This window comes from Anolis carolinensis, unplaced genomic scaffold (assembly GCF_035594765.1).
Source record: "Anolis carolinensis isolate JA03-04 unplaced genomic scaffold, rAnoCar3.1.pri scaffold_12, whole genome shotgun sequence".
In the NCBI taxonomy this organism is placed as follows: domain Eukaryota; kingdom Metazoa; phylum Chordata; class Lepidosauria; order Squamata; family Dactyloidae; genus Anolis; species Anolis carolinensis.
Genome location: NW_026943823.1, coordinates 7435600 through 7576987, shown reverse-complemented (window position 1 = coordinate 7576987; position 141388 = coordinate 7435600). Strand labels below are relative to the sequence as shown.

Below are 141388 nucleotides of genomic sequence, written 5' to 3'. Positions count from 1 at the left end.
GCCACTGGCATGACTGCATGGAACTACTCCAAAACTACAGAGACTTTGATTTGTTTTGACTCCAAGCCAGGTTTGAGCCAATTGAATTGTACACTGATATATTTAGTTTTACAGCATATTATATGCCATTTTGAAGAGACCGAATGTACACAAACTTTGGTTGGAGTCTTGTTGATACATGTCTGATATATGTTTTATACTGAAAACTGCTCTGTGTAGCAATTAAATCTGGATGATTGCAGTCTAAAAATCTTTATACTCTGTAAGTTACGACTGTGTGCCACTACAGCTGACAGAATTGGATCATCAGTTGTATTATTATTTGTATTATTGTTAACATTATTGTGTATATGATGCTCTAATATACATATTGTGTTCTATGTTTTGAACCTTTACTGTGGTGCATATTTTTCAGATATTGTTTAGAATAGACAGCTGTGTTTAGTTATTATTATGAATTTCCATTATTAGTCAAGAGTTTGGAAAAAAAAAAACACTTTGTTGGACCGTAGATGTCCAAATTGTAGCAGCAAAGGCACATGGTAGCCTTGTGAAGCTTTAAACCAGCCTCCCCCAATCAGATGACATCCAGATGTTTTAGACCAGGGGTCCCCAAACTAAGGCCCGGGGGCCGGATGCGGCCCATTGAAGCCATTTATCCGGCCCCCACGGCACAAGGGCAGAAGGGGGTTGGGCTAAATAATCCAAGGGGTCTCTTCTTTTCTTACAACCATTATTATTATTATTATTATTATTATTATTATTATTATTATTATTATTATTAACATTGAGGCTGGGTGGCCATCTGTCAGGGATGCTTTGCTTGTGCTTTTGGTGCGCAGAGGCAGAAGGGGGTTGGACTAAGGGTCTCTTCCAACCCTCTTTTTTATTATAAGTATGACACAGCAAACAAGATAGATATGCTGGATTTCGTATTACAAAATCACAAGTCGAACACTTCCCAAGTGTCTAGGACTGTGTGATGTATTTTCGGATGATGCGTGCAGATCCCAGTAGGGTGGCCTTTTGCAGATCCCAGTCGGGTGGCCTTTTGCAGTTGGCAGATCACAATTTTGTCAATGTCTATTGTTTCCAAATGCTGGCTGAAATCTTTTGGCACGGCACATTTTTTATTATCATTATCATTTTATTATGACACAGCAAACAAGATAGATATGCTGGATTTCGTATCACAAAATCATAAGTCGAACACTTCCCAAGTGTCTAGGACTGTGTGATCTATTTTCAGATGATGCGTGCAGATCCCAGTCGGGAGGCCTTTTGCAGTTGGCAGATCGTGATTTTGTCAATGTCTATTGTTATTATTGTTGTTATTATTATTATTATCATTGAGGCTGGGTGGCCATCTGTCGGGGATGCTTTGCTTGTGCTTTCAGTGCACAAAGGCAGAAGGGGATTGGACTCAATGGCCCAAAGGGTCTCTTCCAACCCTCTTTATTATTGTTATTATTATTATTGTTGTTGTTGTTGTTGTTGTTGTTGTTATTAATTATAATTATTATTGCTCAGTGGCCAACTATAGTCCGGCCCACCAACAGTCCGAAGGATCGTGAACTGGCTCCCTGTTTAAAAAGTTTGGGGACCCCTGTTTTAGACTATCGCTGCCAGACATCTGGATGGCACCTGGGTGAGGAAGTGTCACAAACTCTGATGGTCCTGCCGCCCAAAGTTAGTAGCGGAAATGGTTGTTAAGCAAATGCTGGTGCTATTTTTGCATGCTCCAAAAGGATCTGGGCACCAAAAGATTTCCTGGTGAGGAACCTCCTATGCCCAAAGAAAATCTTCCCAAGCACTTGGAGCCATAGATAGTAGATCCCCAGGAGTCTTTGCTCTTGAGTCTTATCCTTTGTCTTTCTCTCTCCAGAGCCTGGTTACTATCTGGAGGGTGAGTTTGGGATCCGGCTCGAGGATGTCGCACTTGTGGTTGAAGCTCAGACCAAGGTAATCCTCCTTCCCATTTTTTGATGGGTCCACCTTTAGTGTTTTCCAAACTGGTGAATCTCAGCAGTGCAGGCAATCTCACAATTATTTTCGTTGCTGCTCCATAACTGTCATAACTGTTATGAATCATAATTTAAAGATCTGATATGCAGGATGTATTTTCATTCACTGGACCAGATGTGGCACAAATACCCGAAACGATCAAATTTGAATACGGGTCGGGTTGGCATGGGGATTGATTTTGTCATTTGGGAGTTGTAGTTGCCGGGATTTGTAGTTCAGTTGCAATCAAAGAGCATTCTCAACTCCACCAACGATGGAAATGAACCAAACTTGACACACAGAACTCTCATGCCCAACAGGAAATACTGGAAGGTTTTGGTGGGCATTGAGTTTGAGTTTGGGAGTTGTAGTTCACCTACATCCAGAGAGCACCGTGGACTCCAAACAATGAAACTACAGGAAAGGAGATTCTACCTGAACATCAGGAAGAATTTCCTCACTGTGTTATCGAAAGCTTTCATGGCCGGGATCACAGGGTTGTTGTATGTCTTTCGGGCTGTGTGGCCATGTTCCAGAAGTATTCTCTCCTGACGTTTTGCCCACATCTATGGCAGGCAACCTCTGAGGATGCCTGCCATAGATGTGGGCGAAACGTCAGGAGAGAATACTTCTGGAACATGGCCACACAGCCCGAAAGACATACAACAACCCAATTTCCTCACTGTGAGGGCTGTTCAACAGTGGAACTCTCTGCCCCGGACTGCAGTGGAGGCTCCTTCTTTGGAGGCTATTAAGCAGAGGCTGGATGGCCATCTGTCGGGGGTGCTTTGAATGTGAACTCCTGCTTCTATGCAGGGGTTTGGACTGGATGGCCCATGAGGTCTCTTCCAACTCTACTATTCTATGATTCTATGATGGATCTGGACCAAACTTGGTATGAATACTCAATATTCACACTGAGCTCGGTCTTCCCTTCTCGTTGTCTGTTTCAGTATCCGGTGCATGAAGAGCCCTACCTGACTTTTGAGGTGGTGTCATTGGTGCCCTATGCGCGGAATCTCATTGACATCAACCTCCTGTCTCAAGAGCAGGTGAATTACTGGGAAGGGGATGGGAAAGAGGCAGGAGGCACAAAAGCAAGACCTACCAGGAGTTCTCCCTGCTGCCTTTTTCTTTTGTCTTTTCCTTTGCAGATTCAGTACATCAACAGCTACTACGAGTCCATCCGCAAGTATATCGGGCCCGAACTCCAGAGGCGTCACCTGGATGAGGAATACCAGTGGCTGCAGCGAAACACACAGCCGCTTTCTCGCTCCTCCCTGCTGGCAGCCTCCCTGGGCACCTTGGCTATGGGCACCGTAGCCTCCACCCTTTTGCCTGGGGCATAGGACTAGGCCACCTTGACATTTCCATCACTACAATCTATATATATAAAAGAGTGATGGCATCACGGCGACCAACAAAACAACAAAACTACAGGCCCCCCAACCTCGAAATTTAACAACACAACCCATCATTCATGGCTCTAGGTTGATACAACAAAAAGAAAAGAAAAATAAAGTCCTAATTAGAGGGAGAGGAATAATAATTTTTATCCAATTGCTACCAGTTAGAAGGCTAAGCTCTGCCCACTTGGTCTCCTAGCAACCTACTCAGCCCAGGGGAAAGGCACAGTTAGGCCTCACTTAGGCCTCTTCCACAGATTATCTAATTTGCACTGGATTATATGGCAGTGTAGACTCAAGGCCCTTCCACATCTATATAATCCATTTAGAATCTTATATTATCTGCTTTGAACTGGATTATCTTGACTCCACACTGCCATATAATCCACTTCAGTGTGCATACTGAACATAAAGACAACCATACAACAGACATTCAATACCACCACTACCTCATCAATTTCTCACCAACACCACCAGACAACGTCACAGCAACGCGTGGCCAGGCACAGCTAGTGACCAATATTTCTTCTTTTGGATGCATTTCAAGACATTAGCCTCCAGACTCATCTCCGACTTCTGAAAATCATTGCAACCAATCCATTCCCCGTCAGGTTTGAGATCCGACCTTACCCATATCTTCCGATCCAGATTAAAATATTTTGCTGTTCAGAGAGTGCTCTTCACTTTCCAAATCCTAGGTACCCGGGACAATCCAGAGACACTTAAAGGGTTGAGGAGGAGTAAAATAAAAGAGAAACAGAAGCACATGCACATGATGGGTCAATAAGCCAGAATTCTTGACTTAAAATGAAGTAAAACCTCAGCCAGCTTTTAGTATCTCTCTATTAGATGCTGTTGCCAACTGCCCCATGCTGTTAGGCCCTATTTGCCCTATGACGTTGTAAAATGTACTTAGATAATAATAATAATAATAATAATAATAATAATAATAATAATAATAATAATAATACACTTTATTTATATTCTGCCCTTCTCTCCTAGGGAACTCAGAGTAGATTCCAGCATTGACATAGGCAAACATTCTATGTCTTTACAGTCAAATACAATGGGACATACAAACACAAACAAGGCAAAGGCTTCTCCTTTCATTTCCGGCTTCTGGAAGCAGTGCTCATCTCTTTTCTCCATTTTCAAGCCGATGAGCCTGCGATGTCAGCTCCTGGTCATGTGGCTGGCAAGATTGCTTGGAGTGTCTCTTTGCCTTTTCCCGCTGAAACAGTACCTATTTATCTACTCACATTTGCATGTTTTAGAACTGCTAGGTTGGCAAGGAGCTAGGGCTGACAAATGGGAGCTCACCCCATCTTGCGGATTTGAACTGTCCACCTTCAGATCAGCAGTTCAGCCAACCTTCTTCAGGTCAGCAGTTCAGCCAGCCTTCAGGTCAGCAGTTCAGCAGCACAAGGGTTTAACCCATTGCGCCACTGCAGCCCCCGTTAAGAAACGTCTCTTTGAGTTTATTGGTGTGAGTGGTGCTCCTTGTTCCTGGCGGAGCAATGTTTCAGGAGATCGGTTCAAAATGTGGACTAACCCATGAAACTGGTCTTCTGTATCAAAAATCGTCTCTTTTCCTACATGGTTCTGCTCCATAGCTAGCTTCTCCATCACTTCTGCTTGCATGTCGACATCTTTTTCCCACTTTTTAGCATTCCTATCCTCTTCATCTGCTTTGATGGGTCTCCTTTTTATTATTTTCCGCTCAGCCGCTCCAGATCACCAAGGTCATGCTAATGTTCCCTGAGAGAGATTGATTGTGCGCAGAAACGGAGAGAGAGAGAGAAACACACATGCACTTACAAATACACACAGCCCAGGGCTATTACCTACATTATCATGCCACTATATTCAGTTCAAAATGTAACTTGTGTCAAAATCAATGTTCTGTCAGTGTCAAAATAGGCACTGAAATTGTACACAAATTCACCCAGAATGACAGCGGCATCCATCCGGGAAAGACTGCCTCATTTTGGGGTGCCTCTTCGCAAATGTTCTTTCATCATCCTGCACCAGGAGAATCACCACATTAAGACTTACATTTTTAATCTTGTTGATTTCATCTAGGACCCTTTCATATTGGATATGTAGAGCTTTAAGATGTGCTTCTTTCATTGCCCGGGTGAACTGCGGGGGCCTTACTTTGAAGCTCAAGAATCCCAGTAACCAGAGTCACTTCAAGTTGAACAATCAAAAAAGATTGGCAGACTTGGCACAAATTGTTGAGGTTACAAATACAAATAGTCAACTTATAAAACCTGGCAGACGTTCCTTTCTTGCCTTTCCCCTTAGTTGCAGGGTTAACTTCCTCCAAAGGCGAAGAGATCCTGAGATCCTCTCTGCCCTAGCCCTGAGCTGCTATATCAAAAAGAGCAGATCTTTCAATATCTAAGCTCAAAGCTAGCTTGGAGATGAATTAGAGCTTCTTCCAATGGCAAAGAAATCCTGGGACATTCTTTGCCCCAGTGCTGAGTTGCTATCTTGGAAGGAGCAGGTCCTCCCCTATCTGAACTCAGCACCAGTTTTATAGGCAAGAGGTCAGTACTTACGATGGCTTGTCTGAGCTGGCCTGGCTTGACCACACAAGCAAATCTGAGTTCAATGTGTTGTTGAAGGCTTTCATGGCCGTGATCACAGGGTTGTTGTATGTCTTTCGGGCTGTGTGGCCATGTTCCAGAAGTATTCTCTCCTGACGTTTCGCCCACATCTATGGCAGGCATCCTCAGAGGTTGTGAGGTATGGTTGTGAGGTTGTGAGTTCTTTTCTCTTCAGTGAAAAGGCAGAAAAGGCTTCTCAAAATGGAGACTTCATCCCCAGGAAAAAGGGGCAGTCTCAAGAACAAAAGGATGCCTTTGCAATCTGAAAGTAGCCAAGGCCTGCAGGTTGGTTGCAAATCTCTGTTAAAAATTAACTATCAGGGTGCTATTTCCTACAACTATGGAACAATGCAAATCAAACCTCTGGGGGACGGAACAGGCCCTCTGATTCGTTTTAACTGTCATGTTCCCATCCTATAGAATCCTAGTTTAAGGGTGTTTGTGTGTGTGTAATTCCAAGCTATGTATGGAGGAAAGGAAGCAGGAAAGGGGGTCCATCCTTATCAATTAGGGCATGGGGAGTAAAGATTGTCCCAGGATGGTGTCCAGTGTGGGGCAGAAAGAAGGAAGCAATGTCAGTGTGTGGATACTTAGGAAGGAAGCAGTGCAAAGGGTTGCTGCTGGAGATATTGGGATCTGTTTGGATCGCCTTCCTTGGGCATGATCTCTATCCCTCTGCACTGTGCTTGGTGCTATCCTTCTCTGCCTGTGGTTGCAACCCAAGCTCCAGCCCAAAGTTGTCCAAACACATCCAGTAGAGAAAAGGAGGTTGACAGTCATCACAGCGTAAAAGCGCCTGCCTTTCCATCCTCTGTGTCCGTCTGTCTTGTCAGCCACTTCTCGTTCATTTTAAGGTCAGGAAATTTCAAGTTCCCACACTCACTTGCTCACTCTCTCAGGCCATGGGAAGGAGGTGAGAAAGGGGAACCATCCAAAGTGATTGCAAGGTGGGCGGTGAGATTGACAGGAAAACAATGCCTGCATGGAACAACATTTAATAATATAACAATAACTTTATTTTTATACCCCACCTCCATCTTCCCAAAGGGACTCAGGGCGGCTTACACGTGGCCAAGCTCAGGTAGTACAGACAATATAAAAAACCCAACAAAATAAAAACAAATCAATAAAATATATTAAAATTGTCAGAGTAATTGCAGCGCAGCAGTAGTTGGATGGAATCAGTGGAACGCAGAATGAAGTGACACCCGGAGACTTTGGTAAAACTATATACAAAGTTTTACTGTAAGCAGTAATGGTCAAGACAAACAGACTTGCAGACAATGGACACAGGACTTGATTCTCAGCAGACAGCACTCGACTCAACTCTGAACTGAACTGAACTGATGCAATCAGCAGTGCACACACACTTGTGTCTGGACACTCCCCAGTTCCAGCCACACATCAAGGTCATTACAGCTTCTCAGCAATTAACTCTTTCCAGACTATAGTACACTCTGGATGATGCAATCAGTATGCAATACAGGCAAGACACAAATTTCATTTAAACACTACCAATACACAAATCCCACATTAACAAAAATCACCTTTACAATAAAACATAGTAAGGTTAAAAACCTGAGTAGGGACATAAAAATGAATTGGGTCCAAGAAAGTGCATATAGTAAAAAATGTAAACAGGAGAAGAGGTATGTCTTTCGGGCTGTGTGGCCATGTTCCAGAAGTATTCTCTCCTGACGTTTCGCCCACATCTATGGCAGGCATCCTCAGAGGCTGTGAAAGCCTTCGACAACACAAGGAGAAGAGGTAGATAGCCAGGGACTATTATCATGATAAGGGGCTTGGGATGGGGTAAACATAAAAACTATTTACAACTGAAGGAATGGAATAAAGTGCATTTTGTGTTGAGGTGACTTTGAGGAGGGGGAACTGTAGGGCTTTCAAGAACTATTGTGGTTCAGAATAAAACGGGCGAATGTGGCTTTAATGGACTCAAACCAACACAGTATATTTTGTACTGGAGCTGGAATATAGTCCTTGTGTGGATTCAACACAGATTAGGAACATGTAGGACTTTACTAGTTGCGCCCAGCCACGCGTTGCTGTGGCGAAGTATGGTGGTATGGGAAATAAAGTATTGAGGAATTGGTGTAGTTAAGGTAAAGGGTAAAGGTTTTCCCCTGACATTAAGTCCATTATAAATGGGTTATATAGCTGCATGGAAGAGCCTTGAGTCTACACTGCCATATAATCCAGTTAAAATCAGATAATCTGTATTTTATAGGCAGTGGGGAAGAGGCCTAAGTGAGGCCTAACTCTGCCTGTCCCCTGGGCTGAGTGGGTTGCTAGGAGACCAAGTGGGCGGAGCTTAGCCTTCTAACTGGCAGCAATTGGAATAAAAACAATTATTCCTCTCCCTCTAATTAGGACTTTATTTTTCTTTTCTTTTTGTTGTATGAATTTAGAGGCATGGATGATGGGTTGTGCTGCCAAGTTTAGTGTTTCTGGGATGTGTTTTGTTGTTTTGGCCTAGGCCGAAATTTCATTACCCTTTTATATATATAGATTGCACAAAGCAGGCCCACTGGCATTGCATTGCAGTTGTATGCATCCCACTGCCAGTCTGTCTCGGCCTTGTGATTCTCCCATCTCTAGCTATTAATGGATAAAACCCCTCAGTAGCTCCCAATCCCATAACATTCCTGTCATCGATATCGGTGTGATTGATCCCTTTGTTTCTGTGCGGCACGCCATAAAGGCAGTAAAGTGACATCAGGGGGCAGGATTCTCCTCCTCTCCTCATCTGACCTTCTTCCAAGCTGGCATTTCCCTTTTATTTTGTAATTATATTTGCTTTCTTTATAAAAAAAATGCATCAAAAATAAAAAAAAACGGTAGTGCGGAAAGGTGGGGTTATAATAATAATAATAAAGCTTTATTTATGAGTATCTGCAAAAATGCAATCACAGGGCTATGAATTGGCAAATTGTTCCAATTGCAAGGTGCAACGTTGAAGGTGCTCAACCTGGTATGTATCCACTACTCTCTTTGCAAAGACACCTTGGGTCCCTTTTCTGTCTCTCCACCCCCGCCCTCGCCCAGTTTCAAGCGAAGCCCTTCTGAGCATGTTAAGCCGCCACTTCCTTCCTGTGCAAAGTGTGTAAGCGCAGGGCTGGGCCCCGCTTCTGCTCTTTCTGGAGGCCCGGTTGCTGGGAAAAGGGGCCCCATGTGATGCAGTGATTTCCTGCACACTTCCTGGCCTCGGCGGGTGCTGCTCCATGCCCCTGCCTGCCACCCCTGAGCCAGCCTTGCTTTCGTCCAGGCAATTCCTTGCGCAGCTCTGGAGGGAGCACCATGCTGCGGCGGAAGCCATCCAATGCCAGCGAGAAAGACCCACCACAAAAGAGGAAGGTATGTATGGAGAGCAGGCGCCAGGAAGAACTCAATGCTTCTCAGCTCCCAGAACTTGCCTTGCCAGAAGGAGATTGAGCTCCTGCCAACCTAGCAGTTCAAAAACATGCCAATGTGAGTAGAACAATAGGTACCGCTCCGGTGGGAAGGTAACGGCGTTCCATGCAGTCATGCCTATGGCCACATGACCTTGGAGGTGTCTACAGACAACGCCAGCTCTTCGGCTTAGAAATGGAGATGAGCACCAACCCCCAGAGTCAGACATGACTGGACTTAACGTCAGGGGAAACCTTTACCTTTAGATTGAGGCGGTCGCTTCAGATGAGTCGTTTTCCATACTGTATTGGTAGTAACCCCCTCTGGCTGTTCTTCTCTGTTGGAAAGAGAAGCATTCCCAAGACCAACCTGCTACCCTGTGGTGTGATGGAGGATGACATGCATCATCATCATCATCAGGGTCCAAGTTAGATGCAAATGCATATGCGGTTGGGGTCTTCAGATCGAACAGGATGCTATTTGGTCCTTAGCTTGAGGCAGCAACTGATAGTCTCCAACTGATAGTCTGTTTGTTAACATGGCAAGGTAGGAGCCCCCGGTGGCGTAGTGGATTAAAGCCTTGTGACTTGAAGGTTGGGTTGCTGATCTGAAAGCTGCCAGGTTCAAATCCCACCCGGGGAGAGCGCGGATGAGCTCCCTCTATCAGCTCCAGCTCCATGTGGGGACATGAGAGAAGCCTCCTACAAGGATGATAAAAACAACAAAAACATCCGGGCGTCCTCTTGGCAACATCCTTGCAGACGGCCAATTCTCTCACATCAGAAGCAACTTTCAGTTTCTCAAGTTGTTCCTGACACGGGGAAAAAAAACATGGCAAGGTTGATGTATTGTCGAAGGCTTTCATGGCTGGAATCCCTGGGTTGCTGTGAGTCTCTCAGGCTGCATGGCCATGTTCCAAAGCTTTCTCTCCTGATGTTTCGCCCACATCTGTGGCAGGCAGACCTCACACCTCTGAGGATGCCTGCCACAGAAGAGGACGAAACATCGGGAGCGAAAGCTTCTGGAACACGGCCATACAGCCCGAAAGACTCACAGCAACCCATGGCAAGGTTGTATTCAACGTATGTAAAGGCATAGTTTGGAAAAGTTACTTTAGGGTGCTTTATTTTTTTTATTTATTTCCAATATTTCTATCCCGCCCTTCTCACCCGAAGGGACTCAGGGCAACAATTGGCAACAATTCAATGCGACACATCATTAAAATCACACAGCATATAAAATCTATTACAAACAATTGAATACAGTATCTATATGAGTGATGGCATCACCGCAATTCACAAAACAACAAAAGTACAGGCGCCCCAACCTCAAAATTTGACAACAAAACCCATCATCCACGCCTCAAGGTTGATACAACAAAAAGAAAAGAAAAATAAAGTCCTAATTAGAGGGAGAGGAATATTTTTTTTTCCAATTGCTGCCAGTTTAGAGGGCTAATCTCTGCCCACTTGGTTGCCTAGCAACCAAGGGACAGCCAGGTTTCAGTTAGGGGACAGGCAGATTTAGGCCTCACTTAGGCTTCTTCCACAGATTATCTAATTTGCACTGGATTATATGGCAGTGTAGACTCAAGGCCTTCTACACAGCTATATAACCCATTTATAATCTTATATTATCTGCTTTGCACTGGATTATCTTGACTCCACACTGCGATATAATCCACTTCAGTGTGCATTTTATACAGCTGTGAAGAAGGGGCCTCATATAATCCAGTTCTGAGCAGATAATATAAGATTAGAAATATACAGTAGAGTCTCACTTATCCAACGTAAACAGGCCGGCAGGATAAGTGAATATGTTGGATAATAAGAAGGGATTCAGGAAAAGCCAATTAAACATCAAATTAGGTAATCGTTATACAAATTAAGCACCAAAACATCATATTAGACAACAAATTTGACAGAAAAAGTAGTTCCATGCGCAGTAATGCTATGTAGTATTTACAGTAGAGTCTCACTTATCCAACACTCGCTTATCCAACGTTCTGGATTATCCAACGCATTTTTGTAGTCAATGCTTTCAATATATCATGATATTTTGGTGTTAAATTCATAAATACAGTAATTACTATATAGCATTACTGTGTACTGAACTACTTTTTCTGACAAATTTGTTGTCTAACATGATGTTTTGGTGCTTAATTTGTAAAATCATAACTTTATTTGATGTTTAATAGGGTTATCCTTAATTCCTCATTATCCAACATATTCGCTTATCCAACGTTCTGCCGGCCCGTTTATGTTGGATAAGTGAGACTCTACTGTACTGTATTTACAAATTTACCACTAAAATATCACAATGAATTTAAAACACTGACTACAAAAACATTGATTATGAAAAGGCAGACTGCGTTGGATAATCCAGAACATTGTATAAGCGAATGTTGGATAAGTGAGATTCTTCTTTAATATGAAATAATTACTGGGATAGAATAATGCAGAACAATATAATCTCTAAAACCAGGACAGTAAATAAACAGGGGAATTCCACACAGGAAACAATCAGGGCCAGCTAACACCTCCCAACAAAGTATTCCCATCATCAAAGTCTGGCAAATCCTGTTTTCTCAGGGCCACAGACAGTAGAAGCACAGAAAATATCGCAAACAACACCACTCTGAAAACAAGGGAATTCCAGACAGGAAACAATCAGGGCCAGCTAACACCTCCCAACAAAGTATTCCTATCATCAAAGTCTGGAAAATCCTCTGTTTTCTCAGGGCCACAGACAGTAGAAGCACATAAAATATCGCAAACAACACCACTCTGAAAACAAGGGAATTCCAGACAGGAAACAATCAGGGCCAGCTAACACCTCCCAACAAAAAATTCACCCAGGGAGGAAACAGCCAGGCTTTAAAGCTGCAAGGCCATTACATCCTAATCATTTTTCCTAATTGCAGCATTCATACTTGCCTCCAACAAACAAAAAAAAACAACCAATCAGAAATATTGTATATTCACAACCTTTAGGAAATAATATCCCCTGATGGCGCAGCGTGTTAAAGAGCTGAGCTGCTGAACTTCTGGACCGAAAGGCCACAGGTTTGAATTGGGGGAGCGGAGAGAGCCCCCACTGTTAGCCCCAGCTTCTGCCAACCCAGAAGTTCAAAAACATGCAAATGTGAGTGCATCAATAGGTACTGCTCCGGCGGGAAGGTAACGCCGCTCCATGCAGTCATCCCACATGACTTTGGAGGAGTCTACGGACAACGCCGGCTCTTCGGCTTAAAATGGAGATGAGCACCAACCTCCAGAGTCAGACACGACTGGACTTAATGTCTGGGGAAAACCTTTACCCTTGACCTTAACTACCACCAATTCCTCAATACTTTATTTCCCATACCACCAGACTTCGCCACAGCAACGCGTGGCCGGGCACAGCTAGTAACATATAAAACATATGGTTAAAATCCGTTCATCCAATATCCTCGTGCTTTATACATGCTTGAATGATCTGAGTACCTGAGCCAGCAAATTATTACCAGTTTGGATTATCAATCCAAACATTTTCAAGAAGTATGTGTGTTTGTTTATGTGCCATTTCAATCCCTTATGGGGAGTTAGCATCAGCCCTCCATACTAACTGTGTTCAGAAAATGTTTTGATTTCTGATTTCCAAAAGTTTAATGGTATAGCGGTCTGGGGTTTGGTTGCAGGACACACACATCCCCATGAATACCAAAATCCATGGATACCTAGGTCCCATTTGTCCCTTGTATACAACTGCAAGATCAAGGCTTGAAATGTCCAGAACTCTTTCACCAGCCAAGGTGCTCTAAAAAGCCGAGAGGATGCTGTGGAAATGAGGAGAAAGAAAAAGCCTGGCTTGATGCTGAGATCATGAAGTCAACTTTAAGGAACTGAGGAGGAAGCACAGATGTAAATGGTGTCATGCATGTCTCGGGCACACTAAGGATGATTGGGACAAGCACACCAAATTGTGGGAAAATTCACTGTGGTGCGGATTTCAGCCAGAGGGTAAAACATGGTAAAGGAAGAACGAAAGGAAAGAGAAGCACGGTGTTAGTAAAAACAGTTTACTAAGGCCTTTGAAGATTGATCCTTGTAGGTTCGACTTGTCTGCCTACTTAGCAATAGACCCACAGGTATACCTTCTCAGTATTATACTTAGCACTTTATTGACTACGTCAGCTGCGTAACTATCAGTTCCTGATGACTTTGACATATTTTGCACTTTGGCCCAGATCTGTGAATTCAAGTCATGTTTTTAACATTTTATTTTGTATGTTGACCTTTTATGATTGTTTTTATCGATGCTGATGTTTTATTGTTGAGTAATTTCCTTTTGCTTTTATACTGTTGTGTCTGGGCATGGCCCCATGTAAGCCGCCCCAAGTCCCTTCGGGGAGATGGGGCGGGGTATAAGAATAAAGTTATTTTATTATTATTTTATTTTATTGTACGACACAGCAAACAAGATAGATATGCTGGATTTCATATCACAAAATCACAAGTCGAACACTTCCCAAGTGTCTAGGACTGTGTGATGCATTTTCGGATGATGCGTGCAGATCCCAGCAGGGTGGCCTTTTGCAGTTGGCAAATCGTGATTTTGTCAATGTCTATTGTTTCCAAATGCCGGCTGAGATCTTTTGGCACGACACCCAGTGTGCCCGTCACCACCAGGACCACCTGCACTGGTTTCTGCCATAGTCTTTGCAATTCAATTTTGAGGTCCTGATAGCGGCTGAGTTTTTCCTGTTGTTTTTCGTCAATGCGACTGTCACCTGGGATGGCGACATCAATGATCCAAACCCTTTTCTTTTCCACAACTGTGATGTCTGGTGTGTTGTGTTCCAGAACTTTGTCAGTCTGGATTCTGAATAATAATTTTCTAATATGCAAAATAATAATAATAATAATTATTATTATTATTATTATTATTATTATTATTATTATTATTATTATTATTATTATTATGCATATTAGAAAACTCTAATAGATACCAAATTGGATGGAGTTGGAAGAAACACTGAAAAATGTATCAGGAAACTGCCTGATGCTTTGGGTGCATCCATGGATCAATGAAACAAGGTGCAACCTATGTGACAATTACAGGGAGATGAAGACCTTTCCAGACAATAGCTGCCATTGCTTACGTTCCTTTTGGCCCTGGGGCCCTTTAAGTAAACCTGCTTTGCAGAGCTGCACAGTTGCAGAAGTAGCAGCCAGACCGAAGCGTGTCCATGGCCCACCGCAAAGAGATGACTGTACACGTACACATGATGAGGTCTGGTTCCTGTTTCCCCCGAGAAAGAGGGAAGGCTTCTCACTTGGCCTTTGCAGCTTTTGTTGTGAACTGTGAGCGCTGTAAAATGCCCGTAATGCTATCCTGCAAATGCTGCTGCTGCTGCTGTCTCGGCCCCCTTCAGCTTGCTCTACTGAAGGCACTGGGGTGTGCAGTCTGGGTTTGCGTGTATTTGCATTTCCAGACCTCAAATAGATACACACTGCACACTCACTGGTTTCTGCCGTCGCTTTACTGCAATGCTCGGAAGCCTCTCCCTGCCCCCAGCCTTTGCCTCTCTCTCTCTACCAGGTGTTTCAGCTTCAAGGGATGCAGTTTCTGGTCACATGGCAAGCTCACCCACTTCCTCTGCTTGGCACAGTATCTTCTAAAGCAGGGGTCTCCAAACTAAGGCCCTGGGGCCGGATGCGGCCCTCCGAGGTCATTTACCTGGCCCCTGCCCTCAGTTTTATAATATAATATATTGTATAGACATATAATATTGATAATAATAATATAATGTAATACAATATAACACTAATAGTAATCTATATATATAAAAGAGTGATGGCATCACGGCAGCGGACAAAACAACAAAAGTAAACACCCCACAACCTCGAAAATTGACAGCACAACCCATCATCCATGCCTCTAGGTTGATACAACAAAAAGAAAAGAAAAAAAGTCCTAATTAGAGGGAGAGGAATAATTGTTTTTATCCAATTGCTGCCAGTTAGAAGGCTAAGCTCCGCTCACTTGGTCTCCTAGCAACCCACTCAGCCCAGGACCCTTTACCTTAACTACCACCAATTCCTCAATATTTTATTTCCCATACCACCATACTTCGCCACAGCAACGCGTGGCCGGGCACAGCTAGTCTATATATATAAAAGAGTGATGGCATCAGGGCAGCGGACAAAACAACAAAACTACAGGCCCCCCAACCTCGAAATTTGACAACACAACCCATCATTCACGGCTCTAGGTTGATACAACAAAAAGAAAAGAAAAATAAAGTCCTAATTAGAGGGAGAGGAATAATTGTTTTTATCCAATTGCTGCCAGTTAGAAGGCTAAGGTCCGCTCACTTGGTCTCCTAGCAACCCACTCAGCCCAGGACCCTTTACCTTAACTACCACCAATTCCTCAATATTTTATTTCCCATACCACCATACTTCGCCACAGCAACGCGTGGCCGGGCACAGCTAGTACCATATAATAATATTAATTATATATTCTATATTACATATAATATTACTAATAATATTATAGTATAGTGGTATAGTTCAATATAGTAACATATAATGCTAATATTGTGCTATGCTAATAATATAATATATTGTATGTACATATAATGTGTAAGCCACTCTGAGTCCTCTTTGGGGGGAGAAGGGTGTGATACAAATGTAGTAAATAAATGCAGTAAATAAATAAATAAATTTTAGACTTAGGCTCGCCCAAAGTCTAAAATGACTTGAAGGCACACAACAGGAACAACAACAACAACAACAACAATCCTAATTAACTTGACTATTTCATTGGGCAGAAGCAGGACCACACTTCCCATTGAAATCCTGATAAATGTATGTTGGTTAAAATTGTTTTTATTTTTAAATATTGTATTGTTCTTTCATTGTTGTTGTTGTTGTTGTTGTTTTTGTTTTTGCACTACAAATAAGACATGTGCAGTGTGCATCGGAATTTATTTGTATTTTTTTTTTTCAAATGATAATCCAGCCCCTCAACAGTCTGAAGGATTGTGGACCGGCCCTCGGCTTAAAAAGTTTGTGGACCCCTGTTCTAAAGTGTTGATTTGGGGCAACCTTACAAAGAGAAGGGGACAGTGAGAGTCAGATATAGGATGCATACTGATAGAGGGTTGTAAGGTGTACCCTGTTTCCCTGAAAATAAGACATCCCCAGAAAATAAGACTTAGTAGAGGTTTTGCTGAATTGCTAAATATAAGGCCTCCTCCAAAAGTAAGACCTAGTAAAGTTTTTGTTTGGAAGCATGCAGGATCGGTAAATGTATATACCATAGATTGTTGTACATGGAAATAAAGGTAGTAACAAGAAATAATAATAATAATATAATTGATGAGGAACGGAAAATATGGATTTTTAGACATATATTGTATGCACGTTAGAAGCAGTGTAATGTAGAAAAATCAGACTCTCTCTCTATGTTAGATTTTAGGGATGCACAAGCTGACAGGACGGGGGGAGAAGGGGGGGCCGGTTATCTATACATTCCAGTGTGAATTGGTTCCTAGTACAGCTAAATGGAAGGCGAGCAGACAGGTCAAAGTAGGCCCTCTTGATGGATTTCTTTTGGTGTCTGTAGCTTGCTACAAGCTTTTAGGTTGCTTAGATAGGAAAATGCTGATTGTGCATATTGTGGGCATATTATGCCCATGTTTGTAAGCATGTGAAGTGACATACTAATGACGAGATGTATGTAGAAGCATGTTCTTTGTCTGAAAATGTATAAAAGGTAAGTCAACGCCTTGATCGGGTGCTCTGGTTTGCTTTTTAGAAGAGGTTCCACTTCCATAGACTCAGTTGAAATAATAAACCGGACTTTTTGGCCTCTCAAAAGGATCTCTCTTGCCGTTATCTCTCCCTTCATCTACAACAGGGATCCCCAAACTAAGGCCCGGGGGCCGGATGCGGCCCATCGAAGCTATCTATCCGGCCCCCATGGCACAAGGGCAGAAGGGGGTTGGGCTAAATGACCCAAGGGGTCTCTTTTTCTCTTACAACCCTATTTATTATTATTATTATTATTATTATTATTATTATTATTATTATTAACATTGAGGCTGAGTGGCCATCTGTCAGGGGTGCTTTGCTTGTGCTTTCGGTGCACAAAGACAGAAGGGGATTGGACTCAATGGCCCAAGGGGTCTCTTCTGACCCTCATTATTATTATTATTATTATTATTATTATTATTATTATTATTATTAACATTGAGGCTGGGTGGCCATCTGTCAGGGGTGCTTTGCTTGTGCTTTCGGTGCACAAAGACAGAAGGGGATTGGACTAAATGGCCCAAGGGGTCTCTTCTGACCCTCATTATTATTATTATTATTATTATTATTATTATTATTATTATTATTATTAACATTGAGGCTGGGTGGCCATCTGTCAGGGGTGCTTTGCTTGTGCTTTCGGTGCACAAAGACAGAAGGAAATTGGACTAAATGGCCCAAGGGGTCTCTTCTGACCTTATTATTATTATTATTATTATTATTATTAATATTGAGGCTGGGTGGCCATCTGTCAGGGGTGCTTTGCTTGTGCTTTCGGTGCACAAAGACAGAAGGGGATTGGACTCAATGGCCCAAAGGGTCTCTTTCAACTCTTTTATTATTGTTGTTGTTGTTGTTATTATTATTATTATTGCTCGGTGGCCAACTCCAACGGTCCGAAGGATTGTGAACTGGCCCCCTGTTTAAAAAGTTTGGGGACCCTTGATCTACAACATAATAATAACATTATTCTTGTATCCCTAGAAGGGACTCAGGGCAGCTTACACAGGGACAAGCCCAACAACATACATTTACATACGAACAGAAACTTAAAACAGAAACTTAAAAACAGTATAGCAATAAAATATAATATAGAAATTCTTGAAAGGATTCACAGTTTGGTTATGCTGGTTTGTGATGACAACTACTGTACAGTAGATAATAAATTTTCATTTTTTAAAAATTCAACCATAAATGTGAATTCTTCTTTGTGGAAAAATAAGACATCCCCTGAAAATAAGACCTAGCGCATCTTTGGGAGCAAAAATTAATATAAGACTGTCTTATTTTCGGGGAAACAGGGTATGAACAGACATCTGAGCTGATTAAACCACTGAGCTGCTGAACTCACTGACCAAAAGGACAGCGGTTCAAATCCGGGGAGCGGGGTGAGCTCCTGCTGTTGGCCCCAGCTTGTGCCAACCTAGCAGTTCGAAAACATGCAAATGTTGAGTAGATCAATAGGTACCGCTCCGGCGGGAAGGTAACAGTCATGCAGTCATGCCGGCCACATGACCTTAGAGGTGTCTACGGACAACTCTTCGGCTTAGAAATGGAGATGAACACCAACCCCCAGAGTTGGGCATGACTAGACTTAATGTCAGGGGAAAACCTTTACATTTACCTATACAATTAGAAATAAATTACACCTCTCAGCCAGGCAGAAGGTTGTGACCTCCTTATCTGCCCCATTTGAGCTCCAAATGTTATCTCTGGTTAAGAAACGTTAACACTCTCTCTGAGATTTTTTTGGGAGGGGGGTCTTCTTTATTTAAATGGGAATTGCACTAGACAATCCTTTAGATCAAACAGGAGCCATGCTGAGGCTTAGGGCTCTACTCCATTGCTGTTTTCGACTACAGTTCCCAGATCCACCAATGTGTCCAGTGGGGGGAAAACACACAACCGTAAAAGGGCACCTGAGCAAGAATTTAATGTCTGAGCTAAATCTAAAAAACATCACTTCCCATTTCCATCTCACTTTCTGTGCCGGTGAGAATTGGGTTTTGAAAAATTTGGCTTGTTGTGAAAACAAGGATTGATGCTAAAGCCTCTGTGGAGACCCATTTTCTCCATGATAATAACTCTTCCAGGAATTAATTTCCCTTCCAATGGGTAGATTTATCTCATTTCCTGTTGTCTCAACCCTGTTCATAACTACAAGTTGTTTGTAAGTCAGATGTTTATAATTCAGTACATTCTTTTTTTAATTTAGGAAAGAATGGAGGGTTCTCCATCCCACGGTTGTAAGGTCTCTGGGTGTCCATCTCTGTTAGGTTTTCCTGCCACTTGCATTACTGTGGAGCTTACACTGACCTCTTCTTTCTTCCATCAGTTGACTCTGCAGCGCTCCAGCAGCTTCAAGGACTTTGCAAAGTCCAAACCCAGTTCCCCTCTGCCCAGCGAAAAAGAATTCACCCTGGAAGAGGAGGTGAGTTGGGTGTGAAGCCTATTGGCTATTTCCAAATCAATGAAATGGTGAGTGGGAATGTAATAAACCTTTTCGATTCAGTAAGGTCTAATAATGCAAGCCTGGGCCATCTTTTTTGAGCATCCAGCTCTATTCAAGTGTGGTCACTTGAACACCTGCCCTGGTCCAATCCACCTCTTACTGTCCATTCACTCTGCCCTACTATTCCCAAGTCAGTTACATATCCAGAAGTGTGGACAGTTTTGGATTTTGGAGTATTTGGGATTTTGTAATTCCAAATAAGGGATTGTGACAGCGCGAGTGGAGCCATCTATATGTCAATCTGTAAGTTGCAAGATTTGAATTGTTGTATCATGCCTGATTTTGCTTTTACCCTGTAAATGTAGTTGGACTGATTGGTTATTTATAGCTGTCAATCAATGTTGTTTGCACCAGTTATATCGCTCCCTCAGCTCAATAGATTAATTGTTCACAAAAGGTTAACCCAATAAGCTGGAAGTTTCAAAAGGGTAAAGGAAAATATACATTACAGTCTTTGGTTGTTTTAAGTCCAAGGAGCTCTGTAGCTGAGAAGCTTTTCCAGGTCCCTCTTTCTCAATGGCTGTGAATGCCGGAGCAATCCTCAGCCTCAGTCCAAATGGCCTATGTTTGAAGACACAGTCCTTTCCTGGAGTGGGTCAGTGTTTCCTTTTCATTCCACCGTCAAGCTTTCTACCAGATAGATGAGAGAGAGAGACTTGGCTCTAAAAGCCCTTGATTAAGTTACCTCTCAGCACCAATTCTGAGGTTCTTACCCTTGAGACTTATTGCTTCATGTTCAGGGCCAACCTGAACGATGTTGAGGAGTCTCAAGCGCCTTCAGATCAGTCCCTTGGCATCAGAGGAAGACTGTGTCTTCAAACATAGGCCATTTGGACTGAGGCTGAGTTTGCTCCGGCATTCACAGTCATTGAGAAAGAGGGACCTGGAAAAGCTTCTTGGACTTAAAACAACCAAAGACTGTAATGTATATTTTCCTTTATCCCTTTGAAACTTCCAGCTTATTGGGTTAACCTTTTGTGAACAATAAAACCAGTTTTGAGTTATCTACAGTGTTTTGGTCCTTGGGAGTTCCAGTTTCCCTAAAGGAGTGCAAGAAGCAATCCCCTGGGAAAAGATGTCACGTCCATGCCTCTTTCGCTAAGAGTTATAGCCCCAGGCGCGACAGCACAGGGATGCTCAAGCTGGGAGGAGATGACCACGAACTGAAACTACCACTACTCTTGGTTTACCCCAACTGGTTTCTCCAACATGGAGCATCCAATTCTCCTTTCCAGAAGGTCAAACGCATTGCCTCTTTGTGCAGATCCCTGAAGGCATCCGGGCAAACCCACTGCCTAGCCCTGATGACCCTGGCCAAAGCGGTACCTTGAAGCTGGGCAAAAGATGGAGAGCTGCCATCTCTCGTACCATGAACAGGAAGATGGGCAAGGCAGCCGTCAAAGCGCTGTCGGAGCAGGTGAGGGATGTGGCTGTGTCCACTCCTGGTCTCAGGTGGGAAGGTAAGGGGAGGTGGCCTCTGTGAGTCAACCCTCCCTGAGTGGTCCCTACTCTCCATCCTCATTTAACTCTTTCCCTTGTGGTGCCAACAAAAACCTTTTAACCCTGGTTAGAAAACACTGACAGCTTTCTTTTTGAATCCAATAGCAGCCAGGACCACTTGCTACTCTTTCTATTCCGAACATAAATCTAGCACTTAGCATATTCCCTAAATGGGCCCCAATAGCTCAGTGACATACTGTCCGCTGCCAGTGACTGTCCCATCCACTAACATTAACAACTAACACCTTTTCCTGTTGCAGGGCGGTCCTGAAAATAATGTTGCTGAATCTTCACCCATGAACAGCCCTATCGAGGGCGAAGTCCCTATTTTTCCAGAAACAACAGAAACTGGCAGCCCACAGACCCCAACTGGTGCGTGTGTCCTTCTCCTCGGAAGGTGTAATAAAGCCATGAATACATAGAGAATCTTGGAATGCAAGTCCCAGAATCCCCTCAATAACATGACCAATGGCTAGGAAATTCTATGGACTACAGCCCAAAAGCTAACATTACTAGGTTCCGGTTCAGAAATGATAATTCTGCAGCAGAGCTTCAAAATGCAGGCAGTGCAGTATGTTTCTCCCAATTGCAAATCCCCGACAAGTTTGTTTTCTGATTTGAGCTCGGCTTTCTCCTCGACAAGTTAGCTTTCTACAGACAAGTACAATTAGGGAATCATTTGATAGTATGAAGGTAGGCATCAAATCTCAACAGAAATGAGGCTAAGCAAATAAAAAGCCAAAATGTGTATTCATTTAGGCCAGTGGTTCTCAACATGTGGGTCCCCAGATGTTTTGACCTTCAACTCCCAGAAATATCAACAGCTGGTAAACTGGCTGGGATTTCTGGGAGTTTATTTATTATTTATTTATTACAATATTTATATCCTGCCCTTCTCACCCAACAGGGGACTCAGGGCGGCTTACAATAAAACACACATATAAAAACTGTACAATACACTATAAATCAGTTAAAAAATTAACTTACATAAGACATTCATAAAACGCATTATAAAATACAGATACAGGAGTTGTAGGCTAAAACATCTGAGGACCCACAGGTTGAGAACCACTTAGGCTTTGGGGAACCAATGGCTTTGCAGATGTTGCTATAGTCCCCCATCTTCTCTTTCCTTTGGCCATCATGATCAGGGAATATAAGAGTCCTTCAACATTTGGAGGGCCACAATGGGTTCCCCACATTGCATTGGAGCAATAGTAGTCTACATAGGTAAAAAGAGGGTTAATTTTCCTTGACACTTGAGGAACCTCCTGGTCCTATAAGATGCAGAAGGTGATGCTTCTGCTTTTTAAGGTAAAGGTAAAGGTTTCCCCTGACGTTAAGTCCAGTCATGTCCGACTCTGCTGGGTAGTGCTCATCTCCATTTCTAAGCCCAAGAGCCGGCGCTGTCCACAGACACCTCCAAGGTCATGTGGCCAGCATATGACTGCATGGAGCGCTTTTTACTGACCCCTAAATGTCTGCAACTTGGTAATGCATCAAGAGTTCAGTATCCTCTTCTCTCAAGTCCAGATCAGGAACTGGCCCTTCTGACTCTCTGCAATTTTCATCACTGGCTGAGGTTGTTGTTTATCAACTTCTGGAGAGTTGGCAATCTCACCTATGAGATTACTACAGTTTGATTTCAATTATATAACTTATTATGTCCAAGCAGAGAGTGACACGACAAGTCCCAGACTGATGGAGAGTACCCACAAGAAGAGAGACGAGCCCAGTGCGCCACCCTACAGCGGCCCCTTTTGCGGAAGAGCCAGAGTCCATACAGACTTCGTCCCCAGCCCATATGACAAAGACTCCCTGAAGCTGCAGGTGAGTCAAGCAGCCCCTTTGGTCCAATCTGCTTCCAGATGGAGGGCCCTGAGTGCCCTCCTCAACCAAAGTCAAAAGGTAGAGTGGAAAAACACAAGTAGTGTGAAGATGGTATCTGGGCTCCCTGTGAAATTCCATAAGGGAGGGGCCGGGCTGTGGCGCAGGCTGGTGAGCAGCCTGCTGCAATAAATCATTCTGACCATGAGGTCATGAGTTCGAGACCAGCCCGTGGTGGGGTGAGCACCCATCAATTAAAAAATAAAAAATAGCCCCTGCTCGTTGCTGACCTAGCAACCCGAAAGATAATTGCATCTATCAAGTTGGAAATAAGGTACCACTTATAAAGTGGGGAGGCAAATTTAACTAATTTATGACATTGGAATGAGGAAGTGCCATCAGAGTGGATGATGAAGCAGCTGCTCCCCCCTGTGGCCAGAATCGAACATCCCCTAGGAGAAGGTTAAATTGCCTCTGTGTCTGTCTCTGTCTCGGTTCTATGTGTATATGGGCATTGAATGTCTGCCCTATATGTATATAATGTGATCCACCCTGGGTCCCCTTCAGGGTGAGAAGGACGGAATATAAATACTGTAAATAAATAAATAAATAAATAAATTGCAAAACCAAAGTGTCACCCAAAAGCACAAAAATAGAAAGCAGACTTCACTGCAAAGCTATGCAAAGAAGCTTTTCACATCCAAATATTCAGTGGCTCTTGTAGCATTCAAAGGACAAGCCCATATCATCACACACTCAGAGAGGAAGGACATTTGGCCATCTTGCAGTTTTGCATCTATAACTTCCAGGCGATGCTAACGGAGGCTTCTGGGAACTGAAATCCAAAATAGTCAGAACACCACAGGTCCCACCCCCAAAATTTAGACTCATGCGAAAGGAGCGGGAAATAAAAATCAAATGGCTTTTCTCCCCACTTAAAAGGGGGCAACTTCAGAATATGTTTTTATCATGGCAACGGCCTGCCTCAGTCACCAGACCTCCCAAATTTTTCCATTATTTCCCCCAACAGAAAAATCTTAGAGTGTTGTATGTATTCCTTAGTGTTCATGTGGCCCGCCCTGGTTTTTATTGCTTTTTCTGAATTTTGGGTTGTAATGTATGTTATTATTTATTGTATTGTTAAATTGTGTTATGATGTGTTGTTTTATATTTTGTTATATTGTATGGTTCTGGGCATGGGCCCATGTAAGCCGCCCCGAGTCCCCGTTGGGGAGATGGTGGCGGGGTATAAATAAAGTTTTTATTATTATTATTATTATTATTATTATTATTATTATTATTATTATTAATATTATTATTATTAATATTATTCCGGGCTGTATGGCCATGTTCCAGAAGTATTCTTTCCTGACGTTTCACCCACATCTATGGCAGGCATCCTCTGAGGTTGTGAGGCACACAACCTCTGAGGATGCCTGCCATAGATGTGGGCGAAACGTCAGGAGAGAATACTTCTGGAACATGGCCATACAGCCCGGAATACATACAACAACCCTGTGATCCCAGCCATGAAAGCCCTCGACAACACAACAAACCTTAGAGTGATTTGGAGGATTGTCATTCCCCAAAATATCTTTCCCAACCTCTGATTTGTCCATCTTCTACAAGACCAGGCTCACATCAATACACAATACTGCAGGACCAAGTATTCAAATTGTGTTTTATTAGGAGGACAATTTTCTGAAAGGTACACTACATAAAAATGTATTATTTTTGCATCTGGCCTAGAAAGGGGACATGATCCACATCATTGCAAAACCTCCCGTGGGCACCTGGACTGGCCTTCTGAACAACAAAGTGGGCTCCTTCAAGTTCATCTACGTGGACGTCATCCCAGAAGAGGTGGCACCAGCGACAAAGAGCTGTTCGCGCGGCAGCAGGAGCAAAAGGCCCAAGCCCAAAACCCTGCACGAACTGCTGGAGCGCATGAATCTTGAGGTGGGAATAGCTTCCTTAAATTCCTTAAACAATTCCTTAAACCGCTTTTTCAGATAAACCGTATTGAAGCTCTTTCCCATTTTCTCTTCTCTGGAACAAAGAAGTCCGTGTCACCTTAAAAGACTAACAACCATACTAGGGCATTAAGTGGTCATCTACTAAAGCTCAGTCTATTACACCATTGAATTATTTTGCTTATTTGATGCATGGGCATAGAAAGAGACAGTATGCAAAACGTACAGCTCCAGACAAATCAATGGAAGCAAATGTAGGCAAACAGGGACAGCTATGTGCCCAATTTTCACCCCCACATTGTCACACCGGCTGAAAAAGCAAAACTGGAAATGCCTCCCAGGCTTTAACGTTAATAGATATGTGGTAACCAAAGTTAGCATGGCTTGTTTTTTGGTTTTTTAAATACTTTTTATTAAATATTTTCTAAATATATATACAACGAAAGAGTGGGAACACTATTTATAGAAAAGTTTAAGAAAGAAAGAGAAAGAGAAAAAAAGGGGAAAAAATTATGAGCTTCCATTCATCTCTTATTCCTGTCCTTTATTCTTCAAATCTGTTTATTTTCGGTTCTCTCCCTTTTGTTTATAAAGTCTTTGGATTTATGTTTTCTCTTAAGGATTGTACATCGTCTTCATATATACTTCAAATGATGACCAGTCGGTCTTTTTTACTCCCTTGCCAGTATTCTTTTTCAATAGGAACATTAATTGATCCATATCTTTTATTTCCCATACTTTGTTTAACCAGTCCTCTCTCTCAGGACTATTTTCCTGCTTCCACATCTTTGCGTACATCATTCTTGCTGCTGTTGATAGGAAGATTATTATCTTTTCTTTATTAATGTCATTAAAAATGTCCTTATCCAAAATACCCAAAAGATAGATCTCCGGCTTAATTGGGTAGTTCATTCTTAATATTTTTTGGCTTTCCTTATGTACCATATTCCAGAATTCTTTAGCTTTTACACACGACCACCAACAGTGATAGCAACGTTAGCATGGCTTGTGACATAATGTATTTGTTAGTCTTTAAGGAGTCACAAAAGTCTGGTATTTGCTGCATCCCCTGTTGGGTCGCCTTTAAACATGAGACTACCGAGTATATCGAGCCTTGCAAATAAACATGTCCAATCCTACCACTAGCAACATTTATTCAACCCCACCATTTAAGTAAAGCAGAAGTGGCCAAACAGGTACATCCAGATATTAAAAACTAACTCCTATCAGTGTGTTGTCAAAGGCTTTCATGGCCAGAATCACAGGGTTGTTGTGTGTTTTCCGGGCTATATGGCCATGTTCCTGAAGTAGTCTCTCCCGACGTTTCACCCACATCTATGGCAGGCATCCTCAGAGGTTTTGAGGATGCCTGCCATAGATGTGGGCAAAACATCAGGCATTTGAAGAATAAGCATGTGTTGGCTTCGACGTGGTCTGAATTACAGCTCTTGTATAAGGTCCGGTGGATGAATGGCATAAGCACTTTGCATTGTTTTAAACTTTGTATATTGTATTTTATGACTATTTTATGACTGTTTTAACTGTTTTAATCATTTTAGTTTATTGTATAACTGCATCAATTGCCACTTGTAAGCCGCCCTGAGTCCCCTTGGGTGAGAAGGGCGGGGTATAAATAATTGAAATAAATAAATAAATAAATTCCGGCCATGAAAGCCGTCGACAACATACTAATTGCTTTGCTTTTTTATAAGACTTGTTTAGCAAAACTTCATTTTGTCATTAGTTCTGTTACATATAATCTGATGCAGTCCTGTAGAATTCTGGAGAGAATACTTCTGGAACGTGGCCATACAGCCCGGAAAACACACAACAACCCTGTAACTCCTATCAACCACATTACTAGGTCACTACTAAGGCACAAGGGGAGCAATTCTCTCATCAGCATTTCTAAATTCAAGGGTGAAACTAGCCCTTTGAGTTTTGGGGATGGCGTATATGCTTTTACAAAAATTCACTAGCTACTCCAGAACAGCAACTCATGAACGCATCCATCCTATATTGGGACAGATTAGTCTGCATAATAGGCTCTGATCAAGATATTACTGTCTCTTTTTTCACTTCTTCACCCCATCTCAGGAACACACCTCCACCTTGCTGCTGAATGGCTATCAGACTCTGGAGGACTTCAAGGAGCTGCAGGAGACGCACCTGAACGAGCTGAACATCACTGACCCACAGCACCGGGTCAAGCTGCTTACGGCAGCAGACCTACTGCTGGATTATGACAGTAAGCGCTTCAGAAATGCCCAGCTGCTTCCCCTCCTTTGCTTAGTAGAACAATCATCCTTCACATTCACTGGGGTCAGGAGTACAAGACCCCTGAAGAAGTGGGGGAAGTGCAAATTTAAAATGTTTTTTTTAAAAAACTGAGGAAAAACTATTTTAGAAAGCTCTAGGTTCTACAGCACAACTCCATGGTCAATCTTTGGCAGATGCAGACCACAGATTCATGTTGGAACACCAATAGATTCCTTAACCGAACATATTAATCAAATTTGCAAATTCAAGGGCCAATTGTACCTGCTTTGGATACAGGATACCAAGTCAAATATTTGCCATTTCTACCAAGTGCTCCTCCAGGTTGGTTTAAAGCAGGGGTCCTCAAACTTTTAAAGCAGCGGGCCGGTCCACAATCCTTCAGACTGTTGAGGGGCCAAATTATCATTTGAAAAAAATATGAACAAATTTCTATGCACACTGCACATGTCTTATTTGTAGTGCAAAAAATAACAACAATGAAAGAACAATACAATATTTGAATATAAGAACAATTTTAACCAACATAAATCTATCAGGATTTCAATGGAAAGTGTGGACCAATGAGATAGTCAAGTTAATTAGGATTGTTGTTGTTGTTGTTGTTGTTGTGTGCCTTCAAGTCATGTTAGACTTGGGCGAGCCCAAGTCTAAAATTGTTCATTTATTTATTTACTACATTTATTTACTACATTTATATCCCACCCTTCTCACCCCGAAGGGGACTCAGAGCAGCTGTATGTTCAAACAATATATTATTAGCATAGCACAATATTAGCATTATATATTACTATATATTGAACTATACCACTGTACTGTAATATAATATGTAATATATAACATATAATTTAATATTGTTATATGGTATTATTATTAGTATTATATTGTATAACATATTTTATCAATATTATATGTATATATAATATATTATTAAAACTGATATAAAAATATATTATAAAACGGAGGGCAGGGGCCAGGTAAATGACCTTGGAGGGCTGCATCCGGCCCCCGGGCCTTAGTTTGGGGACCCCTGGTTTAAAGAAACGTGACTTTGCACAGTATAGCTCCTTGAGTTTCACTGGTTGTTGTCACCTTTGAATACACTCATTTCATTCATTTTCAGGGTTCTTTGTAGCAACAGATGCACTGCAGTTCTTCCAAGCTTTTTAAAATCAGTGTGTATGATTACTGAGTTGATCCCATAGTTTGGCAGACAAATCTCCTCTCCAATTAAAAAAAAAATCAGTTATAGTGACATAGTAGATAAACTGCTATTTTACCATCTCACTGATGCACTATAACACCTTTAAAAAAGAGAGAGAGAAAAAGGACTAATATAGCTTGGAATCTGAACTTTATTCTCGTAACTCTTGGAATAAAAAAGAGGGAACAAAAATGTTGTCAGAAAGTAGTCCAGGATACCAGAAATGGGCTTGGTACTTTTTTAAAACCCCAAATATACAGCAAGAAATGCCACGACTTCTGAACACATTGGTCCTATCCAAAGAAGCCTAAAGAAAGAATCAGATGATGGGAGAGACTTTTGGAGCTCCCGCAAGGCAGAGTGAGCAATGCCAGGTTCGGGATGCGGTCTGATCAAGCCAAGGGATGTGTGCATGCACATGGGGACCGCCAAGCCACTGGCCAACTCAGGCTGACCTCAGGAATTTCCACAGGGTTTTCTTAGTTTGCCATTGCTTTCTACCAAAATACAACCTACAACATGTGACAGTTCTTAGCAGTCCTGCTTCCAAGTACTAACAAGGCCCACCCTGCTAGCTGCACATTTTTCTTGACTTTTCATAGAATCATAGAATAGTAGAGTTGGAAGAGACCTCATGGGCCATCCAGTCCAACCCCCCGCTAAGAAGCAGGAAATCGCATTCAAAGCACCCCCGACAGATGGCCATCCAGCCTCTGCTTAAAAGCCTCCAAAGAAGGAGCCTCCACCACAGTCCGGGGGAGAGAATTCCACTGTCGAACAGTTCTCAGTGAGGAAGTTCTTCCTCACTAGGAAATGGAATTTAAAAAGAGGTGGCTTGCTCTTGTGCTGTGGAGAAAGATTATGGAAACCTGGCTTCTCCCTACCCTCTTTAGTTGTAGTTCTCTTCTAAGATCAACTAGCCATGAGAAGTGCTAACATAACATCTTGGTCACCAACAAGTAGGTGCAATTCCTGAGCTAGTTGAGCTGCAAGTATTGTGTAGCAAAACAAATGATGTTTAGGTGGAATCTCCTTTCCTTTCCATGTTGCAAGGGGGAGACCCTGAAAAGACACTGCCTCTGGTAGGTTGCGCAGAAGGCACGACAGGCATTGGTCCTCATGCCGTAACAAGGCGTGCAATCCCAGCATTACCCATTTCAACCAGTGGGACGTCCTTATAATAGCTCCTCTCTCTCTCTCTCTCTCTCTCTCCAGCCAGCAGTGAGGCCGAAGATGACGGAGGACGCGTGGAGGCCCATCTGGCCCCAGAAGAATCAAAAGAGGACATTCCGCGGGATTCTGGCTGCTTTGAAGGGACAGAGACATTGGACAGCGGGCGGGAAGACTCTAAACTGGAGGAAGGGCTACATTCTCTCTCTCTGGCTGACTCCTGCTGAGATAAGCCTCCCCTTCCTGCATCCTGGCCACTGGCTGGTAAATACAAGCTGTTGTTCAGGCACGTCTGCCTCTCAGCCAGAAGGTATGGCTGTGCCGAGTAATCTTCCGCTTTGGACCAAGTTAAGAGCACTGCTCCAGCCTTACTAGTCCTGGGAGGATGGGCTGGATAAAGGACTAGCGCTGGATAAATATTAGAGCTTTCGGGGAAGGTCATGTTTACTTGAATTTACACAGGCTTCCTGAAAATGTGTAAGAGTCAGGAATGACTGCAATTGTCCCAATATGTCCAGCTTCTCCTGGGTCAAGTTAGGATAGAAAGAAAAGATTGCCTTCATTCCTGTGAAGAAAAGTGCAGCACGTAGGTGTTACTGCTGTTACAGCTGCCACACTGCTTCACCTTCACCTTCCATTGTGATAGGGGAAAATAACCTCACTAGGAAATGCTCTTGTAGGGGAAAGATTATGGAAACCTGGCTTTTCCCTACTCTCTTTAGGTGTAGTCCTGTTCTGAGATCAACTAGCCATGAGAAGTGCTAGCATAACATCTTGGTCACCAACAGGTAGGTGCAATTCCTGAGCTAGTTGAGTTGGAAGTATTGTGTAGCAAAACAAACGAAGGGCTTGGGCACATTTATCCTCCAATAGAGATCTCTCAGTAAACCACATTTATCCCTACAGCACAGATCTAGCTTCTTATCTCTGTTTGAAATTACAAACCATTTCTTTAGAAACAGTAGTAAAACATTCAACCACGTCAAGTTCTCCTGCCATAGCTAGGCAATTTTCCAAGCAGGAAGAAATGTATGCTGTTACATATAAGAAAATAAAAATGAAATGCACAGATACTGGATGGGAGACACCTGGCTTGAATACAGCCCATGTGAAAGGGATCTAGGAGTCTTAGTAGACCACAAGCCGAATATGAACAAATCGTGCGAATCAACTAGAAAACCCAATATGATTCTAGGCTCCATCAATATGAGCACGGTGTCTAAATTAAAGAAAGCAATAGTACCATTCTATTTTGCTTTGGTCAGGTCTAACATGGAATATGTGTCCAGTTTTGGGCACCACAATTTAGGAAAGACATTGACAAGCTGAAAAGCATCCAGAGAGGATTTAAAAAATGGGAAAAGGTATGAAAACCATGCCCTATGAGAAAAAGCTTAAGAAGCTGTGTATGTTTATCTTGATGAGAAATCTGAGAGGTAATGTAATAGTCATGATAACATATCTGAAAACTGAAGATGGAGTCAGCTTGTTTTTGGCTACTCCAAAAACTAAAACATGGAGCAACAAGATTCAAATGACAGGAAAAGATTCCACCTAAATACTAGAAAGAACATCTGATGGGAATAACTGTTGTGGTAGAGTTGCATGCTTTGAGGTTTTAAACAGGGCCAAATAGCTATCTGTCAGGAGTTTTTTGATTGTGTATTCCTCCATTGCAGGGAGTTGAACTAAATGGCCCTTATGGTCTCTTCCAACTCTATTTTCCATGATTTCTATGACCACCTCACAATGAGATTAGGCATGTCTCAGCCCAGCAAATATCTATAAAGCCACAGACACTTGCTTTACTGTGTGATGTCAATGCTCATTTACCATCTATTCATTTGGAACAGTTCATCGCTCATTCAAGTAGCTTACAACTAGAAACCATGTTCTATTACTTCTAGAGATACCTCAAAAGCCATGTCTTAAAAACACTGATTAAGGAATTATCCAAAGGAAGCTGGTCATGCCACGTAGCTATGTGTCCAGTCAGAAATGTCCAATTATCTAATCTCTTATTTTGAATCAGGAAAAGTCTATGCCCACCTAGTTTGATTTCCGTTCGAATCCAAAGGTAAGTGATCTGGAAAATCTTCAATTTGTGTAGGCAGGCTGCCTTTTATTACAAGAGAGGAAGTTAAAGTAAATAGTGAACCACACCTGGTGAGAGGACAGCCAAGTGGAGCTGTGGTACAGAGTCAACACCAAGCGGCAGAGGCACACTGGTGCCAAGGCAGCACATACACACACAGACATACAGACATAAAAAAACACTCTTCAAACAAAACTCAATGCCTTCATTGCTGATACTGGAGCACATTAAAACCTCAGGATCATCTGGTCCCCAGACAAATTTGACACAATACATCATAAAATAGATCCTAAACATGATGGTGGCAACACTATTGAGATTCAGTTACCAGTAAGAAAGTTGTGGCAATCTCCAACCTTGCTTCAGGCAAGAGGGCAGCCCTAACAAAGGGTGCTGGATGGGCACCTGTCGCTTCCTGCCACTCTCTCTCTGCAGCCAAAGCATCTTGCTATCCAGAGACACAGCGAGAGCCTTGCCAGAACGTTTTAGAGTTCAGCTAGCCCAGCGAGAGTTGGCTATGTAAGTAAGAATAGAGAGACTCAGTAGACCCTTCACTGATTATCTCCATACTTGAAAAATGGTTCCACAAAAATAGATGATCAGCCATTCTCTATTCCAGGCCTCCTCAACATGCGACCCTCCAGGTGTTTGGGCCTCCAACTCCCAGAAGCCCTAGCCAGTTTGTCCAGTGATCGGGAATTCTGGGAGATGAAGTACAAACCACCTGGTGAGCTGTAAATTCAAGAGGCCTGCTCTGTTCTCAACTCCAGGCCCTCTGCGTTTGGGAGACATCCAAATCAGTGGTGGAATTACACAGTATCTGTTTTTATTGCCCTTCTGCCACGCACTCTGCACGAAGAGAGTATGTCAGGGAGAAGGGTTCCAGCTAGTCTTCTTCCACACACATCAATTTTTCATATGCAAGAAAGGCATGTTATTGTTTTTACAAGGGAGCATAAAAATAGATTTCCCACCTTCAGTGGGACTGGCACATTTACAATGAAATCATATGGCGCTGAATGAATTTGCCTGAAATGGCTCCAAAGGCCAGCTATCTTCCCTGTCAATCCCCTCCGCCTCGTTAGAGGGAGGGGGCTGAGAAACACAAGATGGACTAGACAAACCAGTTACCATTTACTCAGAGACTACCAAAAAGCACACTCACAACTGGGTCAACTGAGCTCAGGGCACTGCAAGACTGGAGAGTTGCAAAGAAGTCACAGAATCAGTCTCAATCTCCTATTTCTTGTGTAGGGTTTGCCTTTCTAGCTAAGTGCAATCAGTTATGCTGCTCCCTTATCCCCTTGCTACCCTTATGCTCCACTCCTCAAGAAGAGATAGTCAAGAAGAGCCAATCATTGCTAATATCCAATTCAAGCAACTAAGGCTGTAAAAAATGGAGGGAGGCAGGAAGCAAGGGCTCAGAGATGCTCAAAAAGGCTTACTGATTAGGGTGAAAGGGAAGAGAGAGGAAAGTGGCGCCTCACAACAGAGTTCCAATACTTAACAAAGGGAGTCTGGAGCAACATAGGATCTGGAACTCCCTTGACCGCATATTTCAGGATTTCGGGTCACTTTGGGCTCCCAGATACCACATGGCACTGTTTGATAAATATGTGGTTGGCTATAGGTATCTTCAGATACCTGGTTCCACTGGCCGCCAAGTTCAGGCAAATAGAATACTGTAGTCAAAGGCAGAAACATGGCACAGAACACTGCCCTCAGCTCCATCTTCTTCCCAGCAGATTTCATGCGTTGGGGATGTCTGAGTCGTGGCTGGAGATGCACTTAATAATATTAGAGAGGAAATGCAGGTGACAGGGGGCTAACTCAACCAGCAGTAACCGCCTCTCAATGAAGAGTCTTTTCAGCAGCCCAAGAAGCGCTCAGCATCCATAGGAAAAGGGAGTGCTGGCACCCCTCCAGTATGTAGACACAGGCCACAACCACCGTTAAACGAACAGCCACAGGGAACCACATGGCCATTGTCCGGCCAGCTGTTCCCACCTTGTCCACTCTGCAACTTCACAAGAAGAATGCCAAACAAAGGCAGAGCTTGTGTCCATTTCAGAGGCTAATGCGTTGCCCGTTCATTATCCAAGGATGGAACAGACGGTTCCGCAGCAGCAGGTGGCATGTTGCATGCTGGCACAGAGAGCTGGCAAGTGAAAGAAAAAGGGTGAATCACAACAGAATCCTATCAGAAATGCTCCTTTAAAGAAAACCTCTCACTTCCAATTGTTTTGAGGCATTATATGCCATTGTACAGAAATGATTCCCCAGACAACCCCCCAACCACTTCTCATGGCCATCAAGAGAAGACAGAGCTCATGTCAAGCCTAAGCAGGCAGAGGGAGAAAATACATGCAAACTATATTCTAAACAAGCCGGCCTCTATCCTACTTACCAAACTCTCCTCTGGGAGGGCGCTGTCACCCTCTGAGGCACCACTGGCTTCCTGGGCTTTGGCTTCAGGATTCCTATCAGCTTGTGTGGTGGAGCCCTGCCCAGCATTGCTGTCTTGTATGGCACTGTCCTGTGGCAAGACGCCCCGTCTGTCTAAGACGCTATACGGGAGAAAGCAGGAAGGAAATTAAGAAACCATTCCTTTGACCACTGCAAAGTGCTCTTGAGAACTGGCCAAGACAAGTGGCTAGGCTAAAAGCACTACCTGTCTCTTGTGATTCTTACCTGTGAAGCAGTGGATATGAACTGGAAAGTAACAATATGACAGAGAACACCCCACAAAAAAACCTGCATATCTGCAAGCCATCATTTCTCAAATACACATAACGGGATCCTCCATTACCTGGGAGGCAAAGGCCCACAAAGAACCTCACAGCAATTCTTCACAATGTTTCCATGACTATAGGGATTCTGCACACGATTTTTCCCAGTCCAGGAACCTTTGATCTGAAAAGAGCAGCAACCAAGATAAAAAAAAGTTTCGTAAGAACCCTGAACTAGTATTGGTAATGATCTTCACAATGACACATAAAACAAAAAACACCTCTTATATGTCAGTTATACTGGTTTTGCTTGTCATGTTTTCCTTTGGTGTTGGGCAGGTTGATGCTTTACAAATACTTTAGACTTTCTAAAATTACTGATTCAAATAATATCAGCCAAAAGCACTATTTCTAACAAATCATCAAGTCATTTCTCAGGTTGATATATGATAGGCTGAGCTTTATTTACCTCATAACTTGTATTTGAGAAAGTTTTGCAATTGCCATGGCCATAACTAGAAACAGTCCTCTTGGAAATTGAAGTAGAAAGCCTCTCAAATGGTAAACGCAGGGAGAGGTAGGCATTATTATACTTCCATTTCTAAGCAGTGTTCTCTGTTTATAGTATTCCAGACATGACTTAGATATGTGTGTTACATTAAAATCACATTTAAATACTCACATCTTCATTTGTTGTCTGGTTCAGTGCTACCAGGAAAGTGTGGAAGCCAGTTAAACCCACCACAGACCAAAGTGTGAAGAAGCAGATCAAAACCTCCAGAGCTGTAAGCAGCTGAGTTAAGGATTATGAACTTCACTACATACACTTCACAAATCACACATTTCACCCTGCTGCCCCTTAGTCAGGGAGAGATCGAAAACATCTCTCCCATTCCTTGCCTCTGACAGGCAAATTAGAGGTAGCTGTGGTAGAAAGGATATGTTCCTGGAGTTTCTTTTAGAGTGTTCAAAAATCCAATGTTCAAGGATTCTGAAGAAGAGAAAAGTAACTAGTTGACCAGTAAGAACCAAACTAGGAAAGTCAGCACCAAAACCACCCCTTCTCAGATGTCCAGCCCATTTTCCCACAACACAAACCCTCTCAACCCCAACATGGACTCACTCAGGGCAACGTAGACAATGTTAAAGGAGAAAATGTAGATGGTGAGAAGAGACAAGGAAAGGATGAAGAGGTAGAAGTAACGGTAGTTCCTCTTCCCCACACAGTTCCCCACCCAGGGGCAATGATGGTCAAACCGCTCTGCAAGAAGAGTCAGAAAAGCATGTCAGTGATCTCCCTCCATGCTGATAATACAATTTGCAGAAAGAAGTCAACATGTGTATCAAAATTCCACTAACAAACCAGTCATGCATCACATGTTTCTGCCCTACACTGGCTAGGAAACCAATTGTTAAGATGGAAAAGTTGTCTAGAGCAACATTTTTCTCCAAAGAGCTGAGAACTATAGTTTCCATTTCATAAAAACTACACCAGTCCCTATGGGTGAAGAGAGTGCCTATGATGTAGAGACCATGCCTACTGAAATTCCATTTCTTATCTCCTGTGAATACTGAAATTCAGCAATTCATAACTTGAGGCCCTGTTGTACTTGCATTACTCAATACTCATGGTTTTCCCCACTACCAAGCAGGGGGAATAACCATATTAAATTTCCTTCTCAACAGCATAAATCTACAAGGCTTTGGGTAACCACCTACCCACACAGTTGTCACAGATACTGCAGTGTGAGGCACGGGGTGGACGGAAGATCTTGCAGGTGTAGCAGTATTTCAGCTTCACTATCTGGTTATTGATCTGGAAGTTCTTAATGCGTGGAGGTGGACGCTGGCCGGGAGGTACCGTTCCATTGGTCGCCTCTGAAAATGAAAGCCAAGTGTTCCTAATGGAGCTTATGGCAAGTTATGGTTGCCCATCCACCCACACCTCCTCTGTCATCCAGGAGCGATGTGGGAACCATGCCACATCTACAGCCTGAGTTGGCTAGAAGTATCTTTGCAAATCCTGTGGAAACCACCACCCACTTACCAATCTCCATCTCAATAAAAGCTGCTTCATCTGGTAGGGCTCGTGGAATCACCCCTGGGTCACTGAAACTTGTCCGGAGGAGTGTAGCCATTGCAAACAAGAAGAGGATGGCTGCAAAGACAGGGATCACTGGGGACAGATGGACAGCAAGGTAGCGACACCTAAAGCAAGAGAGAAGCCCACAGGAAGGGAAATCAGACACAAAGCCTGCTGCGTGGCAAAGTTAGGCTTCAGGAGAAATTCAAGACTGCTTTAAGATAATGTACCAAAAGCTGCCATAGGGGAGGACTTATACAATTCTAAGAGTTTTCACTAGGTTTTTCATGGTGACTATCTGGTAACTTCTGACAGAAGCATACCACAGAATCACCCGAAGATCTAGAAAATTGTTGTTGAATGTACATAGATGAAACTGTGTGTAGCAGTCCCACAGATACAGAAGCTGTACTTTTTCTTTTAGTCTTTTTTCTTTTACTCAGTGATGCTTCCACTATTGAATTAATGCCTAAGAAAATGGTGCAATGGTTTGATAGTCATCTTACAACATCGGACACCAGAGTTCAAATCTCTGCTTAGCCATGGAGACTCACTGAGTACCTTGGCCAGGTCACACGCTCTCAGTCTTGGAGAGTGGCAAAAGCAACCCGCACTCTGAATAAATCTTGCCAATAAAAAACACTGTTAGGTTCACCTTTGGGTCACTGTGAGCAAGAAACAACTTGAAGACATACAACAGCAAGAAAATGCTACTGTGCAACTGTGGAAAACACCCAATATAGACAATTTAACTGCATACGGTAGCAAACTTGAAGAAAAGAGAAGAGGGGGAGGCAAGATAGCCAAAGTGCAGGTAACTATGCAGCTGCTCCTGAAAGATATCTGACCAAAATGACCTTGAAAATGCTATGGTTAAATTGACTGCATATCTCTTATTAGCCACTGCAAATATTAGCTCTTGCAGACATACACCAAGAAATATATCAGCTTTTTAAGAACTACATTTTAGGAGGCACCTTGCCAAAATGAGTAAGGAGAGAAGCACAGATGGTCCTGAAGTGAAAGATACGCAACACAACTGCACCTTGCCCAGGGCAAAGTCAAGATGTCAAGTGACAACAGTTACAGATAGCAAATCGGGCTACATAGAAATATATTTATCTGTCTGGAGTGGTTAGTACTAGTTGCTTTGAAGATTCCACTGCTCCCAAGCATTGTATTCTCCTAAATAATGTCTGTGCTGCTCCTTCGCATACTGCAGATCCAAAATTAATGAAGCAAATGGCAAGATAGAAAAATACAGGTGGAGAAAAACCCATGCTATGTCAGATATGTGGCAGTGAAGAAAGCTGAAGAAATTGTTCCTTATTACTGCATCTTCATTACACACACAGGATTTCCAGCTGGTGTAGAGACTTACAAAAATCTGATCTGGGTAGCAAATGTCAAAATCCTAGATAGCAAACACACATCTGTAAAATATTTTGAGTGTAAAGTTATCTGTGGAAAGTGATACCTAATTCATTTAGTCTGCTACTTTTTGGGCAGAACAGTGTCAAGTTGTCAGGTGAAAACAGTTACAGATTGCAAATCAGGTAAACAGAAACATTATCTGTCTGGTTAAATTTTGACATGATATAGTTGTATCCAGTGTTAAAGTTCTCTATATAGTCTACTCTAAATAAACATACTTTTAGCTACAAAATAAAACATTTATTTTGCTTTTATGTAGCTAAAAGTATGTTTATTTATAGTAAGTGATGTAAAGAACTTTATGCTTTGGCATTGCATACAAATACTGTAAATAAATCCTGTATTTCACTGTGACTAGAGAGAGCATGATGCCTAAAACACCTAGACTTTAAGAAGGTGACTTTTACCAAACAGTACCTGAATATACACTAGCCATCACTTTTCCCACATTTCATTAGGATAAGCTCCCAATCCAATTCCAAAAGACAAATAAAATATTGCTAGGGCAGAAGAACATGCAAAAGACATTGCTCTACCCCAAAGGTCTCTCACATAACAGCCCAAATGAATTGGGTAAATATTTCTTCAAATCTATTGCCCAAATTTTGGGCCTTTTTCAAAGGCCAACACCCAAATGCTGATCATTCCAGATCTTTTCCTAAGAACTCTACAGAAAGATCATAAGTATAACTTGTGATTTGGGCTTTTAAAAATGTTTTGTTTTGATTCAGCCACAAACATATGCACAATAAGCCAATCACCCTTCACCCATAGGGTAGGCAGTTGTTAACAATAGCACTACTGTACATTTCTAAAGGTTATGTTCTGCACGTACACCAATCTCTGATTTTCTCCTTCACCTCTCATACTGTGCCTGTGTGACGTGCCTGCCAGGATTTTATTCAGCAAGGCCTTGGACACATATCAAAAAAGCATCTATGGGGCAGTAAAATTCAAACTTCTCATTTCCCACTTTGAAACACTCCGCCAACAGTACAAGGAAGCACAACAATACAACCTGTTTCAGATGTGCAATAGGAAACTAGCGATGCTAAATAAAGGAGAACAAACCCTTGAATCTACAACAAAGTAAGTGCAGCTTTTCTGAAAGTAAACTAAAGATCAATAAAGGAGCAAAAGGAATTTTAAAGTCTCCACTTCTAAGATTATGAAGACTAGAAGAAGGCTGACAACAGCTTTTCTTTCTCAAAGACAAAGAGAAAAGAGCCTGTATAAAATCTCTTTTGCATTTTTCTTTAGTGTTTAAGTCATTTGAAACATTTCCCCTCATTCCAGGACACACTACTCTGCATTCTACTATCAGCAGAGTCTTCTATGTGTGCAGCTATGTGAAAGATTAAATAATAAATAAATAACTTCTTGTCTTTACATCACTACTTTAACAATATAGACAGATCACTTAAGGGACTTAAAATACAAATTTCAACAAATCACCAAGGAGACACTTAAGACAGCTCATAGGTTGATTTAAAAAAATTATACCTCATATTTCTTCAAAAAATGGCTCTCAACGTTATTGACAGTTGTCCCTCCCATACAAATATACATCACACATTTAAAAGTAACAGGCTGGCTTCAGCAGTAAGTGTAGGAAGCTACTTCCTGGAAAGGGTTTTCTATGTCCTGAAGAAATGACTAGCTATGGAGCCATTAGCCCAGAAATTCAGCAGAGCAGTATATGAGTTGCCTTCCCAGTTGCACCTGAACAGTTCATTTCTAGAGCAAGCCAGTTCTCGGAAAGGATGCTGCAAGCATCCTTGGCACAGAATAAACTGCAGTGACAGTTTTTAAAAAAATACTTGTACTATATTCTAATTTACAAACCATCATAGTCAGCACATATTTTCAAATGTGACTCATATTAAGAGAAGCATTCATTCAACAGCAATTCATGCTTGATCCACAGTGGCAACAGCATACCAGTGGGACTGAACTCATATCCTTTCAGTCATCAAAACAATAATAAAATATTTCCTTTCAATACAGTATTCTATACTGGCTAGGAACAGCACTCTCGTAAATATTTTGATGTCTAACATATTCACTGATTTGTAAGAGATGAAGCTAACTGGCACTTTATTAAATTTACAAGTGCAATTCAGCAATGCCAAAAGCATAAACCGATAACGTTTAAAATAAAAATTGTAAGTGCATCATTATAAAAACATTCAGAAGTTGACTTCAGCAGTTCAGCCACAACCTTTCTTTTCCCTCACAACAAGAGCCATCAGTTTCTGAAGAAAGGGAGTGAGACAACAATATTCTTACATGATCTAAGGTTACACTTTATGTCCTGCCTTAATATCCACTGACTCTCTTTAACAGCTGTTAAGGATTCCCCAAGAAAAGAGCCATTCCATCTCACTGGAAGATGAACTGTGGCTCAACCAACCTAGCCCAACCTCATAAAAAGTTCCCTCCACTGTGAACTTACTCAAAAGCAAAGAAGAGGGCACAGGTTCCCACAATAAGGAAGAGGGTCAAGTAGAAAATGCCCTTCTGTCGGGCCATCATGATGCGCCCATCGCAACAAAATGTGTTCCTTCCTGGCAGCTTCTCCCATTTCCGTGTCACTTTCTTCCTTGCTATCATCACAGACATGGCTGCGCCTTCACAGAAGACAAAGCAGCTGGGCAATGGGCTTCCTCCTCTCCAGCCACTGGGATGTATACACCATTCTCAGAGAACCAGCCTCAGCCCCTGACGAGACAAGAGAGAAGGAAACCAGTTAGCATCAGTAGCCATGAGATACGTAACTCAAACTGCCTGAGCTATGTTGAATGGGAGAATATCCTTCCTGGCACGCCCACATCCTATTTTCAGGTTTAGTCACTTACCTTCATAAGCGACAGAAGTGCCATCTTGCTCAACAGGAAATAAACAATGTGCCTTGCTCTATAGCTCCTAGTATGAGGGGAATCTGTTCGCTGCCAATGCTTTCCTGTTATTTTTGGCAAATGATATTGGCTCAAAAATCCCGAAGACATACCTGCTGTTGGGCACATGCCTCGCCATCCTTCCCTAAATACCATACCAGCCCTCTAGAACTATAGGATTATCCTAAACCTTTACACTCCTTCTAATGTCATCCCATTTGGACTGACGAGAGCAAAGCCTCACCCAAAGGGAAAAATGTGTTACGTTGCTTAGACTCTCATAGTAATCAAATAATGACACATAGATTTCTCAGCCAAAATACACACCAGTTAATAGCCTGCACCACAAAGGTCATGTTGATGAAACAGTGCTTGAAACAAACTCAGGGCTTTTAGATGATTTCTCCAGTGCTTTACAGAGGAGTCCCCTATGTGTGAGATTGCATTTGACTTTCAAAACAACCGGTCCAGCAGTGGTTAAAATTAGAATCAAACCCTTCCCATGTTTCTATCATAATTGTTATAGTTTTTCAAGCTCTGTTTACCTATGATCTAATAAGGCAGTTATTTAAAACAAATCTACCTTTTCTTCTTCATTTTGTAAAGCACACCTATTCACACATATCACTGTGAACTACCTACAAATGATAGTTGTGATTTAATATTCTATACCAAGGCTCAAGCAAACTTTTGTATTCATGCCAGGATTTTTTTTTAAAAAAAGGAACAATGCTTTGTTCTCACACTGGCAGCATGTTTTAGAATGAAGCTTTCTTCAATAACAGGCTTCTGGGTGAAAATCCTAACACACCACAATGGTCAGGCAGGCAAGAATAGAATCATAGAATCCTAGTGTTGGAAGAAATCCCCAAGGCCATCCAGTCCTGCCCATTTTGTGCCATGCAGGAAAAGCACAATCAAAGCACCTCTGACAGATAGCCATCCAGCCGCCTCTGTTTAAAAACCTCCAAAGAAGGGGCCTCCATCAGACTCCAAGACAGAGAGTTCCCCTGCTGAACAGCTCTTAAAATATGGAGCTTCTCCATAATATCCAGATGGAATCTCTTTTCCTGTAATTTGAACCCACTGCTCCATTGAGTCCTAGTCGTGGCAAAAAAACAAGCTTTGTAAAACAACAACTCCCAGGATTCCCTAGAATTGAGCCACAGCAATTAAAGGGTCAAGCTGCTTTAGATCTATAGATACAAATCGTAACACATTATTGCTTAGGAATAGAATACAGGCAGTTCCTGGGTTACAAACATCCGACCTACAAATGACTAATAGTTAAGAACGGAGTTGAGACAACAGGAAGTGAGAGAAACCTACCCCTAGGAAGGGAAATTCACTTCTGGAAGAGTTATTATCATATTATCCCCTGAAGCTTTACCACTGATCCTTGTTTCTACAAGGCAATATTTTCAAAAGCTAATTCTCACAGGGAAAGAAAGAGAGGCAAAATCTTTTGAACAAACATCACAGGGATGTTCACCTACTCCTATGCTATTCAAAGTGTGTGTGTGAGTATGGATACATACACGTGCGCACACACACGTATATATTTGGCTGGAGTTTCTTTCTTTCCTTGCTTTGTGCCTTCCTTCCTTCCTTCTTTCCTTTCTTCCTTCATTCTTCCTTCCTTTCTTTCCTTGTTTCCTTCCTGTCTTTCTTTCTCCAGCCTTTCTTCCTTGCTTCTTTCCTTCCTGGCTTTTTTCTTTCCTTCCTTCCTTTCTTTCTTTCTTTACTTGCTTCCTTCCTCGCTTTGCTGCTTGCTTCCGTCCTTCCTTCCTTGCTTTTTTATTTCCTTCCTTCTTTCTTTCCTGACTTGCTTTGTGGCTTCCTTCCTTCCTTTCTTCTTTCCTTCCTTCCTTCCTTCTTTCTTTCCTTGTCTCCTTCCTTGCTTTCTTCCTCCAGCCTTTCTTCCTTGCTTGCTTCCTTCTTTCCTTGCTTCCATCCCTCTTTCTTCCTTCCTTTCCATGCTTGCAACCTTTCTCGCTTCCCTCCTTCTTTCTTTGCTTGCTTCCTCACTTCCTTTCCTCCTTCCTTCATTTCCTTCCTCCTTCTGTCTTTCTTTCTTTGCTTGCTTCCTCGCTTCCTTTCCTCCTTCCTTATTTCCTTCCCTCCTTCTCGTTTTTTCTTTGCTTGCTTCCTCACTTCTTTTCCTCCTTCCTTCTTTATTTCCTTCCCTCCTTCTTTCTTTCTTTGCTTGCGTCGTCATTTCCTTTCCTCCTTCCTTCTTTATTTCCTCACCTCCTTCCTTTCTTCTGTCTTTCTTTCTTTGCTTGCTTCCTTTCCTCCTTCCTTCTTTATTTCCTTCCCTCCTCCTTTCCTTCTTTCTTTGCTTGCTTCCTCACTTCCTTCCCTCCTTCCTTCTGTCTTTCTTTGCTTGCTTCCTCACTTCCTTTCCTCCATCCTTCCTTCCTCCCATTGCTTCCTTCCTCTCCTTCCCTATCCTCCCTTCATTTCTCTCCTCCTTCGCTTTCCCTTTCCTCACCTCCTTCCTTCCTTCCTTCTGTCTTTCTTAGCTTGCTTCCTTCCTTTCCTCCTTCTTTCTTTATTTCCTTCTCTCCTTGCTTCCTTCTTTCTGTCTTTCTTTCTTTGCTTGCTTCCTCACATCCTTTCCTCCATCCTTTCTTCCTTTGCTTCCTTCCTCTCCTTCCTGTCCTCCCTTCCTTTCTCTCCTCCTTCCTTCCTTCTGTCTTTCTTAGCTTGCTTCCTTCCTCACTTCCTTTCCTTCTTTCTTTCCTTCCCTCCTTCCTCCTGTCTTTCTTTTTTTTTGCTTGCTTCCTCACTTCCATTCCTCCATCCTTCTTCTTTCCTTCCTTCCCTCCTTTCCTTGCTAGCTTTGTTTTCTTCCTTCCTCTCCTTCCCTTTCCTCCCCTCCCCTTTCCTCCTTCCTCACCTCCTTCCTTCCTTCCTTCCTTCTTCCAGGCCCCCGCCCCAGAGGCCCGCTTTGTTTGTGCTGAGCCGCTCTCCCCGCCCAGGAGAGGCAGGCAGCGATGACAGCCACCAAGGCAAGGCAAGGCAGGCCTCCCTTTGTTCCTTTCCCCACCCGGGCAGGACACGCGTCCCAGGTTCCCCACGTGCCTGCCAAAGGACCCCCACCCCGCGAAGCAGGCCAGGCCCAGAGGCGGAGCGGGGATTGGGAAAGCAGGCCCTCTCTCTCACCTCTCTCCCAGCGAGGCCGGCTCCCTCCAGCGGCGCCTCCCTCCCCCTGCCTCAATCTCTATCCAGGACTCGCTCCGTGAGGGAAAAGGGAGCGCGCCTCCCTATTGGCTCGCGAGGGATCCAGCACCGCCTCTGAGGTAAAACACGCTCATGTGGTTGGCTGAGGTGCGTGTCATTCATATACAAAGGGGCGGGGTCGCGTCCCTCAATCTCAGCTCCTGCCCTTCTCTCTCCGTTTCTCTCTATCCAGGACTCGCCCCGTGAGGGAAAAGAAAACGCACCTCCCTATTGGCCCGCAGTGGGTCCGGCACCACCTCCGAGGTAAAAGGCGCTCATGTGATTGGCCGCAGTGCGTGTCCTTTATACAGAGATGGGCGGGGTCGCGTTACTCCAGTGGCTCCTGACTATCCTTGAGGGGGAGAAAGACCGCGCCTCCCTATTGGCCCGCGGTAGATCCAGCACCGCCTCTAAAGTGAAAGCCGTTCATGTGATTGGCCGCAATGCGCGTCATTTACATACCGAGGGGTGGAAAGGTGCGAGACCGGGAGCCGCCTCTCCTCAAGCAGGATTCTCCTGAGGGAAGGCGAAAGTAAGCCAGCAATTGACAGGGACAGCGGTTTTTATTTCCCCGTTGAAGCTGTGGCAGTTTATTCAAGACGGGGAAACAAGTTACACGCCTCTCTGATTCCGTGTTTCTGAGGGAATCAGAAAGCCCCATGCTTTGCGAGGCCTCTTGCTCTCCAAGGGCGGCCTCTTTGCTGAGGGTGGCCTTAGATTGGTCAAGCCGCACGCCCTTCAAAGAAATGACAGGAGGCGTGGCCTGTCAGGATTTCTGACAGCTAGATGGGGCGGAGTCGCCAAGAGAATGGCCTGCCATTGGTTTGGAAAAGGCTCGGGGGCGTGTCCGGCTGGCCAGCTCCGCCTCCGTAGTCAAATTCTCAGTAAGGGAAAAAAGGGCGGAAGTGCTGCAAAATTGTAACTTCGGGAGCGGAAACGCTGACTCGTTTTGCGGCAAGCAGTTTGCCAGAGGGGCAAACAGCACGTGTGGAAAAGTTCTTCCCATTTGGGCAAGGAAGGAAGGGATTTAGCGGACTCCCTTTCCCGATGGCGGCGGCAGAAGAAGATGAGCCGATTCTGAGCGGCCCAGAGGAGGAGGAAGAGGTGAGCTTCTCAAGCCCTTTTTGTTTGAGTTGCTGTGGCCATGTTCCAGAAGCATTCTCTCCTGACATTTCGCCCACATCTATGACAGGCAACCTCAGAGGTTATGAGGTCTAGCGGAAAATAGGCAAGTGGGGTTTATAGATCTGTGGAATGATGTCCAGGGTGGGAGAAAGGACTCTTGTCTGTTTGAGGCAAGTGTAAATGGTGCATTTGGCTTGTTCGATTGGCATTGAATGGCCTTGTAGCTTCAAAGCCTGGCTGCTTCCTGCCTGAGGGAATCCTTTATTTATTTATTTATTTATTTACAGCATTTATATTCCGCCCTTCTCACCCCGAAGGGGACTCAGGGCTGATCACATTACACATATAGGCAAACATTCAATGCCTTTTAACATAGAACAAAGACAAGACAAACATAGGCTTCGAGCGGGCCTCGAACTCATGACCTCCTGGTCAGAGTGATTCATTGCAGCTGGTTGCAGCTGGCTTGCTCTCCCGCCTGCGCCACAGCCCGGGCCAGCCCAGGCCTTTGATGGGGAAGTCTTAGCTGTGGGTGAAACATCAGGAGAGGATGCTTCTGGAACATGGCCATTCAGCCCGGAAAACTCACAGCTTCCCAAGCATAACATTACCCTCCCCCTCCACACCCCAATGATGTAGATTTAATTTACTAACAAAACTCTATAGCTAACATGTCATGTTTTTCTTTGTTTTACACTCTTTTTCCCTTTCTGTTATGTTATAACATTGCAAAAATGAAATAAAAATGTCTAAAGTAAAAAAAAAAAAACCCTCTATCAGCCTGCATTAATTCAGCAGTGTAGCTGCATCCTCAGTGTATTGTTTCACTTTCCTGGATCTAGAGCAGGGAGAAGAGCAGTTTAATCTCGTAGTAGCACTTTCTTTTCACAGGGAGACTCTAGGCAGGGAATGCCCAGAGGTCACCTTCGGGTCTTGTTTCTGTTTATCCTCATCCAAACGTGTTTCTGGCATGTGCTCTGCCTCTGATCCTTAGGCCCTGTTCACTGTAGCTTTTTGTTTTCCAGGCAGGCGATGAAGAGGCAGCAAAGAGACACCGCCAGCTTGTGGATACACTTAGTACTTTGTCTGGAGGAAAGCGGTAAGAGGGAACGGAGATATTCGTATTGTCTCGAGTGTAATGTGGCATCGAAACTAAAGCGCACATCCATTTTTGAAACCCTGAATCCAAAAAAATGTATTTGCTGGTGAATGTAATGCATAGCTGCAAAAAGTGCACTCTTTGTAATTTGGCCAAAAAAATGTGCTTTACATTTGGTTCATGCTTATAATTCCATCTTTAAAAACACAAGTGTTAGGACACCAATGCTTCTAGCCATGAAAAATAAAACCTTGGGGTGCATCTATGCTGTATAATGAATCCACTTTAACTGCCCTGGCTCAATGATATTGAGTCATGTAGTTTCACAAGGTTTTGAGTCTTCTTTGCCAAAGAATGCTGGTGGCTCACCAAACTAGTATTGTATAGCATTGATCAATGACAATTAAAATCAGAGATTATGTCCCTTAAATAGCAACTCCAACTGCACCTGAAGCAGCTTCCCCTTTTGTTTTGGCTCAGCACTAAGATTACCATATTACGCAAATCTAATGTGCACCCTAATTTTGGTGAACAAATCTACAGAACCTATCTTGTTTGTAGCTTGAGGACTGCCTGTATCATGGTCTTAAGTGATGAGAATTGTATGCAAATAGTTCCCTTTTTCTGTTCCTCACTTACTTATTCTCTTCTTTGCAGATTGCGAGCCACTGAGCGTACTGAGGCAAGCAGGCAGATCTCAGAATTTGATGTTGGTGGAGGTAAGATATTTCCATCTTCACCTGTTGCTTTGAAGTAGACCAGACCTGCACAACCCATGGCCCTTTGGCTGTTTTGGCCTCCCAACTCCCAGAAGCCCTAGCCAGCTTGTCCAATGGCCAGGAATTTCTGGGAGTTGAGATCCAAAAACAGCAGGAGGGCAACAGGTTGTGCAGGCCTGAGGTAGTTCCTGGCATGGATGTTGCCTTTGTTACTTATAAGAGGGAGGCTTGGTCCTTATCCGGATATTACTTGGCAAACCCTAGTAAAAGGAAGAGGCAGAATGGCTGCTTTGCTTGTAGAAGAACTCCAGTTCCTTGCATTTTTAGTTGAAAAGATCAGATAACATAAAATAAGGACTGTTTTGCATGAGATACTAGTCAGAGTGGACAATATTTGAGTTGCTCAGTGTGAGAGGAATCACACAGCCCTACAGTTGTTTGCAGGTTCATACAGTTCTAGCCCAGTGGTCCTCAAACTGGGGTCCCCATATGTTTTTGGCCTACAACTCTCAGGAATCCCAGCCAGTTTACCAGCTGTAAGGATTTCTGGGAGCTGAAGGCCAGAAACATCTGGGGACCCTAGGTTGAGAACCACTGCTGTAGCCAGTATAGCAAGTGGTTAAGATTTCTATGAACTGTCACAACATTCATTTTGGGTGAGCCAAAATACTAGCATATTTAAGATGAAAGGTTTTATAGCCAGTAACTAAGGTGTATGATAGATGTAGTTTCTCCTTTTAGAATCCAGAAAAAGTAATGGAAATGCTGGGAAACCACTATGTTCATAGGGATGCACCATTTGGGGAGCTCTGGACAGGTTAAACTTGCCCTCACACTTGGAGGTCTCCAATCCTAGACTAATCCTGATATAAGGTAGATTACTTTAGTCAGCTTCTATAGAGTATTGTTGTTCATTTCAGGTGCTGACGAGAAAGTGGTCCTCTCAGAGCTCCTGAAGCCAGCTTCCGCATCCCCAGCTTTACGCCGCCTTCGCAAACAACTGAACAAAGCCCAGCAAAAGAAGGCTGTCAAGCTCCCTTTGAGCAAGGAGGAGAATGAACGGGTGAGTTTACGGGATGGTTCATGGGCAGATGTACATTTATAGGGACAAGGAAGAGGCTGACAACCTGAAGTTCAGGAACAGCTTGGAAAAGTTCCTTATTTGGCACTTCAAATCGCAGAATCCTCTGGCTGGTGTGAGTAGTTTTCATGAAGGCTAATGCTTCTGGGGCTTTTATTGTCAAAATGACACTATTGCAGAGCTGTAGCTTATGAAAACATTGCCTTGGGTTATTCTAGTGGTAGGATTTCTAGAATCATAGTTGGAAGAGAGTGAAATGGCTATCTAGCCTCAGAAGTGCCACACTCTATTCTGTATAAACATAAACCTATCAGTAGATCAACCAAAGGCATGCCTAGCATCCCATGCTGGCCAACCAATAGCCCTCTCTTGCTTTTGTCCTTCAGCATTTGAACTCAACTGGATTACCCAAGTTTACTGTTGTCATTATAGGTGGTGCCTTGAGGCATGTGGATAACAGTCAACCTGACCAGTGGTCATTGCAAATCTGTGTTTTGATCTACTTTAATTTTAAAGTCACCAAAAGTTGGAAACCACTTGAAGGTATATAATAATAAATTGGGAGCAGCCCCCAAATCTTATAGCTCACAAATTCCGTTGTTCATTAGGTGCTATTCTTGACCATGGGCATCTTTTAACATGCAAATGGATTCTAAATCAATATACAGTAGAGTCTTGCTTATCCAATCTTCGCTTATCCAACTTTTGTATTACCCAATGCAGTCTGCCTCCCACCTGGATCCACAGCTGTTTCTCTAGGCAGCAATTCTATTTTTATTTGTAGTCAATGTTTTTATAGTCAATGTTTTCAATACATTGTGATATTTTGGTGCTAAATTCATAAAGACAGTAATTATTACTACATAATTTTACTGTGTATTGAACTGCTTTTTCTTTCAATTTGTTGTAAAACATGATGTTTTGGTGCTTAATTTGTAAAATCATAACATAATTTGATATTTAATAGGCTTTTCCTTAATCCCTCCTTAGTATCCAACATTTTCGCTTACCCAACGTTCCATTTATGTTGGATAAGCGAGACTCTACTGTAGTTCTATGAAGCTGATTCCTCCAAAATACATTTTGGATGAGTGTCTGAACAAGACTTTACAGTTTGGCTGGTGGCATTAATACAGTGCCCGAGTGCATGAGAAATAGGTTCTTGCCATTCATGCTGGACCTAAATCTGTGAAAAGTGGACTACAACTCCCAGAATCCCTAGCTAGTCATTGGAGTTTTAATCCAAAATATTTTTTCCAGTGCCTCCTTAATGGAGTAACACTGTTAGGGATATTTTGCTCAGTGATGTGCTATCTTTTCTGCAGGTGGTGCGGGAAGCGGCCTACACACAGACAGCCCAAGACCTGGCCAAGTGGGATCCGGTTGTCCGGCAAAACCGGCGTGCTGAACAGCTTGTTTTCCCACTGCAGCAGGAAAGTGTGACCGTTGCGCCTGTTGAAGAAGTAATTAGCAGTTGGCAGGTGAGTATTGTTTGGCCTACGAGGGCCGAGTGTGATGTCTGTCAGGGATTGGCAAAGTGTGTGTTTGTGGGAGTCTTCTAGACAACTTCACTGCTTCAGCCAAGATTATTTTTTCGCTGCTGTAGACAAACTCAGTTATGTCCTTTTTTGGACCCCCAAGGCACGGACGCCCCTGGAACAAGAGATTTTCAGTCTCCTTCACAAAACGCAGCAGCCAATAAAGGATCCGCTCCTGACGCCCTATGAAAAGGCTTCGCTGCAGGCCATGAGCCTGGAGGAGGTGAGCCCTAATCCAGCCAGCTTTTTCTTCCCCTCCGTCTTTCCACTCTTATGGATTTGGGTCTGCTGTGGTGTGTCCACGTCGACAGCAAACCTCTGTGTGTGTTTCAGGCTCAGTTACGCCGGATGGAGCTCCAGAGGGCTCGAGCCCTTCAGTCCTATTATGAAGCAAAAGCACGGCGCAAAGGAAAGATCAAAAGCAAAAAGTAAGGGATTGATGGAGCTTTTCATAACCTAATGCTCTGAATACGCTGATTCTAGTGGTGAAGGATCTTGGATGTTGACATCTGAAACTCTTTGGAGGGCACCAAGTTGTGCAACGCTGGAAAACGTGGTTGTCTTTCTCCTTCCCAGTCTCCCTCCCTGTTTTATATTATTTGACTGTGACCGTAACTTGCCCAAAAGCCACTTCATAAGCTTCATGGCTGCCTGATATTGTAATGTGAACCTTCCCACTCATTGATTTATGTGTGTGTGGGATGGTGGCATCTTTTACTAAGGGGCTTTGACTCCCATCATCCCCCAGCCATTAGGGCTATGGAAGAAAAAGAGATATAGCGAGACCAAGGGGAAAATATTGATTTGGAGAAAAGGGAATATCTAATGAAAAGATTATTTAAATTTTCAATGACTGGATCTATTAGGGAAAATATGTATAAAATGTGTTGTCGAAGGCTTTCATGGCCGGAATCACTGGGTTGGTTTGAGGTTTCCGAGCTATATGGCCATGTTCCAGAAACATTCTCTCCTGACGTTTCACCCACATCTACGGCAGGCATCCTCAGAGGTTGTGAGGTTGTTGGAAACTAGGCAAGTGGGGTTTATATATCTGGAATAATATCCAGGATGGGAGAGAAAGCTGTTGTCTGTTGGAGGCAAGTGAAAACGTTGCAATTGGCCACCTTGATTAGCACTGAACAGCCTTGTAGCTTCGAAGCCTGGCTGCTTCCTGCCTGGGTCAATCTTTTGTTGGGAGGTGTTAGCTGACCCTGATTGTTTCCTGTCTGGAATTCCCCTGTTTCTCCCATCCTGGACATTCTACAGATATATAAACCCCACTTGCCTAGTTTCCAACAGACCTCACAACCTCTGAGGATGCCTGCCATAGATGTGGGTGAAACATCAGGAGAGAATGCTTCTGGAACATGGTCAGAGAGAAAACTCACAGCAACCCATAGGTGGTGGGTTCACGGGTGAGAGGAAGGTGGAAAGAGTTTATTAGGATGTTGGATTCTGTGCTTTTGTTATTGTAGTATCTGTATTTGTCTGTCTTTTGTATACAATAAAAATAATAAATGGGAGAAAATTAAAAAGGAAGATGGAGATATCTAGACCAGGCAAAATTCCTTGGTCCTGCTCTAACCATTTTATTACAAAATCACTCATTAATAGGGGCTTTTGAGTTGGGAGGTGGGCACCATGACTCCTTCTCCTGTGCCTGATTCCTTGATATCCGTGCTCTCCCCTGAAGGTATCACAAAGTGCTGAGGAAAGGCAAGAGTCGCAAAGTCCTTCAAGAGTTTGAGATGCTCCAAAAAAGCAATCCTGAGGCAGCTCTGGAGCAGCTGGAAAAGATTGAGAAAGCACGTATTGAGGTGAGGTGCAGGTCCCTTTCTTAAGACATGGAAAAATGCATTTCTTGGGTGTATATTCCACCATCCTAATATGTTTCTTCTCTTCTCTACACAGGAGAGAATGAGCCTCAAGCATCAGAACAAAGGCAGGTGGGCCAAGTCAACTGTCCTCATGGCAAAGTACAACCTGGAGGTAAGGGACTCAGAAGAAGGGCAAATCTGAGAAAAAGTTATATGTATAACTATGTAGGTTTTTTAATGTAAGCTCTCAATTTTAATGTAAGTTTTTAATTTAAATGGATTTTTAAACATGATATAAATTGTTTTGATGTATATGTTCATGTTGTAAGCTGCCCTGAGTCCCCTGAGGGGTGAGAGCAGGGTAGAAAAGATGTAATAAATAAAAAGTATTTTTTTTCCTCATCCACTTAAGCCATAAATAAGCCAGTACTATCTGCCTCCCTCCTCCACAGGCCAGGCAAGCGATGCAAGAGCAGCTGGCCCGGAACAAAGAACTGACAGAGAAAGTACTCTTGGAATCGGATAATGAGGACGGAGGCAACAACTCTGACGCTGAAGGGGGTCTCATCCCAGATGTTGTCAATGATGGGCATATTGGGATGAATCCAGACAACCCGTGGATGTTGGGAAAGACTTGCGCAAACCCCAAAGAGGATATACCAGCTCAAGCCAATGACAGCGAGGAGAGCGATGGAGAGGAGGCGCCATTGCAAAGTTTGATGGAGTCTGAGCAGGGCCAGCAAGGCAGTTCTGAGCTGCAAGGTGAGCTGGCAAGATTTGGGAAGGGCCTTGATCCAAGTTGGAAGAAGGATGCCATTGTCATATGGGAAAGATTCAGTGGAGGAAAAGACTAGCTCATTATCCGAATGGGAGAAAGAGAAAGATAACTGAGTTTGGCTCAGACAAGAAAACACAAACAGGGCTGGATGTGTTAGCAGGCATTTGCATGTTGAAATGCCCTCAAAATATAGGATGCCATCTTAGGCCCCTTCTGCACTGTCCTTATATCCCAGGATCTGATCCCAGATTATCTGCTTATTATGTAATCTATTTCAAAACAGATAACCTGGGATCTAAAAACAGTATAGAAGGGGCCTGAGGCACAGAATTGGTACCTTATCATTGGGATAGAGCAGCATGCGCATGACTTGAAAGCTATTTCTGCAGCCAGAAACCTCAAAGTTTGCATCGTACCAATGAATTTCAGCAATGTAATGGCGTTAGAATAGTTCTTTTAAGACAAATCACTTGAGACATCTTGTTTTAGGGTGGAGGTGTATGTTGGGGAGACTCTAGTTGGGGGTTCCCATTTGTCTTTGTCCAAATACGGTCCACAGTATGGTCTTGAATTGCATAAAATGGCCCCCAAATACACTGGCATATCCCATGCCTGCCTTGCCTTTGCACAAAACTTCAAAGCAGCTAGAAAAGGAAAGTCAATAAAAATGAAAATCTAAAAAATAACTACTGGGAACTGTCATGTGATGCAACTCCAGAAACGCATGTAGCTTTCAGGTTTCAAAAATACTAACTATCCAGTTTTCTAGCCCTTCCATCTGTGGGAACAGGTTTGCACCTGTATTTGGTCAATATCTACTAAAATTTCAGGAAAACATAATTTATTATGTGTGTGTTTATATCCTACATTATCTCTCCTTGGGAGAGACAAAGTGGGGTATTAATAATAATAATATTAATACCCCAGCATATCTATCTTGTTTGCTGTGTCATAAATAATGATGATAATAATAATAATAATAATAATAATAATAATAATTGTGCCGTGCCAAAAGATCTCAGCCGGCATTTGGAAACAATAGACATTGACAAAATTACGATCTGCCAACTGCAAAAGGCCACCCTGCTGGGATCTGCGCGCATCATCTGAAAATACATCACACAGTCCTAGACACTTGGGAAGTGTTCGACTTGTGATTTTGTGATATGAAATCCAGCATATCTATCTTGTTTGCTGTGTCATAATAATAATAATAATAATAATAATAATAATAATAATAATAATAATAATAATGACAGGTAGGTTTTGTCCAGCAGGACCAAAGCTTGGGAAAAATCATTGCTGCATGATTCTGGACTTACAGTCCAGCACATAACCTTTCCCTGTCATGGGGGTTTCTAGGCAAGATATGCTCAGATGAGACTTTCCTTTGCCTTCCTCTACGGCAGAGAGAGTGTGACTTGCCCAAGGTCACTCAGTGAGTTTTCGTAGTTGAGCTGGGATTCAAACTCTGCACTCAAGAGTCATATATTATGGTCAAATCCCGTCACACTGACTCTGAATTAAAAGGGGAATTCACCACAGATGTCTGAGGAACAGAGAGACTATTGGTGGTTAATAACCTAACCAAGATGGTTCAAGAAGGTGTGCTGCTGGCTTCCGATACTTAAGGATCAACAATGAGAGATGGTAGTTTCTTTGTGGATGCTTTTGCATGACTATTGTGGTGTAGGTGGGCATTGGTGTGCTCACGGAGATCTCTTCTGGAGCAAACTGGACTGTCTTGCTATTCCTACAGGTCCCGGCGAAGAGGAAACTATTCCCATGCTGTCTGATGTGCTTCCTCCAGCGCCCCCAAGTCCTGCACCAGAGGAGCCCTTTCTGAAGGAGACACTAGATCAGCTTCACACCTTGGAAGATGTAGAGGCCTTGGAGCCAGAGATTGCATCCCAGGAAGACCGAACTTCATCTTCCAAGGAGGCAGTGCTGTTGGAGCCTGCAGAAGCAAAGTCATCACTTCAAGCCAAGGGTGCCCCAGACCTCTCACAGGCTACGTCCAAGGCAGGCAAGAAAAAGCCAGCCAAGCGGAAGGCCCTGATTGACCTGAAGGCAGTCCTTGCAGAGGCACCCCAGGCTGTGAAGTGCCCACTTGTGCCCAGTGTTGTGCAAGATGAGGTGAGCATCAGTGAGAAAAGGAGGAGGGGCAGTGGCTGCTGCGAAACCACCAAAAGTAATGAAGTTTTTTATGAAGGTATCAATGGGATGGGGGTGGAAGGGTGGTTGTTTTCAGATCCCAACCCATTCAGAGAGAGACGCCAATGCATCTGGAGGAAATGCTGGAGAAATATGGTTATCAAACCATGCCTTGTTTTCCTAATTAAAACCACCAACAGTTCCCGGATCACCAACATAATGGAGTTTTGATTAGTTTATGTTGCTGGAGATCCATTTTTAATTGACGATATAAAAAAAGGGGGGGGGGAAACACCTTTCTGTGTGGAAACAGATGCTATATTAATGCAGGGCTGAATAGGGAGAATGCTCACTAGGAAAATAGCTTTTATTCCCACTAGCCATGGTAGAAATAAGGCCCCTTCTACACTACCATATAAAATCCAGATTATCTGCTTTGAACTGGATTATATGGCAGCATAGATTCATAGAGGGACTGCAGTGGCACAATGGCTTACACTTTTGTGCTGCTGAACTGCTGACCTGAAGGTTGGCAGTTTGAATCCGCGAGACGGAGTGAGCTCCCATCTGTCAGCCCTAGCTCCTTGCCAACTTAGAAATTCAAAAACATGCCATGCAAATGTGAGTAGGTAAATAGGTACCACTTCGGTGAGAAAAGGGAAAGAGATGCTCCAAGCAATCTTGCTGGCCACATGACCAGGAGGCTGCTTGGCTTGAAAACTGAGAAAAAACACCTCTGCGGAGCCAGAGATGAGCACTGCCTCCAGAAGCTGGAAGTGAAAGGAGAAACCCTTGCCTTGCTTATGTTTGTATGCCTCGTTGTATTTGACTGTAAAGGCATTGAATGTTTGACTATGTAAATGCTGTAATCAGCTCTGAGTCCCTGGGGGAGAAAGGCGGAATATAAATAAAGTGTATTATTATTATTATTATTATTATTATTATTAATCAAATTCAATATGGATTACCTGATTTGATAATCTGGATTATATGACACTGTAGAAGGGACCTAAGTCACAGTTCTGTGTGTTTGGATGTAAGAAGAAGCTGTGTTTGGGCTACAGTTTCCACCATGTCTCCTGTATCAATTTAATGATATAATATATAATAATATTATACTATATTAATATTATAATATATTGTATACTATAATAATATTATAATATATTGTATATACATGTAATATTAATAATAATAATGTGATATAATACAATGTAATAATAATTATAATTCACTATTATAATTGTATATATCACATGCAATATTACTAATAATATTGCAATATAGTCGTATAATATAATATATTGTATGTATATATACTTACAAACCACCCTGAGTCCCCTTCGGGGTGAGAAGGGCAGGATATAAATGTCGCAAATAAATCATAATAAATAAATAAATTTTGATCCTGTGTTCTTTAAAATAGAAGTTCAGTCCTTGTCCTGGAAACCCATTGAGGTTCGTCACTCACAAGAGCTAGTATCGGCTAACCTTGTTCTTTTATGCAGTTTGATGCAGACACAGACCAGCGGCGTGTCATCCAGGAGGCCTTTGCCAATGACAACGTGATGGCAGATTTCATGAAGGAGAAGCGGCGAGCGGAGGAGGCTAGCAAGCCCAAAGCGGTTGATTTGGTTCTCCCAGGATGGGGCGAGTGGGGAGGCACAGGGCTACGGCCAAGCTCCAAGAAGAAGAAACGGTACGTTTGCAGACGAGGTCAAAGTATCCACCGTTGACCGTTCTGCTGCCAGTCTGCCAGAACTCTGCTTTTTTCCCTCCCCTGTTCTTTGTTAGGTTCTTTATCAAACCAGCACCTCAAACCCAAAGGAAGGACAAGCATCTGCCTCATGTTATTCTGAGTGAACAGCGCAATATCTTGGCTGCGGGTTATCAGGTGAGGACATTTTTTCACCCTGGGAGGCTCCTCTTGAAACAAAGTGCTCTTAAGGGTTTTATTTAACAGGGAGGGGTTTTAGGTTACTGGTACATCCCCTCATTTACATGCAGAAGATGACAAAAATACTGAATTAGATGGACTCAGTACAGGCTGTCCCCAAGTTATGAACTCCAGTCCAAGCAGAAGGAATACGACATTTGCATTCTGCATGTCAAGAAGACACTATACATTCACAATACAGGCAGTCTCCCAAGCTACAGACAAAATCGATTCTGTAGGGTGGTGGTGGTTATTATTATTATTATGTTATGACACAGCAAACAAGATAGATATGCTTGATTTCATATCACAAAATCACAAGTCAAACACTTCCCAAGTGTCTAGGACTATGTGATGTATTTTCGGATGATGCGCGCAGATCCCAGTAGGGTGGCCTTTTGCAGTTGGCAGATCATGATTTTGTCCATGTCTGTTGTTTCCAAATGCCGGCTGAGATCTTTTGGCATGGCACCCAATGTGTCAATTACCACCTGGACCACCTATACTGGTTTCTGCCAGAGTCTTTGCAGTTCAGTCTTGAGGTCCTGATAGCGTCTGAGTTTTTCCTGTTTTTCGTCAATGTGACTGTCACCTGGGATGGCAACATCAATGATCCAAACCTTTTTCTTTTCCACAACTGTGATGTCTGGTGTGTTGTGTTTCAGAACTTTGTCAGTCTGGATTCAGAAGTCCCACAGTATCTTTGTGTGCTGCTGCTGCTGCTGCTACTTCTTCTTCTTCTTCTTCTTACTATTATTATTATTATTATGCTTATTTATAGCCTGCTTTATCTCTCCTGAAGGAGACTCAAAGCAGCTTACAATTAAAAGTAAACCCACACAATTTAAAATATACAAATATGCAAAAACATTAAACAAATACACAAACATTAAATGGTTTTGCAGGAAATGCACAATATTTGGGAACATTGTTGTTCGGAACTGTTTTCACTTTATTATGGTGGCTCTTTTATCTCTTGTAGACAGTTAATATTTTCTAGGTTTGTTTTAACTGTTTTGGAGCCCCCAAATCAGGGGAGAGAGAGTCAGACCTTGGAGTTGTAGTTTGCGTTTTGGGGAAGAGAAAGAGTTCAGTATGCTCAGCCTTCTGCTTCTAGGCTGAGCGTGGGTCTCTCTTCCCTCCAGGTGAATCAACTGCCGTTTCCCTTTGAGAACAGCCAGCAGTTTGAGCGCAGCATCCAAGCCCCGGTGGGGCCCACCTGGAACACCCAGCGTGCCTTTCAGCGGCTGACCGCCCCTCGCGTCATCACCCAGCCGGGCCACATCATCCGCCCCATCACTGCAGAGGATGCCAACCTGCCTAGCCAAAAGGATAAGACAGACGGCGCCAGGAAAAAGCCAGATTTGAGGCTGGCTACATCTCCCCGCAAGGGCCGTCCACACTATTCTGCGAAGAAGAAGAAACGGTAGAACATGTGCCTGCGCTCAGTTGCTAGTCCAAACTCAGTAGAGCCTTTGAACCCAGTGCTGAAGAAGATATATATAAAATAAATACCACTCATTTGTTAGGTTTACTCCAGTTGGGAGTAGCTACTGGGTGGAGATTCAGGCTTGTTCTACACTGTCATATAATCAAAGTAGATAGTCCACATTGACAGTGTAGACCTGTTTGAGTCTACACCGCCATATAACCCAGTTCAAAGCAAATAATCTGGATTTTATATGGCAGTATAGAAGGGCAGTATTCTATTGCACATCTGGGTCCATATCCCAACTTTCCTCCCATCTGAGGAAGCCTTCCAGATGTTTTGGGTTTCACGTTCCATCAGCTCCAGTCAGCCTAGTTAATGATCTGGAATGTTGTGAACTGTAGCATAAAATTAAATATCTGTTTCAACGAGACTGGAGTCTTATTGTTACTACCCAAATCTGCACCTCCTCCCTATGTTCACTAACCTGGAGGAAGCTGCCATGGAGTCTCTTGAGTTTTTCCTTTCCTGAGTGCTGCTCAGAAGGAGGCAGTGCACTTGCTTTACCAACTGAAGATGATTTAGTTGGAGATATTGTTCTTTTTTCAAAAAATAGATAAAAATAGATGTTATTCCTCTTCTGCTCCTCCAGTGAATTCCATTTTAATTCCACCATAGTTATGGTCCTTGGCGGAAAAAGAGAAGGGATGGAATCAGATCCGGTAAAAGCAAGGGATAATCAATAATACCCAGTGTCCAGTGTTAATATTACTGGAGAATATTTGCTAAAATGATGACTTTTTCCCCAGTTTTTTTCACACTCACCAAATTGGCAGCAATACCAAATAAAGGGGGGAAATCGTGTAATGATAATACAGGTTTCCTTGAAGGTGTTTTTGGCTTCTTCTGCGCTGCCATATAAATTTGAACAGGATTATGTGGCAATGTAGACTCATATAATCCAGTTTAAAGCAGATAATGTGGATGATTGTTTTGATAATCTGGATTATATGGCAGTGTAGAAGGAGCCTCAGTTGCCCTTTGCAATTTGAAAACTGGTGCTTTCATGAGAATTCATCAGCACAGTTAGGGGATTGTGTGATGTATAGTCCAGAAGATCTGGAAGATGGGAGGTGGCAGCAGGTTTGTTTAGCAAAATAATGACTTGTGGCTCCACGAAGCTCCAGTCTGCATGGCCAGCAGCCAGGGATTCTGGGCATTGAAGCTCAAAAAAACATTTGGGGAACCACTGCCTGAAAGCCAGAGCTGTTGCTTAGAGAATGGGATGGAGGCAAGATACAAAAATAAAGTTGTTGTTGTTGTTATCCCCAACCTTCCTTTTCATTGTGAGCAGGAGGAAGAGGGCAAATATACATAAAAAGCAATTGCACATAAACTTAACTGTGCCGTGTTATACTAGTTACACAATTCTGCTTCCTTTGATGTAACCTCTTTAACACCCTGTGACTGAAGCGGGTGAAGATATACTCCTATTGCATTGTCAGGATGTTGATGTTCCTTTTGCCTTTCTCCTGGATGGAAAGCAAAAAACCCTCCCTAAAAAAATTGATAATTGGTAGGAGCACCAAATAGAGTGGGATTTGGTAAAGAAAAAATGAACATTACTGTAATAGAGAATGGGAATTCCCTGGTGGGCGAAGAAGCCTGGAAGGTGGGTTATTTATTATTATTATTATTATTATTATTACTACTACTACTACTACTATTAGAGGGGAAGGCACATCAAGTTTTTGTTGCAAGTTACTCATATCTGCACTATAATTCAAGCTACAAGTGTGAGCAAAAGGTTCCAGTTTTGACCTCATAACTTCCAAAAGACAGAACATATTTAACTCATATATTTTAATACACTATAATAATAGTATATTTTGTGGAGCCTCCAGTGGCTCAGTGTGTTAAAGCGCTGAGCTGCTGAACTTGCAGACCAAAAGGTCCCAGATTCAAATCCGGGGAGCGGAATGAGCGCCCGCTGTTAGCTCCAGCTTCTGTCAACCTAGCAGTTCGAAAACATGCAAATGTGAGTAGTTCAATAGGTACCGCTTCAGCAGGAAGGTCATGGCACTTCAATGCAGTCATGCCGGCCACATGACCTTGGAGGTGTCTACGGACAATGCCGGCTCTCCAGCTTAGAAATGGAGATGAGAACCAACCCCCAGAGTTGGACACGACTGGATTTAACGTCAAGGCAAACATTTACCTTTACCTTTAGGAGCACCAAATAGAGTGGGATTTGGTAAAGAAAGAATGAACATTTCTGTAATAGAGAATGGGAATTCCCTGGTGGGAGAAGAAGCCTGGGAGGTGGGTAATTATTATTGTTATTGTTACTACTACTACTACTACTACTACTACTACTACTACTATTAGAGGTGGAGGCACATCAAGTTTTTGTTGCAAGTTACCCATATCTGCACAATAATTCAAGCTACAAGTGTGAGCAAAAGGTTCCAGTTTTGACCTCATAATTTCCAAAAGACAGAACATATTTCACTCGTAATTTTAAACTATATATATAAAAAGATAAAAAAAATTCGGCCTAGGACAATACAACAAAACTACACATCCCAGAAACACTAAACTTGGCAGCACAACCCCTCATCCATGCCTCTACGTTCATACAACAAAAAGAAGAAAAATAAAGTCCTAATTAGAGGGAAAGGAATAATTGTTTTTATCCAATTACTGCCAGTTAGAAGGCTAATCTCCGCCCACTTGGTCTCCTAGCAACCTACTCAGCCCAGGGGCCAGGCAGAGTTAGGCCTCACTTAGGCCTCTTCCACACTGCCTATAAAATACAGATTATCTGATTTTAACTGGATTATATGGCAGTGTTGACTCAAGGCCCTTCCACACAGCTATATAACCCATTTATAATGGACTTAATGTAAGGTAAAACCTTTACCCTTTACCTTAACTACCACCAATTCCTCAATACTTTATTTCCCATACCACCATACTTCGCCAAAGCAACGCGTGGCCGGGCATAGCTAGTAATAGTATATTTTAAGGCTTTGGAGCCTTTGGCCCTCCAGAATTTTTGGGCATCCTAACTACCATGTGGGTTGTCATCCAAAACAATCAGAGGCTCAACGTTTTCTTATCCCTGATGTAAAGCTTTGTCTGCATTATTGGTAATATTGAAAGCTCTTCAAGTCACCAGGCGTGGTCAAGGTTGCCACTGCTTTCCAATGTGATTTTCCGCAGGCTGGAGAATCCGCTCCCCTGTGCTAATGTCACTACAATCGGGTTGTACTTGCAACAACATCCAGCCTTTCCTTCCTTCCGTGAGCACAAGGTGGCGTCCCCAGCCCTGTCATCACAGCAATCCTGTAAGGTAGGTCAAACCGAAACTGACAGATTGCCTCCCAGTTCTAACCATGTCTGGCCCCCTTTCCCATATCTGCATGCAAACAGAATGGAAGTGCGGGCGTTAAAGGCGTAGAGTCTTGTTAACAACTTGAAACACACAACAACAACAACATCTGTCTGGTGCCTCCTATTTGAGAAGTTAGGCACTGTCGTAACCCTTGTCTCCTTATGTAGACTGAGTCTTATGGTAACAAACCACTGAGCTGCTGCACTTGCTGACTGAAAGGTCAGTTGTTCGAATCTTCGAACTTGGTCAGTCTGGATTTGGAAGTCCCACAGTATCTTTGCATGCTCATTTTCCATTACCTTTGCAGGTTTGTGATCCCACCACTTTTTTTTACTGCTGGTGGTACTTGAGGCATAAGTTCCAATGAATCATTTGGGTCACATAGTTGTGCCTCTGTTTGTAATCTGTCTGTGCGATTTTCTTACAGCAGCTGAGGATATGATCAATGGTTTTGTCGGTTTCTTTGCACAGTCTGCATTTTGGGTCATCAGCTGATTTTTGATCTTGGCCTTAATTGCATTTGTTCTGATGGTTTGCTCCTGGGCTGCAAGGATCAGGCCTTCTGACTCCTCCTTCAGTGTCCCATTATTATTATTATTATTATTATTATTATTATTATTATTATTATTATTATTATTACGACCACTAAGTGATGCTCAGAAAACTTTAACTGTTGCCTATATTTGGAGACCCCGACATTGAGGTAAAGGGACCCAGAGAGGAGAAAGGAGAAGAAAGGCCGTAGGTTCAGGCAAAAAGAGATCCCTGGAGGCAATCTTAGCAATGATTAAATTCTTGCAATCTGTTCCACTTTCTGATGTTGTTTGGTTGCATGTGTTCTGGTTTCGTGGTGAAATCTGGGAAGATATATTGCAATACGGTTCTGTTTTAAGTGCTAGAGCTCTCTGGCTCAGATATCTAAAACACTGCCGGTCCCATGTTGTTGCCATGGCAGTTAAAGTGGGATCGTAGCACTGCAGTCCCAGTATGAAAGAGCCCCGGGAGTGGCAACGAAAGACCAGGACCGTGTGGCAATCCTATTTGCTGCTTGCTCTCCGTTGTGAACCAGACAGTTCTGAATCATAGGTTTCTAAAGTTGGAAAAGACCTCAAGGATGATCCAGTCCAACTCCTTGCTATGCAGGAAAGTACCATCCAAGCCCTCCCGACAGAAGGCCATCCAGCCTCTGCTAAAAAAAACCCCAGAGGAAGAGACTGCATTACTTTGCAAAAGGTCATTTCAACGCCTGCTCTGCAGTTCAAAGGTGCAGAATGAATGGATTTCAACTGCTATGGCTCAATGCTGTGGAATCTCGGGAGCTGTAGTTTCACAAGGCCTTGAGCCTTCCCTGCCAAACTACAACGCTCTGGGTCCTATAGCAATGAGCCTTGGCAGTTTAAGGGTGCAGAATGAATGGATGTTTGGCACCTTTTGTACTGCCAAGGCTCACTGCTGTGAAATCCTGGGAGTTGTAGTTTGGGGGACACTTTTAGAAAGGGAAAGGGGAAAGACGTGGTAAAACTACAACTTCCAGGGTCCTATAGTTCAAGGGTGCAGAATGAATTGATACTTGGCACCCTTTGTACTGCTTGGGAGCTGTAGTTTCACGAGGTCTGGAGCCTTGCCTGCCAAAGAGTGCGGATACCTCGCCAAACTACAACTTCCAGGGTTCTATAACATTGAGCCTTGGCAGTTCAAGGCTGCAGAATGAGTGTATATTTGGCATCTTTTGCACTGCCTGGGAGCTGTAGTTTCGCAAGGTCTTGAGCCTCGCCCTGCCAAACTACAACTCCCAGGGTCCTATAGTTCAAGGGTGCAGAATGAATGCGTGCTTGGCATCTTTTGCGCTGCCTGGGAGCTGTAGTTCCACAAGGTCTTGAACCTCACCTCGCCAAACTACAACTCCCACAGTTCTGTAGCATCAGGCCTTGGCAATTCATGGGTGCGGAATAAGTGTATCTTTGGCACCTTTTGCGCTGCCTGGGAGCTGTAGTTTCACAAGTTCTTCAGCCTCACCTCGCCAAACTACAACTCCCACGGTTCTGTAGCATCAGGGTTTGGCAATTCAAGCGCTTGGCACTTTTTGCGCTGTCCGGGAGCTGTAGTTCCACAAGGTCTTGAGCCTCGCCCTGCCAAACTGCAACTCCCAGGGTCCTATAGTTTAAGGGTGCGGAATGAATTGATGCTTGGCACTTTTTGTACTGCCCAGGAGCTGTAGTTCCACAAGGTCTTGAGCCTTGCCTCGCCAAACTACAACTCCCAGGGTTCTATAGCATTGATCCTTGGCAGTTCAAGGGTGTGGAATAAGTGTATGTTTGGCACTCCTTGTGCTGCCCGGGAGCTGTAGTTCCACAAAGTCTTGAGCCTCACCTCGCCAAACTACAACTCCCACGGTTCTGTAGCATCAGGCCTTGGCAGTTCAAGGGTGCAGAATGAGTGCCTGTGTGGCTCCTTTTGCGCTGCCCGGGAGCTGTAGTTCCACAAGGTCTTGAGCCTCGCCCCACCAAACTACAACTCCCAGGGTTCTATAGCATTGAGCCTTGGCGGTTCAAGGGTGCGGAATAAGTGTACGTTTGGCACCTTTTGCGCTGCCCGGGAGCTGTAGTTCCACAAGGTCTTGAACCTCACCTTGCCAAACTACAACTCCCACAGTTCTGTAGTATCAGGCCTTGGCAATTAATGGGTGCGGAATAAGTATGTTTGGCACTCCTTGTGCTGCCCGGGAGCTGTAGTTCCACAAGGTCTTGAGCCTTGCCCTGCCAAACTGCAACTCCCGGGGTCCTATAGTTCAAGGGTGCAGAATGAACTGATGCTTGGCACCTTTTCACAAGTTTCACAAGTTCTTCAGCCTCACCTCGCCAAACTACAACTCCCAGGGTTCTGTAGCATCAGGCCTTCGCAATGCAAAGGTGCAGAATGAGTGTACGCTTGGCACCTTTTGCACTGTCTGGAAGCTGTAGTTCCACAAGGTCTTGAGCCCCGCCCGCTAAACTACAACTCCCAGGGTTCTGTAGCATCAGGTCTTGGCAATTCAAGGGTGCAGAATGAGTGTACGCTTGGCACCTTTTGCGCTGCCCGGGAGCTGTAGTTCCACAAGGTCTTGAGCCCCGCCCCGCCAAACTACAACTCCCAGGGTTCTGCAGAGCGGCGGGATGAATGGGCGCTTGCCCCGGTTGGCGCGGCCGGGCCGCCCTGCTGCAGGATCCTGGGATGTGTAGTCCTGGGCCGGGCCCGATCTCCCATGATCCTCGCTCGGCTCCGCCCCCGGGCCCGCCTCTCCGCCTCGCCTCGCTCGCGAGGGATGCCGCGGAAGAAGCCGCCCCTCGCCGCCCTCTCCCCCGAGGACGCCTTCCGACGTGCGCCGAGAGACACGTGTCTGCGCGGGAGGTGAGTTCCGACGGAGGGAAGCAGGAGCGGGGCGAGGAAGGGTCCGCCTTTGGCTCTCCTGCCCCTTCGCCTGTCCTTGGAGGACATTGGCCGCGTGTTTCTCGCCCTTGTTGTTGTTGTTGTTGTTGTTGTTGTTGTTGGGGATGATGAAGGATGCAACTTTGGAGAAGTTTCCTTCCCCCCCCCCCCCCGCACCAAGAAGCGCGCGTTTCCCGTCTACGCTGCATCCTTAACGCAGTTTGACGCCGCTTTAACTGCGTTTGCTAGCTAGGGGATGCTGGGAGTTGTAGTTTGACAAAACATCAAGAAGGATCTCCCCACTCCCTTCTTGTTACTTCCCGGAAATTGTTAGTTATACACAACAGACGGAATAGAACAACTAAAGGTGCAGCTACACTGTAGATTTAATGCGGTTTGATACTACTTTGACTGCCTTGGCTCAAGGCTATGGGATAGTGGGATTTCTAGTTTGCACTCAGTGGCAGAGACGATCTGTATGAAGGTGACTAAATAGAACAATTAGGAGTGCATCTACACTGTAGGTTTAATGCGGTTTGATACCACTTTGACTGTTTTGGCTTAAGGCTATGGAATAGTAGGATTTCTAGTTTGGTAAGGCACCGGCACTCAGTGGCAGCAATGATCTATATGTGGGTGTCTAAATAGAACAATTAGGAGTTTATCTACACTGTAAGTTTAACACAGTTTGATACCACTTTGACTGCAAATGGAATAGTGGGATGTGTGGTTTGATGAGGCACTAGCACTTGGAGGTAGAGACAATGTATGAGGGTGGCTAAATAGATCAAGTAAGGAGTGCATCTACACTGTAAGTTTAATGCAGTTTGATACCACTTTGACTGCCGATGGAATAGTGGGGTTTGTCTTTGGTGAGGCACCTTCAGCAAGGAAAGGGGAAAGACCACTATAAAAACCAAAACTCCCCTGATACCATGGCGTTGAGTGGCTCAAGTGGTATGAAACTGCGTTAATTCCACAATGTGGATGCATCCAGAAGAGTGGCTTGCGAGAGCTTTGCTAGAGGATTGACCCATAGAAATAAGATCGGTCAAGAGAAGTCTTGTCAACTCCTCCCACTGAAATACACCTTCCAATGATTCTTTTATTCCAGGCATAGGCAAACTTTGGCCCTCCGGGTGTTCTGGACTTCAACTCCCATAATTCCTAACAGCCTACCGGCTGTTAGGAATTATGGGAGTTGAAGTCCAGAACACCCGGAGGGCCAAAGTTTGCCTATGCCTGTAATCTATTCATTATAATGGATGCAAAGGAGGTTTATATGTCTGTAGAAGGTCCAGGGTGGGAGAAAGAACTCTTGTTTATTTGAGGAATGTGTGAATGTTACCATTGGCCACCTTGATTAGCATTGAATAGCCTGGCAGTTTCAAAGCCTGGCTGCTTCTTGCCTGGGAGGATCCTTTTAACTTGGCTGCCGGAATTTAAAAACAATAAGTTTAGGACAGTAAATAAGGAACAGCACTCAGGAAACAGGAATTCCGGACATGAATCAACCAGGGCCAGCTAACACCTCCCAACAAAGGTTGCAACTGGCCACTTTGATTAGCATTGAATGGCCTTGCAGCTTCAAAGTGTGGCTGCTTCCTGTCTGGGGAGGTCCTTTTAATTTGGCTGCCAGTATTCAAAAATATTATAAAATCAGAACAGTAAATAAATAACAAAACTCAGAAAACAGGCATGAATCAACCAGGGCCAGCTAACACCTCCCAACAAAATATCCCTCTAGGCAGGAAGCAGCCAGGCTTTGAAGTTGCAAGGCTATTCATTGCTAATCAAGCTGACAGAGAATTCCAAACTTGAATCAACCAGGGCCAGCTAACAATTCCCAACAAATGTTACAACTGGCCACCTTGATTAGCATTTAATGACCTTGCAGCTTCAAAGCCTGGCTGCTTCCTGCCTGGGCGAGGGGGAATCCTTTTAATTTGGCTACCATTATTTAAAAATTATAAAATCAGGACAGTAAATAAGGAACAACACTCAGAAAACAGACATGAATCAACCAGGGCCAGCTAACACCTCCCAACAAAGGATCCCCCCCCAGGCAGGAAGCAGCCAGGCTTTGAAGTTGCAAGGCTATTCAATGCTAATCAGGCTGACAGAGGAATTCCAGACATGAATCAACCAGGGCCAGCTAACACCCCCAACAAAATATCCCCCCAGGCAGGAAGCAGCCAGGCTTTGAAGTTCCAAGGCTATTCAATGCTAATCAAGCTGGCCAGTTGCAACATTCACACTTGCCTCAGGCAGACAAGAGTTCTTTCCCCCACCCTGGATATTTTCTTCTCTGTGAATACGTTCTTAGAGTTGTAGTGTTACAAGAAACCATCAGGGCCAGCTAATCACCTCCCAACATAGGATTCCCCCAGGCAGGAAGCAGCCAAGCTTTGAAGCAGGAAGACAAGAGTTCTTTCTCCCACCCTGGACAATCCATAGTTATATAAACCTCACTTGCCTAGTTTCCAACAGACCTCACAGGCTCTGAAGATGCCTGCCATAGATGTGGGGGAAACGTCAGGAGAGAATGCTTCCGTACTTATAAATTGTTGGACTCTCAATCCCAGCATCCTTCCCTATTAGTTTAGGGCTGCTGATGGGAGTTGCAGCCCAACGACATGGATCAGGCCGCACGTTTCAAAGGCCTTGGAATCGCTTCCATTCAATTTAGTGACACCCGTTTGCAGGCGTATTTACGACATCTTCTGAGTAAATCAGCCTGGATTTGCATTGTAAAAGCCCTTCCCTTCCGGCAACAAAACCCCCCAACAGCCTTACGAGCTATACTGACCTATACTATACCTATACTGACACTAGAGTTTGGTTGCGTCACGCTCAGGACAACAGTAAAAACAACAAAGTAGAATGCCCACTATATTAAACACAGTATTCTATGAACATGAAACAACTAGCTTAGAAATATATCCAAGGCGATCTTGGTTAGACGTCCACCTATCTGTCAGTCTGGTGATTGATTGATTGGAAATCGGATCTGCCTTTGTATCGAATATCAGATGCATGGCAATTCATGATAAGATTGAACTGAGCTTAACTAAAAGAAAAGCAACCAAATATTAGAGCAGAGTTACGTAAATTGAAACTACAATTTGAAATAGCCTTAGTAAGGAAAGGAAAACAACCACAAGGGACTTTTGCAGCGGCACACCGGCAAAATGCAACAGCGAGGAGCCCAGAAACTCTCTATAGCATCATAGGAATAATAATAATAATAATAATAATAATAATAATAATTATTATTATTATTATTATTATTATTATTATTGGGTGCCGTGCCAAAAAATCTCAGCCGGCATTTGGAAACAATAGACATTGACAAAATCACGATCTGCCAACTGCAAAAGGCCACCTTACTGGGATCTGCGCACATCATCCAAAAATACATCACACAGTCCTAGACACTTGGGAAGTGTTCGACTTGTGATTTTGTGATACGAAATCCAGCATATCTATCTTGTTTGCTGTGTCATAATATAATAATATAAATGTATAATAATAATAAACTTTATTTGTATTCCGCCCCATCTCCCCAAGGGGACTCAGGGTGGATTCCAACATACAATGGCAAACATTCAGTGTAGTTTGTCTTTAGCCTTGGGTTGCTATGAACATAGCCATATGGTTATGTTCCAGAAGCATTCTCTCCTGACATTTCGCCCACATCTGTGGCAGGCATCCTCAGAGGTTGTGAGCTCTGCTGGAAACCAGGCAAGTTGGGTTTTTATATATCTATGGGATAATGTTCAGTGTGGGAGAAAAAACTTTTGTCTGTTGGAGGCAAGTGTGAATGCTGCAATTACAGTAGAGTCTCACTTATCCAACATTCGCTTATCCAACATTCTGGTTTATCCAACACAGTCTGCCTTTTAGTAGTCAGTGTTTTTGTAGTCAATGTTTTCAATACATTGTCATATTTTGGTGCTAAATTCGTAAATACAGTAGAGTCTCACTTATCCAACATAAACGGGTCGGCAGAATGTTGGATAAGCGAATATGTTGGATAATAAGGAGGGATTAAGGAAAAGCCTATTAAACATCAAATTAGGTTATGATTTTAAAAATTAATCATCAAAACATGTTATATAACAAATTTGACAGAAAAAGTAGTTCAATACGCAGTAATGCTATGTAGTAATTACTGTATTTACGAATTTAGCACCAAAATATCACGATGTATTGAAAACATTGACTACAAAAATGCGTTGGATAATCCAGAATGTTGGATAAGCGAGTGTTGGATAAGTGAGACTCTACTGTAATCATCTTGATGAGCCTTGAAAAGCCTTGCAGCTTCAAAGCCTGGCTGCTTCCTGCCTGGAGGAATCCTTTGTTGGGAGGTGTTAGCTGACCCTGATTGTTTCCTGTCTGGAAAGAATCCTCCTGACACCTCCTAACATAGGATTCCCCCGGGCAGGAAGCAGCCAGGCTTTGAAGTTGTGAGGCTATTCAGTGCTAATCAAGGTGGCTAATGGCGACATTCAAACTTGCCTCCAACAGACAAAAGAGTTCTTTCTCCCACCCTGGTCATTATTCCACAGATATATTAACCCCACTTACCTAGTTTCCAACAGACATCACAACCTCTGAAGATGCCTGATATAGATATGGGCGAAATGTCAGGAGAAAATGCTTCTGGAACATGGCCATACAGCCTGGAAAACTCACAACTCACTGCACTTAATGCCATCTTTGAAGCAACAGTGCGGTTGTAATGGTTGTTTGCCGGGATCTTCCTTGAAATTGTTTTGTTTTTTTGTATTCATAGCCACTGGGCTGTTATTCATTTACTTGTAGTAGTTTGGTCTTACCCTCTGCTTTATTTAAGAGAGGTTGTGCCTTTGATGCTTATTGTTTGTCCATAGAGTCTCATTTGGGGAGGAAAAGCAAGCTGTAAACATTTCACTCTCAAATAAGCCCCAATTCACAAAACGTGGTTTGAAATCTATCATTTTAATCGGGTTTTAACCTTTTCTGGTGTTTTTGTTTTGGTTGTTTTCTGGTGTTTTGTATGCTAACACATACAAGTGAGATCTGAAATATCGTAGTGCAAAGTAGTGCCGTTTACAAATTGAGTTGTTCAGAGGCGTCGTTGCTTCGTTTACCGCTCTCCTCCATTCTCCTAACAATTGAGTAACCCTAGTTTTAGGGATCTCCCTGTTGTATTTATTTATTTACTATTAGATTTCTAACAGGCTTTAGAATTGCTATCCATGCTTTTTTGAGACTCCTTTATTCTTCTTACATGTTGGTTTTGCAGTGTCAGCAAGAACAATATGATGTCGAAAAATTTTATGACCGGAATCACTGGGTTGCCATGAATTTTCTGGGTTGTATGGCCATGTTCCTGAAGCATTCTCTCCTGACATTTTGCCCACATCTATGTCAGGCATCCTCAGAGGTTGTGAAGTCTGTTGGAAACTAGCCAAGTGTCATTTATATATCTGTGGAAAGTCCGGGTTGGGAGAAAGAACTCGTTGTCTGTTTGAGGTAGGTGTGAATGTTTCAATTGGGCATAGATGCAGGCAAAACGTCAGAAGAAAATGCTTCTGGAACATGGCCATACAGCCTGGAAAACTCACAGCAACCTAAGAACAGTTAAGTCTTGATTATTGTGGCAGGAATTGTGGCAGAATAACGTGCATTCCTTTTTATATTATTATATTTCTTTATAGGGTTGGTCTAGATGACCTTTGGCGTTCCCCTTCCATATCTATTGCATAATGGACTCCCTTGGAAACCCTCCTCCTTTAGATGCCCATCAAGCCTTCTTCGGTTGTTATCTATCCTTGCCTGTGAAGAATTCAACACAATATACTAGATTTTTCTTGCTTTATTGATGTATTGAATGGCCTTTTAGCTTCAGAGCCTGCCTGCTTCCCGCCTGGGGGAATCCTTCGTTGGGCGGTGATTAGCTGGCCGCGATGGTTTCTTGTATGGAATTTCTCTGTCAGCTTGATTAGCATTGAATAGCCTTGCAACTTCAAAGCCTGGCTGCTTCCTGCCTGGGGGAATCCTTTGTTGGGAGGTGATTAGCTGGCCCTGATTGTTTCTTGTATGGAATTCCTCTGTCGGCTTGATTAGCATTGAATAGCCTTGCAACTTCAAAGCCTGGCTGCTTCCTGCCTGGGGGAATCCTTCGTTGGGAGGTGATTAGCTGGCCCTGATTGTTTCTTGTATGGAATTCCTCTGTCGGCTTGATTAGCATTGAATAGCCTTGCAACTTCAAAGCCTGGCTGCTTCCTGCCTGGGGGAATCCTTCGTCGGGAGGTGATTAGCTGGCCCTGATTGTTTCTTGTATGGAATTCCTCTGTCAGCTTGATTAGCATGGAATAGTCTTACAACTTTAAAGCCTGGCTGCTTCCTGCCTGGGGGGATATTTTGTTGGGAGGTGTTAGCTGGCCGTGATTGTTTCTTGTATGGAATTCCTTTGTCAGCTTGATTAGCATTGAATAGCCTTGCAACTTCAAAGCCTGGCTGCTTCCTGCCTGGGGGATATTTTGTTTGGAGGTGTTAGCTGGCCCTGGTTGATTCATGTCTGTTTTCTCAATGTTGTTCTTTATTTACTTTCCTGATTTTCCTCTATTTTTGAGTGTTGTTCTTTATTTAAGTAAGTAAATAAATGAGTAAGTTATTTCTCCCACCGTGGACATTGTTCCACAGATATATAAACCCCACTTGCCTAGTTTCCAACAGACCTCACAACCTCTGAGAATGCCTGAGCAAAACGTCAGGAGAGAATGCTTCTGGAACATATCCAGACAGCCCGGAAAACTCACAGCAACCCAGTGATTCTGGCTATGAAAGCCTTTGACAACACATTTATTGATGTAGTGAAGAAATAGTTTAGGCTGCTTTGGGCCCATCCAATGGATTTTATAGGTTCTTTGAATGCAAGCTTTCTCCTCCCTGTGCCATGCTGGCTCTTGATCTGCTCCCTCGCATTATGTATAGCATACTATTGTTCCTTCTCCCAGCACCATATGGTTGGGTGACACTGCAACTCCCATCACCCATAGCCAATGCGGGCTGAGTACGTTGGGTGTTGTATTCCGCACATCTGGAGGCCGGGGAAGGCGGACCTTAGCAACGGATCCATTCCCTTTGAAATCCGCGTGCCCCGAGGGGCATTCATTACTCCCTCCTTTTGCTTGGGAACCCCAGGATGGCTTCCCTAATGAAGGTCTGTTGGCTGGCAACGTTTCCTCTCATTTCAGAACCAAAAACAAAGCACCCCTCTCTTCAAAGTGAGTGAAATGATCTTGGTCCCGTTTCTTGACCTGCATAAAATTCACATTTTAGGAGTGAGTGTTTATCCAATGTACCATTTTCATCTTCTTTTTTCCTATTGAGTGAAAAGGAAACAGTGAAGACCTGGAGGCTCTCCATGGGTCTCATATTTTGAATGGCAGAAGATAGATAATGGTGATACAGTAGAGTCTCACTTATCCAACACTCACTTATCCAATGTTCTGGATTATCCAACGCATTTTTGTAGTCAGTGTTTTCAATATATCATGATATTTTGGTGCTAAATTCGTAAATACAGTAATTACTACATAGCATTAATGTGTAATGAACTACTTTTTCTGTCAAATTTGTTGTATAACATGATGTTTTGGTGCTTAATTTGTAAAATCATAACCTACTTTGATGTTTAATAGGCTTTTTCTTAATCCCTCCTTATTATCCAACATATTCACTTATCCAACATTCTGCCGGCCCGTTTATGTTGGATAAGTGAGACTCTACTGTAATAATAATAATAGTAATAATAATACAGTAGAGTCTCGCTTATCCAATATTAAAGGTCCGGCAGAATGTTGGATAAGTGAATATGTTGGATAATAAGGAGGGATCAAGGAAAATGCTATTAAACATCAAATTATGTTATAATTTTACAAATTAAGCACCAAAACATCATGTTATACAACAAATTTGACAGAAAAAGTGGTTCAATACGCAGTAATGCTATGTAGTAATTACTGTATTTACGTATTTACGAATATCTCGATGTATTGAAAACATTGACTACAAAAATGCGTTGGATAATCCAGAACGTTGGATAAGTGAATGTTGGATAAGTGAGACTCTACTGTAATATTAATGATAGAGCCCCTGGTGGTGCAGTGGGTTAAAGCCTTGTGACTTGAAGGTTGGGTTGCTGACCTGAAGGCTGCCAGGTTCGAATCCAACCTGGGGAGAGCGTGGATGAGCTCCCTCTGTCAACTCCAGCTCCATGCAGGGACATGAGAGAAGCCTCCCACAAGGATGGTAAAAACATCAAAACATCCAGGTGGCCCCTGGGCAATATCCTTGCAGATGGCCAATTCTCTCACACCTAAAGCAACTTGCAGTTTCCCAAGTCGCTCCTGACATGAAAATAATAGTAATAATAATAATAATGAACTCTTGTTTGTTTGAGGCAAGTATGAATGTTGCAGTTGGCCAGGATGATTAGCATTGAATAGCTTGGCAGCTTCAAAGCCTGGCTGCTTCCTGCCTGGGGGTCCTTTGTTGGGAGGTGTGAACTGTCCCTGATTGTTTATTCTCTGGAATTCCCTTGGGTTTTTTTTAGTGTTGTTCTTTGAGAACACAGAAATGCTAGACTATGTCATACTACACAGAGAAGCCATTGATATCCATAAGCATCTGGATAATTTCAACAAAATGGAGGAAACCATGAAAGTGAACAAAATCTTGCTGCCAGTATTAAAAAAAACCTCCAAAATCGGGATAATAAATAAAAAAATAACACTAAAAAAACAGGGGAACAACAGAGAAGAAACAATCAGGGACAGTTAACACCTCCTAACAAAGGATTCCCCCAGGCAGGAAGCAGCCAGGCTTTGAAGCTGAAAGGCCATTCAGTAATAATCAAGGTGGCCAATTGCAACATTCACACTTGCCTGCAACAGAGAAGAGTTCTTTCTCCCACACTGGACATCATTCCACAGACATATAAACAGTCCTCACAACCTCTGAGGATGCCTGCCATAGATGAGGGTGAAACGTCAGGAGAGAATGCTTCTGGAATATGGCCAGGCGGCCCAGAAAACTCACAGCGACCCATTACCTTTCTGTTCTACCTTTCTTCCAGGTTGTTCAAGGGGGCATACACGGTTCTCTGTGTGTGTCTATCTTTACTCACAAAACAACCTTGTAAAGTAGGCTCAAATGTTATGAATTTCCAATTGTTTAGCAGAATTGGAAGTGAGGCCTCCCTATTTCCGCTTCTAAAATGCGGGCCACCTTGCTTGCGAACTAGCATGTGTTAGGGGCACTTTGTACTTGCTCAGAGACATCCTTAAGCTTTACATATTCCAGGTGAGCCCTGGTTCAAATCTTGGCAGCCGTTCCAGAATTTCTTTCCGAGTACAAAACCGCATCGTGCAGCGGATAAAGCACATGGGACATTGGGTTGTTGTATGTTTTCCGAGCTGTATGGCCACGTTCCGGAAGCATTCTCTCCTGACGTTTCGCCCACATCTATAGCAGGCATCCTCAGAGGTTGGAAGGTTTGTTGGAAACTGGACAAGTGGGGTTTATATATCTGTGGAATAATGTCCAGAGTGGGAGACTCAACTCTTGTCTGCTTGAGGCAAGTGTTAATGTTGCAATTGATCACCTTGATTAGCATTGAATAGCCTTGCAGCTTCAAAGCTTTGCTGCTTCCTGCCTGGGGGAATCCTTTGTTGGGAGGTGATTAGCTGGCCCTGATTGTTTCTTATAACACTAAAGTATAATACTGCAAAACTAAGAACTTATTCAAAGAGGAGAAAATGTGCCCTTCAAAACACCGAACCACCCCAGAAAAACCAATCCGTCATTTAGCATACAGTAGAGTCTCACTTATCCAACATAAACGGGCCGGCAGAACGTTGGATAAGGGAATATGTTGGATAATAAGGAGCGGTTAAGGGAAAGCCTATTAAACGTCAAATTATGTTATGATTTTACAAATTAAGAACCAAAAACATCATGTTTTACAACAAATCGACAGAAAAAGCAGTCCAAAACACGGTAATGTTACGTAGTAATTACTATATGTATGAATTTAGCACCAAAACATTGCAAGTGTTAATGTTGCAATTGATCACCTTGATTAGCATTGAATAGCCTTGCAGCTTCAAAGCTTTGCTGCTTCCTGCCTGGGGGAATCCTTTGTTGGGAGGTGATTAGCTGGCCCTGATTGTTTCTTATAACACTACAGTTTAATACTGCAACTCTAAGAACTTATTCAAAGAGGAGAATATGTTGCCAACTGCAACATTCTCATTTGCCTCAAACAGACAAAAGCTCTTTCTCCCACCCTGACATTATTCCATCTATATATATAAAAGGGAAATAAATTTCGGCCTAGGACAAAACAACAAAACTACACATCCCAGAAACACTAAACTTGGCAGCACAACCCCTCATCCATGCCTCTAAGTTCATACAACAAAAAGAAAAGAAAAATAAAGTCCTAATTAGAGGGAGAGGAATAATTGTTTTTATCCCATTGCTGCCAGTTAGAAGGCTAAGCTCCACCCACTTGGTCTCCTAGCAACCCACTCAGCCCAGGGGACAGGCAGAGTTAGGCCTCACTTAGGCCTCTTCCACACTGCCTATAAAATACAGATTATCTGATTTTAACTGGATCACATGGCAGTGTAGACTCAAGGCTCTTCCACGCAGCTATATAACCCATTTATAATGGACTTAATGCCAGGGGAAAAGCTTTACCCTTTACCTTAACTACAGTAGAGTCTCACTTATCCAACACTCGCTTATCCAACGTTCTGAATTATCCAACGCATTTTTGTTTTCAATATATCGTGATATTTTGGTGATAAATTCATAAATACAGTAATTACTACATAGCATTACTGCATATTGAACTACTTTTTCTGCCAAATTTGTTGTCTAACATGATGTTTTGGTGCTTAATTTGTAAAATCATAACCCAATTTGATGTTTAATAGGCTTTTTCTGAATCCCTCCTTATTATCCAAGATATTCGCTTATCCAAGCTTCTGCCGGCCCATTTAGCTTGGATAAGTGAGACTCTACTGTACCAATATTTCCATGTACAACACTCTATGATACATACATTTACCGATCCTGCATGCTCTGGTGTTTTGTTCAGCGGGCATGCTTCCAAACAAAAACTTTGCTAGGTCTTACTTTCGGGGGAGGCCTTATATTTAGCAATTCAGCAAAACCTCTACTAGGTCTTATTTTCTGGGGATGTCTTATTTTAGGGGAAATAGGGTTTGGCAGGCATCCTCAGAGGTTGTCACAACCTCTGAGGATGCCTGCCATAGATGTGGGCGAAACGTCAGGAGAGAATGCTTCTGGAACGTGGCCACACAGCCCGGAAAACATACAACAACCCTGTGTTCCTGGCCATGAAAGCTGTCAACAACACACATGGGACATTAATCCCAGCCGCCCCTTTCTGCAGGGAAACAGACACTAAAAGTGCATCCATACAGTAGAGTTGATGCTGTTTGACACTGCTTTTATTACCACGGCCCAGTTTTGCCTTTGCACTTTGGAGGTTTCCTTTGGCTGGTGCTCTGTGGAGGTTCCTATGGGAAATGCGGAGAAGGAAGGCTCCGTATCACGAAAGAATCAGTGGCAGGCGACGGGGAGGCAGCCTTCTTTAAGAGCCTTAAAAGGGCCCTGCTGGACCCCACTCGAGGCCTATCCAGCGCAGCCTTCCCTTCGCCGTCGCCAAATGGCTCCGCATGGGAAGTCTGCAAAGAGGACAAGAGGGCAATGGCAACTTCCTGTTTGTATTCGCTCAGAGGCAGACTCAAGGGCTTCGGCTGTCTTGAGCCGCACGCAGCATCCGTATCTTCCTTCTCCGATCCCCCTTTAACGCTCTCCGTTCCGGCCAGGGACGGTCCGCTTTTATCTTTCTCGAGCACCATGGAGGGTGAAGGAGAAAAGCCTTTCTCTGCCCGATCTCTAGTTGTATCTTGCTATTTCCTAAGCAAACATGGGAACGTTTCCTAAGTTTTCCTTGAATGTTTTGGTCACACTCTTCAAACTGCAGTGACCAGAACGGCATGGTATCGCGCTGTGGATTGACACATCCCCTTTGTTCGTTCTGGACACGTCTTGTTTTCCAAACCATTCTTTCGAGGCCGTGCCGTTTTTGCACCGCCGCCGTCCTCCTTTGAAGAGCTGTCGGTCCCCTTGCGCATCACTCGATCGGCTTTGGTTGGGGTGCAGCGGATGCCTCCCATCGCAACATCTATATATATAAAAGGGTAATGGTATCACGGCACCGGAAAAAACAACTAAACTCAACGCCCCACAACCTTGAAAATTGACAGCACAACCTCTCATCCACGCCTCTACGTTCATACAACAAAAAGAAAAGAAAAATTAAGTCCTAGCCACAGCAACGCGTGTCTGGGCACAGCTAGTGATATATAAGACGACTAGCTGTGCCCAGCCACGCGTTAATAAAGTATTAAGGAATTGGTGGTAGTTAAGGCAAAGGGTAAAAGTTTTCTCCTGACATTAAGTCCAGTTGTGTCCGACTGCACACTGAAGTGGATTATATGGCAGTGTGGAGTCAAGATAATCCAGTTCAAAGCAGATAATATAAGATTCTAAATGGGTTATATAGCTGTGTGGAAGGGCCTTGAGTCTACACTACCATATAATCCAGTTCAAATCAGATAATCTGTATTTTATAGGCAGTGGGGAAGAGGCCTAAGTGAGGCCTAACTCTGCCTGTCCCCTGGGCTGAGTGGGTTGCTAGGAGACCAAGTGGGCGGAGCTTAGCCTTTTAACTGGCAGCAATGGGATAAAAACAATTATTCCTCTCCCTCTAATTAGGACTTTATTTTTCTTTTCTTTTTGTTGTATGAACGTAGAGGCATGGATGAGGGGTTGTGCTGCCAAGTTTAGTGTTTCTGGGATGTGTAGTTTTGTTGTTTTGTCCTAGGCCGAAATTTCATTACCCTTTTATATATATAGATACCAGACGTCTGTAGCTTTCCTGCCGTCTAGTCGTGTCTCTGTCCGCACATGCAGTTTAGTCACACGTGTGTCCTGGTACTTTGTGTACTGATCGTTTGTGGATTGCGCACGCAGATATGTGACTGCAACTCTCTTCATGAAGATGAGATCCTGGATTCCTGACTCTTTCTTACCACTCGGAGAGAAGGATGCTCACACCGCCCACGCCGTCTCTCTTTCTTATTCTCACCTTCTCAATCCTTCTGCAGGCCCCAACATTGACTGAGATGCCATCATAGGTTTCCTCAAGCTTTTTTCTCATGTCAGGAGTGACTTGAGAAACTGCAAGTCGCTTCTGGTGTGAGAGTATTGGCTGTCTGCAAGGACATTGCCCAGGGGACATTGCCTGGATGTTTTGATGTTTTTACCATCCTTGTGGGAGGCTTCTCTCATGTCCCTGCATGAAGCTGGAGCTGATCTGCGCTCTTCCTGGGTTGGGTTCAAATTTGGCAAACTTCAGGTCAGCAACACAACTTTCAAGTCACAAATCCTCAAGCTGGAAGCTAGCAAGTTGACCCCTCATATTTTATTTATTAATTATTTATTTTATTTACAGTATTTATATTCCGCCCTTCTCATCCCGAAGGGGAGTCAGGGCAGATCACATTATATACATATAGGACAAACATTCAATGCCCATATACACATAGAACCAAGACAGAGACAGACGCAGAGGCAATTTAACCTTCTCCTGAGGGGATGTTCGATTCTGGCCACAGGGGGGAGCAACTGCTTCATCATCCACTGTGACGGCACTTTCTCATTCCAATGTTGTAAATTAGTTAAATTTGCCTCCCCACTTTATAAGTGGTACCTTATTTCTTACTTGATAGATGCAACTATATTTCAGGTTGCTAGGTCAGCAATGAGCAGGACGGGTGCTCACCCCGCCACGGGCTGGCCTCGAACTCATGACCTCATGGTCAGAGTGATTTATTGCAGCAGGCTGCTCACCAGCCTACGTCACAGCCCGGCCCCTTCTGCTCCTTTGTCCTCAAACAGATCGTATAGAATTGTAGAGTTGGAAGAGACCCCCACGAGGCCATCCAGTACCACCCTCTTTCTTGCAGGAACACACAACCAAAGCCCTCTCGACAGATGGCCATTCATTGTCTGCTTTAAAGCCTCTGGAAGAGGCTAACTCCCACTATCCTTATCCTATTGCCGAACAGCTCTTCCCATCAAGAAGTTTGTTTATTTATTTATTTATTTACAGCATTTTTACCCCACCCGAGGGGACTCAAGGCAGCTTACAAAGGTCAGCAAAAATTTCATCAATAAAATCAGAACAATACATACAAATCAGTTAATAATACTATTAAAACACATTATAAAATTTAAAAACATATATATAATTGAATCCATTCATCCGGAACCTTGTGCGTAAACCTTCCTAATGTTCTTCCTAATGTTTAGGTGGAATTACCTTTCCTGCCCCCGGTGGTGCAGTCTGTTAAAGCGTTGAGCTGCTGAATTTGCGGACTGAAAGGTCACAGGTTCGAATTCAGGGAGCTGAGTGAGCACCCGCTGTTGGCCCCAGCTTCTGCCAACCTAGCAGTTTGAAAACATGCAAATGTGAGTAGATCAATAGGTACCGCTCCGGCGGGAAGGTAACGGCACTCCATGCAGTCATGCTGGCCACATGACCTAGGAGGTGTCTACGGACAACTCCGGCTCTGGCTTAGAAATTAAGATGAGCAACAACCCCCAGAGTCGGACACGACTGGACTTAATGTCAGGGGACAACCTTTACCTTTATTGCAATTGGAATGTATTAATCTGTGTCCTAGTCTCCAAACTACAACTTCCATCAGTTCTAGCCAGCATAGTCAATGGCAGGGATAATGGGAGATGCAGTCCATCAATAACTGGAGGGCCATTTGTTGCTTAAATTCGAATAGCAAGGATGTTCTGAATTACAAGGGCCCTAGTGACTGGGATATAGTGAGCATGGTTGAGGTTCATAGTATGAAAGTTGTTGAAGGCTTTCATAGCTGGAATCACTGGGTTGTTGTGAGTTTTCTGGGATGTATCAGAAGCATTCTCTCCTGACGTTTCACCCACATCTATGGCAGGCATCCTCAGAGGTTGTGAAGTCTGTTGGAAACTAGGCAAGTGGGGTTTATATATCTGTGGAATAATGTCCAGGGTGGGAGAAAGGACTCTTGTCTGCCTGGGCATGGGCAAACTTCGGCCTTCCGTCCAGGTGTTTTGGACTTCAACTCCCACCATTCCTGGCCTCAGGCCCCTTCCTGTGTGAGAAGACCCCCAAGGTTATTGGCTTAGGCAAAGGCACGGTGTTTGGGTGAAGCATTGGCTTCGTATGGGGAAGGCCTAGCCGGGCCTGATCCCACTCCAGCCTCTTTGGGTTGGACTGGAGAGGGACTCTGGCCTGAAAAGCTGGGGAGACACCGTTGGTCTGTGTTGAGCTGACAGATGGACAGGCTCACTCCTCCTCCTTTCCTCTTCCCCTCCTTCTTCTTTCCTTTCTTCCTTTCCTGCTTCCTCCCTCCCTTTCTTTATTCTTTCCCTTCTATTGAAAGATGGACAGACTCCTTCCTTTCCCTTCCTTCCATTCTCCTTTCCTTCCTTCTCTCTCCCTTTTTTTCCCCTTCCTCTATTTTCCTCCTTCATTTCCTTCCTTTCTTCCCTTTCCTCTTCCCTCCCATTATCCTTTCCTCCTTCCTTCCCTTCCCCCTTCTTCCCTCCCTTTCTCTCCTTCTTCCCTCTTCCCTTTCCTCTTTCCTTCCTTCCTCCCATTATTTCTCCTTTCTTCCTTCTCTTTTGCTTTCCTTCCTGTTTTCTCTCTTCCTTTCTTCTTTCCTTTCTCTTTCCTCCTCTTTCTTTTTCCTCTTTCCTTCCTTCCTCTCTCCTTTCCTCCTTCCCTTCTTCTCCTTCCCTTCCTCTTCCCTTCCTTTCTTTTTTCCTTCCATCTTCCCTCTCTCACTTCTTCCCCCTGCGTTCCCACTTCCATCCGTCCTCCTTTTCTCCCTCTTTCCTTTCTTCCTTCCCTTCCTCCTCGCTTTCCTTCCCATTTCCTCCCTTCCTTTCTTCTTTCCTTTCTCCTTTCCTCCTTCCCTTCTTCTCCTTTCCTTTCTCTTCCCTCTCTCCTCCCTCCCTTCTTTCCTTCCGTCTTCTCTCTCTCATTTCTTCTTCCTTCCTTCATCCTCCCTTCCATCCATTCACCTTTTCTCCCTCTTTCCTTTCTTCCTCCCATTCTCTTTTCCTCCCATTCTTTCTTCCTTCCTCCTCACTTTCCTTCCTGTTTTCTCCCTTCCTTTCTTCTTTCCTTCCTTCTTCCCTTCTTCTCCTTTCCTTTCTCTTCAATCCATTCCTCCCTCCCTTTCTTCTTTCCTTTCTCCTCCCTCTCTTCTTTTCTCCTCTTTCTTTTTCCTCTTACCTTCTTTCCTCTCTCCTTTCCTCCTTCCCTTCTCCTTTACTTTCTCTTTAATTTCTTCCTCCATCCCTTTCTTCTTTCCTCTTCTTTCTTTTTCCTCTTTCCTTCTTTCCTCTCTCCTTTCCTCCTTCTCCTTCCCTTCCTCCTTCCTCTCTTCTTTCCTCTTCCTCTTTCTTTCCTTCATCTCTCCTTTCCTCCTTCCCTTCTTCTCTTTTCCTTTCTCTTCAATCCCTTCCTCCCTCCCTTCCTTTCTTTTTTCCTTCTGTCTTCTCCCTCTCATTTCTTCCTCCTTCCTTCCTCCTCCCTTCCATCCATCCACCTTTCCTCCCTCTTTCCTTCCTTCCTTCCCTTCCTCCTCGCTTTCCTTCCTGTTTCCTCCCTTCCTTTCTTTCTCCATCCTCTCTCCTTCCCTTCTTCTCCTTTCCTCTCTCATTTCTTCCTTCCATCCCTTCCTCCTCCCTGTGATCGCGGGAAGAGCCAGGGACGGGGGTCGTGCCTGAGGCGCCCCTCCTGCCCCCTGTTGTGTTCTTCTGCCTGGACGGGAGGGAGGGAGGGAGGCAGAGAGACCGCGAAATGGCTCCGCGGGGCCTGCCTTGGCCCGTCGTGCCGCCCGTCTCGAGGCGACGCGGGGCTCCGTGCGGGATCGCCGAGGAGGGGAGAGGAGGAGGAGGAGGATGGAGCCACGGCTCAAGGTGGGAGGGGGGTCGGGCTCGGCCTGCGGTGTCCAGGCCCCTCAGGGGACAGAGAGGAGTCTCGGAGGAGGCCGCCTTCTTTCCTTCCGCTTCGAGGGCAAGAAGGGAGGGGACGGGGCTGAGGTTCCGACGGACTCAAATGTTCCCGAGTCGCGTCGGGCGAGGACGGAGAAGGAAGGAAGGAAGGAAGGACGGAGCCCGGCGCAGGTGCCGCGGAGGAGGACGGAACCGGGCCGGGCTCCTGTCTGCCTTCCGTCGGAGCCAAGCCCCGGGCCCTCTCCCCTCCCCTCGCGAGGAAGGAAGCGAGGAAGGGCGCCCCCTGTAGGAGCGGGGCAGCGAAGTCCCTGCGCCCCCTCCCCTTTTGACTCCTTCCAACCCCCCCCCTCCCACTCCGCCCTGGCTTGGCTTGTTGGCTCCTCCCCCTCGCGGGCAGGGCGCTAAGCCCCGCCCCTTCTCTCTCCTTCTCCGGACGCGGAGCGAGGCCCCCTCCCTCCCTCTCCCTCTCTGTGTTCGGGCAGGGCCGGCCGCGGTGCAGGCTGGGAGCCGCAGTCCGCAGGGGTAGGGCTCCGCTTGGGGCGTGCGGGCGGCTGGACTACACTTCCCGGCACTCCCCGCGGCGGTGCTTCTCTCTCACACACATACACTCTCTCTCCCTCAGTCAGTCCTGCCGTCGCCGCTGCCTGCGCCGGACTCGAGACTTCTCCTCGGCCGCCTCCGCCTCTTTCTTCGCAGCGGCCTGGGGAAAAGGGAGGGAAGGCGTGAGGCCCCGCCCGGAGCAGGTGCGTGTCCCTCTCGCGCTCTCTCTCTCGCCCGCCCGCTCGCTCGCTCTCTCGCCCGCGTCTTCGTCGTCTTCTTTCCCCTTCTCCGCCGCCATCAGGGAGGGAGAGAGGGAGGGGCGGGCGTGGAGAGGGGTTTCCATGGAAACAGGGCCCCGGTCCCTTCTTCCTCTTCCGTCCGGCGGGAAGGGAAGGAAGGAAGCCAGCGCGGAGGGGCGGCCTGACCTTTGCCTCTCTTGCTGAGGGGCCCTCCTTGCCTGCCTCCCTCGCTCGCTCGCTCGCTCGCTCTTGGCTCCGCCCTTTCCTTCCGAGCCTCGCCGACGGGGCGGACGGGCTGAGGCGGCGCTGAGGCAGGTTCCCCTCGCAACACCGGGCCTCCCTTTGAAGAACCCGGGGACGGGCGGGGAGGGAAGATACGCGCGCCTGTTTGGGGCCCTTCCTGCCTCCTGCCTTCCCCACAAAGAAGGGCCGAGGAGGGGGAGGAGGGCCCTGTTTGTGGCCTCTTGTGTCCTGGGTGTGTTCGGGTGGCGGGGAGGGGTCAGCAGCGCCTCCACCACGGCAAGGCAAGGCGAAGCGGACGGCTTTCCCCTCGCTTTTCTGCTTTCCTACCTTTCTCCTTTCCCCTCTCTCTCCTTTCCCCCTTCCTCCCTGCTTTTTCCACTTTCTTTTCCCCCTCTCCCACTCCCATTTCCTCCCCTCCTCCATCCTTCCTGCCTCCTCTCGCCCTCTCCCCTTTCTTCCCTGCTTTCTCCTCTCTCTTTTTCCTTCCCACTTCCCCCTCTCTTCCTCTTCTTTTCCGCCCTGCTTTCTCCTCCCTCCTTTTCCTTCCCACTTCCCCCTCTCTTCCTCTTCTTTTCCGCCCTGCTTTCTCCGCTCTCCTTTTCCTTCCCACTTCCCCCTCTCTTCCTCTTCTTTTCCGCCCTGCTTTCTCCTCCCCCTTCCCCCCTCTCCTCTTCTTTCCTTATCTCACTCTCCCCTTCCTCCCTGCTTTCTCCTCCCCCTCTCTCCCTTTCCTTCCTACTTCCCCCTCTTTCTCCTTTCCCCTCTCTCCTTTTTCCTTTTTGAGGAGCGGCATGTTTAGCCTGCAGAAGAGAAGGCTGAGAGGAGACATGATAGCCATGTACAAATACGTGAAGGGAAGTTTTAGGAATGAGGGAGGGAGCTTGTTTGCTGCTGCCCTGCAAACTATGACACGGAACAATGGCTTCAAACTACAGGAAAGGAGATTCCACCTGAACATCAGGAAGAACTTCCTCACTGTGAGAAGGACTGTTTGGCAGTGGAACTCTCTCCCCCAGACTGTGGTGGAGGCTCCTTCTTTGGAGGCTTTTAAGCAGAGGCTGGATGGCCATCTGTCGGGGGTTCTTTGAATGAGATTTTCCTGCTTCTTGCAGGGGGTTGGACTGGATGGCCTATGAGGTCTTTTCCAACTCTATGATTCCCTTCCTCCCTTTCTCCTCTCTCTTTCCCCCCTCTCCCCGTTCCTTCCCCCTCTCCCCTTCCTTATCTCCCTCTACTTTATCCCCCCCTCTTCTTGCCACTTTATATGTTTTTAATCCATTTGTTCTGTATGTTTTATTTGCAGAACTGTTTTAATTGATGGGATGTGTCTTATTACTATGTTTAAAGCGACATTGAATATTGCCAGAGTTGTAAGCCACCCTGAGTCCCCTGTGGGGTGAGAAAGGCGGGGTATAAATGAAGTAAATAATCAGTGAATACATTTCCATTCTCCCCTTCCTTCCTACTTTCCCCTCTCTCCCTCTTTCTCCTCTCCTTCCTTCTTTCCTTCCTTCCTCCTTTCTCCCTCTCCCCTTTTTCCTTTCCATACTGCGGCTGCACGGGTGTTTTCCCTCCCCTTCCAAGCTGCAGGGAACAAGGAGCGAGAGGGGCCCTTTTGGCCACGCGAAAGAGAGAGCACGACCAGAGAGAGAGAGAGAGAGAGGTCTGGGAAGTCAGCCTTCAGCAGGGAGACTTAACAGGAGCGAAAGAGAAAGAAGACCCTCTTTCTCTCTTCTCTCTCTTGCCGTGGTGGGCATCACATCATTCGCACACTTCTGTTGTTTGGTAGGAAAGAGCTCTCTCTCAATGGGGATTTCCTCCGGCAGCCAGGCCTTTGCCGTTGAATCTGCCTGGAAGTTGTTGTCGCCGGAGTTATTTCTAGTCTGGATCTGGCTCCGTCCACTGTGCTCAAGTGCCGTATGTACGTAGGTACGTACGGGGGACTGTTCTTTTGTGTCCAGAAAGACTTGCGTTCTCCGGCCTCCAGATTGCACTCTTTGACATAGGAGCTCGGCTGTATGTGGGAGGCTTTGTTTGTTTTTGTTTATTTTTTTAAATCTGGGCTTGTAAGAACTGAGTCTTTCGAAGCCTTCTGTCAACTCCTCGTTTTTCTTGTTGCCAATCCTCGATCCGCTTCGGGTCTTAATGCGCATGTTTCTGAATGAAAAACGGCACAGCAAGAGCGGAAAGTGTGCTTTCCCTTTTGGTAGACTCTTGAACATCCCTGGTAGCTGGATTTGCAACACAGTGAGGGGGGAATTCTTATAAGAGATGGCTTTGTTGGCAGGTATATGTAACACCTGGGATCTCAGGAGGGTGCTGTGGATACTCCAGGCATGAGCCAACTTCAGGTCTCCCTCCAGGTGTTTTCGACTTCAACTCCTACTGTAGGCTGTTAGGAATTGTGGGAGTTGAAGTCCAAAACACCTGGAGGGAGGGCCAAAGTTGTCCCATGCCTGAGGTACACAGTATGTCCATGATTAGGATTTCGAAGGTTGGGAATAAACCAACTTTCCTTCCTTCGTCATGGCAGCTCTAAGAAGCCCTGACAATTATAATCTGCCAGGCTTTTAGCTGTTGCTGCAGTGTGTTTCTTTCTCGGCCTTTGCAGACGCGATTTTAGCTTCTTTTACAAGCTGCCGAAGTTCTTGACAGTGTTCTTTCCAGCAGATTTTTGACGCTGTTTTTAAAGCTCATTAAAATAGCCTCCCCCCAACTAATGTGATTGTAACTTCCAAATAGTGTGAGACGATGGTTCCACACACCCGGAGGATTCCCAGCTTGGAAGAGGGCTGGGTTAAAATACTGTTTTGGTTAGGTTTTGAAGTTTTGCGATTACATATTTGGTTGTTTTTTTTTGCTTGAATCTGTGCCAAACTTGCAGCAACATGCTGTATCCAGATAGTGGCCTTTTGCATTGTAGCAGTAATGGGAATAACAACAATAATAATGTGGATCCTGCCAGTGTTTGTCTGTTATTGCTGTGATGGCTGGGACTGTTGGGAGTTGTAGTTTAGCAGCATCCAAAGGGCCACACAGTTCTCACTTCTGTATTAAAGTCTGTCTTTGAGAAACTATCCCAGAACAAGACTGTTTCTAAGACTGTGCAGACCTCCAGATGTTGTGCAGTTGTACTTCCCAGCATTCTTTACCGTTATTGACCTCGGTGGCTAGGGCTTCTGGGAGTTGTAGTCTACATCAAAGCCACATGATTTCTGCCTTTATGCAAACCACTTTTTTCTCAAGCCTGGCCTTACTCTGCTGATACTATGGCAATGGTAATATTAACACATCTCACATAATTATTGGAAGAATTACTAAAATAACTTATGCAAAATGCCTTAAGCACTCTTTAGGTGGAGAAACATATTCTTAATATTTCTATTTGTCCATTGCTGCCCATGTGCCAACCTTGGTAATTTTCTGTCTGTAATGTGGACTGTTAGGAACGATAGTTTACTCCCATCAGTGAAACTTTTACTTTAGTTCAGATAATTCTTTGAGTTGAAAGAAGGTGGTGCAATGCTCATGATATGCCTTGCATTCAATTCCTTTATTAATTTTGATGACTCTTAAGGTAATCTTGGGGTTTCTTTGGCAAGATTTGTTCAGAGGGACATTGCCTTTTTCTGAAGCTGAGACAGTGTGCCTTTCCCAAGGGTGTCGCCCAGAGGGTTTTCATGGATTTGAAGTCTGGCCAGAGTCCAATGCTCAAATATCGCACTGAGAGAAATACCCAACAGGAGGACTGTGTACCTTATTTGTGTACCTTATTTATAAGATCCACTGAGAGACAAACACATTGCCATGGCCAGCACTTTCTGTTAGGCTTTCAGGCCTCCTTTTAGATGTTTCATAGTTGACGAATATGGTAGTAAGAGCTGGTGAAGAGATAATAGCATTAAGTAGTAGGCTAAAATACAGCAAATGTTGCACAGTGGCACATGACTGACAAGTTTCTTTATTTTTCCATCCACGCGAGAGCTTGAAAAATACCTTGCAGATACAGAATTTAGGGCTTTTCCACTCTGCCCCTTTATGCCAGGAGCTGATCCCAGATTATTTGTTTATCTCAGGTTATCTGGCAGTGGGAACTCATATATTCCAGTTTAAAGCAGATAATTTGGGGTCCGATCCTGGGATAAAGGGCCCTTAGAAGGCAACTGGAGTTGAAACCATCCATTCTCTTCTATAAAGCAGACCATTTTATCTCTAGTAGTTTTTTTCCCCCTCCATTATTGCGTGTCCTTCATATACAAGGTGCAAACTTTGCAGAATAGCTAGTCGTCCTATTCCTTTGCTCAATGCTGGGCTATACAGTCCAGCAGGGAATCCACTCCAGGGAGACTTGCTGGACATGAAACAAGATTCATGCAGAATTAGGAATCTTTTCCACTAAGGACGGGTATCCCAGTGTATGTTCAGTTGTAAGTCCTAGTCAGTCTAGTGAAGTTTGTTTCCAGATTTAAGAGTTTTGAATTCCTAAACATTAGTACCAAAAAAACAAAACAAAAACATAGTCCTGTGCATCATATTTCAGATGGTTATGTGCTAGGATGTCAGTGTTGTAATTTCCCTGGCTTCGCCATAAACATACATGTCAGGCGTAGACTAAACATGACTAAGAACTCCATAGAGCAGTTTCTCAATGGAATAACTGCCTATGAAGACTGAGAGATCTCTTGCCTGGGATGACACCTATTTATTTTGTTGTTGTTGTATTTATATTCCCATTTGCCACAGAAGACTGTTCAAAGCAGGTCACAAACATTACAAAATACATTAGCTAGCTGAGTTTGTCAAAGACTGTAGGCTTATTTAATTGTTGGTATTGACCATGTTTTCATCCTGCTTTTTCTGAAAGCCCTTTGGGGCATTATAAATATGAATGATCCCAGGTATACTAAGAGCTTTAGGAGGCAGGTTAGACATGGAAAGGGAGTATTAGTTTGGAATCATCTAGTGTGTTTTAGGGCTAATCTGGGTCTGGAACCCAGAATTTGTCTCAGTCCTAACAAACCATATTACTGAACATGCTGCACTGTTGCTAGTGTCAGCTGAGTTCTATCCAGTGTTCAAACTTCAGGGGCCTTTTAGTATATAGTTTTAAAAAGATGTATAATTGCAATATACTTATTGCAATGGATTTAGACATTTTTTCCTTGAGGTAGTGTATTTCTTTTATGAAGCTCTCACTACATCTTCCCTAACCCTAAAACACAGGTGACAATGTGTTGTTGTTGTGAATCTGAAATTCTTTGCTCACCTGGAAGAGGTGGGGGACGGCATTGCTATTCAGAGTGATGCTTGGAATGTGGTTGTGCGAGTGCCACAAACACATACTATGCGCTTCCCAAATGTAGTGTCCTATGGGTGAGCTGGACAATGACTACTATCCCCACAGCCAGCATGGCTATGGCTGTGTTGGAACTGACTGGAGCTACAAGAGGCTGGCTGCATGTTATGAGAAATGCCATATAGGTGGCTGGCTTCGTGGTGAGGAAGAGCAGGGGGACATTTTGCGAATGGAAGGAGCTACCTACTTCTTCCTTGTGTTCCTGTTTTTATGGCCCGCATGTCCCAGCTGGGTGTAGGAGATGCTGCCATCAGGATGGTCTGTCCCGTGAACCTTCGCTGAGGGCACTTTGGCAGATTCCTTTGTGGAATTCTCTCCTTTCTTGGTGCCTCTCTCCTGCCCAGAAGGAGACCTCGCACAGCCTCCTCAGGAACTTTCCCTTGTGTTATTCCCCGCCCTGCACACACACATATATATACATTTTTGATTCTCTGGACTCCATTTTTCTGGTCGGGAGGGATTTCTTTCTCTCTCCCTTTCCCCCCTCTATTCCCTGGGAATGCCTCTGTCTGGCTCACTTCCCACATCCTCCCTGGGAAGAAAAAAAAAGAATGTGTTCAACAATGTGCATTTCTGTTGCTGCATCCTTCAAGAGGCCTTCGTGCTGCCTCTGACCCTGTCTTTCCTAGTGTTTGGGAAATATATGGCATCTAGCCCAGCGTTGGGCTTTCCTTTTGGCCCCCTCGTATATGCTCTTGCTCTTCCTTTAGCAGCCCTTTCCCCCCTTTTCTCTAGGTTTTCAATCTCCTTCCCCTTCACCCCCAAAGGTGTTTCTTTTTGGCTTTATGGCTTTGCATACCCAAAATGTTAGGGCAGCTTTCAAGCTGTAAGGAAGAGTGTTACGTCTGCAAGTCCTCATGAACCATAACCATCTTTGAATGCCTTGTACGGAGGAAAGTTCACGTTTATGCAGGAGTGGCAGGGATGATCTCTTGCTCAAGGTGGGCTGGACTGAAAGATCAGAGTCGCCCTGCAACGGAGTGAGCGATTCTGATCTTGAGGGATTTGTATCGCTGTTTCTCCACACTCCTACTGCATTGTACTGATTTCTGCTTTGAGTTCTTTCTCGGAATTGTACTTGTGCTTTCTACTGCTTATGAGATGCCATAGTATTCTCCCCTTTGGTTTGATCAGAATTCCCTTTCTCACTTCCCAAAGTGGCTCAAGGGCAAAAATTTGACAGCTGATGTCTTACAATTCTGTTCCAGGAGGCATGTTTTTTTTTTCCTTCCAATTTTTGCTGCCAGGCTACACTGGAGTAGGAAGCTAGAGAAAACAACTTATATCTTGAAAAAAGTTAAACTCCTGAATTCCCACTCCTCATCCTAATTATATACTAGATTTTTCTAAACTTGTCCCAGCATCTCAGGTGGGCAGGAAGTCAATTCCCACTGTCTAGCTGTACCATTTGGGTTTATGCAGCCAGACCATTCTTTGCACATAACAGCATCTCAGCTTAGCTTCCGCCTCTTTCCTTTTTATTTGTCCAAACTGTCCCTTGGAAGCCCTGCATAAACACAAATCAGCAGCCTGACTTTGATCTGGGCCTAATGCCATGTGGTTTGGCTTTTTGCAGGCGGAGCCCCTGGCTGGACCAGGCCTTTTTGGTGCTGAGCAGCTGTCATGATCTCAGCTGCACCGCTGTACAGCGGGGTGCACAACTGGACCGGCACTGAGCGGATTCGCATGTGCGGCCTCAACGAAGAGAGGTGAGATGTGGTGGAGAGGCTATGTTTGTAGCTGTACTCACTAGTGTTTACTAGGTTGTTTTATGGTGCTGTTGTTAACTACTTCTCGGTTTGTGCCGATAGAAAACAGTATAGAAGTATTTCTAATAAAGTAATTATTGGGTTCTTTCTGAAATGAAAATTGGGAGGGAGCATGCTCTATTTTTTTTTTAAAGTATACTTTTGTTTCTTTGCTCCAGTGATTTGAAATGAAGTAATTTGTTGGAACTTAAGAAATGATGGTTGCAAGCTTAATTCTACTTTTCCTTTACGTTTCTCAGGATTGGTTTGGTCTGTTGTTTATTTCTTTCTCTGACACTCGCACATATATCTTGAGAACAGCCTTTTGAGATAGGCAAGGTTTAGCCTATGGTCTGCAAGTGAGCTTCATAGACCCCTTCCACACTGCCATATAATCCAAATTATCGAACTAGATTGTATGAGTCTACACTGCCATATAATCCAGTTCCAGGCAGTTAATCTGGATTTTATATGGCAGTGTAGAGGGGGCTAACATTGATGGGGGATTTCAGCTGGATCTCTCTCTTCCTGGGCCCCTTCTACACTGCCATATAATCCAGAATATCAAAGCAGATAATCCACATTATCTTGTTTGAACTGGATTATATAAGTCTATACTGCCATATAATCCAGATTATCAAAGCAGATAATCCAGATGTTATATGGCAGTGTAGAAAGGGCCCTGGTCTGGCATTGTAAAAACTACACTGCACGTGTCTTAAAATACTAAATTTGGCAGGGTGCTATTTAATAATAAAGACAATATTTAAAACAAAGCAATGTTATATTGTTATGTGGGTCTAAATGCTATTATTTGTTGCAGCTAGAGGTGGATCTATTGAATCAGTTGAATTTATATATCTGTTGACTTAGCATTACCATTGCCATTTGATTTCATGTGTCTTCTCTAACAGGGACTAACCAACAGATTCCAGCTTTGTGTTTCCCATTTGTCTGTCTTTGTTTTTATCTGGGAGTAGGAAAGTGACAAATTCCAAAAATGCCAAGTTTGAATACTAAAATTGTGCTAGGTCTTTGAAATAGCGAGAAATGTTGTTTTCACTTGTAATCCTAAACCCAGGTGGGGGTTAGTTTCATGTACTTCTTTCTCATGCCAGCATCAAACTACTGATGCCTCCCAGACTGTTTTCTTTTTGTCTTTCCAGCATGATCAAATTAATCACAATACAAGCTACCTGTAGCCTAGGTTATATTGCTACCAATTCTGTTTGCAGATTCTTCTTGGCTTGTTTTCATGCACTTCACTATAACCACAGATTTGAATGTAACACAAAGTTGCCCTTTTCTTGTGTGTTTGCCCTGTCTTGTGAAGCAGACGTCACCTGGTTTGCACATCTTTTAGGACAAGGGTTGTAAAAATATGGTCCATGAGCCATCTTTGGCCAGCACAGACTTGTGGCCATTCTTAGTGAAGCCATGTTGGCAAGAAAGACCAGAAGGCTTTCCAGAGACAGGATGGGAGTGCGTATTTGGACTGGTAGTTCCAGCGGTAGTTCTTTCAGGTTTAAGAGACAATTTGGGAGTCTCACTGTATCTCTCTTCTTTTTCTCCAACAGGAGAGCCCCACTTTCTGATGAAGAATCCAGCACCAGCGGCTCCCAGCATCTGGGTTCCCCTGAATTCTGTGTTGGCAGCAGCTTTTCCAAGGTGAGGAGAGCCAGAAATTTCAGCCCTAGTTAAGTCTTAACCTTGTAATAGTAATGTCAGGAATTCACCGCTGCAAAATGTGGCAATGACCACAACTTCAATGCCTTTTTAAAAAGAGCCTTAGACAAACCATGGAGGACAAGCTGATCTATCAATACCTAGGCTTTAGAAAAGTTTCGCTGTTAAGATTGGATTGGATTGCAAATGCATGTCATGCTATCAGAGGGTTCAAGCTATATGCCAAAAAAGTAACTTTCCCAAGTTCTGATCAGTAGCTATTTTCTGTATCTTAGGATGGATCTGCACTGCCATATAATCTAGTTTCAGAATGCAGATTAACTCTATTGAACTGGATCATATGATAGTGTAGATCCAACCTTAGTAACAAGGTGTTTGCTTTGCATATAGAATGTCTCTGGTTTATTCTGCAGAATCACCAGGTTAAATGTTAATGTTAGAATTTCAGAGCCCCTCCACCCTACCAGTTTCCAGAACCCCTATGACCAAAGAGCGAGTGTTCCCTTACTCTGTTCTGTGCTGTTGCAGGTGGAGCTCACAGCAGTTTCGAGTAGCGGCAGCAGCAGCAGCCAGGGATTTGAGGCTGAAGGCATCGTGGAGGAGAAATTTGGGCCCAAGCTTGAAGAGCAGTCCCGCAGAGCAGACTGTGCTAAGAAGGCCTTGAAGGGCAGCGATGCCAAGCCAGATGAAGTTCAAGAGGCAGAACCTGCAAAGCCGGAGAACAGCAGCCCAGACTGTATGTGGCCGCCTGCTAAGGAGGCGGCGGACGTTCCCCCTGCTTGCCCAAAGACTCTGGAGAGCGAGCAGGCGGGGAAAGAGAAGACTAGCCCGGCCGTTGGCGTCATCCTGGCTGCTTCCACTGCTGCCCCAACTGCCAGCAGCAGCGGCAACACCTTGGCCACTGTCCCAGCCACCATCACCTTGAAAAGTGTCTGCTTCTCAACATCTCAGGCCTCTGCTATGCAAAAAATGGCCCTTTCTTTCCCCCCAGGAGCAGTCCTAACCCCCAGCCAGCCTGTGGTTTACCTCCCACCGCTTCCAAATACACTTGGGGTCTCCTCCACCCTCGCCTTGCCCGTCTTACCCTCCTTCCAGCAGGACGCTTGTCTTCCTGGTCTCCTTACCCCCTCCGAACTGCATTCTTTTCCATATGCCTTTTCTGTCTCCAGGCCCGTGGCCGCCGATCCCAAAACAGTTTCTGTGGAGGCGAGTCAGTTGAGCTGCCCTTCGTCATCGTCAGGAGAGAATAGTACTCCTGCGACCCCGGCCCCCGCCCTTCCCACCAATGGATCAGATCTTTCTCCCAGCACTCCTGCTCTGGTGGTGTCATCGTGTGCCACTGCCATCCCCTTGTCGGGGGCCACCGCTGTGCTTGCCAGGGCCTCAGCAGCCCCGGAGCAACTTCCCTCAGGTTTGCTGGCCTCCATCTCCCCTCTGAAATCTCCTCCGCAGCTGGAGCGCGAGATGGTGGCCTCCCCAGAGTGCAGCGAGATGCCCCTCGACCTCTCCTCCAAGTCCAATCGGCAGAAACTTCCCCCCCCCAGCCAGCGCAAGACACCGCCCATGCCTGTCCTGACTCCAATACATGCCAGTAGCAAGGCGCTCCTGGCCACGGCTCTCCCAAAGTCCCAGCGGTTGGCTCAAGCTGTGGGCAACCCGGGCACCGCCTCGCCCTTTGTCATCTTCCCGGAGTTCCTGCGCAATGGGGAGCAGGGCCCCTGGGTGAAGAGCTCAACCACCCTCATTAGTGCCATCCCAGGCACCTATGTTGGGGTGGCCAACCCTGTGCCCGCTTCCGTCTTGCTGGGCAAGGATTCCGGGGTCACCTTTAGCAAGGACCAGCACCATCTTCCCAAGCAGGAACTGATTTCCATTATTGATCAGGGGGAGCCCCGCAATACTGGGCCACCACCACCTGGGAAGAAGAAGGGGGGTGGGGAGGGGCAAGCGGATCCTCCACGGCAGCTGCTCCCTAGCCGAGGCACTGCGGGGCCCATCTTGCGCCCAGCCAAGGAGCTGCCCCTTTGGAGCCCCAGCCAAGGGAACCTTTTCTCTCGATGTTCGGTCAAGGGGAGGCCTGCCACCCCTCATCTCCTGCCTGTCGGGTGGTCCCACTTCCAGCCGGGGCCTCTCCTTTCCATCGGTATCTCAGCAGCTGGGCAGCTGCCTCTGAACCCAGTTGGACTTACAAAGCCAGCCAGCGCTAGTGAGCCAGCCACCTTCCCTGCAGTCCAGCCTGCTGAGCCTGCACAACTGGTGCAGAAGCCCCCTGAAGCCCCCACTCAGGGCAAAGGCTGCAAGATGGCCTTGCCCAATGCAGCCAGCCCTTTGTGTGTCTCGCCGGCTCTTCAGACCAGCCTCGCAGATGCCAGGGGCCCCAAGGGCGTGGCCCCAAACTGTGTGTCCGAGAGAGCAGAGCCCGACTCTGTAGCTGAAGCCGCCCCACAGACTGAAGCACCTCAAGAAGGCTGCAGGCACAAACGCACCATGGACACCAAACCTAAGAATCAATTTCTGACTGCCTACTTGGCCCATGGCTTGCCCCTGGCCAACCAGCCAAATGTGCGAACCGTCTCCGAATCAGCACCCCCCGCTGAGAGCCAGCGCAAGGACCGGAGGTGTGACCTCCCCCGGAGCCAGCCGAAAACGGAAGCCCCTCCCTCGGTGCTTCAGGTAGACCTTAGCCGGGTAAAGAAGGAGCCAGTGGATCCGGAAATCTCGTTTTCCTCTGGCACTTGCCCACACTCTGGGGCTGCCCCACGAGACCCTCACGAGAAGGCCAAGATCAAAGGAGTGGCCCATATCAAAGTGGAAGGCGGCTTCTCCTGCAAGCCCAACCGTCAGCACGAGGGACCGGACCGTCAGGCCCATAAGAAGTCAAAGTGCCGAGTGGGCAATGAATCGATGACGTCCTGCAGGTCAGACAACCAGAGCCAGCACAACCGTAAGGTAAGTGACACAGCAGTTGCTGGAACAGCTTCAAAGTGGGACTTGGGACCCTTTGTCAGCACTAATTCCTTGCTGAGTGTTATGGCCGGGTGCAGTTGGAATGAAGCTGACACATGAAAGCAGGCAAAAATAAAATAAAATTTCTCAAACTAGGATTGATTCCTAGAAATTAATTGGGAATTCTGATCTCTTGGTAGCACTTTCAGTATTGCAAGCAAAGAGGTTTTCTCATGGCCTTAATCGCAATATTTGGGAACATTTGGGGATATACTTTGTCTGATTCTGTCACAAGTGCCTCATGGCAAGTGCATGAGGCTACAGTGGTTATAACTGCTAGTTAACATTAGTATTGTATTGGGCTTTAAGGCTAAATAGTGTCTGTCTGTCCATGATTTATTTATCTATTACTGACCTATTCTGTATGAGTGTATCTCAGGGTACATTCAGTAAAGTCATGTGAAAAATAATTTACAATTATTTTAATTCAAACGAAACAAGAGCCGTTGTCCAGCAGATGAAAAACCCCATAGACCCCAAATGTTGGGACTTTAATCTGCTACTAAAATAAGGGCAGTGTTGGTGCCAGGTCTGCATCCAAGGTGCAAGCATTCCACATCTGCAAAAAAGAACTCTCCCATTTCTCCACCTTTTAAGATGTTCTCAAGCTTTTCTTGCATTTGACCTAATTGCAACCTTCTTAGTCAGCTGTGGGACCTGGAAGCAGGCTTGCTTGTAGTTCAGTTTCGTAAATGGGAATATGACTCTTGCAGTCTTGCAGGTGTCTTGGAATGGGCGTCCAAGAGGCTGTATCTTGAAATACCACACCCACCAAAAGACACATAGTTGTATGTCATGTGCCACAATAGGTTCTGATCCACTCCAGTGCTCACCATGGTCCCAGGTTAGCTGTTACTGGGTTGAATCTCTGCCCTCTAGAAACCACAGTCTGACCCCGAGGGAAGGCCTAGTTGAGACCAGTTCCTAAAGCTGCATGTAGTATTGTGGGCAGATACCAGACTCTTGAGCTGTCTTTTCCCATAGTAGTGCGCCCAGCTCACTATGCTCTTGCCATATGAGGGTAATCCCTGCCTTTTGTGGTTTGGTGGTAGTCAGGGAAGGCCCCTTTTCAGAGTGTCCCTATATTTTCCTTTTTATCTTGGAAAAGCTGAGCCTGTTCATATGTTATATTTGCATTACAATAATGGTTGATGATGAAGAGTGTTATAATGCAATGTATTCTAGCAAACATCAGGTTGTGGAGGGGTATATTAAGCAGAATTTTGTGAGTTTTTGCCAGGAGGTTTTTTGAGTCTGATGTGCTACTTTGAGTTCTCATTTTGTTTTACTTACTGGTGTACACTGGTATGTTTATTTACTGCACTTATTTGGCTTTGTGTTTGAATTAGTGAGTTGTGGGATAAATATGTAAAGTTTACAACAGGAACGGGCAAACTTTATTCCTCCAGGTGTTTTGGACTTCAACTCCCACCATTCCTAACAGCCTATCGGTGTGGGCGTTGAAGTCCAAAACACCTGGAGGGATAAAGTTTGCCCATGCTTGGTTTACAAAGTGGGCATGACATGTTCACAGTTGTTGTGCGCTGTCTCCCCCTTTGCAGTGGCGGAAGCACCATGGGGACCTCCATGAGATGAGCAAAAGGGAGGGCCGCTCGGGCTCCACAAAAGACCGAGGCAGTCTCCGCGCCAAGCGAAAGCGGCGGAAACTATCTCCAGGATATCATTGCGAAGAAGGTATTGAGCACCAGCTGGGGCTTGGGGCTTGGGCTGCATCCCCTTTCTCAGGGGGCTCTTTGTGCCGACGGAATGGGCATCTTCGGTAGATGTTAGCAGGGATCTTTTCCTTGCTGTCTCCGTCTTTTTTGGGATCAAGTAATGGGATCTTCATTACCAACTCTAGAAACAGTCCTTAGCCGTGGAATAGAATTTTTTCACTTTTTTACTCAAAGCATGTAAATACATTGTCAAAAGCTTCCATGGCCGGAATCACTGAGTTGCTGTGAGTTTTTCAGGCTGTAAAAGTTCTTCTGGTAGCTAGAGTCTGTGAGAAGCGATTTCTTGAGTCGATAGTTGTGTCTTTTGGAGCTGGGTCTGGTTTTCAGAGATGTCCCATCTCTGTTTCATTCAACCGCTTCTTCGACCCATTCCCAGGTTACGCCGAGAAGAAGGCGAAGAACAATTTCCGGGACTTTATTCCGGTGGTGCTGAGCAGCCGGACTCGCAGCCAGTCAGGTTAGTGGTTGAGCAAATAGGATTCCTGAGACCCGGCTGGGCTGATCGAGCCTCGAGACTTCTTATGGTAAAGTGTGTATATATGGTAATTCCTTAATGCTTTTTCTTTACTTCTTCTTGCAGGGAGCGTAGGGGGATCCTCAGGCAGTATGTTAGGGGACTGTGATGCTGCTGGGCAGGAAATCATGCCTATGCTGGACGAGGAGGAAGAGGAGGAGGAAGACAGTGATGAGGACAGTGACGAGGAAGAGACTGGGCTCTCCTTGAAGCATCACAGGCTGAGGAAATCCCACCGCCTCTCCGCTCACCTGGGCTGTAGAGACAGGCAGCGGGACCGGTCAGAAAGGGGCACCTTCCCCCTGAGCAAAAGCAGGGACGCTCTGTGGCAAGAAGAAGCTGCGAGGCAACTGTGGGGCTGCAAGAAGGAGGAGGAGGAGGAGGAGGAAGAGGAGGAGGCCGGCCACGTTAAAAGGAAGAAAAGGCGGCGGCAGAAAAGCTGGAAATACCAGACCGGAGAGTACTTGATAGAGCGGGAGAAAGAAGAGCACACCAGCTGCTGCCATAAGCGGCGGAAATCAAAAGCAGGTAACGAGAGGGAGACGGCGGGATGTAGATGGGTTGGAGCCGCGAGTCTTTTGGCTTAAGCTCTGCACTGTTGATTGCTCAAATGTTGTACTTAACAAGAGGGCAAATAGGAAGTAGTTGTCACTACTCTGTCTTCTGGTGCACATTTTTAGATTTTCATAAGCATAAGACACTGGAAGACAGATGAACGACTGATGTTTCAGGTTGGCCGGGTGCCTCCTGCTGCAGGAAGGCCAGCCGTGGACTGCCACCCTGTTCATCCAGGGGAAAACTGAGCTTCCTGTGCTGCGTAGGACGGTGCTGCGGCCTCTTTGCGCATGGGCAGCCGCGGCCACCAGGGGGCAGGCTTCCCCCGCACATGTTCCGCAGCCGTAGAGGTGCCTCGAGAGAGAGCGGAGAGTGTGCCTTGTTGGGAAACAAAAAAGGCAAAAAGTGTGTGGGGTTGAGTGCAGCTTCTGTTCCGAACCCTTGTGGCATTCCTGGCCTCCTTCTGCTTCCCTCGATCTGTAGCCGCCTGCATCCTTTGCTCTCCTGGGTCTCTTGTCAAAGACAACAAATGGCCCATTTGCCTACATCCTTTGGTTCCGGACAACATTGTGCCATCTTTTCTCACTGCTCCTGCTCCTCCCTTCTTTTTCTGCTTGGGAGGTCATTTGATGCTTAGCCAAAGTCTGCCACTTCCCCAGGTTCCTCTGCTTCTTATCCTCATTGATCCTGTTGTTTCCTCTCTGGTTTGCTTGTTAGACTTCAGGTATCGGAAGCACAAGGGCTCAGAATCCAGAAAAGGCTCAGAGTTGTGCCTGCGGAGCAAGCTCCCTCAGGCCCTCCAGAATCACCTGGACTTCCGCAATGGATTCCTTCTGGATCACTCTGATTCGGCGCCCATCCAGGAGGTTCTAGACAAACCCTCTGGGAAGCGCAAATGCAAAACCAAGCACCTGTCGGGCGTCTGTGAAGAGGGAAAGGTATGGAGTCGCTGTTGCTTTTACGGTGGTCTGAGGGAAGATCAAATAACAGGAATGGGAACTCAAGCAGTGTCCTGTGCTCACAGGTGGAGTTCATTGCTTCCGTACAAAAAGTCCCAGACTTGACCCTTGGCATCCCAAATAAAAACCCATCCATGGTGAAGGTCACATCTTAAACCCTGAGAGGGCCACTGCCAATTGAAGTAGGGAGTGATGGGTTGAACAGTCAATTTGTCTGACTTGGTATAAAGCAGGTTAATTAAATCAAGGCTCTCTTCTGCCTTTTGTGGCATTCAAAGCAGCGAATAATATAATCAACACTCAGGTGGTGGTGGTGGTGAGTGTGGTTTCCTCACTATTGTCCAGACACAACTTGCACAGAAAAGATGGGTATCTGCCAGCATACTTGGGTATTGTGCATAGTGCGTTGGCTTTCCAGAACCCAGTTTTTTTCTGGTTTATGGTTCTGCTCCATAAGCACAATCTAATGCTGCCCTGAATCAATCCCATCAGACTTGCTCTATCTTGGTTGTTTAGGGCAAGGCACGTTGGAACCAGTCAAAGTCCCGCTCCCCGAAGAAGGCTCAGGAGCCTTCCCTGCCCAGCAAATCCCGGTCGCACAGCTCAGAGAAACACCGCAGCATGGAGCACACCGCAGCCCCTCCGGTGCCCCCTGAAGCCCGGCGCCTGATAGTGAACAAAAATGCCGGGGAAACGCTGCTGCAGAGAGCTGCCCGGCTCGGCTACAAGGTAAGTCCCACTTGGAAGGGAAAGAGTAAGGCAGTGAATGGCGCCTGGTGGACCTTGTTACTGATGTTGGGATGTGGCTTGTCCTTCCTTCAGGATGTGGTGATGTATTGCCTGCAGAAGGAAAACAACGACGTTAACCATCGGGATAACGCTGGCTACACAGCCCTGCACGAGGCCTGCGCCCGAGGCTGGATAGACATCCTGCACATCTTGCTGGAGCACGGGGCAAACGTCAACTGCAGCGCACAGGACGGCACCAGGCAAGTGCACTACCAACCAGGCACCACAGTCATTGGAGGCTTGGCTATTTATTTATTCGTGTCAGGAGCGGCTTAAGAAACTGCAAGTCGCTTTTGGTGTGAGAGAATTTGTTGTCTGCAAGGATGTTGCCCAGGGGACGCCCGGATGTTTGATGTTTTACCATCCTGTGGGAGGCTTCTCTCATGTCCCCGCATGGGGAGCTGGAGCTGATAGAAGGGGATCACCTGCTCTCTCCGGATTCGAACTGCCGACCTTTTGGTCAGCTGTCCTGCTGGCACAAGGGTTTAACCCCTTGTGCCACTGGGGGCAGAAATTTAATGACGTCAAGCAATTTTGCTTCACGTCAAGGGCTTATCCATTTCATGCTGGGCTGGGACCATTTGAAACAGACAGCTGGAGAGACTTCTGTCGAAATGATTTAACTCTAAAAACAAAAAACAGATCATCCTGAATTCTGGGCAAGGCAACAGCAATTGGCTCCACATGGTTCTCCATACCCTGTAGGCTGGTGGCCCATGGCAAGGATTGTTAGAATGGGGTCACTGACTGGCAGCAGGGTCTCTGACAGAAGTCTATTCAACTGATTTGACTGACTGTAAAGAAAAGACTTGTGTTTGGCCTCTAAGTGGGGTCTCTTCTTCTTTGTCTGGCATTTAAAAGAGTGTGACATTATTTATTTATAACTGAGTGATTCCATAGCTTTACTGAGGATATCTCTTTTGAGCTGTGGCCATTTCCCCACATTTAAGAATATTTCATGTTCTGGGACTCTGGCCAGAGAAGGAGCAAAACAAGAACCCACAAAGGCACTCAAAGTGTTGTGTGGACACAAGCAGGTGGGATGGTGCATATCATGAGTTATGAAGGGTCCTCAGAAATAGGTTTCCTCTTAGCTCTTGTGTTTCTTATGTCTGGAGGGACTAGAGAGACCTGGATGATCTTTGGCCAGAGCTTTTGCACTACAACTACCATCGTACTCCATTGTACCCTATCCAGCATCGCCATGCTGGGGATTCATTGGGGTTGTAATTTTAAAAAATGATTTTTCTAAGTGGCTGATATACTCCAGATCTTTGGTTGCTATGTAATGTAATGAGCATGTTCTCCTTGCCGTGCAGGCCTGTCCATGATGCAGTGGTGAACGACAACCTGGAGACCATGTGGCTCTTGCTCTCTTATGGTGCTGACCCCACCTTGGCTACCTACTCAGGGCAGACTGCCTTGAAGCTGGCCAGCAGTGAGGGGATGAAAACCTTCCTTAATGGTAAGAGCTTTCTTGGGGTTGCCTTGGCTTTCTTTTCTTGCCTTTACCCCCTGTTCCATCAGTGCTTCTGTAAATAAATCCTTTCAGTTACTGAAAACAGATCTATTGGTTTCATTGCTGAATGATAATTCAACTTGTAGCTAAATTTCATACACTGAGTTGGCCCGTTGTGGTCGGGACTAGCAGTAGGAATAACTCCCCATGCCCCAAATGTTGTGCAAGAATGGGAACTTCATGTGTATTTGACAGAAAAGATTCCTGATTTTGCAAAGAGAATCTGTTTCTGGAGAAGAGATGTGTGGCACTTCATATTTTTCTGCCCTGATTCACCACTTTTTCCCACTGAAAGAGAATTTTGAGTAGATTCACGTTGGGTATGCCTTGTAAACATTGCATTGGGGGTGGGACACTTGGCCCTGGAAGTCATCCTGGACTTGGTCTCTCATCAGTGGTTGAAGCCTCTTTCAGAGATGCAGTCCAACATCTTCCAGGGAATTATGTCCTCTTCCCCTTTGGGTTAGATTTTGCAGGAGATGAGAACTTGTACTGTGAAGTTGGCAAACCAGCATAGATATATATAGCATGATACTGTTTTCATACACAGTGCAGTGCGTAAACCTTTGAAAAGTGCAACTGACTTGTTTCTGTGTTCTTCTTGCAGATTACCTCTTAGATCTGCAGGGGCGAGCCAATGATGACCCCCAGACAGCCTGGGACTTCTACAGCAGTGCTGTGCTAGGTGAGGCAAAGACCTCTAGCCCCACTTTTCTAGCATGATGAATGGTGGGCTGGTTTCCTGCTCTGTGGGGATGTGGGAGGCTTAGAGCAAAGAGAGGCCAAATAGGAAGATTTTCCCCCTTTTGATTCCTGCTTGCAGCATCCTTAGAAGCTACTGCTTTGAGGTCTCCCCTCCCATGACCTCTGAAATGAAGAAATTCTTAGGAATTTTGGCTTATTTTTCCTGAGTGTAGTGTCCACTCACTTTTGCTTCCTCTTCCCATCCTCAGGAGTTGGTTTACGATCCTCTTTTATCCGGTTATATTGGTTTTATTATATAATTGTTCTTGAATTTGCTTATTTTACTTGATTATTTTGTTGCTTTTGTTTTTATATGTTTTTACTTGTTATACTTTGTTCTTTCTTTGGGCTTGGACCTATGTTAGCCCCCCCCCCCCCCCCCCCCCGTCCCTTTGGGGAGATGGTGGCAGGATATAAAAATAAATTATTATTATTATTATTATTATTATTATTATTATTCAATGACACAGCAAACAAGATTTCGTATCACAAAATCACAGGTCGAACACTTCCCAAGTGTCTAGGACTGTGTGATGTATTTTCAGATGATGCGTGCAGATCCCAGTAGGGTGGCCTTTTGCAGTTGGCAGATTATTATTATTACTATTGCTATTATTATTAAACTAAATAGGAAAAACGAAGGGTTGCCTCTAACCTGGGATCCCTGTCTTGTCACTCCTCTTGCAAGCCAAAGTCTGAAGCTAGGATTTGAATCAGGCTTGTTGGGAAGTGACAAGCCGGGAACTGAGTTTGGACCTAACGGCCCAATTATTGCTCTTTGATTTAGGTTGCTGATAAATCAGACAAAGCAAAAAAGGCCAGTGTGCTGACCACTATATTTTCTCGTGAATATCAGGCTATGATTCTTCTGAATCCTGGGTCATTTTGTGCAGCCCACCGACACTGGTTTGGTTGTGCCTGAGAGAAGAGTCTTTCGTTTCAGAACGGAATGAGTTTAGAAGTGGACTTTTGGTAGTTTCTCTTGTCTTTGTCTGCTTTCCTTCATTTCCTGCTTACTCAGCCCATATGCAGCTGTTGGTCATTGAGGGCAAGCCAGAAATCTCAGGATAGAAATAGCTTTGCTTGTCTTGCTCCAGAGTTCAGGCTGATTTTACGGGAGCCCAGGAAGCCATTGCTTGTGTATTTTTTTTAAAGTGAGATAGCAACATGTGGAGCTGAAAACCCAGTCTCTTTGTTTGGATGACAGGCTAAGAATTTGGCTTTCCCTTTTCTGCCTTTGGTAGAGGGAGCTAGTTTGTTTGTTTGTTTGGATTCTTCAGGGAAGCCAAAGAGCTTAGTTGTATCTCTCTTGAACAAATGATTCAATTGGAGCACATGAGCATATTTTATTTTCCTCAGTATAGTTAGTTTGACATACTTCTCTCAGCCTTCCTTCCTTCTCCCAACTGTTGAAAATCTTTCTCTCTGGCTTCTGAAAAGTCGGGGAATGGGGTCCATTTGCCCCCTTTCAGAAATCTCTGCAGGTGCAAGGTCTGCATGCATGCTGTATCCACTTTGTGCTACTAATTTGTGTCTAGAGAAAATTCAACACGCCACAGCCAGGTGGGTGGGTGGGTGGTCTCTGAATGGGGAAGATGTGTTTTTGGGCAGTGCACCTAAGCTCATGCCGGAGACCCCTGTGCTCTGGGCTTTCACTCTGGCCAGTGTTGGGGTTGCTATGGCAATGGCTGGCCATCCAGCAAGTGAACTGGGTACAGCATAGCCTGGGGAGCAAAGCTCTGTGTTGGTTTGTGTGAAACGCGTATGTGTGTGTGGGCACTGTATTATTGTTTCCCCTCCTCTCACCTCCCCCTCCCCTGCACCCTTCCTTTCAGAGGGGAAAGACGAGATCGGCTGCGACCTTCTGCTCAACCCTCCTGGGAGCTCAGACCAGGAGGAAGACGAGCAGGACTCGGACCGCTTCGTGTTTGAGTTCTCCGACAAGCAGCTGCTCCCCTGCTACAACCTGCAAGTGTCTGTCTCCCGGGGGTGAGTGCGGGCTGGCAGGGCAGGGCTGGGATGGGCGTTTGGGACCGTGCCAGCGGACCACCCCTCTGCTCCCTGCAAGTCATAAAGGGCCTTTCTGATTGGCAGCTGACCAGTAGGGGAAGGAGGGGCCAGGCATTTGGAGACAAAGGAGCCAGGAGCAGCTTTGGGGAGCCTTGGAGAAGGAGTGGGCGCATTTGCATCTGATTGCCAAATCCCACCTGCCCCTTTGCCTTCCTCAGCTGGAGCGTGCCAGCTGCTCTGAGAAGGGAGAGCCATTTAGATAGCCTGCGGTGGCAAAGGACGGGATGAAAAAAAGAAACAAAAGTGATGTTGGAGAACAGGGTCGCACTCTGTGCTTGCGTTTAATTCTGCATGTTGAGATGGAGGCCTTCCAAAAGGACTGGTTCTTTTATGCAGGTTTGGGGTAGTGGATGTAGGGACTAGAACCCTGTATCTACAAAAATCGCAATTCCAGGCTTGGTACTGGATTGTATGCTGAATAAGCGACACATAGCTCATTCCATCTCTTATTCCACATTTGAAAGACAGAAGGTGCAAGCTGTGGGGATGGAGGAGCTCTGAAGGCTGAAGTTTTTGTCTGACCAGAATAAGCTGTGTTTTCCCCAGCTTCTGTGATGTGGTCAGTGATTGCTTACACCCTGGACGAGCCAGTGAGGGCTAGAAACAAGATATTAAAGGGGAGAGAGAATTTTATTCTCAGCCCTTTCCCTGCCCAGTTGTGATCCCAGACAATGGCAGGCACTTTTTACTGCCAGAGAGGTCTTGAGTAGCTCCATTAATTTTCAAATGAAGTACTAGGCAAAACAGCTATTCATGTTATGCATGCCGTTCTTCGTTCTTCCTCCTCCCGAAGCCATCTTCCACAAATTGCATTGGTGGGAAAATGGGTTGCTATTGAAATGGGTGGGTGTCGCTTCGAGGCAGGCTTTGGCTTGCAGACCTGATGAAAGCCTGGGGTGGGGCTTGTGGATGCAGAGAGCGTGTCCCCTCCTCTCTCTCTGATGGCTGTCCCCCCCCCTCCTCCTCCTCCTCCTCCCACCAGGCCCTGCAACTGGTTCATCTTCTCCGACGTGCTGAAGCGGCTGAAGCTCTCCTCCCGCATCTTCCAGGCCCGCTTCCCGCACTTTGAAGTGGCCACCCTCCCCAAGGCAGAGTTCCAGCACCAGCTGTCCTTGAGCCAGGTGCTGGCCCCAGAAGAGATCCAGGAGCACATGGTGCCGCCCGGCGCCGCAGAGACGGTGGAGCTGGTGCGCTACGAGCCGGAACTGGTTCGGCTGCTGGGCTCCGAAGTGGCGTTTGAGGCCTGGAGCAGCTGACGAGGGAGGGGCCCCCAGAACGACCCCTCTGCTTCTGCCGCCGTCACTATGTGCCACGAGGCAATGCCATGGACCGAGGAGAAGGTGGCTTTCGTGCCAGAGGCGGCGGCAATGGCGGCAGGGGGGCCTGGGTGACGACCGTCGGCAGGCGCTTGCCTCCCGCCCGGCTGGAGCAGGGCTTGTGGGCAGCAGGATACGCAGCAGCCCCCTCCCTGGCCCCGGGCTCTGAATTGTTTGGCCCTTGGTGGTTTGAAAGCCTCTCTGTTGAACTGCATCTCCCCCTCCCTTCCCGCTCCGGCCCCAAGCTCTTCCAGAGTATTTATTTAATTAGTATTTAATTTGTGGTGTTCCTTTTTTTGTTCCTGCAAAGTCTGTATCACTGTGATTTGTGGGGCAGGTGGAGGAAGGCGGGAGGCAATTTGATGGCCAGCGGTCCCTGCCTGGAATTTGCTGTAAGGAGCAAGCCGCCTCTTCCTTCTCCAGCCCCCAAGGCATCCTGAGGGGCAGCCGAGACTTCCATCTTCTTCTTTTGAGGGCCACCGAGGGCACTTCCATCTTCCTCGCCCTCTGCTCAAGCCTCTGGAGTTGAGCCTGGTGCTTTGAGAGAGGGACAGAGGCTGAATTGGTATACAGCCAAAGGCACCCGGTATTCTCAGCTATTCTTCCTTGCCCCTTTGCCATCTCCCCATCCCCAGTTTTTATTTTCCGAGGCCCCTTTTGCTATATGAATTCAGGTGGCAAGGCAGTGGCCCTAGCGGGGTGAGTGCGGCAGAGAAAGGCGCCCAGCAGGAGGGCGAGGGTAGTATAGATGGTACAGTTTTAATGTACAGGTGCTAACAAGGACTGGACAATCTGTTTCCTGGCTCTTCCCTGCACCGGGTGGGGTGTTTGGGTGTTGATTTTTTAATTTTATTTTGTGTTGTGTTCCCACTTGGAGCTGCATTTCTTTTGCACCTCCTCTCCCACGTCCCCTTCGCCATTTTCCGAGCGGGCTGCCCAAGCCAGCCTCCCACTTTGGAAAAATGACCGTTCCCCTCCTTTTTCTCTTTTGCACCAAGGCTTTGGGGCCTTTGGTGAGTGTGTTCCGGCTGCTGTTTTATTTTTTTCTTTCTTTCTTCCCAATGATTTGACTTGTTTTATTCTTAAGCAACGCTTTGGTGTCAAAAACACTTATGTACAGAAAAACCTGCATCAGGACCCTCGTCTCCCGTCTCATCCTTTGAGTCTTGTGTCTTTCTATAGATAGTTTAAAGGAGCAAACAGCACCATCACGTTAGTGGCTTTGCTGGGGAGGAAGGCAGAAGGAAATATATGTGGGATGGAAGAGGCCAGAAGGTAGAGCCTGGGCCTATACAAGCTAAGCCAGCCTCTTGCATTGCCATGCATCCCTCCGAAACTAGAAATGCAAATAATGGTGCGTGAGATTGATTTGGCAAAAATTTGTTATTTCAAAGGCCGGAAAGTTCCTTTTTTCAGTACTGCGCAATTGCTGTAAGATGTGCCTTTAAATTTTTCAAGGCAGATGTAAAGGTTTCAGTTGGGCCTTATAGTTTGAGCTAAAGTGCCTATCACATCTATGCAGCATGACCCTTGGCTGGGGGATAAGGAAAGTGCAGTCCCAAACAACTGCAGGGGATGCTATTTGGGTTTTCATGTGGCCTGTTTTCCTGCATTCCTGTATCTCCTGCAGGTACTTTCTTCATTCCTTTTAAAGTAGCAAAGCATCATAATCCTCGAGAAGCCTTAGACTCTTCTGTTAGCCCTTTTAGCCACATACAAAGCCAGTGCATAATGTACATAATGCTGTGGTGCCACAAGAAGGGAACAATTGTGCAAGGGAAGCTCTGGGCCCCTCGTAACACACTTGGGAATCCTAGCCAAAAGCAGAGAGGTGGCAAGCACTAACAGGACTGGGTTGTAATTCAGAAATTAATCTGGTTTAATTCATGGTGCAAAGGAAGCTCAGGGCTACTTCAAGCATTTACGAACATTCACGCTCATGGGCCACACAACTGAAGGCGCTCGCGTGGTCTGCACCAGGGGCCTTACTCTGCCACAGATCCAGTTTCCAAATGCCCTCCAACCCTGGGCAGGATGCTCAGTCCTCATGGATGTTGAAGAGCTTGGCAACTTCATTGAGGTCAGTGTGCCCTTCTCCATCCTTAATGATCTGCAAGGGAAAGCAAAGGGCTTCAGCTCAATGCAGTCTGCATCAAAGCGGTAGCCACTGCTCAGCAGCAGAGAAAATGCCTTCCCAAAGGAAAAACAACACTCAGTCTGAGGGTGTTGCCACAAGACACTGACCTTTCGAGCGATTGGCATCCGGTTGAAGATGTTCCACAGCACAATGCCCACCACCACTTTGTCCCTGAGGTAGAAAATGACGCCTTTCCCATAGTCTTCCCCTTGCTGGGGCGCTTGCAAGCTAGATGGCGAGGCGGCCGAAACTTTGAGCTCAGACGCTTCCATTTCAGTTTCACTCTCTGAGCGGATTCCAGTTCCTAGATAGAAAAGAGTTGGGGGTTTTCCCACTCACCGAGAAGAACTTTCTCTCACACAGTTTGAACTATGGCTCTCATAGTCTCCTACGATAAGATGGTCATTCTAGCCAACAAGCAGAAGTATGAAGCAAAGGTTCCTTCCCCCTGTCCTAAAACAAGGAGCCCTTTCCTAGCACTGCAGATGGAAACTTTAATTCAGCTCTGCCTCCAGATCAAGCAAGTGGCCATACAGCCCAGAAAACACAACCCTGTGATTCCGGCCATGAAAGCCTTCGACAACACAAGTAACTGGAAGCTGCCTATTCACTCGAAGGAAACTCCATCAACCAATCCAGCCTCCCAAGCACAGTTCCGCAGAGGAGCAGACTTACCTGACTCTTCTGTGGCAGATTTTGGGGTGTCCCTCGCTGTGGCTTTAGCAAACACCCCCACAGTCGGCAAGCCGCTGTCCACAAGGCCAATTGCTTCATACCCAACATCTGGGCCCAAGTCACTCCTTAAGGACAAAATACATAGTCACGGGTTAATTTTGCCAGGCCGAAGCCATTTGTTGTTACTATTGAAGTGCAGAACAATGGAAATCTCATAATACTTAAATTGTTTTCCCAGGCTGTAATAGTAAGATTTAAAAACTAATACAAATTATATAGATGACAGGACCATCATGTTTTGTAGCACAGCTGGGTTGGACTATAACTCCCAAATCATGCTGTGGCCCAAACAACTATTTTTTCCAGGCCCCATGATTTCAGATACAGATTCCCAGAACATTGCCAAATTAGGCAGATCTTTGGTCATTTTAATGGAATTTGTTCAGCCACTGGGGATACAAGAATCTACTAACTTAAAATCCAACATTTTTTTCTAGAAACACACAGTTTCAAGTCTACCTTGTTGGGAACATAGAGGGCATCTCGCTGCCTTCCAATTATTTGGCACAGACAACCAATATGGTCTGCCTTCAGTGGCTACAGATTTCTAAGCCCTTGAGACAAAGACTTTTGTCAATGCTTGCTGTCCAAAGGTTTTAAAGTCAAAATGGGGGGAATGGATCTGCATGAAGTGTGCTAGTGTGTATCATTGTGCTGTGGATCACTCTCAGACAAATTCAACACACCAACCAGGGATTTCCTTCCCCTGTATTGAGGATAGAAAGACTACTTCATCTAAGAGTCTGGAGAACTAATCCTGCTGGTGCCCTATGCCAACAGATGCACTCTTTCCAGAATCACATAGTGATGGCAAAAGGGGAGGTTACAAAACCATAAGTGGACTTCTGGCTTCCATTTTTTGGATGGGGGCTAGTAGCTCCTGGACCACCAAGACAAAACTTTATTGATGCATTACTCTGGCAAAGGCAAAAGGGAAGGCCATGATGGCGCAAAACGGGTTTCTGGGATAGGTTTGTGCGCAAAACACGGCCTGAGGGAGGCTGCCCTTTGCTTTAAAGGAGAAGAGCTGCCCCTGGAAGATAATGGAAGGAGCAATTCTTTCCTTCCCAACCAAACGAAAACAAAAACCCAGCACTGGGTGGGCTGCGTGACTCCAATCCCTGACATAATGAGGTCAAGAAATGGTCTGAATTTATTTAAGGACGTTTCCTGTCGTCTGACACAAAAACCATGAAAAGAGAAGGGATGGGGACTCCAACTGCACAAAATAAAAAGAGAAAGCACAGTACCAGAACATGGACTGGTGCCAGTAGGGCTTGGCTGCCCCTGTCATGTTTTCTCCTGCCAGTCTTCCGCTCACAACGGCGTGATCGTGGTGCTCCACGCGCCGCCTGCCAAGCTTGATGTCATAGAAGCAAGCGGCGTCTCCTGCCTGGACAAGGACAACAGCAAATGAGGGAGAATTGGGACAGGAAGGAATGACTTAATAAAGTAACTATTTTGGCTTCCCCAGGCTCCCAAACTAGCTGCTGTTTGGGCATTCCCAATCTCTCACTGAAGAAGGTGATGCAAGAGAACAGAATGAAAGAGAAGAGACAGGTCCCAGGCAGAATTTATGGAGGATCCCCACCCAACAGACATTCAATTCGTGTTTTTTTAAATTTTATTTTAAATACATTTTATTAAAGTTTACAGCGAAAGTGTGAAAATAAAGAGGTTTTTAGGGGAAAAGGTGAGGGATGTGGATAGAAACGAAGAGAAAAAATAAGGGGAAGGGACAACCAACTCAAAAAACCTCAAACTAGAACAATCACCCAATAAAACAAGAAGAAAGAAGGACAAAAAAAGGACAAAACAAAAACTATATATAACAAACCAAAACTACAAATAAAACAAATAATAAAATTGACTTCCATCTCTTACACAGATACTTTACATCTTCTTGCATTTGATCTATTTCCACTGGATATTCATTTAAATTAACATCGTCATTTGCTTTTCTCTTAGAAAATTTTTGATCAAGTCCCAATTTGTTTGCCTTTTTGGTATGCCATTATTATTTTTTAGTAGATACGTCAATTCATTGGAAAAAGAAACCCCTGAGCTAAGCTGCTGGTTAAACAAGGTGTTGGAAATTATGAATATGGACAAATTGTGTTTGTTTTTTTTATCAGTTGATGTTACCAGCAACTTAGGGGTAGGAGAGAAGGGAAAAAAATAGGGTCAGATGCCTCTATAATGAGGACAAAAAATATAACATGCCATCCACCACTTTCAAATGGGACCTCAGGCCATTGTGCATTGCCACATTGCATCCTTCAAGTAGTACATGTCTTGAATGTCATTTCACTTTTTATCAAGGCAGATGCTTTGCTGCCAGCACCTGAAGCCAAAGCAAGGGAATTTTAACCCCATTTCGACTTACCACCCAGATATTGGAGCGGGCCTGCAGCTCCGCATTCACCCTGAAGCCCCCAAAGTCCGAGTCCACCTCCAGACCAGCCGATTTTGCCAATTCCACGTTGGGCTCCAGGCCCACAGCGGCTACGATGTGATCCGTTTCTACCTGAGCAGCAGAAAAAGGGACAAACTCAATTGACTTGTGATACAGAGGACAGACAATGAAACAGAGGGAAAATACACAGATTTATTTCCCAATTAGGCATATGTCATTTGGCTTCCTCCATAAAATCTGGACTACCAATTCCAACAGCCATAACACGGGCAATATGTTAGGAATGGAGGGAGCTTATTTCTCTCATTTATATTCCTCCTAACTCCCAAAAACTTGGATATAAAGCACAAACAGTATGTATAAACTATAGCATGGTAACATAGCTAAACAAATTGTAGCAGCTGAAGCCAAATTAAGAGCATGTGCATTTTTAAAAGCAGCAAATTAGAAGGCTTCTTGGAAAAATGAGTTGCCAAAAGCCTGCCAGAAGCAAAAGGATTCTGCCAGGCACTGGAAGGTCAACAGAAGGATGGGCCGCCAAGCTACTGAGTTCCATGCAAGAAGGTCTTGCATCCTCACTTAATATGCCTCAATATCCAAGGATGTTAGTCTATGAAAAACAGCAATTCACAAACAATTGAAGGGTTTGGACTGAAGCATCTTAACTGCTTTGTGGTACTCACTTTTCTTCCATCCTTCAGTTTAATGAGCAACCGGTTCCCAGCAACAGACACAGACTTCACAACTGAATTGGGCATCACATTCACTCCCTCTAAAAGGAAACAAATAGTGCTCGAAAGCTGCTGAAACCATGACCTCCCCACACACAGGACCTATAGGTCCTAAAGAATGCATTTAAGATATTTGGGGCTACAACTCGCACCACCCATGACCCCTGAATGTAATGGCATCAGGTCTTTGAAGTCTATGAGAAGGGCAATGTGGGCCCAAGCTCAGATCACTCTTGATTTTAAACTGCTTGACAGCTATCAGGCCAGCTGGCATAGCAAGGCATGGCAAAACTGGGTTGTTGTGAGTGTTCCAGGCTGTACGGCCATGTTCTAGAAGCATTCTCTCCTGGCGTTTTGCCCACATCTATGGCAAGCATCCTCGGAGGTTGTGAGGTCTGTTGGAAATGAGGCAAGTCGGTTTTCTATATCTGTGGAATAATGTCCAGGGTGGGAGAAAGAACTCTTGTCTGTTGGAGGCAAGTGTGAATGTTGCAATTGGCCAGCTTGATTAGCATTGCAGCTTCAGAGCCTGGCTGCTTCCTGCCTTGGGTAATCCTTTGTTGGGTGGTGTTAGCTGGTCCTGATTGTTTCCTGTTTAGAATTCCCATTCTACCAGCGCTCAGGAACAGACTCGGAACAATTTGCCAAGAAAAAGAGGAAGGGAGAAGAGACATTTTACCTTGCCTGACTTTGTTGGTCGTCCAGTTACTCAAATACTCTGGAAGAACTTTGCCCATGTTGCCGTTCTCTGGGAACATCTGGATCACCTCTAAACCCCTCGACTGTGCTGCAAAGGGAAGCGGAAAGCTTAGATGCCGCACTGATTCACTCCTGAGCACAACTCGAAGCTTGCACACTGTATAGCCTGGGACCAAGCCACCCATTCCGTGTAAACAGTCACTAAATCCTTGTTGTTTCCTGGCTTTCATCATGAAGTCTTTCCCGCTCACCTTTCCTTCCCAGAGCACAGGCCAACTCACTGCCCAGGAAGCCACCGCCAATAATGGTGATTGATTGGACTTCTCTGGAAATTTTCTCCAGTGAACGGAAATCTTCAATCTACAGGAAGACAGGGCAACAGGACAAAGGAATTACTTTATTACAGCCCAAAAGGTTTACAGCAGCTTAGTCATTCAGTACTTCTTTCTTCAGCCTGTCCCTGCCTGCAGGCTTACATGCACATAGAGAGAGGAAAGCAGTAAGTCCTTCAAAAAGGACGATGGAATGACCCTCCTTCTAACTTATTTCTCTCCGTTGCACTTTTGCTGGATTGTTTACTGATGTTGATAGCTCAGGGAGGACTTTGACCTTTCTTTCTAGGATTATTTGGATTGGTTCTAAGCTCACATATTTCACGCTGGAATGAGAAAGCTACCAAGGGGCCTGCAGACAAGACACCCCGGGCATAATTCTCCTTTTTGTATTGCTCAAAGTCTGGAGACCTACAAAGGATCTGCCATTTGCATCAACTTATTGACTACTAGCTAAAGTAGAGCAAGAGATTCCCCAATTTCCTTCCATTCCATTTCAAAATTTGCACCATTGCTTCCTTTTATACAAGTCCAACGTAGTTCAATGGTCGAATGAAATAATAGAGATTGGAGTCAAAAGTTTTAGGAGTTCACCTATTTATTTGTAATGAATTGGGTGAGAAGATACATCAGAACACAACTGCAAATGTTGAAAAGCAGCATATTAAAAGAAGTCGCTTTAACAGTGTAATGAGTAACATTTTCTTTATTGATTCTATTTTTTTTAAATCAACAAATGCAAACTCATTTGTCAGTGCAACAGATACAAGAAATCACTTTTGAAATAATACAGCAGGTAATAGATTAAATAATCTGAATTAGAGCAATAAACTCAATTATATAAGATACTGAGCATCTTAAAATCAACTTTTAGTGACATAACATAGGTGTTTGTTGCCCGCCCCTACAGCCTTACCTTCCGAAACAGCGTGAGTTTTTCCTGCACCTCTTTGCCTGCCCTTTCAATCACTGGGAGACTCCTTGGGGAACCCCCTGAGGGTGGAGAATAGAGAGTTAGATCATGGAGAGAAGGCGAGGGATCTCTGGCATCTCGGCCAACTCTGCAGCAGGCACAGTGATCTCTCAGTACAGTGGTTTGTGCTATCTAAATGTTTCCCACTCCAGCAAACAGGGCCAATGGTCCAGTCCTGATAAGACGAAATCTAAAGCATCAGGAGGACTCAAGGCCAAGATAAACCCAGCAGACCAAGGAGAAAAAGCTGTAGGGCGCCTATCCTCACCAGTAGCTAGTAAGCACTTGTCGTAGGAGATCTGTGTGCCATTGTCCAGCGTTACGACGTTGCCCCTGACGTCCATGTGGACCACCTGCAAGTAAAGCACATGCCTGTGTCTCCTCTGGTCTTCCTTGTGACTCCACAGCCTTGAAATAGCGGTAAAATTTGCCCGTTGCTTTCTGATATTCACCTCACTGCCACCCCACAATATTTCTACAATAGTTACAATTGACTTTGCACTAACCTTCCTTCCACTGAGGACAGCGACTCCACCATTCTCTATATGAGGCAGGTCACGAGGCGATACATAGAAAGATGGTGGCTGGAAATATATGCTGCAAGGGACAGAGAGATGCAGGAAAAGCACAGGAAAGGAGATGTGTTTATTTTAAGATGCTCTAAATTGTTGTACAGTATTATGCTAATTCTATAATTTATTTTATGTTTTAATTGTACATCAAACTGATGTTTTTAGGGTTTGTCCCCATGTGAACCGCCCCAAGTCCCTTCGGGGAGATGGAGGCGAGTTATAAGAATATATTATTATTATTATTATTATTATTATTATTATTATTATTATTACAGTAGAGTCTCACTTATCCAACATAAACCGGCTGGCAGAATGTTGGATAAGTGAATATGTTGGATAATAAGGAGGGATTAAGGAAAAGCCTATTAAACATCAAATTAGGTTATGATTTTACAAATTAAGCACCAAAACATCATGTTATACAACAAATTTGACAGAAAAAGTAGTTCAATACGCAGTAATGCTACGTAGTAATTACTGTATTGACGAATTTAGCACCAAAATATCACGATATATTGAAAACATTGACTACAAAAATGCATTGGATAATCCAGAATGTTGGATAAGTGAGTGTTGGATAAATGAGACTCTACTGTATTTGAAACACAACAAGATGAGTCCACAGCAGACACTCTGCTGGCTGTTGTATTGGGTCACACGTCAGACACTTCCCAAGTGTCTAGGACTATGTGATGTATCGGCGAATAATGCGTGCAGATCCCAGTAAGGTGGCCTTTTGCAGCTGGCAGGTGGGGATTTTGTCAGTGCCGATTGTGTTTAAGTGCAGGCCGAGGTTTTTAGGCACTGCACTCAGTGTGCCGATCACCAATGGGACCACCTTGACTGGCTTTTGCCAGAATCTTTGCAATTTGATCTTTAATTCCTCATATTGTGTCAGATTATTATTTCTACTATTATTATGCAATGTAAATCCCTGAAGGCCAGTAAGGGAATTGCTAAACCACAACCCCCATGGATTAATCTCTCTGTGTGCTGGAAGGAGACCTAAAACAGTGGGGACAGGCCCCTTCCTTCATCCTTTCTGTCAACCCCAGTACTGAGTATTATAATACTCAGTTTCTTCTACTGAAATTGAATCTACAACACCTGGGATTCATCATGAATCTCCCATCTTGGGTCGAACTTTAGTTTCCATAACCCGACAGGATCTGGAGCCTTTAGCGTCCTGCTGCCTTCTTCAGCCACATTTGGGACCTCCAACACAAACTCCCAGGAATTCCCACATTGGCCGGGCCTAGAGGACTTGGAAACTGACCTCCTCTCTTTGCCATTCCATTGCTTGAACCGCAGTGTTTCTGTGACATCCGGGTCTTCTGAAAACCACAGCTCTTTGGAAAGTGGAGGCCGCATGTAAGGGAATTCGGGATCTTCAGACACGATCAACACCTACAATGGAAAGACGGCTTTCACGTTTCAGAAGCCAACACAAAATTGGCGGCCAACAGGATGTGACTTCTGGGACTTACCCTGGCCGCAGGATCCCGCGCCCGGATGGATCTGGCAGCCGCAAAAGCAGCCGTGCCTCCGCCGATTAAGAGGAAAGGGACATGGGATGGAAATTCCGGGAGAGGGGCTGCCTCTGCCGCTGGGGCTGCAAGCAAAACGGAGAGTCAAGGCATAGCCACAAAAAACAGGGAGCATGGGAAGAACTACACAATCTAAACACATCAGCAGTGATTTAAATACTTTGGATGGAACGACGATGGCGATTGCTGGTGGACATGCAGAAAATGTTATGCAAGGATGGTCTGACTTCCTCTATTACTGACAGGGCCCAAACCATTCTGGGCTTACAACCCAACAAGAACTGTCCAGTGAATCCTGAAGCTCATTACATTCTCTCCTCATTACCCAAAATGAGAGCCAACAGATTAGTTTTTATCGGAGGCTTTTTCCGCTCCGGCAGATGGACCATTACCAGCATGCCTTGTAGAAAGACTATAAGCTCAACCACTCTGTCAGAGCAGATTCTTTGCGTCTTTAAGCACTCCCTCACCTGCTGTGCTCTGTGAGGCAGAAGCTGGTTCTGGAAAGAAAGAAGAGGTAATTTGGAAAGATGCCCAGAGCAGGTAAGAGGAAACATTTTGCATCACGGCTACAACCTACTCATGTGGGGCCATCTGCAGTGGCTAATCAAGGCAGTGTGTTGTCAAAGGCTTTCATGGCCGGAATCACTGGGTTTCTGTGAGTTTTCCGGGCTGTATGGCCATTTTCCAGAAGCATCAAGAGAGAATGCTTCTGGAACATGGCCATACAGCCTGGAAAACTCACAGCAACCCAATAATGGCAGTCATGGTACCACAGAGTTGGGAGAGACCCCCAAAGCTTATCTAGTTCAACCCCTTACCATGAAGGAACCCACCGAGAAGCATCCCTGACAGATGGCCATCTAATCTCATTTTAAGGAGAGTCCTTTACCTTCCAATGTATTCTAATCTACTCTCAAACAGTAGCTTGCAGTTTTTTTTTAGAGCCTCACTGCTGGATAACTGTTCAGGCTCATTTTCTCAATGCTTAGAGAAATCAGACTTTAATACAGTAGTTAATTTCATTGTAGTTTTAGAACTCAGGCTCTCTCCTTCTGATAGTCCACAGGACCCAGTTGAAATGCTAGAAACCGTGGCCCTTCCAGATGCTGTTGGATTACAGTTCTTACCATCCTTGATCACTGAATAGGGGCTGATGGGAACTGGATTCTAACAAGTAGAAACTGGCAACTTTTCTCATTTCTGTCCCCAAGACTGCAAGGTAGCCAAGCACCTACCTGCTGAAGGCTCTGCATCCTGGGAGGGGCGCTGGCCCAAGCTTGCAATGCGTTCATTGTACCTCTCCTTGTCTTCCTTCAGGGTTTTGTAGACCTACAATGCCCAAACAGGTAAGATAACGCTGGTGAGAGATTCTGCTAAGCCATGTGCTTCTATCCACCTGCCTGCTCAGAAAAGAGGGTTCATTTCAAGGGAACAAAGCAGAATCTGCCCACTAAGCAAGAAGAGCGTGCATGGAAGGGGTGCGAGGATAAGCTACAAGGAGGCACACAAAGTTCACATTACGTGATGCCAAGGGACTGGGATTGGCAAATATCTAATTTGGGGGCCAAGGTATTAGGGATTTGCTTTCATTGGGGAAAGTGAGTGCAATCTTGTGGCCTGTAAGTTGACGCCACACGGGTCTAGTTAACCAGTGTTCTCCCAGACACTCCCAAAGCCACTTCCAGTGAAGCTGGCTGCTAAATGGGGAGGGGGTTATTTCTTAGCAAAAGGGATTGTTCATAATGTTTCTGTAGGCTCATCCATCCACCCACTCAACACATACGCAAATCCTTGGCAGCTCTCAAGGTAGCATTTGATTGTGGGAACGGGCAGAACATTTTTTTAAATAGAATAGTTTACTTTCGTGTAAAAATGAAGAATCTAATAGCAGGAAGGAACTATAGAAATAATTCAAGAAAGCAAGGGGGAAGAGATGGATAAAGAACAAACCAAGCTATGTTGAAATACAGATTATGAAAGGAAGAGTGTGAATGTCTACACATCCAAGAATATATGCATGGACTCTCCTATTTTTAGAATTTCTTCTCTTCCTATTTAGCATTCTTCACTGTCCAGTTCTCACAACCATATGTAAGAGAAATACAATACAATAGACAATCCTGACTTTAGTATTGATTCAGTGACATATTTATTGTATTTTGTTAAATTATCCAATTGTTTCCATTGCTTATGTTTTATCTTTTTGTATTGTATATTGGCATTGAATTTTTGCCAGACTGTGAGCCGCCCTGAGTCCCTTCGGGTGAGAAGGGCAGGATAGAAATGAGGGAAATAAATATCTTGACATTTCAGGATTTTGCCAAATGGAGAACATTCTATTTATCCATAACAGTTGACTCCTGAGTAAAGGTTTGACATCAAGACAATCACATGCCAGTCTTTGGGGTGCCTGTTTTGAATGCTAAAAGAGCTACCCATTTGGAGACAATATCCTTCTAAAATTCAGTTCCAAGAGGGATAATTTTATATCCGGAATGAGTCAGGAGGCATTTCGCTGACTTGGGATGCCCCAAAAGGCTAAACCCATCCCAAGCATGTACCTCCCACCCCAGCCCCACTCCCAAATTCAACAGGAAGCATCTTACATAACCGCCTGCCCCAACGACTGTTCCTCCCACTATTAAGAAGTACACTAGGTTGCTGCCGCTGTCCTTGCCGGGAGCCCCCGGAGACATGAGCCACCGAGAAGGGGATCGGAGATGCAGGCACTGCAAAACTACAGGAGGGAACAGGCAAGGGAGGAAAGAGGAGGAAAGAGGAGCAAGGAGAGAAAGAGAAAAACGAGGCAAACACTCTGAGTATTTAATACGGACACTGGGTTACGTACATTGTGGACCAAGCAAGAGCGTCCAGCTGTTTCAGTAACCAGTATGGATAGAAAGTGTGGTTGCAATTAAACTACATTCATTTATAGCACCAACAGTGGCCTCTTTTCATCCTGATTCATTACGGATTTAGTCTTCTCAGTGGGGAGAGAAGAATGCAAATCAGACACTTGCCTCCCTCCTGTGCAATGAAGGCATGGAAATGCCTCACAACAACAATAACAATGTTGTTGTTGTCATTGTTATTTAAGATTATTATTATTATTATCTACTTTAGATGAGAGCTTGGTCATGCTGGCTTGGGGATTCTGGAAGCTATAGTCCAAAATGTCACCACCTTCAATCAAGACACAGCACCCTACTATTTCATCAGCGTTTTTTTTATAAAAGAGGGAGAAAGGCCATCTTCCATGGCAGGTAAAATGGTGTCAAACTGCATTAATTCTACATCGGTGTCCTTCTAGTGAGTGTCCTTCCCATGAAAGCGTGGAGAGAAAGCTGATGCAGAGCAGAAGCCCAGCATTATTTCTTGACAGTATTAAAATCCCTATGAGATATTTTGCAGAGAAGTGAGAAAAACAAAGAGATACAAAGAAAGTAAACTCAAAGAAAAGAGCTGCCACCAGGAAGCAGGAGCCGCGCCGTTCTCGTATTGGCCACCCGGCCTTTCTACTTACATAGGCCCCTGCTCCTAAAGTGGAGAATCCCACAAGGAGAGCAAAGACAATGTTTTCGCTCTTCCCCCCTGGAGCACCAGAAGAAGCCATGTGTCGGCTCAGCTGGACTTCTAAAGGAACTTTCCATCGCTGACACAAGAGGCCTGGAAACACAATTGGCGAGAGGGAGAATCACCGGCAAAACCCTTTAACAAACCACTGTGTTACGTTTGTTTAAAATGCGTGGCAGTACAGTTGAAGCTTGAAGCAGATTTCTGCAAATCTACCAGGGTTATCAATTTAGTTATAGGCAGGAAAAAAAAATGTGGAATGAAACAAGCCCTACAAAAGGGAATAAGATTCTAATACTTCCATCTGGAAGGCTTTAGACATGATGACTCTTCTTTCATCTATTTTAGCATTTGCAAAGTTCGTTCTGATTCTATATAGACTGTATTTTTACATTTTCCCATCCAGTTATGCTCTGTTCTCTTCTCCCTGTGGCTTAATCTGACATGGACATTTTAGCACTGACTTGTTAACCGCGGCTGCAATCAAAGTTTCTAAATATTTCAAGAATACTTGCATATGGATGCTAATGAAGGGTTTAGGATGAAAGCACAAATGAGTAATGTAAACGTCAGTCATATATGGCTCATAAATAGAATTAATAAGTAGAACTAAAAACATTACTTATAAGGCTGAAAAAGCTCATACTTTTTCACCTTGAAAAATGACATTTTTAGGACTCCACTCATGTAAAGGTATGCACATTAAATTATTTGATTTTACCCTAGTTAGTAAAAACAGAACCCATAGTTTACTAAGTTTCTTTTTTTTTTGGAAATATTTATGGTTTGCTTATGTCCAAATATATGCTATTTATATCCAGACACTACAAAACAGTGTAGATCAATAAAAACACATAACACAATTGCACAGGAAACAACGTATATATTATTTATGGAGTCCATGAAATTCCTTAAAAGTTTGGAACTGCATTATATGGTCAGTGTAGACTCATAGAATACAGTAAAACTGAGTCCACATTGACCATATAATGCAGTTCCAAACTGTGTCATTTGATAGCATAGATTTTTTTTTTCTTTTTCGTGTCAGGAACGACTTGAGAAACTGCAAGTTGCTTTTGGTGTGAGAGAATTGGCCGTCTGCAAGGACGTTGCCCAGGGGACACCCAGATGTTTTGATGTTTTAACCATCCTTGTGGGAGGCTTCTCTCATGGAGCTGAAAGAGGGAGCTCAACTGCGCTCTCCCCGGCTTGGATTCGAACTGGCAACCTTCAGGTCAGCAACCCAACCTTAAAGTCAGCAGTCCTGCCGGCACAAGGGTTTAACCCATTGCGCCACGAGGGGCTCCTTACTTACAGGCTGAAACGTATCCATTTTCTCCACACTGTACATCAACTCCTTAGATCTCAATGGTTGGGGGGGGGGGTTTGTTTTGTTTTGCTTTTTTTCATGTCAGAGGTGACTTGAGAAACTGCAAGTCGCTTCTGGAGTGAGAGAATTGGCTGTCTGCAAGGACGTTGCCCAGGAGACGCCCAGATGTCTTTATGTTTTTACCATCCTTGTGGGAGGCTTCCCTCATATCCCCGCATGGGGAGCTGATAGAGGGAGCTCATTCGTGTTCTCCTCGGGTTGGATTCGAATTGGCAACCTTCAGGTTAGCAATCCAACCTTCCAATCAGCAGTCCTGCCAGCACAAGGGTTTAATCCACTGTGCCACCGGGGGCTTCGGCAGCATAGATGGGGCCTATGATTTCAATATACATTGAAATCATAAGGCAGTTCCTTCCAAACTGGTTCCAAACTGGATTATAGTGTCAGTGTGGATAAAGTCGTTTTAAGATTTTATGAACTGATTTGGAAGAGACCTACTAATCCTACTTCTGTCCTTCAACACACGTGTTGCCTTGGACTACAACTCCCCTCATCCCCAGCCAGCATGGTCAGCTTAGGAAAGCAAGGCTTGCATCACACTTCTATGCCTCGCTGCTCAGCACTGAGCTCAGCAAGGCTTGTTTTGGGACAAGCATAAATGCCACTGCAGGTAAACAAAACACCAAAACAGCTTGACATTTGACAGCTGCAAAAGAAAAGGGTTTCAGCATTAACAATTGCCCAATGGCTAGGATAATGGTATGCAATACTTTCAACCATGGTGTCCATGACATAAAACTGTGTGTCTCTTTATCACCAGGGAGCGAAGGTGACCGTCTCAGCCACAAAAGCGGGCAATTTGGGGATTCTGAAAAGGAAAACTCAATCCAAATATTCCAAACAAAGATATACAGTTCGGAGAGAATGATGTTACTGTTGTTGTAGGCCGCAATCCAATCCTTGAACCCATTTCGCTGACAGGAAAACTGAGGCCTCCCTCTGAAGCGGCCCTCCCACTCACCACTTCCTCCTCCTCCTGCCCGGCTCCGAGACTTTGGGCCCAGCCCCCTCAGCAACCGGATGCCCACGCGGCACCGGAACATGATGACGGCGACGCTCCGAGCCCCCGACCCGAGAGAACGTCCTCCACGCCGGCTGCTCCCGGTGCCTGCCCTTCGAGGTGCCTTCTGCGCACGCGCGGCTCTAGCCCCGCTCGACTGCGCATGTCTATATCCTCTATTTTTCCCTCGAAAACTTCAACGCCCAGAAGACTCTACTGTGTCCGCCAATGAGGAGGCATTCTGGGAGATGAAGTCAGAGTGCGGGAAACACTCCTCCAGTTCAAGCATGTTTTGCGCAGGCGCCTCAATCCCTCCTCAAAACCTCAACTCCCAGAAGCCTCTGCCGTTTGGGCCAATGAGGAGGCATTCTGGGAAATGAAGTCCGAGTAGGGCTGAGGGCATTGAGAAGAGCATGTGGCGGCGGAGGCTGAGGGAGGCGTCCTCTCTGTGGTGGCGCCGGGGAAGGCCCTACTTCTCTTCGTCGTCGTCGTCTTTCGGGCCTAGGCTCCTCTCCACGCCTATCTTCTACGTGAACGGCGCCCCGCACATCGGGCACCTCTACTCCGCCCTCCTAGCCGACGCTCTGCACAGGCACCACCGCCTCCAGGGAGGAGGAGAAGGCCGCTTCGCCACCGGTGAGCATGTTTGCATCACTCCAAGGCCCTCAGGCCTGCCTTTCAGTGCACTCTTCCTGCCTCTCCGCCTCCTCCTCCTTATTATTATTATTATTATTATTATTATTATTATTGGAAATCCTCTGTTTTCAACTATAGTAATACTTAGTCCTGCTGCGGAGAAACAAAAGTGAAACCATCATGGGGGTTGTGAGGTCTGTTGGAAACTAGGCAAGTGGGGTTTATATATAGTAGAGTCTCACTTATCCAACATAAACGGGCCAGCAGAATGTTGGATAAGTGAAAATGTTGGATAATAAGGAGGGATTGAGGAAAAGCCTATTAAACGTCAAATTACATTATAATTTTACAAATTAAGCACCAAAATATCATGTTTTACAACAAATTGACAGAAAAAGCAGTGCAGACCACAGTAATGTTAGGTAGTAATTACTGTATTTACAAATTTAGCACCAAAACATCGCAATGTATTGAAAACATTGACTGCAAAAACATTGGCTATTATTATTATTATTATTAACTGGATTTTTATACCGCTTTTCTCACCCCTGGGGGACTCAAAGCGGTTTACAGCATAATAAATAGCAAAATTCAATGCTTTACATATATATAAAAAATATCACTTATCTAAATAAAATACATACAACTGTAGATTAAAACCATTAAAACTATAAAAACATCAAACAAAGACATATGCATAAAACATGCTATTACAGCAATTAACATAGATCCCTTCTCTTCTCCCATCTCCCTCTCCATAGAGTTTCACCCTTTCGTTATATACCCTCCCTGCTCCCCCAGGGATCAAGATGGTGGAGGCCCTCGATGTTTCCCCGAAAATAAGACGTCCCCGAAAAATAAGACCTAGTAGAAGTTTTGCTGAATTGCTAAATATAAGGCCTCCCCCGAAAGTAAGACCTAGCAGTTTTTGTTTGGAAGCATGCCCAGCGCCTGCCAAACAGAACACCAGAGCATGCAGGATTGGTAAATGTACATACCAGTTGTACATTGAAATAATGGTAGTAACAAGAAATTCTTGATAGGATTCACAGTTTGTCTGGTTATGCTGGTTTGTGATGACAACTACTGTACAGTATATAATAAATGTTCATTTTTTTGTTCAACAATAAATGTGAATTCTTCTTCATGGAAAAATAAGACATCCCCTGAAAATAAGACCTAGCACATCTTTGGGAGCAAAAATTAATATAAGACACTGTCTTATTTTCGGGAAAACACGGTAACAAATTGACTACAAATAAAGATAGAATTGCATAAAATTAAATTGCAGTAACAACATTGTTGGGAATTAAATACGTAAAAAGTTCAGTCCTTGCTGCCTAGAGAAAGAGCTGTGGATCCAGGTGGGAGGCAGACGGCGTTGGATAATCCAGAATGTTGGATAAGCAAATGTTGGATAAGTGAGACTCTACTGTACCAGTGGAATGATGTCCAGGGTGGGAGAAAGAAACCTTGCCTGTTGGAGGCAAGGGTGAATATTGCCATTTGCCACCTTGATTAGCATTGAATTTATTTATGTATTTATTTACTACATTTATATCCCGCCCGCTCTCACCCCGAAGGGGACTCAGAGCGGCTTACAAGTTATTACATACAATATATTACATCATTAGCATAACACAATAATAGCATTATATATTACTATGTTGCGCTATACCACTATACCATAATATTATTAGTAATATTACATTTACTATGTAATATATAACTTATTTTATTATATTATTACATTATAATATTAGTATCAATATTTACATGTATATACAATATATTATATTATTACCATAGCACAATATTATATTATATAGTACTATGTTGTTGTTGGGGGGAGGGGCCTGCAACTGATGGCCAGTCTTGATAGTGTAAATTAATTTGGTGGTAAGAACAGCAAAATTTTATGATAACGGCAATGCAACCCAAACACAAAAGGCTCTCCTGATTAGTAGACTGTCTCCTTCCCACTCAGTGGCTGGTGGAATGGCAGTTAAAGATGGTGGGTGGGTCACTCAGCAGCTGCTGGAAAGTAGGCTGGCTCCCTCCCATAGCACTGAATGGCCTTGCATCTTCAAAGGATTCCCGCAGGCAGGAAGCAGCCAGGCTTTGAAACTGCAAGACCATTCAGTGCTAATCAAAGTGGCCAGTGGTAACATTCACACTGGCCTCTGACAGACAAAAGTTCTTTCTCCCACCCTGGAAGAGTTATTATCATGGGGGCAAAGGTGTCTCCACTGAAACTGCATCCCCAATCCTTGTTTCTGCAATTATTGTGTCTATCGAAGTCTCGTGTTTATTTTCCCAGGAACTGATGAGCATGGGCTGAAGATCCAGTCGGCGGCTGCAGCGGCAGGCACTTCCCCTGAATGCTTCTGCGACCGCGTTTCTGCCCAGTTCCGGGCGCTCTTCATGCAGGCCGGCATCTCCTACACAGATTTCATCCGCACCACTGAACTGCGGCACAGGCGGGCTGTGGAGCACTTCTGGACCGCTCTGAGAGAACAGGGCTGGCTCTACCAGGCTCACTATGAAGGCTGGTACTGCACCGCTGAGGAAAGCTTTTTGGCTGCCTCTCAGGTCACTGAGCGCCCTGACTCCCAGGGCCACCTGCACAAAGTTTCATTGGAGAGCGGCCACCAGGTACCAAGCCCCTAAACATGCCATTTTCCTTATTTGTTTATTTATTTATTAGCAGCATTTATATCCTGCCCTTCTCACCCCGAAGGGGACTCAGGTCGGCTTACAGGTCATATTATGTACATACAATATATTATATTATTCATATAGCACAGGCCAGGCTGTGGTGCAGGCTGGTTAGCAGCCAGCTGCAACATATCACACTGACCAGGAGGTCATGAGTTTGAGGCAAGCCCGTGCCTGCGTCTGTCTCTGTCCTATGTTATGGCATTGAATGTTTGCCTTATGTGTGCAATGTGATCTGCCCTGAGTCCCCTTCGGGGTGAGAAGGGCGGAATATAAATACTGTAAGTAAATAAATAAATAAATAATATATTACTATATTGTACTATAACACTATATTGTAATATTAGTAATATTACCTGTAATATAAATATATCATAATAGTGTATTATTGTATATTGTATTACATTATAATATTATTAATATTATATGCATATACAATCTATATATATAAAAGAGTGATGGCATCACGGCAATTCACAAAACAACAAAAGTACAGGCCCCCCAACCTCAAAATTTGACAACACAACCCATCATCCACGCCTCATACTTGCCTCCAACAAACAAACAAAACCAATCAGAAATATTGTATATTCACAACCTTTAGGAAATAATATCCCCTGATGGTGCAGCGTGTTAAAGCGCTGAGCTGCTGAACTTCTGGACCGAAAGGCCACAGGTTTGAATTGGGGGAGCGGAGAGAGCCCCCACTGTTAGCCCCAGCTTCTGCCAACCCAGAAGTTCAAAAACATGCAAATGTGAGTGCATCAATAGGTACTGCTCCGGCGGGAAGGTAACGACACTCCATGTAGTCATCCCACATGACCTTGGAGGAGTCTACGGACAACGCTGGCTCTTCGGCTTAGAAATGGAGATGAGCACCAACCTCCAGAGTAAGACATGACTGGACTTAATCTCTGGGGAAAACCTTTACCCTTGACCTTAACTACCACCAATTCCTCAATACTTTATTTCCCATACCACCAGACTTCGCCACAGCAACGCGTGGCCGGGCACAGCTAGTATATTATATTATTAGTATAGTATAATATGATTATTATATATTGTTATATTGTTATATGGACACAGGAGACATGGAGGAATGATGTCTTCCTGCCCCCTTCTTCATTCCTGCTATTTACAATGTCTTTTGTACTGAGGAAACCTCACAGCTTGGAAAAGTTGAACAACTTCCACTGGCCATGCTGTTTGGGAATTTCTGACTGTTTTAAATCCCTTATTTGTGATCCTTCATGTTGGGAAATGCCTTTTGGGCTTTGCCACAGAGACTTCTCTGTAATGGCCTCATGTTATTATTGGGAGCCACAGTGGTGCAGTGGGTTAACTGCTGATCTGAAGGTTCCCGGTTCGAATTTGCGAGCCAGGGTGAGCTCCCATCTGTCAGCTCTAGCTTGCAGGGACATGAGAGAAGCCCCCCAGCAGGATAGTAACACATCCCGGTATCCCCTGGGCAATGTCCATGATGATGGCCAATTCTCTCACACCAGAAGCAACTTGCAGCGTGTTCTCAAGTCGCTTCTAACACAATACAAAAAAGATTATTATTATTATTATTATTATTATTATTATTATTGTTAACCTTATACTCTGCCTTTCTCCCTGTGGGGACTCAAGGCGTTTTGTTTTTTTTTGTTTTTTTTTTTTTGTCAGGGGTGACTTGAGAAACTGCAAGTTGCTTCTGGTGTGAGAGAATTGGCCATCAGATATTTTGATGTTTTTACCATCCTTGTGAGAGGTTTCTCTCATGTCTGCTAGGTTGGCAGAAGCTGGGGCTAACAGCAGGAGCTCACCCTACTCCCCAGATTTGAACTGCCGACCTTTCGGTCAGCAAGTTCAGCAGCTCAGTGGTTTAACCCGCTGCGCCATCTATTTGGTGGGTTAGTCTGAGCCCAGTTTGGCTATTAAATGGTATAGAAGCACAATTGCCTACAATAATATACTGTAGGAAGAGAAAGGTAAGGGGTATCTTGTGACCAGTGTGTCTCTTGTGTCTCAGGTACATTGGACCAAGGAGGAGAACTACATGTTCAAATTGTCCCACTTCCAAGAGCCATTGCTCAAATGGCTCCGGGAAAGCAAGGCGGCCATAACCCCAGAGCCTTTCTACCAGCAGGTGCTTCAATGGCTGGAGCAGGACTTGCCCGACCTCTCAGTGTCCCGCGACCGAAACCGGCTGCAGTGGGGCATCCCTGTCCCTGGTGATGCAACCCAAACCATCTACGTCTGGGTGGATGCCCTTGTGAACTACCTAACCGTTGCCGGCTATCCCGAGGCCCACCATGCCTTGTGGCCGAACGCCTACCACATTGTGGGCAAAGACATCCTCAAGTTCCATGCCATTTATTGGCCTGCTCTTCTGATGGCAGCGGGGCTGGAGCCTCCGGCACAGATCTTAGTTCACTCCCACTGGACGGTTCAAGGGCAGAAGATGTCCAAGAGCCTGGGCAATGTGGTGGACCCGGTGGCCTGCTTCCAGCGGTACTCAGTGGATGGCTTTAGGTACTTCCTGCTGAGACAAGGAGTCCCTGATCGTGACTGTGACTATTATGATGAGAAGGCCATCAACCTAGTCAATGCGGAGCTGGCAGACGCCTTGGGTGGGCTCCTCAACCGGTGCACAGCTCCCGGTCTGAACCCTAGTGGGACGTATCCAGGGTTTTCAGAGGCCTGTTTCCCCAGGGATGTCTGTGCTCAAAATGGGAGAGGATCTGGCAGAGCTTTGCCAGAAGATTACAGGTTGGTGTCATCCGTTGAAGCTCTCCCTTCACAAGTGAACGCCTCATTTGAAAGCTTCCAGATCTACAAGGCTTTAGAATCCATCATGGATTGTGTGAGGCAAACCAACGGCTTCATCCAGAGACACATGCCCTGGAAGTTGCAATGTGAGAATCCTGAGCAGGAACGCTGGCGTGACACTGTCATCCACATTGTTTTGGAGTGTCTTCGGGTTTATGGGGTTCTCCTGCAACCGGTGATCCCGACCATTGCTGATAAGCTTCTGTCCAGGTTGGGAGTCAGTTCCACAGAGAGGTCTTTCAGGAACTTGAATTTTCTTTCTCGCTACCATGGTGACAAGTCTCCGTTTGAAGGGAGGAGACTTGGGCCTGATACTGGCCTCCTGTTTCCTCGGTTGGAGAAACCCAAAAACAGAAGCCCTGGGGACACTTAAATTTTATTTTTCAAAGGCAATCAGATTCATGAAAATTTTCTTGTGAAGATGTGGGGACCTTAGCTGCTGAAAGTGTTTGCTTTGCACTTTCTGGAAGATAATATTCAGCAGCTTATCTTACGCTGACTTGGTGACAAATGGGTGCTGGCACTGCATGCATATGCACACTCTTTTGCCAGTTTAATTCACATGAGTTCCTTAGATAAATAACTGTATTTCAAATGCTTGAATGAAAGCCAGCCTTGATGGTTGGAGCGCATTGTTCTTTCATGGCCCAAGTGAGTATAAAAACTCCTGTTTTAAGGGGTATCTCTTTTAAGACATATAATGTATGCCATGAGAAACACTGCTCTGGGCTTCTTCTACATTTTCAAGTTGTTGCCTTAGTTCTAGAGCTCATTCAAAGACCGCTTCTTAAACTGGATCCTGACCCTAAATGGGGTCCCCAAAAATTGGCAACAGTAAAAGCTTTCTCAATGCCATCTAGTGGCTGTTTTCAACATTTACACAAATCTGTTGCTCTGTGTTTACAGTGGGCCCTGCAGAAGATGCTTCAGCTGGACTTCATAAAAAGTAAACTCAGCCTGTTTAGCAAGCCTTGCAAATGCTGATTTGTTATCTGCAAATGTTTGGTTTTTATACCTATTTTATATATCCTGGGGCATGTAAAGATTTCTCCAACAAAAGGGGTCCCGAGTTCAAAAGTTTTAAGAAGTCCTGCATTAGAAGACCTAAGATTTCTCCAGTCTGTTTTGGTCTCACAATGGCCAGCTAGATGCCTCTGAGAAACCCACAATGGAGACACAAAGCATAACCAAAATAAAAACTTGGAATCCGTGTCTTTGAGTTGGGAAATCTAATCTGAGTTCACTTGTCGGACATGGGTCTCTTGTAACATACTAAGTCCATGTTTTTCTTCCATTTTCACATGTATATTTCCACTCTTCGACATCTCCGCTGAATAAGTGACAATTAGTTGTAACTGTATTGCGTTTCTCCAGAAGGTCTTTAACTACAACTTGAATATGTCAACACTCCTTAAGTAGGTTGCACCACTTTTTCATTCTCCATAGTTGCATCTCCTTTGAAAAGTGACATTCTCAATATTTATAGATCAATTTTAATATTTCTGAAGAGGAAAAATATAATCATTTTGGGTGCCTTCAAATTGCAAAAGGATAGAAAGGCTGCAGCAGCAGGACTAACAATACTATTGATTCCTTACCGACCTATGAAATGCCAATTAGTGAATGCTATCAAAGTCTATTTAGTTCGCAATGGAACATGAACTCAGCCTAAAACCTGACTTGCAGCCAATCCAATTGGTCATAGTAGCTAAAGTAACAAAAAACATTGTGCAAGACAATGCCAGGTGGTCCAGTCTTAACCATATTTCCCCAGATGTAACTCCTATCCCTTTAAAAATATGTTATTTGCATGTATGCTTGGCTAGGATTGCAGTCCGAAGAGTCGGGGCTGTGTCGTCTTGCACCAAAAGGAGTTGCAATACAACCAGAAAGAACAATGTGCCACAAAGAACACACAGAAGGAAGGCATCAAGAGCTCACAAAGAAGAAAGTTGCAAGCATTGACATGTCTGGAAAAAAGAGCCTCAGGAAAGGTCTGCTTTAAGGGTTTTGAAAAGGATCAAATGGCAAGGGATGAGATGAGAGCCATGGATACTGCTCATTAAAAAAGGCAAGATAAATGGGTTACAAAAATGTTGCATACTGAAAGTATATGGTAACATATTTTAGGCTCCTGATACACTTCCATGTAATCCAGATTATCAAAATAGGTAATCCACATTATGTGGTTTGAACTGGATTATATGAGGCTGGATCTACTCTGCCCCTATACCTCAGGATCTGATCCCAGGGGGCCTTCCAGACAGTCCTATCCTAAGATCTGATCCCAGATTGTTTGCTTTGAACTGGATTATATACACCTATGCTGCCAGATAATCTGGGATCAGATCCTGGGATATAGGGCAGTGTCGATACAGCCTTAGGCCCCTTTGACATAGCTGAATAAAATCTCACAATATCTGATTTGAAGTGGAATATATGGCAGTGTGGACTCAGATAACCCAGTTCAAAGCAGATATTGTGGGGTTTTCTGGATTATATGGCTGTGTGGAAAGGCCCTGAGTCCAGACTGCCATATAGTCCAGTTCAAGGCAGATATTGTGGGATTTTCTGCCTTGATATTCAGGGTTATATGGCTGTATAGAAGCCTGACTCCACACTGCCATATAATCCAGTTCAAAGCAGATATTGTGGGATTTTCTGCCTTTATATTCAGGGTTATATGGCTGTATAGAAGCCTGACTCCACACTGCCATATAGTCTGCCTTGATATTTTGGGTTATATGGCAGTGTGGAAGGGCCCTTAGTCTACACTGCCATATAACCCAGCTCAACGAATCAGGAAGAGGCCTTAATCATGGATTTGAAGAACGTAATTAGCAGAGATCTGTTCCAGGAGGGGAAAGGGTGTCTTTTTGTATCCAAAGCAGGTGAGAGATCTATGCTGGGTCTCCTTGATGAGGATGGTCTGCAGCTGCCATCCTTTGTGATCCTTTGCTGGGCAGGACTGAGGTCCAGATTTAAAACAATACATGCGAAAAGGAATCTAAGGAGTCTTGAGAAGTGGGATGTGGCAGCTAAAATGTGATGCTAGGCTGCATCAATAGTATCTAGGGAAGTCCTGTTCCCATCCTATTCTGCTTTGGTCAGGACTCACCTGGAAGAAAATAATAATGAATGGAAAGAGGCCAGAAAAAGAAATAGCCCAAGGCTTGGAACTGAGGCTGGAGAAGAGATGGGGACGTGAGAGATGAGTGGAAGGATGGGAAAGGATGTTTTCCCGGACACAATGGGTTGTTGCAAAGGCAGGGAAGGAGATGCTTTGGATCATCCTGGGGCTCCTCCTCCTCCAGCTCCGCCTCGCCACCGGCAGCCAGTGGGCGCAGATTGCACCGGGAAGGAAGGAAGGAAGGAGAGGGAGGCAGGCGAAGGTGCAAGGCTCCGGCGACGCCCTTCCTTCCTCCTTCCCGGGCCTGCCATGCCTTCTTCCCCGCGCTGAGCCTCCTCCGGTGCGGCGATGGAGCTGGAGAGCTCCCTGGAGCAGTCGGTGCAGACGCGCATCTTCAAGATCATCGTCATCGGCGACTCCAACGTGGGCAAGACCTGCCTGACGGTGCGCTTCTGCGGGGGGGCCTTCCCCTCCAGCACCGAGGCCACCATCGGCGTGGACTTCAGGGAGAAGGCCGTGGAGATCCAGGGAGAGCGCATCAAGGTAGAGGGAAGGCAGGAGGGCGTGGAGAAGAGGAGGAGAAGGAGAAGAAGAGAATGGACCAACAGCCCTGCTCCCTCTCTTCTTTCTCCTCCTGCTGCAGGAGAGATGCTGCCCGCATGCCCAGCCCTTGTGGGACCTCCGCTCCCATCATCCTCAGCCACAAGGCCTGCTCTTCTCCTTCAGAGACCCTGGACTCAGCCTGGCCTGGGCCTTCTTGCCCAGGGCTTTGTCTGAAGCAGGGCTCCTCTAAGCAAGGAGGAGGCTGTGCTTGGCTTCAAGAAGCCCTTCTTCACTTGGCAGCCTTTCCATTTGCTCTTTACCTTGAGGAAGGGGCTTCTCTTTGGGTCTTGAGGGGACAGGGCTTTAAGGATTCAAGAAGCCCTTCTTCACTTGGCAGCCTTTCCTTTTGCTCTTTATCTTGAGGAAGTGGCTTCTCTTTAAGTCTTGAGGGGATGGGGCTTTAAGGAGGATCCTTTCCTCATAAAGGGGTGATTGGCTTCTAGAAGTCCTTCTTCATTTGGCAGCCTTTCCATTTGCTCTTTACCTTGAGGAAGTGGCTCCTCTTTGGATCTTGAGGGGCCAGGCTTTAAGGAGGATCTTTTCCTCAGGGAGGGGTGATTGGCTTCAAGAAGCCCTTCTTCACTTGGCAGCCTTTCCATTTGCTCTTTACCTTGAGGAAGGGGCTCCTCTTTGGGTCTTGAGGGGACGGGGCTTTAAGGAGGATCCTTTCCTCATAAAGGGGTGCTTGGCTTCAAGAAGTCCTTCTTCACTTGGCAGCCTTTCCTTTTGCTCTCTGCCTTGAGGAAGGGGCTCTTCTTTGGGTCTTGAGAGGACAGGGCTTTAAGGAAGACCCTTTCCTCAGAGGGTGCTTGGCTTCAAGAAGCCCTTCTTCACTTAGAATCATAGAGTTGGAAGAGACCTCATGGGCCATCCAGTCCAACCCCCTGCTAAGAAGCAGGAAAATCACATTCAAAGCACCCCTGACAGATGGCCATTCAGCCTCTGCTTGAAAGCCTCCACTTGGCAGCTTTTCCATTTGCTCTCTGCCTTGAGGAAGTGGCTCCTCTTTGGGACTTGAGGGGACAGGGCTTTAATGAGGATCTTTTCCTCATAAAGGGGTGATTGGCTTCAAGAAGCCCTTCTTGACTTGGCAGCCTTTCCTTTTGCTCTTTACCTTGAGGAAGGGGCTCCTCTTTGGGTCTTGAGGGGCTTTAAGGAAGACCCTTTCCTCAGAGAGGGCGGCCTGGCCAAACTCTGGCCCCATCAACACCACCACATAATGCAGCTATAGGATCAGTATGGGCTCTTATTGGCATTATGCGAGTCTGCACTGACCATACAATGCTGTTTCAAACTGCCTGCTATGGGAATATATTTGGGAGCTCTGCTTAGCCCTTGAAAGCAATAAGAGTCCCATCCCATAAACTGACAGGGTTGGGAAGAACAGCAGTAGTAATTACTCCCTTGTGTTGTAAGGGGTTTTCATGACCAGAATCAATGGGTTGCTGTGAGTTTTTTGGGCTGTATGGCTATGTTCCAGAAGCGTTCTCTCCTGACATTTTGCCCACATCTATGGCAGGCATTGTGAGGTCTGTTGAAAACTAGGCAAGTGGGGTTTATATATCTGTGGAATAATGTCCAGGGTGGGAGAAAGAACTCTTGTCGGCCTGAAGCAGGTGTGAATGTTGCTATTGGCCAGCTTGTTTAGTATTGAATGGCCTTGTGGCTTTTGAAGCCTGGCTGCTTCCTGCCTGGGGAAATCCTTTGTTGGGTGGTGTTAGCTGGCCCTGATTATCTGGAATTCCCCTGTCTTCTGAGTGTTGTTCTTAATTTATTATCCTGATTTTAGAGGGTTTTTTTTTAAAAAAAATAAATAAATACTGGTAGCCAGATTGAATAGCCTTGCAGCTAACACCTCCCAACTAAGGATTCCCCCAGCAGTAAGCAGCCAGACCTTGAAGCTGAAAGGCTCATCAATGCTAATCAAGGTGGCCAATTGATCCAGAGAAAATGCTTCTAGATCTGGAACATGACCATACAGCCCGGAAAACTCACAGCAACCCAGTGATTCTGGCCATGAAAGTCTTCAACAACACAATGTTTAATACTGCTTTTATGTTTGTATATTTTGAATTGTATGTTAACCACTTTGAATCTCATTATTATTATTATTATTTTATTTAATAATCTGGGACAACATTATGGCCACATGTAGAGAACCACTGAGACAGAGGCTCCACTGTGACTGCAATTCCGGTGTTTTGGAGCCATTCTGAGTGCTGCCAGCCACCATCATTCCCAAAGCCAATTGTTATTCTCTGGCAGCAAAGAAAAATAGGACTAATGTGTGGATGCATTGCGTTGGCATCGCTGGATTACTCAGCTTTCGATGACTTGCAGCCGCATCTGACTGTTGGGAAATGTTCTGCTTACAATGAAAGACAGTTAGTTCTATGATGGTGCCTTCACACAGAGAGAAGTTGTGACAGTGCTCAAATGAATCAGCCCCAGATTTCTGTATTGTGCGGAGGTGCATTCTTTCCTTTTAAGAATGGTTCTGCTAAGGAAAATCCTGCTGCAAAGGGAAATCACAAGGCAATGGATGACAGTGGAAAGACTGAAATTTCAGGCTTGTATGATGGTTTCATCCTAATGTGAAGATTCTATATATCCTACTAGCTTTGCCCGGCCACTCGTTGCTGTGGCGAAGTATGGTGGTATGGGAAATAAAGTCGTTAGGAATTGGTGGTAGTTAAGGTAAAGGGTAAAGGTTTTCTCCTGACATTAAGTCCATTATAAATGGGTTATATAGCTGTGTGGAAGGGCCTTGAGTCTACACTGCCATATAAACCAGTTCAAATCAGATAATCTGTATTTTATAGGCAGTGTGGAAGAGGCCTAAGTGAGGCCTAACTCTGCCTGTCCCCTGGGCTGAGTGGGTTGCTAGGAGACCAAGTAGGCGGAGCTTAGCCTTCTAACTGGCAGCAATTGGATAAAAACAATTATTCCTCTCCCTCTAATTAGGACTTTATTTTTCTTTTCTTTTTGTTGTATGAACGTAGAGGCATGGATGAGGGGTTGTGCTGCCAAGTTTAGTGTTTCTGGGATGTGTAGTTTTGTTGTTTTGTCCTAGGCCGAAATTTCATTACCCTTTTATATATATAGATATAACAGCCGGTAGGCTGTTAGGAATTGTGGGAGTTGCAGTCCAAAACACCTGGAGGGCCTAAGTTGGCTCATGCCTGCCATAAGGTCAGACCGACTTCTACAGAAGCCTTCAGGTTCATATTCTATGCTCTAGCTACTTGAATGCATTGGCAAACAATCCGAAGAAGATGACAATATGTGTTCCTTGCCTTGCTTTCTGTTGATACAGAATGAAATACAGTAGAGTCTCGCTTATCCAACTTTCGCTTATCCAACATTCTGGATTATCCAACTCGGTCTGTCTCCTGCTCAGATCCACAGCTGTTTCTCTAGGCAGGCAAGGATCACAGATTTTTAAAAATCTTCACAGGACTGAACCTTTTACGGATTTAACTTCCAACAATGTTGTTACTGCAAGTGCATTTTATGCAATTCTGTCTTTATTTGTAGTCAATTTGTTAGTAGCCAATGTTTTTATAGTCAATGTTTTCGATACACTGCATTATTTTGATGCTAAATTTGTAAATCTATATATATAAAAGGGTAATGAAATTTCGGCCTAGGACAAAACAACAAAACTACACATCCCAGAAACACTAAACTTGGCAGCACAATCCCTCACCCATGCCTCTACATTCATTCAACAAAAAGAAAAGAAAAATAAAGTCCTAATTAGAGGGAGATGAATAATTGTTTTTATCCAATTGCTGCCAGTTAGAAGGCTAAGCTCCGCCCACTTGGTCTCCTAGCAACCCACTCAGCCCAGGGGACAGGCAGAGTTAAGCCTCACTTAGGCCTCTTCCACACTGCCTATAAAATACAAATTATCCGATTTTAACTTGATTATATGGCAGCGCAGACTCAAGGCCCTTCCACACAACTATGTAACCCATTTATAATCTTATATTATCTGCTTTGAACTGCATTATCTTGACTCCACACTGCCATATAATCCACTTCAGTGTGCATTTTATACAGCTGTGTAGAAGGGGCCTCATATAATCCAGTTCTAAGCAGATAATATAAGATACTTTATTTCTCATACCACCATACTTCGCCACAGCAACGCGTGGCCGGGCACAGCTAGTACAGTAATATAACAGTACCATGTATTGAACTGCTTTTTCTGTTGATTTGTTGTAAAACGTGATGTTTTAGTGCTTAATTTTTAAAATCATAATGTAATTTGACGTTTAATAGGCTTTTCCTTAATCCCTCCTTATTATCCAACATTTTAGTTTATCCAACGTTCTGCCAGCCCGTTTATGTTGGATAAGTGAGACTCTACTGTACTTTGTTTTCTTTCTTAGCAAAGTTTCCCCAGGATTTGTCCGTGGTTCCCACAGTTCAGGTCAATGTGTTTGTAACACAAAGGAATATGGTTTGATAAGGAAATAGAGTATATCTTTGCCTCTTTTGGGCTGGGCCATATATGATAGAAGAAAGGATGTGGTAGAATGATGATGATAATTTTGTATCCTAGCTAGTTGGGCCGTTTCCTCCCATATTCATTTTTGCAATTGGTATGTATTTGATGTGTAGGGGGGAAAAAACTCAAAAGTGCATCCCATAGTAGAAATTGGGAAGAGCATTCTACTCCTTATCTGTTGCTCTTTTTGCACACTTGTTTGTGTGTGTGGACTTGCACGTCTCTACCTTCAGAAAATGGCCCTGCAGCCTTGGAAGCTTTTTGGCTAAGAGTACAAAGTCCGGCATGAACAAAAGATCCCAGACTAGATAATAGCTTAGTTAGATTAAGGGAATGCCAACCAATGTTTACTTACCGAGAAGGACGTTGGTTAAGAAAGCGTCTCCCGTGTTAGAAAGATGTGCTTAGACCTTTGCAAAATTATGAAATGCATTCAATGATCTTAGAGAATGCATACTCTGTGGCTGCCAAAAAGGGATTGCATGGAGGATAAAATATAGGGAGTATAACATACCTGTAATTATTTGAGTCGAATCTAGTGCACACCACAGTTTTCAATAATAACAACAACAACAACTTTATTTTTATACCATGCCTCCATCTACCCGAAGGGACTTGGTGCAGCTTACACAGGGCCAAGCCCAGGTACTTCCAGATAATGTAAAAGACACAACAATGTAAAAACAAATAAATAAAACATATTAAAATCACATTTACAATAAAACATAGTAAGGTAAAAAAAAAAACCCTGAATATGCTCATAAAAATGAACTGGGCCAGAGAAAGTGCGTATAGTGAAGAATGTAAACTGGAGGACAGGTAAATAACCGGGGACTGTTATCATGATAAGGGGCTTGGGATGGGGTAAACATAAGAACTATTTCCAACTGAAGGAATGGAATAAAGTGCAGCAGAGATGCTGTTAATCAACAGGACGAGCCCAAAACCGTGAAAACAAATGTTAGCAAATGTAATGCGCAGCAGCAAAAAGTACAGTCTTTGTAATTTGACCCCAAAAAGGTGTGCATTACAGTGGTTGCATCCTTATAATTACTTATTTAAAATACTAAAATGTTAGGACATCAAAGCTTTCAGCAACAGAAAAGAAAACCTTGGGGTGTAAACCTAACCTTGGGGTGTTGGGAATTGGGGGAGTTGAAGTCCAAAACACCTGGAGGGCCAAAGTTTGCCATGCCTGGGGTAAACCAATTGTTATGAAACCCTGTTGTAGGAGTGACCCATTGGGAGGAATTTTGTAGGGATGTCTCGGGTTCCATCAATGTGTCTCTGATTTAGACGCTCACTTCTTGCATTGCAGGTGCAGGTCTGGGACACCGCAGGGCAGGAGCGTTTCCGGAAGAGCATGGTGGAGCATTACTACCGCAACGTGCACGCCGTGGTTTTCGTCTACGACGTCACCAAGATGGCATCCTTCCTTAACCTCAAGACCTGGATCGAGGAGTGCAACGGCCACGCCGTCCCGGCCCTCGTCCCGAAGGTGCTCGTGGGCAACAAGTGTGACTTGCGGGACCAGATCCAGGTGCCTTCCAGCCTGGCCCTGAAATTCGCGGATGCTCACAACATGCTTTTGTTCGAAACCTCCGCCAAGGACCCCAAGGAGAGCCAGAACGTGGAGTCGATCTTCATGTGCCTCGCTTGCCGGCTCAAGGCTCAGAAGTCTCTGCTGTACCGGGACATGGAGAGGCAGCCGGGGAGGGGGCAGAAGGCACAGCTCACGCCCGAGGCCGGCAGCAAAAACTCCTGCCCGTGTTGAACTGTTGCGCCTGCCATTCCTCCCTGCCCCGTTCCTCCCTGCCCCGTGCCTCAACAAACTGGAACCGGAGACTTGTCTGTCTCCATCTAAGTTAATAATGAAATGCGTTAGGATCACAACTGGCTTGGATGCAGAAGTATCTACGCACATCTTCAGTCTGCCTATTAAGAGCAACTTATTTAGTTTCTCCCTGTTTGGATTAGTCACAGTGTGGAATACATGGAGTTGTTGTTTCACTGGGCCTGCAAAAGGGAAATGGGGATGTGCAATGCATTATCAAAACTTGATATATCACTCTGTCCCATAGGGAAATGTAGAATCAAAGCGGAAGAGTTCGGCCCCTTCTACACTGCCATATAATCCAGCAGATATTCCACATTATCTGCTTTGAACTGGATTATATGATTCTACACTGCCATATAATCCAGTTCAAAGCAGATATTCTGGATTTTATATTGCAATGTAGAACAAGCCCTAGATTATTGCTGGGATGAGGAAGACAGATGGATTTGATGAGCCTGGAAAAGCAAATATATATCTTATGTGTATTCACCTCTTTGAATGTTAGCACATGGGTTTGTGGATGAGCACTCCTGATTTGCCATAAAAGTACATAAAACGTGGGCTGGGGTTTACTGGTAAGTTTCTGGGCGATTCCATAAAATCATGGGGCCCCCAAGGGCTATCTAGACCAACCCTCTGCAAGTGCAAGAACCCGAAACATCCCTGAGATGAAGACTTCTTTAAACCCCTGCAGTGAAGAATTCACCCTTCTCTCAGGCAGTCGATTGCACCAGGAAGATAGATAGTTGTAAATGTCAGTCTGATACCACTATCCCAAACTTGCACTGTCCGTTTTGTTGTTAAAGGGCTTTGTTTTGTAGCACCGTGCTGACCTACAATCCTCATGTCATTTATTTTAATGTGTGGAGGGTCCTCACTTAACAGGCATTTATATGGGAGAAGGTTCACGTGAGTCTTGCAAAAGAATGATTTATAACCCAGCTGTGTAATGCTTTAGATTGACAAAGTGCTCTTCACAACGGTAGTTAGTGATATGGATCTGATTAAACGGGCTGTGGTACACAAAAGCTTTCGCCAAGATGTGTGTTCTGTTCTTTCGGATTGCACAAAATGCTTTGCTGTGCTTGCTTTAAGGGGAATATAGGGGAACACCTTCTATACACTTATTGTATATACTCGAGTATAAGCCTAGTTTTTCAGCCCTTTTTTTAAGACTGAAAAAGCTTCCCTCAACTTATACTCGGGTGAGGGTCCTGGTTGGCTTATATTCGGGTCAGCTTATACTCGAGAATATATGGTACATTTATTATTTTTCTCTATTATTATTGGTATTATTACATTTATTATTTTTCTCTATTATTGTTGCTACTATTACATTTATTTTACTCTTTTATTATTATTATTACATTTATTATTACACTCTGATCATATTATTATTATTGCATTTATTATTTTAGTCTACTTATTATTACTTGTATTATTTTCCTGTATTTATTATTATTATTTATTACATGTATTATTTTCTCTATTATTATAGGTATTATTACATTTATTGTTTTTCTCTATTATTGTTGCTACTATTACATTTATTTTACTCTTTTATTATTATTATTACATTTATTATTTCACTCTGATCTTATTATTATTGCATTTATTATTACTTGTACAGTAGAGTCTCACTTATCCAAGCTAAATGGGCCAGCAGAAGCTTGGATAAGCGAATATATTGCATAATAAGGAGGGATTAAGGAAAAGCCTATTAAACCTCAAATTAGGTTATGATTTTACAAATTAAGCACCAAAACATCATGTTATACAACAAATTTGACAGAAAAAGCAGTTCAATACACAGTAATGTTATGTTGTAATTACTGTATTTACTAATTTAGCACCAAAATATCACGATGTATTGAAAACATTGACTACAAAAATGTGTTGGATAATCCAGAACCTTGGATAAGCGAGGCTTGGATAAATGAGACTCTACTGTATTATTTTCCTGTATTTATTATTATTATTATTACATGTATTATTTTACTCTATTATTATTAAAAGGATACATAAGCACATTTACATTGAAGAAGATGAGAATAATGATTTAATCAGAGTTAGACAGTCTTATCTTAAATTTGAGCTTTATGTAAATATTCAAAAACATTTAACCTACTGATGCCTCAATGTAATTTTATTGGTATCTATTTTTATTTCTGAAATTTACCACCCTCGGCTTATACGGGAGTCAATGTTTTCCCAGTTTTTTGTGGTAAAATTAGGTGCCTCGGCTTATATTCGGGTCGGCTTATACTCGAATATATACGGTAATTAAAACAAAAATATTAAAACAATAATTTAAGACATTAAAAGTCTAGTATAGCACAACAATACGAGCAACAGTCAAACTGAGGAGAGAATGTCTATGTCAAAATAGAACGTATATCCAAAAGACAAGACAGGGAGATAAATCTGGAATGGAAGACAAACTATAAAATGACAGGGAGATTTTCAATATGGATATGGGCCAGGTTATAATGGGTTTTGGAGCCCCAGTGGCACAGTGAGTTAAAGCGCTGAGCTGCTGAACTTGCAGACTGAAAGGTCCCAGGTTCAAATCCCAAGAGTAGAGTGAGCGCCCGCTGTTGCTCCAGCTTCTGCCAACCTAGCAGTTCGAAAACATGCAAATGTGAGTAGATCAATAGGTACCGCTCCGGCTGGAAGGTATTTATTTATTTATTTACAGTATTTATATTCCACCCTTCTCACCCCCGAAGGGGATTCAGAGCAGCTTACAATTTATATATACATACAATATACAGTAGAGTCTCGCTTATCCAACCTTCACTTATCCAACATTCTGTATTATCCAACGCAGTCTGCCTTTTAGTAGTCAATGTTTTCAATATAGTGTGATGTTTTGGTACTAAATTTGTAAATGCAGTAATTACTACATACGTTACCATGTATTGAACTGCTTTTTCTGTCGATTTGTTGTAAAACATGTTTTGGTGCTTAATTTGTAAAATCATAACATATTTACTTATTATTTATTTATTTGCGACATTTATATCCCGCTCTTCTCACCCCGAAGGGGACTCAGGGCGGTTTACAAGTATGTATACATACAATATATTATATTATACAAGTATATTGCAATATTATTAGTAATTATTGCATGTAATATAAATACACAATTATAATAGTGAATTATAATTATTATTACATTGTGTTACATCATAAAATTATTAATATTACATGTATATACAATATATTATAATATTAGTATAGTATAATATTATATATCGTTATGTCATTAAATTGATACAGGAGACATGGTGGAAAGATAATTTGACATTTAATAGGCCTTTCCTTAATTCCTCCTTATTATCCAATATTTTCGCTTATCCAACATTCTGCGGCCTGTTTATGTTGGATAAGCGGGACTCTTCTGTATTATATTATGAGCGTAGCACAATGTTAGTATCATATATTACTATATTGTACTATACCACTATACTGCAATATTATTAGTAATATTACATATCACATATAATATATAATAATTATATTATATTGTATTATTAGTATTATATTGTATTACAATATTATGATCAATATTATATGTACATACAATATTTATTATTTATTTATTATTTATTTACTACATTTATATCCCGCTCTTCTCACCCCGGAGGGGATTCAGAGCGGCTTACAAATCAAATGAACATACAATATATTATTAGCATAGTACAATATAAGCATTAAATTATTATATTGTACTATATCATTATATGGTAATATTATTAGTAATATTACATTTAATATATAATATATAATTTTATTTTATTATATTATTAATATACTATTGTATTACATTATAATTATTATAATATTATTATGTCATATAAGCATAGCACAATTTTAACATTGATTAAAATAACTTTAGACTGGTGTTTTTAAATCATGGCTAATAAATATTATTATATTATTAATATAATATTGTATTACATTATAATTATTATAACATTATTATATTATTAGCATAGCACAATTTTAACACTGATTAAAATAACTTTAGACTGGCGTTTTTAAATCATGGCTAATAAATATTATTATATTATTAATATAATATTGTATTACATTATAATTATTAAAACATTATTGTTATATTATTAGCATAGCACAATTTTAACACTGATTAAAATAACTTAAGACTGGCGTTTTTAAATCATGG

At 44.3% G+C, this 141388-nt stretch overlaps 8 protein-coding genes across 13 annotated transcripts in view; 6 read left to right on the top strand and 2 right to left on the bottom strand.

Annotated features, from left to right (window-relative positions):
• xpnpep2 (X-prolyl aminopeptidase 2) overlaps positions 1–4079 on the top strand; it is a 43842-nt gene extending 39763 nt beyond the window's left edge. Inside the window, exons 19-21 of the mRNA XM_008120230.2 lie at positions 1886–1962; positions 2958–3056; positions 3159–4079. Of these exons, the coding sequence (XP_008118437.1) occupies positions 1886–1962; positions 2958–3056; positions 3159–3353 (371 nt within the window). The 3' untranslated portion in view covers positions 3354–4079. The remainder of the gene's footprint in view (positions 1–1885; positions 1963–2957; positions 3057–3158) is intronic.
• Positions 4080–9123: 5044 nt separating this feature from the next.
• sash3 (SAM and SH3 domain containing 3) lies at positions 9124–31499 on the top strand. The gene is made up of 8 exons (XM_008120229.3): positions 9124–9394; positions 19568–19663; positions 21009–21161; positions 21505–21616; positions 22920–23074; positions 24821–25030; positions 27142–27292; positions 29741–31499. Exons 1-8 carry the CDS (start codon positions 9338–9340, stop codon positions 29920–29922), a joined length of 1116 nt encoding a protein of 371 aa, XP_008118436.2. The 5' UTR covers positions 9124–9337; the 3' UTR covers positions 29923–31499.
• A 292-nt stretch (positions 31500–31791) lies between these two features.
• zdhhc9 (zinc finger DHHC-type palmitoyltransferase 9) lies at positions 31792–44214 on the bottom strand. 2 transcript variants are annotated; one of them, XM_062963754.1, is made up of 10 exons: positions 44102–44214; positions 40492–40757; positions 36567–36727; positions 36239–36397; positions 35643–35780; positions 35464–35510; positions 35202–35306; positions 34600–34703; positions 34198–34357; positions 31792–33948 (listed from the first exon to the last, which is right to left on the bottom strand). In XM_062963754.1, the coding sequence occupies exons 2-10, from the start codon at positions 40656–40658 to the stop codon at positions 33865–33867; spliced, it is 1125 nt and encodes a 374-aa protein (XP_062819824.1). In that variant the 5' UTR covers positions 40659–40757; positions 44102–44214; the 3' UTR covers positions 31792–33864. The 2 variants fall into 2 exon arrangements, with proteins under 2 accessions (XP_062819824.1, XP_062819825.1); XM_062963755.1 differs by lacking the exon at positions 44102–44214 and adding an exon at positions 42263–42402.
• Positions 44215–44645: 431 nt separating this feature from the next.
• utp14a (UTP14A small subunit processome component) lies at positions 44646–59159 on the top strand. The gene is made up of 14 exons (XM_003227091.4): positions 44646–45262; positions 46309–46382; positions 47040–47101; positions 48022–48164; positions 49508–49663; positions 49824–49943; positions 50054–50148; positions 51414–51537; positions 51632–51709; positions 51990–52299; positions 54075–54451; positions 55978–56168; positions 56264–56363; positions 57551–59159. The coding sequence occupies exons 1-14, from the start codon at positions 45206–45208 to the stop codon at positions 57833–57835; spliced, it is 2172 nt and encodes a 723-aa protein (XP_003227139.2). The 5' UTR covers positions 44646–45205; the 3' UTR covers positions 57836–59159.
• Positions 59160–64462: 5303 nt separating this feature from the next.
• bcorl1 (BCL6 corepressor like 1) lies at positions 64463–105974 on the top strand. 3 transcript variants are annotated; one of them, XM_008120224.3, is made up of 14 exons: positions 64503–64618; positions 89772–89904; positions 91521–91611; positions 92158–94578; positions 96198–96330; positions 96748–96828; positions 96952–97413; positions 98158–98378; positions 98916–99128; positions 99222–99388; positions 100508–100653; positions 101315–101392; positions 103287–103440; positions 104504–105974. In XM_008120224.3, the coding sequence occupies exons 2-14, from the start codon at positions 89819–89821 to the stop codon at positions 104775–104777; spliced, it is 4527 nt and encodes a 1508-aa protein (XP_008118431.1). In that variant the 5' UTR covers positions 64503–64618; positions 89772–89818; the 3' UTR covers positions 104778–105974. The 3 variants fall into 3 exon arrangements, with proteins under 3 accessions (XP_062819816.1, XP_008118431.1, XP_008118430.1); XM_008120223.3 differs by lacking the exon at positions 64503–64618 and adding an exon at positions 82254–82560; XM_062963746.1 differs by lacking the exon at positions 89772–89904 and having other exon boundaries at positions 64463–64618.
• On the bottom strand, positions 105096–121091 carry aifm1 (apoptosis inducing factor mitochondria associated 1). 3 transcript variants are annotated; one of them, XM_008120227.3, is made up of 18 exons: positions 120907–121091; positions 118506–118648; positions 116218–116311; positions 115450–115479; positions 114920–115044; positions 114709–114839; positions 113367–113457; positions 113129–113213; positions 112804–112880; positions 111807–111915; positions 111536–111643; positions 110809–110897; positions 110096–110236; positions 108960–109102; positions 107650–107774; positions 107082–107278; positions 106827–106947; positions 105096–105374 (listed from the first exon to the last, which is right to left on the bottom strand). In XM_008120227.3, the coding sequence occupies exons 1-17, from the start codon at positions 120986–120988 to the stop codon at positions 106876–106878; spliced, it is 1842 nt and encodes a 613-aa protein (XP_008118434.1). In that variant the 5' UTR covers positions 120989–121091; the 3' UTR covers positions 105096–105374; positions 106827–106875. The 3 variants fall into 3 exon arrangements, with proteins under 3 accessions (XP_008118434.1, XP_008118433.1, XP_008118435.1); XM_008120226.3 differs by lacking the exon at positions 105096–105374 and having other exon boundaries at positions 106693–106947; XM_008120228.3 differs by lacking the exons at positions 105096–105374; positions 118506–118648 and adding an exon at positions 117589–117719 and having other exon boundaries at positions 106693–106947.
• A 225-nt stretch (positions 121092–121316) lies between these two features.
• On the top strand, positions 121317–127789 carry mars2 (methionyl-tRNA synthetase 2, mitochondrial). The gene is made up of 3 exons (XM_008120222.3): positions 121317–121581; positions 123902–124236; positions 126314–127789. The coding sequence occupies exons 1-3, from the start codon at positions 121359–121361 to the stop codon at positions 127484–127486; spliced, it is 1731 nt and encodes a 576-aa protein (XP_008118429.2). The 5' UTR covers positions 121317–121358; the 3' UTR covers positions 127487–127789.
• Positions 127790–130459: 2670 nt separating this feature from the next.
• Positions 130460–138227, top strand: rab33a (RAB33A, member RAS oncogene family). The gene is made up of 2 exons (XM_003227079.4): positions 130460–130786; positions 136681–138227. The coding sequence occupies exons 1-2, from the start codon at positions 130592–130594 to the stop codon at positions 137134–137136; spliced, it is 651 nt and encodes a 216-aa protein (XP_003227127.1). The 5' UTR covers positions 130460–130591; the 3' UTR covers positions 137137–138227.
• Positions 138228–141388: the final 3161 nt, after the last annotated feature.

Coding starts and splice junctions, on each gene's coding strand:
- sash3 (XM_008120229.3), top strand. CDS start 9,338: ATGCTGCGGCGGAAGCCATCCAATGCCAGCGAGAAAGACCCACCACAA. Junction 19,664..21,008: donor AATTCACCCTGGAAGAGGAG/GTGAGTTGGGTG, acceptor CTCTTTGTGCAG/ATCCCTGAAGGCATCCGGGC. Junction 23,075..24,820: donor AAGACTCCCTGAAGCTGCAG/GTGAGTCAAGCA, acceptor CATCTGGCCTAG/AAAGGGGACATGATCCACAT.
- mars2 (XM_008120222.3), top strand. CDS start 121,359: ATGTGGCGGCGGAGGCTGAGGGAGGCGTCCTCTCTGTGGTGGCGCCGG. Junction 121,582..123,901: donor AGAAGGCCGCTTCGCCACCG/GTGAGCATGTTT, acceptor TTATTTTCCCAG/GAACTGATGAGCATGGGCTG. Junction 124,237..126,313: donor CATTGGAGAGCGGCCACCAG/GTACCAAGCCCC, acceptor CTTGTGTCTCAG/GTACATTGGACCAAGGAGGA.
- rab33a (XM_003227079.4), top strand. CDS start 130,592: ATGGAGCTGGAGAGCTCCCTGGAGCAGTCGGTGCAGACGCGCATCTTC. Junction 130,787..136,680: donor TCCAGGGAGAGCGCATCAAG/GTAGAGGGAAGG, acceptor CTTGCATTGCAG/GTGCAGGTCTGGGACACCGC.
- aifm1 (XM_008120227.3), bottom strand. CDS start 120,988: ATGTTCCGGTGCCGCGTGGGCATCCGGTTGCTGAGGGGGCTGGGCCCA. Junction 118,649..120,906: donor GGCAGGAGGAGGAGGAAGTG/GTGAGTGGGAGG, acceptor TTGTGTTTCCAG/GCCTCTTGTGTCAGCGATGG. Junction 106,948..107,081: donor GGATGCCAATCGCTCGAAAG/GTCAGTGTCTTG, acceptor TTTCCCTTGCAG/ATCATTAAGGATGGAGAAGG.
- utp14a (XM_003227091.4), top strand. CDS start 45,206: ATGGCGGCGGCAGAAGAAGATGAGCCGATTCTGAGCGGCCCAGAGGAG. Junction 50,149..51,413: donor GGAAAGATCAAAAGCAAAAA/GTAAGGGATTGA, acceptor TCTCCCCTGAAG/GTATCACAAAGTGCTGAGGA. Junction 56,364..57,550: donor TCTTGGCTGCGGGTTATCAG/GTGAGGACATTT, acceptor TCTTCCCTCCAG/GTGAATCAACTGCCGTTTCC.
- zdhhc9 (XM_062963754.1), bottom strand. CDS start 40,658: ATGTCTGTGATGATAGCAAGGAAGAAAGTGACACGGAAATGGGAGAAG. Junction 35,511..35,642: donor CATTGTCTACGTTGCCCTGA/GTGAGTCCATGT, acceptor TCTCTTCTTCAG/AATCCTTGAACATTGGATTT. Junction 34,704..35,201: donor ACCAGACAACAAATGAAGAT/GTGAGTATTTAA, acceptor TGCTCTTTTCAG/ATCAAAGGTTCCTGGACTGG.
- bcorl1 (XM_062963746.1), top strand. CDS start 64,473: ATGATCCTCGCTCGGCTCCGCCCCCGGGCCCGCCTCTCCGCCTCGCCT. Junction 94,579..96,197: donor AGAGCCAGCACAACCGTAAG/GTAAGTGACACA, acceptor CCCCCTTTGCAG/TGGCGGAAGCACCATGGGGA. Junction 98,379..98,915: donor GCGTCTGTGAAGAGGGAAAG/GTATGGAGTCGC, acceptor TTGGTTGTTTAG/GGCAAGGCACGTTGGAACCA.